General features: G+C 47.5%; 2 protein-coding genes across 2 annotated transcripts in view; one reads left to right on the forward strand and one right to left on the reverse strand.

Annotated features, from left to right (window-relative positions):
• LOC120944459 (solute carrier family 15 member 2-like) overlaps positions 1–4,033 on the forward strand; it is a 4,782-nt gene extending 749 nt beyond the window's left edge. The window contains exons 2-4 of the mRNA XM_040358518.1: positions 591–796; positions 1,230–1,334; positions 3,835–4,033. Coding sequence (XP_040214452.1) covers positions 591–796; positions 1,230–1,334; positions 3,835–4,029 — 506 coding nt within the window. The 3' untranslated portion in view covers positions 4,030–4,033. The remainder of the gene's footprint in view (positions 1–590; positions 797–1,229; positions 1,335–3,834) is intronic.
• A 10,932-nt stretch (positions 4,034–14,965) lies between these two features.
• LOC120944273 (solute carrier family 15 member 2-like) lies at positions 14,966–82,775 on the reverse strand. Its single transcript, XM_040358286.1, has 23 exons — positions 82,635–82,775; positions 59,530–59,585; positions 50,687–50,774; positions 46,108–46,249; positions 43,737–43,829; positions 41,881–41,980; positions 41,697–41,787; positions 39,374–39,451; positions 38,804–38,886; positions 37,195–37,281; positions 36,515–36,604; positions 33,600–33,644; positions 32,196–32,228; positions 29,016–29,104; positions 28,843–28,924; positions 28,036–28,170; positions 26,582–26,734; positions 23,451–23,497; positions 21,477–21,584; positions 21,250–21,343; positions 18,417–18,569; positions 17,169–17,273; positions 14,966–15,231 (listed from the first exon to the last, which is right to left on the reverse strand). Exons 1-23 carry the CDS (start codon positions 82,642–82,644, stop codon positions 15,040–15,042), a joined length of 2,154 nt encoding a protein of 717 aa, XP_040214220.1. The 5' UTR covers positions 82,645–82,775; the 3' UTR covers positions 14,966–15,039.
• Between the last annotated feature and the right edge of the window lie 24,744 nt (positions 82,776–107,519).

The following is a 107,519-nucleotide window of genomic DNA, read 5'->3' on the forward strand; positions in this document are numbered from 1 at the left end:
CCGTCGTTACGTCGTTTTACTAACTTGTCCGCGAATACGACTTTATGACGTTTTCCGTCGTGAGCTGGAGCATGCGCACTGGCTATTTTTTAGCCCGGCGCATGCGCAGTTCGATCGTCGCGGGCCGCGCTTAATTTGAATACAAGCCGCCCCCTTTGAATTACGCGGCCATACGCCGGGCCATTTACACTACGCCGCCGCAAATTACGGCGCAAGTGCTTCGCGAATACGGCACTTGCTCCAGTAAGTTCGGTGGCGTAGTGTAAATGACTTACACTACGCCTACGCCGTTTCTTAGAGAATCTGCCCATCATTCTTAAGAAAAAAACAAATAATATAAAAAAAAATATATATAAAAGAAAAACACACAAGACATTTTATGGTTACACAACCAACACATCGCTATAATCTTTTTATATGGACTATAAACTGAAGGACCTTATGAATAAATGGTTGTGGAACGAATCATTTAAGTTTCAATTATTTCTTATGGGGAAATTTGCTTTGATATACAAGTGCTTTGGACTACAAGCATGTTTCTGGAAAATAATTATGCTCGCAATCCAAGGTTTTTTTTCTGTATGTATTAGATCAGCATCAGCTGTTGGCTTTTTCCATCTCACATGTGAACTTTTCTAACCAGGTGGATGACACCAAGAAAGAAATAAAAGCCTACAAGGTGGAGGACATCGATGCAAACAGCGTGCACGTGGCGTGGCAGATCCCGCAATACTTCCTGCTGAGCGCCGGAGAGGTCATGTTCTCAGTCACCGGCTTGGACTTCTCCTATGCCCAGGTAACGACTGACAATAATAAGTCTCACCCTGCACCTGCTGGAAGGTGCCCATGGGGGTAAAAGGGGGGGGGGACTCCACCCAGAAGTGATAATTCCATGTATGGTGGATGATGGGGCATTGAACTACCTGACGGGAGACTCTACAACTGTGCAAGACTGACCGGAAGGCCGGAGGGAGGATTCGGGATTGGGGTTAACCTCAGATGGTGAAGTTAGTTGCTGGGGGTGAAGGACTGAGTGTTGTGGGTTTTCTTTTAAGGATATAGTTTGTGGTACCCTTTGTTAGTGACACCCCCCCCCCCCACACAGCCGCCTTCAAAGGAATGTATTACAGTGTATAAAGGAATACATAAAGCCGGCAATGTCAGATTAGATTCTCGGCACTGAAGGTGCTAAATGTTGACTCGTGACCGGTTCTCTTTGTGTCTCCCAGGCTCCAGCCAGTATGAAGTCCGTCCTCCAGGCCGGGTGGCTGCTCACTGTGGCTTTCGGCAACGTCATCGTGCTGATTGTGGCCGAGGCCGGATCCATGGAACAGGTAACGTGAACTCTCAACTTGGATACAAATGTACAAAGATAGGAGTCTGCATACAGTTGGCGCCCCGCGTGGGGCTTCCATCCCATCACTTTTATTTTTTGCTGCGGTAATAAACTTTGCCGGTGGCGGATATGCGAGGCGAGCGCCTACTGAAGTAACAAATTATTAAAATGATTTTCCAATGATACCTTCTAAAACCCATCTGTCCCACCGCCCATTCCTTGACTCCTCACTCTCTTGCAGCACAAATCTTCCCTTAACACCCAAATCCCACAACATCCGAGCACTAATTACCCCCCCCCCGGCCACACAAATCCCCAAACCCTCCATCTTTACTCCTAGTACAAATCATTCTTCTCAAATTCCCCCCTAGTGCAAATCCTCCCCCTATCCCCCCCTCCCAGCTCAAGTCCTCTTCCCCCATCCCTCTCCCAGCACAAATGCCCCCCCGAATTGACTCCCCGGCACTAATCCTCTTCCTCCTCCAAATCCTTCTTCCTATCACAAATCCCCCCCCCCCCACATTAAAATATCTGTACAAATTAACCCTCCTTGCACAAATTCTCTTCCTCCAATACTCCCTCCCAGCATGACCCCTGTGACGGTAGTAGAAAATATCCCCGTCAAGCATTCCCTTCTTCCCATAAAAGAAAATCACCCAATATTCCACGAGGAGGAATATTCCTGGGATCGCCGAATAATCCATACATGAGCCAAAGCTTAATGCTGGAACAAGACACTCTTTAATGGCAGCATTCTCCTAGTTATATACAGTTTACAAGCTAATCATCAATCAAAGAACAATGAAATCTCCACCCCCTTTTCACACACTGGGGCTCCCATACAGATTATAGTAGACACTCTGGTGCGACCCTGTACAAGACACATTTCTTTAGATAATGACATCAGTGAAGTGAATTACTAATTGTAACAGAATACGTTATCTAGACAGCTTGGCTCCTCATACTACAACGAAGAATAATTAACATGAGCCAATTATCTAATCATTTAGCCTGACGATACAATACACATCTCTTAAGGGTAAACATAGATCAATTACCCTTTAGAATAGAGAGCTGGCTGGTGATGGGACATTAGCATTTCAACAGTCTGTTATGCAGAGGAATGAGTCACTCGGGTCCACATGAAATCACCTTCTACACATAACACACAGACATTAAAATAGCAGGGAGAGAATTAAACTGAAGCATATAGGCAATTGCATAAAAGTCCTTCACAACCCCCCTCCCCAAATCATCCATTCTAGCACAAATGCCCCCCTCCCCAAAAAAAATCATCTTCCTAGCACTAATTTTCCCTCCAAATCCATTCTCACAACACAGATCCTCTCAACCCCCTCCCACGCAAATCCCACCTCAATCTCCCTTCTTACCCTAAATCCCCACCCCCCCCTCCAATTCACCCCAAGCACTAATTATCTCACCCTCCAAATCCCCCCATTTCTGAAAAATCCTCGTTCCCCAATCCAGCACAAATTCCTCCTAATCACTCCTCCTAACACAAGTCCCCACCGAATCATGACCCTAGCATGAATCCGCCCCCCCCCCTGCAAATCCTCCCTCTTATCCTTTATCATTTTCACCTCCAAATTCCTCCTCCTAGCAAAAATGTTCCACCCCAAATCCCCCCTCCTTGCACAAATCCCCCCTTCAAGCACAATTACTTTCATCCTTTTGCGATTTCCTCTCACTTCCCATTGTGTCTCCTGGATAAGAAGTGAGACGCCCCCCACCAATCCGTAACTGAAGAAAAAATAAATTTTGGCTACACCCCCCCCACAAATCCAAAACTGAAGAAAAAATACATTTTGGCTACACCCCCCCACCAATCCATAACTGAAGAAAAATACATTTTGGCTACACCCCCCACCAATCCATAACTGAAGAAAAAATACATTTTGGCTACACCCCCCCACCAATCCATAACTGAAGGCAAAATAAATGTTGGCTACACCCCCCCCCCCCCAACCAATCCATAACTGAAGAAAAAATACATTTTGGCTACACCCCCCCACCAATCCATAACTGAAGGCAAAATACATTTTGGCTACACCCCCCCAACAATCCATAACTGAAGGCAAAATACATTTTGGCTACACCCCCCCCCCCCCCAACCAATCCATAATTGAAGAAAAAATACATTTTGGCTACACCCCCCCCCCCCCCCCCACCAATCCATAACTGAAGAAAAAAACATTTTGGCTACACCGCCCCCCCCCCCCCCCCCCCACCAATCCATAACTGAAGAAAAAATAAATTTTGGCTACACCCCCCCCCCCCCCAATCCATAACTGAAGAAAAAATAAATTTTGGCTACACCCCCCCCCCCCAATCCATAACAGAAGAAAAAATACATTTTGGCTACACCCCCCCACCAATCCATAACTGAAGGAAAAATAAATTTTGGCTACACATCCTACAATACGGAATACTGAATTTGCATATATTTATCAGCTGACCCTCCTTCTCTCACCTCGCAGTGGGCGGAGTTTATCCTGTTTGGCGCCCTCCTGGTCGCCGTCTCCATCATCTTCTCCATCATGGGATACTTCTTCGTTCCGGTGGATCCCAACGACCTGAAAGAAGACGACGACGCGGACGATATGAAGAAGCCAATCCCCGACTTCTATGAGACCGGAATAGACAACGTGGAGGAGAAGAAGACGAAGATCTAAAATGTAGCAAAACAGAAAATAAGCTAAATGTAAAAAAAAAATGTGTTATTGAAAACTTTGTTCTATAAATCCGCAATTCTGCTCTTCTTGAGCCTCTCTCCCCCCCGGATTGGACGACTGCTGACCAGCCGCGTATGTTTTTCTGGGTCATCCCCATCCCTTCATCCCTCTTCACCAAGGACTTTATCTTTCAGCCCGAAGGACACCCAGCTGTGTATGAGCCAAAGGAAGCTGTATATAAAATCAGCTCATTTTATTGATCCTCACAAGGGGGCGCCATATAGCCAGGGCAGCTGCTAGGGTGGTACAGGCAGCCCTCCCGTACCAAGAGCTGGGCCTAATTGGATTAGTGAGTGGCCCACAGAGCCCCCCCCACCAGAACACCCTGTATATAGACTGTATACACAGTGTTGGGGAAGATCGTGCCCTCCGTGCCACCATCCTGACCTCAGCAAGAAGTGCCAAGGTTTCCATGGTGATGGGGGTGCCGGCCACAGTCTCACAAAATGTAATCTGGTGGATGGTGGGCTTTGTTTGGCATATGCCAGGTACGTGGTCAGTGATGGGTGAAGGGACTGAGGGTACTGATTGCTAGTAGAGGCGGGCACAGCCTGAAGTAGGCCAGTAATATAAGGAATAATGGGAGGCCAAGGAAAGTCCTGACCCCTGCACTTTGTACATAACACACACCTGACCCTGCACTCTGTGTATTAAACCCTCCCGGACCCTGCACTCAGTGTGTTATTATCCACTCTTGACCCCCTTACACTCTCTACACTACACACCCCTGATCCCTGCATGCTCCGTGTTATCTACTGCTGACCCCTGCACACTGTATATTGCATACAACTGACCCTCTACATGCTGTGTTTTACACACTCCTGACCCCTGCACTCTCTACATTACACACCCCTAATCCCTGCATGCTCTGTGTTATCTACTGCTGACCCCTGCACACTGTATATTGCATACAACTGACCCCCTACATGCTTTGTTTTACACACTCCTGACCCCTGCACTCTCGACATTACACGCCCTTGATCCCTGCGTTCTCTGTGTTATCTACTGCTGACCCCTGCACTCTGTATGTTGCACACACCTGACCCCTACATGCTGTGTTTTACACTCTCCTCACATTACATACTCTTAACCCCAGCACACTGTACATTACATACTCCTTAAACATGCACTCTGCACATTACAGACACCTGATCCATGCATGCTGTGTTTTAAATGCTCTTGACCCCTGCATTCTGTACATTACCTGCTCACTGACCCCAGCACTCTTTACATTACATACTTCTGACCCCTGCACATTACATTCTTTTGACCTCTGCACACTGTACATTGCATACTCCTGACACATGCTCCCTGTACTTTACACACAACCGACCTATGCATGCTGTGTGTTAAATGCTCTTGATCCTTGCACCCTGTATATTGCATACTCCTGACCGCCTGTACACTGTACTTTACAAACTTCTGACCCCTGCACATTACAGTCTCTTGACCCTGCACACTGTACATTGCATACTCTTGACACATGCACTCTGTACATTACACACAACTGAGCCATGCATCATTCATGCTGTGTATTAAATGCTCTTGACCCCTGCACTTTGTACATTACATACCCTTGGCCTCTGTACTCTGTACATTACATACCCCTGGCCCCTGCACTCTGTACATTATATACTCCTGACACCTGCACTCTGTACATTACATACCCCTGGCCCCTGAACTCTGTACATTACATACTCCTGGCCCCAGAACTCTGTACATTACATACCCCTGGCCCCTGCACTCTGTACATTATATACTCCTGACACCTGCACTCTGTACATTACATACCCCTGGCCCCTGCACTCTGTACATTATATACTCCTGACACCTGCACTCTGTACATTACATACCCCTGGCCCCTGCACTCTGTACATTATATACTCCTGACACCTGCACTCTGTACATTACATACCCCTGGCCCCTGCACTCTGTACATTATATACTCCTGACACCTGCACTCTGTACATTACATACCCCTGGCCCCTGCACTCTGTACATTACATACCCCTGGCCCCTGTACTCTGTACATTACATACCCCTGGCCCCTGTACTCTGTACATCGCATACTCCTGACACCTGCACCCTGTGTATTACATACCCCTGACCCCTGCACTTTGTTCATTGCATACCTCTGACCCCTGCACACTTTACATTACATACTTCTGGCATCTGTGCTCCAGTTTTAGGCACAATCCACTGCACAATTTTGTCACACCGCCTCATTATACTCCTCTGCATGGCCAAGAGAGGGGGAGCCTGTCACGTGGGCTGCACAGGATCCATGACTTCTAATGGCGGCCCTGTACATAGCAGTGGGTTTTATCACAAACAGTAATACATATGAACACAAAATCTCATAGGCCAAGCCACTCGGATAAAGTTAAGACAGTCTATTAAATTAACTTTATTTATAAGACTTGGAGGACAATATCTCGTGTGCATAGATCATACGGTTCGGGTTACAATACCGCCCCCTATTGAGGATCACTAAATTGGGCTGATTTTGTTGCACTTTCATTGATTTCTTCCATATAAGTGGAAAAAAAGATAAAAAAAGAAAAAAAAAGATAAAATTGATGTATCTCTTATCGCACTTTTTGTTGAAGCCCAGAGAACGTTGTACGTTATTTTGTGCCCTTTACACAAGAAGCTGCTTCGTCTTCTGACCCGAAACATAATGCACTTTATCAACCGATCTGCGTTATGAAATATATCTACTATTACTTTGTTCTGTCATCTCTGTTGTCATTTTAAATCATGGACATTGTCAAAAATAAAATAAATTCTTATATTGTTTATAAATAAAAAAAATATATAAAGTACAAGAATCTGCGTGATTTCTGCGAAAACATTTTGCAACATAATAATTTGTTCACACCCAGCGCTCACGTCTCGGCAGTGTCGGCCCGTCCATACGAGACGCAGGGGCGCTGCACCCCCTAAACCATGCGCCCGGACCCTAATTTACATGCAGGGCGCCGGACTCATGGATTCCAATGGGGATTTTTTTTTTTTAGAAGCATATGATTAGTGCCTGAGTGTCAGGTCACATGTGGCCAGGTGACAAGTGCACCCGTTGGGTCAGGGATGCACCACAGGGTAGTGAACCCTATAGCCGACTGCTGCTATCAGAGGGGAAGCGTGAACCCAAGATCGCCAGGGCCGGGGAGTCTAAGACCCAGCTTTGTGTTCACCAGAGCCTCTAGTGGTGAGGATGGCCTTTGCCGCAGCTGGATCCAGGTCGCAAACCTCTGGATCCCCTAGGCCACACAGAGACAGAGGGGAAGCAGCAGGCAGGACAAACGGTAGTGATGGGTAAGCCGAGGTCAGGGCAACAGGCAGACTAGGGTAACCGAGGGACAGGCAAAAGGTCAAGGGCACAGGCAAACAGGAGAAGTCAGGGACGAGCCAAAAACGGTACACAGGAAGGTAATCGTAGCACACTGCAGATAGGAACTTAAAGCAGGGTTCACCCAAAAAAAAAAATATTTAACATGACATTCAGCCGAGTTGTCAGAATGACAATCGGCTGTTTTTTTTTTTTTATCTCAGTGCCGTACAGTAGTCAGACTGGGTCCAGCATTTGTAGAGGTGATCCTGTGCAGTGCGTCCTGCGGGAGGAAGCCACTTGATGAAGGAAGCCAGGGGAGGACCTATCTTGGAGAGGACCATGTAAGAGGCTGGTATCTTGGGAAAAGGATGCACCATACTCTGAGAGGCTTGACGGTGGTCGCTGTCAGATAGGGTGACCACATTTCCAAACTACCATTCAGGGACACCTCCTTTCCCTAAAATCAGCTTGTGCTGTAACGAATCACAGAACAGTGATTGGACACAAGAGGCGGGATTTATGATTTCTCCAATCACGGGGATTGTGCTCCTCCAGGCTTTCCCGGCCAGAACAAGTACTGTCAGTGAGTAAAGCGGTGATGTGGTGGTCTTTTTTGGGGCATCAGATTGGCCCGGGGGGGGGGGGGGGTTGGCTGTGTCAGTTTCCTTTTGGGTATGAATGTGCCCGGGACAGACCTTCAAAATGCGGGACTGTCCCGGGCAATCCGGGACATGTGGTCACCTTACTGTCGGATCTAGAGTTCTATCAAAGTTAAGCTGGAGAGATCCAGGTGCTGAATCCTGTGTCAGGGGATTCTGGACCGAAAGTGTCTCCTCATAAAGTAAGATCTGTGGCAGAGACTGGACTTTATTCCGTGCGCCATCCCGGCTGCTGGGCCAGTGAGAGGGACCCATCCGGGGAGCAATACCCACTCTGGCTCGAGTGGCGACGAGAACTGTTATGCTGGAAGCAGGAGTGTTTCCTATGTGTGATTATACACCTGAACCTGCCTACCTACCTACCTGCCCTTCCACCCCATTCTACTAAGTTCTACAAATAAATCCCAGAACAGGAAGTGTATTGTGTTGTCATTGCAATCCTTCAGACTCTCTTTTTCACCCTGGACAGCGAGAAGATAGATGTAACGTGCCACCCAGAAATACTCAGCAGCTCCTCCGGGGGTAGTGCTACATATATATACAGGGCTTTTTTTCAGCAGGAACGCGGGGGAACGCAGTTTCGGCACCTCCAGCTCTGAAAGTATTTAATGGCAAGGGGTGCTGGGTGTACTGCAGGGTCTATTGGGGGGATCTATTGTTCTGGGAGGTCTATTGTTGCTGGGAAGGTCAGTTGTTGCTGGTAGAGGATATATTGTTGTTGGAAGGGCTCTTATGCTACTGGGAGACAATTGTTGCTGGGAGACATCAACTGTTGAAGGAGGGGTCTATTGTTGTTAGCTGGTCAGGGTCTATTGTTGCTGGCTACAGGTGATCTTTTTTACTTCCTATCATATACAAATTACTTAGTACCACTTGACACTTGGTTCTGAATCCATTACTGAGAGGTGGGTAGGGGGGTGGAACCACGGAATGGTGCTCATAGATGGGTAGGGAGTGGAACCAAAGAATGGTGCTCAGAGCTGGGTAGGGGTGGAACCTAGGAATGATGCTCAGAGGTGGGTAGGGGGTGGAACCAAGGAATGGTGCTCAGAGGTGGGTAGGGGGTGGAACCAAGGAATGGTGCTCGGAAGTTGGTAGGGAGTGGAACCAAGCAATGGTGCTCGTAGGTGGGTGGGAGTGGAACCAAGAATGGTGCTCATAGATGGGTAGGGAGTGGAACCAAACAATGTTGCTCAGAGGTGGGTAGGGGTGGAACCAAGAATGGTGCTCAGAGGTGGGTAGGGGTGGAACCAAAGAATGGTGCTCAGAGGTGGGTAGGGGTGGAACCAAGGAATGGTGCTCGGAAGTTAGTAGGGAGTGGAACCAAGGAATGGTGCTCGTAGGTGGGTGGGAGTGGAACCAAAGAATGGTGCTCGGAGGTTGGTAGGGGGTGGAACCAAGGAATGGTGCTCAGAAGTTGGTAGGGAGTGGAACCAAGGAATGGTGCTCGTAGGTGGGTGGGGAGTGGAACCAAAGATTGGTGCTTAGAGGTGGGTAGGGGTGGAACCAAGGAATGGTGCTCGGAAGTTGGTAGGGAGTGGAACCAAGGAATGGTGCTCAGAGGTGGGTGGGAGTGGAACCAAAGAATGGTGCTCGGAGGTGGGTAGGGGGTGGAACCAAGGAATGGCTCGGAGGTGGTAGGGGGTGGAACCAAGGAATGGTGCTCAGAGGTGGGTAGGGGGTGCACACAACAGGTGACTCGGAAGTAGGGAGTTCCTGCACCTATTCTCTGAGAAAAAAAGCCCTGTATAATATCCCAATAAGAGGGGCGGGACCTCTGTGTCCCGTGATGTACTCCAAGAAATGGATTTTACAGGTAAGCTGTTACTTATGCTGCTGCTGCTGGGAAGAAGCTGGATGCATTGCTTGAAAGCAGAAATTAGGGGCCTGGAGGAGGACCAGAGGAGGGCTGGAGGGCGAGGGCCACATGAAATGGCCTGGAGGGCCGGATTCGGCCCGCGGGCCTTGTGTTTGACACCTGTGCCTTAGACGCTGGTGAAAAAACGGAGGTACTCCCTGGATAGGAGGGGGACTTCCTGTCTTTTGAGTGTACCAGTGTCCATTCACCTATAGGTGGCGTATAAACCCACATAGTTATGACTGTGGTGCCGTGTGTCCTGTGATGTACAAAAAAGAAAGTACATCCTTCTCTGCTTCAAGAAAAAGTGCGATAAGAGATGCATCAGTTTTCTCTCTTTTTTTTTTGTAAATCTTTTTTCCCACTTATATGGAAGAAATTAATGAAAGTGCAATCATGTTATCAAACAAAATTGTAATTCTCACGAGGGGGCGCTACATAGCAGCGGATTTTATCCGAACCGTATGATATATGCACATGAGGTATTGTCCTCCAGTCTTATAAATAAAGTAAATTGTTTTTTTTATCCAACAAAAAAAAGTTAATTTAATAGACTGTCTTAACTTTATCCGAGTGGCTTGGCCTATGAGATTTTGTGTTCATATGTATTACTGTTTGTGATAAAACCCACTGCTATGTACAGGGCCGCCATTAGAAGTCATGGATCCTGTGCAGCCCACGTGACAGGCTCCCCCTCTCTTGGCCATGCAGAGGAGTATAATGAGGCGGTGTGACAAAATTGTGCAGTGGATTGTGCCTAAAACTGGAGCACAGATGCCAGAAGTATGTAATGTAAAGTGTGCAGGGGTCAGAGGTATGCAATGAACAAAGTGCAGGGGTCAGGGGTATGTAATGCATAGGATGCAGGTGTCATGAGTATGTAATGCACATTGTACAGGGCCAGAAGTGTGTATGTTTTAGCGTGCAGGTGTCATGAGTATGTAATGCACAGAGTACAGGGGCCAGGGGTATGTAATGTACAGAGTACAGGGGCCAGGGGTATGTAATGTACAGAGTACAGGGGCCAGGGGTATGTAATGTACAGAGTACAGGGGCCAGCGGGTATGTAATGTACAGAATACAGGGGTCAGGGGTATGTAATGTACAGGGTGCAGGGGTCAGGGGTATGTAATGTACAGAGTACAGGGGCCAGGGGTATGTAATGTACAGAGTACAGAGGCCAGGGGTATGTAATGTACAGAGTACAGGGGCCAGGAGTATGTAATGTACAGAGTACAGGGGCCAGGGGTATGTAATGTACAGAGTTCAGGGGTATGTAATGTACAGAGTTCAGGGGTATGTAATGTACAGAGTTCAGGGGTATGTAATGTACAGAGTACAGGGGCCAGGGGTATGTAATGTACAGAGTACATGGGCCAGGGGTATGTAATGTACAGAGTACAGGGGCCAGGGGGTATATAATGTACAGAGTACAGGGGCCAGGGGTATGTAATGTACAGAGTACAGGGGCCAGGAGTATGTAATGTACAGAGTACAGGGGCATGTAATGTACAGAGTACAGGGGCCAGGGGTATGTAATGTACAAAGTGCAGGGGTCAAGAGCATTTAATACACAGCATGCATGATGCATGGCTCAGTTGTGTGTAATGTACAGGGTGCATGTGTCAAGAGTATGCAAAGTACAGTGTGCAGGGGTCAAGAGAATGTAATGTGCAGAGGTCAGAAGTTTAAAGTACAGTGTACAGGGGTCAGGAGTATGTAATGTACAGGGTTCAAGGATCAAGAGCATTGAACACACAGCATGCATAGGTCAGGTGTATGTAAAGTACAGGGAGCATGTGTCAGGAGTATGCTATGTACAGTGTGCAGGGGTCAAAAGAATGTAATGTGCAGGGGTCAGAAGTATGTAATGTAAAGAGTGCTGGGCTACGTGAGCAGGTAATGTACAGAATGCAGGGATCAGGTGTCTGTAATGTGCAGAGTGCATGTGTAAGGAGTATGTTCAGGGCCGCCATCAGGAATTATGGGGCCCCTTACACAGCTTCAGGCATGGGCCCCCTGTAGCAGAGAACCGGGGGGGGGGGGTGCTGCCACCTGAAATTGAGAAGCGGGGGGGAGGCCCTTTACAAAAAAACGAAGAAATAAAGAAAAATATATATAAAAAAAGGAGGGTAGCCATCCGGGGCCTTCTGGGCCCTTTAATAAAAAAATGTTTTAAGGGGGTTGCCATCCGGGGCCCCTGGGGACCTCCGGGCCCTTACAGGTGTACTGCCTGTACCCCCCTGATGGCGGCCCTGAGTATGCTATGTACAGTGTGCTGGGGTCAAGAGTATGTAATGTGAGGAGTGTGCAAAACACAACATTTAGGGGTCAGGTGTGTGCAATATACAGAGTGCAGGAGTGTAATGTTGAGAGTGCAGGGGTCAGGAGTGTGTAAAACACAATGTGTAGGGGTCAGTTGTATGCAATATACAGTGTGCAGGGGGTCAGCAGTAGATAACACCGAGCATACAGGTATCAGGGGTGTGTAATGTCGAGAGTGCAGGGGTCAGGAGTATGTAAAACACAACGTGTAGGGGTCAGTTGTATGCAACATACAGTGTGCAGGGGGTCAGCAGTAGATAACACAGAGCATGCGGGGATCAGGGGTGTGTAATGTAGAGAGAGGATAACACACTGAGTGCAGGGTCCGGGGGGGGGGGGGGTGTAATACACAGAGTGCAGGGTCAGGTGTGTGTTATGTACAAAGTGCAGGGGTCAGGACTTTCCTTGGCCTCCCATTATTCCTTATATTACTGGCCTACTTCAGGCTGTGCCCGCCTCTAACACCAATCAGTACCCTCAGTCCCTTCACCCATCACTGACCATGTACCTGGCATATGCCAAACAAAGCCCACCATCCACCAGATTACATCTTGTGAGACTGTGGCCTGGCACCCCCCATCACCATGGAAACCTTGGCACTTCTTGCTGAGGTCAGGATGGTGGCACGGAGGGCACGATCTTCCCCAACACTGTGTATACAGTCTATATACAGGGTGTTCTGGTGGGGGGAGCTCTGTGGGCCACTCACCAATACAATTAGGCCCAGCCCTTGGTACGGGAGGGCTGCCTGTACCACCCTAGCAGCTGCTCTGGCTATAAATAGCGCCCCCTTGTGAGGATCACAAAAAGACAAGCTGATTTTATATAGAGCTTTCATTGGCTCATACGCAGCTCGGGGGCCAGGGCCGTCTTTAAGGCAGGGAGCAAAAGGGGCAGCTGCCCTGGGCCCTGTCAATTTTGTGGGGCCCAAAGCAGCTGCCTCATACTTGCCAACTATCCCAGTTTAAATTCCCTTGTCCCTTGAAGTTTTAGTCCTGTGCTGTGTCCTGATATCTCAGGTGTGAAGAGCTGCTGCTAATGCTGCCCAGCTCTGCCCTGTTGTTGTGTACAGATGACTCACCAGCAGACCCTGTGTTTACATGTAAATAACCAACATTCATATGTCAATAGCTGAGGCCGATACATTGGTATGTAAATTAAGGCGGCGTTCATATGTATATCATGCCCCTCTGCAGTGAGGAGATGATGTGCTGTAACCTCTAGCAACCAGTCAGTGATCAGTATTACTGTACAGTAATCTCTAGCAACCAATCAACAAGCAGAAATCATGTGCTGTAGCCTCTAGCAACCAATCAGTAAGTGGTAATGAAATGCTGTAACCTCTAGCAACCAATCAGTGATCAGTATTACTGTACAGTAATCTCTAGCAACCAATCAACAAGCAGAAATCATCTGCTGTAACTTCTAGCATCCAGTCAGTAAGTGGTAATGATATGCTGTAACCTCTAGCAACCAATCACTGCCTTTACTGATTTTAAGTCTAGCTGATATTTAGTTTATGTCTCAGAGGAGGTGGAGAGCGGAATTGCATAGGGGGGGGGGGGAGGGGCAGGCAAGATTTTTTTTTGCCCAGGGTCCAATCAATATTAACCACTTAAGGACCGCCTCCTGCACATATACGTCGGCAGAATGGCACGGCTGGGCACATCCACGTACAGGTACGTCCTCTTTAAGTGCCCAGCCGTGGGTCGCGGACGCGCACCCGCGACCCGGTCCGAAGCTCCGCGGGACCCGCGGACCCGATCGCCGATGGAGTCCCGCGATCGGTCCTCGGAGCTGAAGAACGGGGGGAGCCGTGTGTAAACACAGCTTCCCCGTTCTTCACTGTGGCGCCATCATTGATCGTGTGTTCCCTGTTATAGGGGAACACGATCAATGACATCACACGTCCAGCCCCGCCCCCTTACAGTTAGAAACACAGATGAGGTCACACTTAACCCCTACAGCGCCCCCTAGTGGTTAACTCCTAAACTGCAAATGTCATTTTCACAGTAATCAGTACATTTTTCATGCATTTTTTGCTGTGAAAAGGACAATGGTCCCAAAAATGTGTCAAAATTGGCCGACGTGTCCGCCATAATGTCGCAGTCACGAAAAAAAAAACGCTGATCGCCGCCATTAGTAGTAAAAAAAAAAAAAAAAATTAATAAACATGCAATAAAACTATCCCCTATTTTGTAAACACTATAAATTTTGCGCAAACCAATCGATAAACGCTTATTGCGATCTTTTTTACCAAAAATATGTAGAAGAATACGTATCGGCCTAAACTGAGGAAATTATTATTTTTTTATATATTTTTGGGGGATATTTATTATAGCAAAAAGTAAAAAATATAGATTTTTTTTCAAAATTGTAGCTCTATTTTTGTTTATAGCGCAAAAAATAAAAACCACAATAAATACCACCAAAAGAAAGCTCTATTTGTGGGAAAAAAAAGGACGCAAATTTTGGGGGCCACGTCGCACGACCGCGCAATTGTCAGTTAAAGCGACGCAGTGCCGAATCGCAAAAACTGGCCGGGTCCTTTACCTGCCTAAAGTGGTTAAAGACGGCCCCTGATCGGGGCTGAAAGATAAATTCCTTGGTGAAGAGGGATGAAGGGATGGGGATGATCCCAGGAAAACATACGCGGCCGGCCGGGAGTCCTCCAATCCGGAGAGAGGCCCAAGAGCAGAATTGCGGATTTATAGAAAGAAGTTTTTAATAACAAATTTTTATGACATTTTGTGTATTTTTCCGTTTTCTACATTTTAGATCTTCGTCTTCTTCTCCTCCACGTTGTCTATTCCGGTCTCATAGAAGTCGGGGATTGGCTTCTTCATATCGGCGTCGTCGTCTTCTTTCAGGTCGTTGGGATCCACCGGAACGAAGAAGTATCCCATGATGGAGAAGATGACGGAGACAGCGACCAGGAGTGCGGCAAACAGGATAAACTCCGCCCACTGCGAGGTGAGAGAAGGAGGGTCAGCTGATAAATATATGCAAATTCAGTTTTCCGTATTGTAGGATACATACAAGTGTAGCCAAAATTTATTTTTCATTAGTTATGGATTGGCGGGAGGGGGGGGGGGGAGGGCAGTGGCGCAGCGTGGGTTGTTAGCGCCTGGGGCAAGGCAAGTAATTTTTGCCCCCCTGACCCATGGACTTGCCTATTTTCAGCTAGCTCCAGTCTGGTCACATGATCCGCTGTGTGAGACAGCGGTGGCTGTAGGGAAGAGGAGAGCGTGCTTGATAAGGACTGGTAAAGCCTGGAGTGGTGACATCATGCATATGTTCCTATGTTCCATCTGTTGTTGGCGCTCCCTCCTCTCCACACTCGTGACAGCGCCCCTCTAAATTTTGCGCCCGGGGCGGTTGCCCCCCCTTGCACCCCTCATGCTACGCCACTGGGGGGGGGGGGGGAATTTCCCTTCACTTCTTATCCAGGAGATACAATGGGAAGAGAGAGGAAATCTCTGAGGATGAAAGTATTTGTGCTAGAAGGGGGGATTTGGAGGGGGGGAGAGGATTAGTGCTAGAAGGGGGAATTTGGAGGGAGTGAGAGAATTAGTGCTTTGGTGGGGGGGTGATTAGGGGAGGATTATTTGTGCTATAATGGGTGATTTGGATAGGGGGGTTGTGGTGGAAAGGGGGATAGCAGGGAAGAGGATGTGTGCATGGAGGGGGGGAAAGGATTTGTACTAGTAGAGGGGATATGAAGGGGGAAGATAATTAGTGCTAGGAGGCAAAGGACTTGGAGGGGTAGATGATTAATGCTAAGGGGGGGAAATTGGAGAGGGGGTAATTTGTTCTAGGAGGGGTGATTTATGGGGGGGGAATTGTGCTGGCAGGATTTGGAGGGGGAGAATTCATGCTAGAGTCAGGACATGTCTTAGGAGGGGTGATTAGGAGGAATTTGTGCTGGATTGGGGAAAGAGGATTTTTGATAAGCGGGGGATTTGTAGGGTGAGATAATTGGTGCTTGGGGGGGGGGGGTGAATTGGAGGGGGATTTGTGGTAAGAGGAGAGATTGAGGGGGGGGGGGGTTTGCGCTGTGATGAGGTGAGGGAAGAGGATCTGTGCTATAATAATGGATTTAGAGGAACAATTAGTGCTAGGAAGATGATTTTTTTGGGGGGGATGGGGGCATTTGTGTTAGAATGGATGATTTGGGGAGGGGGATCGTGCTGTGAGGAAGGATTGGAGGAAGAGAATTTGTGCGAGGAGGGTAAATTTGTACAGAGAGTATTGGGGGGTGGGGGATTAGTGATAGAAGGAAGGATTTGGAGGGGGAACCGGATTAGTGTTGGGGAGTCAATTGGGGGTGAGTGTTATTGTGCTAGGAGGGGGGGGGGATTTTGGGGGGGAGGGATTTGTGCTGGGAGAAGGATGGGGAAAAGACTTGAGCTGGGAGGGGGAATTTGTGCTGGGAGGGATAGGGGGAGGATTTGCACTAGGGGGTAATTTGAGAAGAAGGATTTGCACTAGGAGTAAAGATGGGGGGGGTTGGGGATTTGTGTGGTGGGGGTAATTTGTGCTAGGAGGTGGGATTTGGGGGATGATTTGCACTAGAGGGTAATTTGAGAAGAAGGATTTGTACTAGGAATGAAGATGGGGGGGGGGGGGGGTTGGGGATTTGGGTGGCGTGTAATTTGTGCTAGGAGGTGGTGGGATCAATGAGAAGATGGGTATCAGAAGGTTTCATTTCTGCAGTATTATTGGAAAATCCATTTAGTGATTTATTACTTCAGTAGGCGCTCGCCCCGCATATCCGCCACCGGCAAAGTTTATTACCGCAGCAAAACATAAAAGTAATGAGATGGAAGCCCCACGCGGGGCGCCATCTGTATGCAGACTCCTATTGTTGTACATTTGTATCCAAGTTGAGAGTTCACGTTACCTGTTCCATGGATCCGGCTTGGGCCACAATCAGCACGATGACGTTGCCAAAAGCCACAGTGAGCAGCCACCCGGCCTGGAGGACGGACTTCATACTGGCTGGAGCCTGGGAGACACAAAGAGGACCCGTCACGAGTCAACATTTAGCACCTTCAGTGCCAAGATTCTAATCTGACATTGCCGGCTTTATCTATTCCTTTATATACTGTAATAGATACCTTTGAAGGTGGATGTGGGGGTATCACTAATAAAGGGTACCACAAACTCCAGCCAAAACAAAGAAATCCCACAACACTCAGTCCTTCACCCCCAGCAACTAACTTCACCATCTGAGGTTAACCCCAATCCCAAATCCTCCCTCCGGCCTTCCCTTCAGTCTTGCACAGTTGTAGACAGTGCTGGGACAAGGCCATTTGGTGCCCAATCCTCCTCCTCTTAGCCAGCCAGACACCCCTGCCAGTACCACCGCATCCCCCCCCCCCACTGACCCCCACCGCACCCCCTCAACTAAGTAGTTGATTTACTAATATGTATTAATACTAATATGGGCTTACTTGAGATCTTGCACGTTGCAGAGCTTAGTCCCTACTCCTCGGCTCCTCTAGGTTGCGGCTCAAGCTGCGCTCTCTGCTCCTCCCATCACGCTGCGCTCTCTGCTCCTCCTATCACGCTGCACTCTCTACTCCTCCCCTCAGGCTGCGCTCTCTGCTCCTCCCATCACGCTGCGCTCTCTGCTCCTCCCATCACGCTGCGCTCTCTGCTCCTCCCATCCCAGTGGGAGGTCTGATCTCCTGCTCCTCTGCGCCTCCTCCCATCACGCTGCGCTCTCTGCTCCTCCCATCCCGGTGGGAGATCTGATCTCCTGCTCCTCTGCGCCTCCTCCCATCACGCTGCGCTCTCTGCTCCTCCCATCACCCTGCGCTCTCTGCTCCTCCCATCACCCTGCGATCTCTGCTCCTCCCATCACCCTGCGATCTCTGCTCCTCCCATCACCCTGCGCTCTCTGCTCCTCCCATCACGCTGCGCTCTCTGCTCCTCCCATCACCCTGCGCTCTCTGCTCCTCCCATCCCAGTGGGAGGTCTGATCTCCTGCTCCTCTGCGCCTCCTCCCATCACGCTGCGCTCTCTGCTCCTCCCAGCTGGTGACGTCACATAGGGCCGGGACTACAGTACAGAGCAAGGCAAATGAAAAGCTTGTCTGTGTCGTCTTGTGTCGGATGAGACTTATTATCTCATTGTTGGGTGTTACCTGGACATAGGAGAAGTCTAAGCCGGTGACTGAGAACATGACCTCTCCGGCGCTCAGCAGGAAGTATTGCGGGATCTGCCACGCCACGTGCACGCTGTTTGCATCGATGTCCTCCACCTTGTAGGCTTTTATTACTTTCTTGGTGTCATCCACCTGGTTAGAAAAGTTCACATGTGAGATGGAAAAAGCCAACAGCTGATGCTGAGCTAATAAATATTTGATTTGTAAGGAAAAAAGTATAGAGACCATAGCTGTCAATTGTCCCAGATTCTGATTCGTTTTAACTTTTGATACTTTGATAATGTGATTAACCTACATATTACTATATGAATAAATAAAAGGTTAAAGTGGTTAGTACTTCTGCCTAGCAGCACTAGGATCGTTGGTTCGAATCCCGACCATGGCACTACCTGCATGGAGTTTGCATGTCCTTTCTGTGTCTGTATGGGTTTCCTCCCACACTCCAAAGACATGCTGGTAAGCTAATTGGCCCTAGACATAGGCATTTGTTCCTGATTAGAGTAAATTAAGGGGTAATGCGGGGAACATTTAATACAAAAAAAATATATATTTTTTTATTTTACTTGACAGATTGCTTTAACTGACTTTATCTGCAGATTAAAGTTTATCACTCTGATCTGTAGATGAATAAATAGAAAGATACAAAAAGAAACAATGTTTCTTTTTATCTCTTTCTGTTTCAGTGGCTGAACAATTTTGTGGATAAATATTTGCCTGGTTGCTTTTTTTTTTTTGACAGCTCCTATTGCCAGGACTTTTTTAGGGTGGGGAGAGTCACTAAGTGGAGATGCACTTAGTGTTTTTCCAACAAACCGAGCGGGATCTGGGAAAGGTAGAGGTTTTAGGGTGGGGAGAATCATTAAGTGGAGATGCACTTAGGGTTAAAGTTCATAGGTCAAAGGTCAGTTAGGGTTAGGGTTGAGAGTTAGGGTTAGGCCCCGTACACACGACCGAGTTTCTCGGCAGAATTCAGCCAGAAACTCGGTCGGAGCTGGATTCTGGCGAGAAACTCGGTCGTGTGTACACTTTTCAGCGAGGAACCCATCGAGGAACTCGTCGGGCCGAAAAGAGAACATGTTCTCTATTTTCTCGTTAGTCAATGGGAAAAGTCGAACTCGACGAGGAACTCGATGTGTTTGGCACGTCGAGTTCCTCGGTCGTGTGTACGGGGCCTTAGGGTTTCCCATTGAAGAATAAGGCTAGGACATAGGAATTGCAACCTTAGGGTTAGGGTTAGGGGTTAGGGTTAGGGTCCCGTTGAAAAATAAGGCTAGGACTCAGGAATTGGAACAGGGACCTTAGGGTTAGGTTGTTAGGGTTAGGGTTAGTGTTTCCCATTGAAAAATAAGGCTAGGACTCAGGAATTGGAACAGGGACCTTGGGGTTAGGGGTTAGGGTTAGGGTTTCCCATTGAAACATAAGGCTAGGACTCAGGAATTGGAACAGGGACCTTAGGGTTAGGGGGTTAGGGTTAGGGTTTCCCATTGAAAAATGAGGCTAGGACTCAGGAATTGGAACAGGGACCTTAGGGTTAGGGGGTTAAAGTTAGGGGGTTAGGGATAGGGTTAGGGGTTAGGGTTTCCCATTGAAAAATAAGGCTAGGACTCAGGAATTGGAACAGGGACCTTAGGGTTAGGGGGTAAGGGTTAGGGGGTTAGGGTTTCCCATTGAAAAATAAGGCTAGGACTCAGGAATTGGAACAGGGACCTTAGGGTTAGGGGGTTAGGGTTAGGGTTTCCCCATTAAAAAATAAGGCTAGGACTCAGGAATTAGAACAGGGACCTTAGGGTTAGGGTTAGGGGTTAGGGTTTCCAATTGAAAAATAAGGCTAGGACTCGGGAATTGGAACAGGGACCTTAAGGGTTGGGGTTAGGGGGTTAGGGTTAGGGGGTTAGGGTTGGGGTTTCCCATTGAAAAATAAGGCTAGGACTCAGGAATTGGAACAGGGACCTTAGGGTTAGGGGGCTAGGGTTAGGGTTTCCCATTGAAAAATAAAGCTAGGACTCAGGAATTGGAACAGGGACCTTAGGGTTAGGGTTTCCCATTGAAAAATAAGGCTAGGACTCAGGAATTGGAACAGGGACCTTAGGGTTAGGGGGTTAGGGTTAGGGGGCTAGGGTTAGGGTTTCCCATTGAAAAATAAGGCTAGGACTCAGGAATTGGAGCAGGGACCTTAGGGTTAGGGTGTTAGGGTTAGGGGTTAAGGCGTCAGCATACCAAGAAGACATTTTGGACAATTTCACGCTCCCAACTTTGTGGGAACAGTTTGGGGACGGCCCCTTCCTGTTCCAACATGACTGCCCACCAGTGAACAAACCAAGGTCCATAAAAGACATGGATGAGCGAGTTTGGGGGTGGAGGAACTTGACTGTCCTGCACAGAGTCCTGACCTCTGGGATGAATTAGAGCGGAGACTGCGAGTCAGGCCTGCTCGTCCAACATCAGTGCCTAATCTCACAAATGCTCTTCTGGAAGAACGGTCAAACATTTCCATAGACACCCTCCTAAACCTTGCGGACGGCCTTCCCAGAAGAGGTGAAGCTGTTATGGCTGCAAAGGGCGGGGCCAACTCAATATTGAACCCTCCGGACTAAGACTGGGATGCCATTAAAGTTCATGTGCGTGTAAAGGCAGGCGTCCCAATACTTTTGACAATATAGTGTATTATGTGACTGCAATGGGGGTTTTCTTTATTGTTTTTCTTTTATATATAAAAAAAAATTTTAATGGAAAAAAAATAGTGAAAACAAAATTGATTCTTCTATCAATAACGGGGCCGTAGGATTCTCTGGAAAGCCAAAATGTTACTGACCTCCCTCAGCACTGCTGTGTATGCCGCACCAAAGTCCAGGAGATCGAGGTCGATCGTGTAGTCGCGTTCGTTGTAAGTCACGGTCAGTTTGGTGCTGGAGGGAGAATAAACAATAATGAGAGATTGTATACACACAGTGGAAAGATCGGCTCGCCATCTATTATTCTCAGGGGGAGGGGGGGGGGGGGGTTGGCCAAAATTAGAAACGCAACAATGAATCCACTCACAAAGCTCTTTTCTGGGTGAGATATTTCGATACGTTGTTGTTGGTAACATTGATCGTTTCATCAGCAATATGGAGATTGTAGATCGTTTCTGGGAGCAAATTGATGAATCTGCAAGAGACAGGAAATCAGAAATGAGCCAATGATTGCGAGATATAAAATCTATCATACACAAAAAAAAAAACATATCTGCTGTTCTGGGGGGGGGGGGGGGGGCTGGGGGGTTGGGGGGCTGGCGTATTTACACCAGGACTAAGGGGGGGTGGGGGATCTGCGCTGGAGGCGTATTTACACCGGGACTAAGGGGGGGTGGGGGATCTGCGCTGGAGGCGTATTTACACCGGGACTAAGGGGGGCAGGGGGATCTGCGCTGGAGGCGTATTTACACCAGGGGCCTCAGTATAAAACGTGATTTCCCAGCTGGGAGCGCAGGATTTTTTTGGACTTGTTTTCTTATAAAAGCCAAGAAGGGATCTGTGATCTGTGCCCTGGCAAGGCTCTTCCTTCACTTCCTGTAATCAGGTGCCACCCTTTGCCTGGCTTCCTTCTCGAGAACTGCAGGTCGGCGCGGTGACACCACAGTGGGCTGTTCTTTCACCACTAACATGCCCGTAGGTAGCCTGGCTCTACCGACCCCCACCCCCACCTCTCTCTCACTCCTCCAGGCACAGAAAATATCGTTTTGTGGCAGGGCAGCCGGCAGTGTCATCTTAAGAGCATTATAGGCCCCCGGGCAATACAGTGCACTGGGGCCCTGTCTACACAATCATGCACGAGAATTTACTGACAAAAATCATAAAATTTACTGGCAGAACCACATTTTTTACTGCAACTGCATAAAAAGTACCTAAAATTAGCGTTTTCAGTGCCGAACAATGCAAATGTCAGTATTTAAACTATAAACATATAGCTAGTGCTATTAGCAATGTGTTTAAGTTAAACAAAAGTAAAAAAAAAAAATGTCTTCATTGACATGAATGTCAGGTTACTATAACCCAGCCAGCACAGAGTTTCCCCTTACATCAGAGCCTGCAGGATTCCCCCTTACAGTGAAAGGGAACTCTTATGTAAAGGGGAATGCAGCAGATCATGATCTAAGGAGGGAACTCTGATGTGGAGGGGGGTTCTGGTGACCAGAGACTACCTTATATCAGAGTCCACTGCTTTCTCTTTCCCACTTACATCAGGGTCCGCAGACTGAGTTCCCCCTTGCATTGTAAGGGGGAATCCTGCAGACTCTGATGTAAAGGGGAACTCTGATGTGGGGGGCACTCTGGTGACCAGAGACCACCTTCTGTAGAGTAAATACACTAAGGTAAGGGGGGTCACTAATATAGGAGGGGGAACCTTTATATCAGTGCCCCCTTACATTTTTGCATTCACTCCCCCCTTACATCAGCAACCCCCCCGCACTCGTGGAGGACCGGATCTTCTCTGTGATTTCTGCAAACTGGGTATGGGCAGTTCTAACCCGTCACTCTCCACAATTTTTTACTGGGGTTGCTGGGCAGCCGGTGGGGCCCCCAGGCAAGCGGGGCCCCCGGGCAACTGCCCAGCGTGCCCAATGGAAAAGATGGCCCTGGCAGCCGGATACTTGCTAATTCCCTCTAGCGTCTTCTAGAATTGCCAAATTGTATTTCTTGTTACAAAGATGCTGCGTGTATTTCCTTTGCTCCTCAGCTCCATCTAGTGGCCATAATGCAGTATTTTACCACGGCTCATAGTCAAATATCCCCCACCCCCCCCCCCCCCCCCCCCCCCCCCCCCCAGCCTAAAGAACATTTGTTTTTCTCCACTTTGCACAGAATAAATGTAAATTCAGATTCACTGGACCAATGGCAATGCAAATATTTTTCAAATAGACCACAAAGTGGATGTTTTCTACTCCTTTAGAACATGGACCCCATTGCCTCGCCGTGGTTCTGTGCCGAGAAACATTTATTTATTCTCCAATCATCACACGATGGTAAGACGCACCTGACTCCCGCCAATCCGTTCTCTGGCTTCTTATTGGGATCTTCGATCTGCAGAGAGATGGAGATTTATTTCTTTATTTCTCTTTGTTACAATGTAACTGTTCAGAACTAAAACACTTTCCAACTTCTATGGAGCCAAACAGCCCTATAATGTGATAAATATCCCCCCAAATGTATCGCCATTGTATTGGAGAGTCACCACTAAAGCATTCAAATAAGAGAAATATATAACACAGAGCCTGGAAAAAGTATTCATACCCCTCTATATACAGAGCCTTGAAAAAGTATTCATACCCCTCTATACACAGAGCCTTGAAAAAGTTTTCATACCCCTCTATATACAGAGCCTTGAAAAAGTTTTCATACCCCCTGAAATCTCCCCACACTTTCTCATATTACATCCAAAAACATAAATGTATTTTATTGGGATTTTATGTGAGAGACACAAAGTGCCAGATTCACAACCAGCGGGCGCAACGTAACTTTTCTGATTTAAGTTACACCGCCGCAAATTACACAAGTTAGTGCCCGATCCACAAAGCACTTACCTGGAAATTTGCGGCGGTGTATCCTAAATCAGTTCGGCGCAAGGCGGGCCAATTCAAATGGGGCGAGTCCCATTTAAATTAGGCGCGCTCCCGCGCCGGACGTACTGCGCATGCGCCCGACGCTATTTTCCCGACGTGCTTTGCGCGAAGTTACGATGCGCCAAGGTTTTGTGAATCGCGACGGGTAAAAAAAAGTTGCGTCGGGAAAAAAAAATGTAAAAAAAATTTGACAGCGACGCGGGAAAGACGGGTACACTTTTACATGGTGTACTAACTTTACACTTTGTAAAAGGTACCCTATCTTTGCGACGGCAAACTAACACTTACGGCGACTTAACGAAGGGAAAAAGCTTTGTGGATCTCCGTAAGTGCTAATTTGCATACCCGACGCTGGATTACGACGAGAAATGCCCCCAGAGGCGGCCGTGGTATTGCATCCTAAGATCCGACAGTGTAAAACTATTATGCCCCATACACACCATCACTTTATGTGATGAAAAAAAAAAGAAATTTTCTGTGAAGTAAAAAATGACGTTTTTCAAACTTCAATTTTCAAAGACGAAGTTGCCTACACACCATCGTTTTCTCACAATGTTCTAGCAAAGTGAGGTTACGTTCCACCACGTTTTTCCATTGAAGCTCGCTTCATAAGTGGCTTCTGGGCATGCGCAGGTGTAAAAACTTCTTTTTAAACAAAGTTTTTTGCTACACACGGTCAATTTCTGTGAAGTAAAAAACGAAGTTTTGAAAAACGACACATAAAATTGAAGCATGCTTCAATTTTTTTTGGTCGTTTTTTAGAAGACATAAAACAACGTTTTCCCCCACACACAGTCAATTAAAGTGACGTTTTTAAAAACGTTATTTTTTTTCATCACATAAAGTGATGGTGTGTACGGGGCATTACACCTGTCGGATCTCAGGAATATCTATGCGAAACTGATTCTATAAATCAGCCGCATATATAGAAACAGGGATACGACGGAGTATCAGGAGATACGCCTGCGTATCCCTTTTGTGGATCTGGCCCAATGTGTCACATAATTGTGAAGTGGAAGGAAAATTATAAATGATACAAATAAATATGTGAAAAGTGTGGGGGGAGGGGCATTTGTATGGCGCCCCCCGGAGTCAATACTTTGTAGAACCCCCTTTCTCTACAAGTCTTTTTGGGGGTGTCTCTACCAGCTTTGCACATCTAGAGAGGGACATTTCTCCTCCATTCTTCTTCTCTGTAAAATATCTCAAGCTCTGTCAGATTGGATGGAGAGCGTCTGTGATCAGCAATTTTCAAGTCTTGTCACAGATTCTCAATGGGATTTAGGTCTGGACTGTGACTGGGCCATTCTAACACATGAATAGGCTTTGATCTAAACCGTTCCATTGTAGCTCTGGCTGTACTTTAGGGTCGTTGTCCTGCTGGAAATTGAACCCCCCCCCCCCCCCCCCCCCCCCCCCGGTCTCAAGTCTTTTTCAGACTCTAACAGGTTTTCTTCTAAGATTGTCCTGTATTTGTCTCCATCCATCTTCCCATCAACTCTGACCAGCTTCCCTGTCCCTGCTGAAGAAAAGCATCCCCACCACATGATGCTGCCACCACCATGTTTCACGGTGGGGATGGTGTGTTCAGGGTGATGGGCAATGTTAGTTTTCCCCACACATAGCGGCCAAAAAGTAGAATTTTGGTGTCATGTGACCAGAGCACCTTCCCCCACATGTTTGCTGTGTCCCCTCCCCCACATGTTTGCTGTGTCCCCTCCCCCACATGGCTTCTCACAAACTGCAAACAGGACTTCTTATGTCTTTCTTCCTCCAATGTCTTTCTTCCTGTCACTCTTCCATAAAGGGCAGATTTGTGGAGAGACCACTAATAGTTGTCCTGTGGACAGATTCTCCCCCCTGAGCTGTGCAGCTCCTGTGCAGCTCCTCCAGAGTTACCATGGGCCTCTTGGCTGCTTCTCTGATGAATGCTCTCCTTGCCCGGCCTGGTCAGTTTAGGTGGACGGCAATGTCTTGGTAGGTTTGCGGTTGTGCCATACTCTTTCCATTTTCCGATGATGGATTGAACAGAAGCTCCGTGAGATCTTCAAAGCTTGGGAGATTTTTTTATAACCTAACCCTGCTTTATACTTCTCCACAACTTTATCCCCGACCTGTCTGGTGTGTTCCTCGGCCTTCATGATGCTTTTTGTTCACTAAGGTTCTCTAACAAACCTCTGAGGGCTTCACAGAACAGCTGTATTTATACTGAGATTACATGACACACAGGTGGGACTCTATTTACTAATTAGGTGACTTCTGAAGGCAATTGGTTCCAATAGATTTTAGTTATCAGAGTAAAGGGGGCCGAATACAAATGACCCTCCCCCCACACTTTTCACATATTTATTTGTATTTTTTGCATCTTTATTGTAATAAAAGTCGTCTACTTTGCCCTTAAAAATGGCGCACTCATTGAAAACGCACCTACAGTCTGATCCCCCCAATCTTACAATATAACACAAATCAAACATATCCGCCCCTCCCCCCTCTTCCTTCGCTAGCCCCTCCTATATCACTTGTAGGATATTTCTGCTCAACTCACCGTCCTACAATACAGAGAACTGTCTGTGTGTCTATCCACCAATAAGGAGAACGTTTTATCCTCACGAATGCCTGAGCAGGAAATGCTTTGTGTCCCAATTTCCACATTCACATTTGTAGTGCCGGTGACGTTAATCTTCTTGTAATTTGGGTCCTGAAGGAGTAAAACACACAGATATCATCAGGTCTGTCCACCAGAGGAGCTTACACTCTAATGTCCCCTCCCCCCACAGTCACACCAGTCTCTGTACAGAGGAGCTTACACTCTAATGTCCCCTCCCCCCCCCCCCACAGTCACATCAGTCTCTGTACCAGAGGAGCTTACACTCTAATGTCCCCTCCCCCCACAGTCACATCAGTCTCTGTACAGAGGAGCTTACACTCTAATGTCCCCTCCCCCCCCCACAGTCACATCAGTCTCTGTACAGAGGAGCTTACACTCTAATGTCCCCTCCCCCCACAGTCACATCAGTCTCTGTACAGAGGAGCTTACACTCTAATGTCCCCTCCCCCCCCCCACAGTCACATCAGTCTCTGTACCAGAGGAGCTTACACTCTAATGTCCCCTCCCCCCACAGTCACATCAGTCTCTGTACAGAGGAGCTTACACTCTAATGTCCCCTCCCCCCCCACATTCACATCAGTCTCTGTACAGAGGAGCTTACACTCTAATGTCCCCTCCCCCCACAGTCACATCAGTCTCTGTACAGAGGAGCTTACACTCTAATGTCCCCTCCCCCCCACAGTCACACCAGTCTCTGTACAGAGGAGCTTACACTCTAATGTCCCCTCCCCCCCACAGTCACACCAGTCTCTATACAGAGGAGCTTACACTCTAATGTCCCCCCCCCCCCCACAGTCACACCAGTCTCTGTACAGAGGAGCTTACACTCTAATGTCCCCTCCCCCCACACAGTCACATCAGTCTCTATACAGAGGTGCTTTCACTCTAATGTCCCCTCCCCCCACAGTCACATCAGTCTCTGTACAGAGGAGCTTACACTCTAATGTCCCCTCCCCCACAGTCACATCAGTCTCTGTACAGAGGAGCTTACACTCTAATGTCCCCTCCCCCACATCACATCAGTCTCTGTACAGAGGAGCTTACACTCTAATGTCCCCTCCCCCCCCACAGTCACATCAGTCTCTGTACAGAGGAGCTTACACTCTAATGTCCCCTCCCCCCACATCACATCAGTCTGTACAGAGGAGCTTACACTCTAATGTCCCCTCCCCCCCCACAGTCACATCAGTCTCTGTACAGAGGAGCTTATACTCTAATGTCCGTCCCCCCCCAGTCACATCAGTCTCTGTACAGAGGAGCTTACACTCTATTGTCCCCTCCCCCCCCCATCACATCAGTCTCTGTACAGAGGAGCTTACACTCTAATGTCCCCCCCCCCCCCCCCCCCCCCCCGCCGTGTCATGTGACTGCTCGGGCGGCGCGTCTCTTACCTGGAAATCTCCGCCGATCAGTGACGGTCGGGTGAACGGAGAATTGTTCGGAATCTGGACGGTGGCGTCTTGTCCTGCAAAGTTCAGGATCTGCACGGTGGCCTCTCCCGGCTTTGGAACGAGCGGATTCGTCTCCTGGAATGCCGGAATAGAAAAAGTTTATTTATTTAAAATGTCTGTAAAGCCTCCACATCCCCAGCGAAGTGACCGGCCTCAGAGATGAAACAAATCCTCCTACATAAGTTGTACCTGTTTATCTGCAACCCTTCTCTTCTCTACAGCCATTCAAAGTGCAGCATTTATACAGCTTGTCTGAGCTGTCAGAAAGCAAAGGGGTGGGGAGCTGAAGTTACACTCTGCAGAGCTCAGCGAGAGCCGATTGGAGGGAAGGGACACACCCCCTTCAGACTGGGACAGTCAATCACAGGCTGTGTGCTGGAGGTATCTCCCATCGACATCAGAAGTGACTCACGCAGCTAGACTGAGCCGTAGTTTTACCACCCACAGTCAGAGGGAGCTGTACACACGCTGTGGATGCAACATTTTTAACCCGGGGTAAAGATTGTGACTGGTGGAGGGGAAGAGGGGGGGGAGATATTCTAATGGGGACAACCCTGGTGACACCCTGGATTCCTTGACTAGAGGGATTTCCCACTTACTTCCTGTTTTGGCTGTAGGACAGGAAGTAAAGGGAAGTCTCCCCTATGGGGCACAGATGGCAATTCCAACTTCAATCAGTATCAGAAGTCTACATTGTATCCCTTTTAGTACCAGGAAGCAGATAAGTCACACGAGACTTTCACTCACATTAATTTTGATCTCCACAACGGTGGCAACAGCGAAGGCCAGAGCTGCCAGCAGCATGCCGATGGCTATCTTTGCGATGGGGCTGCGGAGAGGAGGAATAACGACAGGTGAATGGGGGCCTCACAGATACACCGAGCAATCGCCGCAACAATGGCCGTAACTTTGCTACTCACTGGAAGTTGATCTTGCAAAGCCTGACAAGAGGGTAGATCCCCAGATCAAACACCGGGACCAGAAAGAGGTTTAGAAGTGAGTTCAGGATCTGGAGAGGTAAGAAGACATTCTATTACCACCACTCTGCTTACATGGAGGATCGAAATCTCCTAATATAACTTTATTAACGTCCTGCAATAATGTCTGGGCACCCTACTGACTCCATGTAGATTGTTTTGCCTTAGGGAATCAGAAAGGAATTTTATTTCCCATGAACCATGCTGAATAAGGTGTTGTTTTGCCTTCCTTTTGATAAACCTTGGACCATGCATCAGAAGTCGTCAACTCTGACGAAACACGTTGGAAGGAGCTACGTATGGTGATTTCATCACGCAATCCCAAGTGTCCCCGGGATATTATCAGGGGTTTTATACTGTGTGGAGCGTATGGTCTCTTTTCTTTTCTCAGCATTGGGATAGATTCAGAGAGCAATTGCGTCTGCGTAACCATAGTTACGCAGCGCAATTGCTTACTTGCGCCGGCATATCGAATGCTCCTGATTCAGGAACCTCGATACGCCGACTGCAGCCTAAGATATGCCTGGCATAAGGCTCTTATGCCGTCATATCTTAGGCTGCATTCTTACGCAGGCCGCTAGGTGGCGTTCCCGTAGTGGTCAGCGTAGAGTATGCAAATTTTGAAAAATTACATTGTTTGCGTAAGTGAATAGTGAATGGCGCTGGACGCCATTCACGTTCACTTTGAAGCAAATGACGTCCTTGAGACGTCATTTACTGCAATGCACGTCGGGAAAGTTTCCCGACGGAGCATGCGCACTACGTTCGGCGCGGGAACGCGCCTAATTTAAATGATCCAGGCCCCCTATGGGATCATTTAAATTGCGCGCTGTTACGCTGGGCATTTTCAGGAGCACCCACGCAATTTACGGAGCTACTGCTCCGTGAATCAAGCGTAGCGCAGGTAATTTACGGAGGCGCAGCGGCAAAACGGTGCGTTGCGCCTCCGTAAGAACTGCGCAAATGTACCTGAATCTACCCCATTGTGTTTATGGGATCCCGAATTGAGGAATAAGTGATATATGGTGTTTCTGTTGGTGGTTCTTCTATGGAAGCCGGAGCCCTGCCTATTAATGGTGGTTACCTCATGCAATATATGACTTCTCTCAAATTTGAGAGTCATATATGTAACGGTCACCACCGTTTACGATATTCCATTGCCCCACGACAGCTTATCCGACAGTCCGACAAGCCAGCAGACACGATCCATAAGGATTCCCTCAGAAAGACGAGACATACGCTCTGAGTCAAATGAATGAACCAATGCTTTAATGGTTAGCTCTCTTATATACAGTACAGGCTTGTTACAGTAATCAAAGGAACAAAAAAAACACTCCACCCACACATCACACAATGGGGCTTCAATCACATTCTTTTAGATAATGACATTCAGAGGAGTTAATTATCCCCCAGACGTCCCGTCTCCGCCAATAAGCGATTCACCTGCATAATACACATTCCTATGTCAGACGTTTTGGCACCGATCTGACATAATTAACATGACCTATTTACTACAGTTGACAAGTACATTCCACACACAAAACAGTATTAGCATACATTATGAATGGTCTTAAGAACCAGGCTGAATTAACACCTAAAAGCTAGACATCTGACCTTTACAGACTTAATTAGCATCTCACAATGGAATGTCTAGGAGCAGACGCAATTAACACCTCAAAAGCACATGTCCCCCCCCCCCCATTGAATGAAAACACTTCATTTGGAGTCAGACTTTAACAACTTGTAATATTCAAGGATATCCTGCAAAACATGAATTATCGTTTATCAGTCACCCTATGCCCAAAAGGGGCACAGGGTGAACCTAGACCCAAGAGTCATTAGTGACGCTGGCACAGGAGTACCTGGCTTCCAATACCACCTCTACACGACATCCCATGGTATTCAATACCACCTCTACACAGACATCCCATGGCTTCCAATACCACCTCTACACAGACATCCCATGGCTTCCAATACCACCTCTACACAGACATCCCATGGCTTCTAATACCACCTCTACACCGACAGCACCCAGATCTACCTCTATACTCTCAAGTTCACCCCCTGATCTCCTCATGTATCAAAATTTAATGAAAAACATATTAGTATGGATGTCACTTCTTATGACTTTTCCATTGAGATCAATAGCACAACTGTTAGTCCCTCCATGCATGCCAGGGTGCTAGGTGCAGTCCTGAACGCTGACCTCTCCTTCGGGCCTCACATGCAATCACTGGATAAATCTTACCACCTACCAATCTGACAAAACAACGTATTACCTCTCAACTTTCTTCTCACTGGCCTATCCCTACACAGACTGTCCCCTCTTCAGTTCATCATGAATGCTGCTAGACTCATCCACCGTACTAACCAATCTATAATGCTGCTCCTCTCTGCCAATCCTCCCACTGGCTTCCATTAGCACAACATATACAACTCACATGCCAAAGAACAACCTACAAAGCCACCCACAACTTTGTCCCAAGCTACATCACCAACCTCATCCTCACATATTTGCCAAATTGTCCACTCTACTCCTGCCAAGACTTCTTGTTCTCTAAACCCCTTGCTACCTTCTCCTATGTTCTCATCCAGGTCTTCTCTGTAGCCTCTCTTATCCTCTGGATCTCCCAACCCCAATCTGTCTGATTATCTCCCTGTCCGCCTTTAGGCGATCCCTGAAAACTACCCCACCTCTAACCAAAAACTGTACTTTGGTTACCTCCATTAGCTTATCCCCCACAACTATTACCTTTTGTATCACCTCCTCCTGCCTTTAGATTGTAAGCTCCATGATCAGAGCCCTGCTAATCCTTCTGTATTTTATTGTATTGTAACTGTAACCTCTCCCTTTATATTGTAGGGTGCTGCACAAACTGTTGGTGCTATCTACATCCTATATAATGATAATGATATTTATTCCATTTTACTGAACCCTGATGAAGCGGTTGTAGCGCTTGAAACACGTTGGCTGTCCTTTGCTCTTGTTATTGTTACCAGCGGAACAATTAAAGCTCTTGGACTCTCGAGGATTTTTGTCTCTTTCTATGTCCTATTATACTTTTAAAACGTTAACTGCCAGGTGAGTAACACAATGATAAAAGTACAATGACTGTTCCATACCTGTATCTGGTCCGGCTGCATGACAAATGCACCCTGTAAATAAATTCATAATAAAAAATTATTCAGCATTCACAGGCTGTATTGGGGGATGGGAGGGATACAAATGTTTCAAAGTTACATTATATTCTGTAAGTTGTGCGCAGAGATTTCCAAACACAACCCTCCAATGAATTCCCGGACGAGGGTGGAAATGGTGGTTTAGCAATGAATGTGAATACGGGTGTCACAATCTAGACACAGGGACAGAGAAGCCCAAAACAATAAAAAAAAAATAGGTGAAGGGCGGGCATGACTAGGTAGCAGGGGAAAACAGGCAGATAGGGTTAATATATTTAGGTGAGAGAGTTTATGTACTGGGATTGGTGGGCTTCAAAGTCAAGGATGGCCTTCAATGGGAAGAATTGGGGATCAGAATTGGCTCGGGCAGTTGGGGATCTGCGGACCAAGAAGAAGCTTCCCACCTTCCCTGCCCATTTGTTCATTTTGGATCTCCATTTGTCGTAGTGGCCTAGTGGTTGGGATCTTTGGAGGCCTTCTAAAGTTTCAGCGATATGGCATGGTGAGGAACCATCTATGGTATGGAGTCCTCTGTAAATAGGCGAAGGGCGGGTATGACTAGGTAGTAGGGTAAAACAGGCAGATAGGGTTAATATATTTTGGTGAGAGAGTTTACGCATTGGGATTGGTGGGCTTCAAAGTCAAGGATGTACTTCAACTGGAAGAGTTGGGGATCAGGATTGGCTCGGGTAGTTGGAGATCTGCGGACCAAGAAGAAGGTTCCCACCCTCCCGCCCATTTATTCATTTTGGATCTCCATTTGTCGTAGTGGCCTAGCGGTTGGGATCTTTGGAGGCCTTCTAAAGTTTCAGTGATATGGCATGGTGAGGAAATATCTATGGTATGGAGTCCTCTGTAAATAGGTGAAGGGCAGGTATGACTAGGTAGCAGGGGAAAACAGGCAGATTGGGTTAATATATTTTGGTGAGAGAATTTACGTACTGGGATTGGTGGGCTTCAAAGTTAACGACAGGCTTCAAAGTTAAGGACGGGCTTCAACGGGAAGAGTTGGGGATCAGGATTGGCTCGGGCAGTTGGAGATCTGCGGACCAAGAAGAAGCTTCCCACCTTCCCGCCCATTTGTTAATTTTGGTTCTTCTTTTGTCGTAGTAGCCTAACGGTTGGGATCTCTGGAGGTCTTCTAAAGTTTCAGCGATTATGTTAATAAATTGCCGCAATGTAAATAAATGGCCGCTATGGCCAATTTTCACTCCAAATGCTGTTGTCAGTTTATTCTTATATGGTTGGAAAAAGTGGGGCTGTGGCGGCGGTTAATTCATCGGAGGGGTAGGGTGTTTTACATCTGTTTACTATAGTCATGAACTGCGAAAATAAATCTTCACTTACGAAATCGGCGTTCATTCTTGTAGCCTGAAGAGTCCATCGCGATCCCTGAAAGGAAACAGATATTGAAGGTTAATTGGCTCCTCCTGTCTAAATTTGGCCCTAGAATGTGTATGAATGTGAGTTAGGCTCCTTAGATTGTAAGCTCCTTGGGGGGCAGTTGGCTGTGTGAATGTGTGGACTGCTGCCAGGGTGTCTATAACAATATCTAAGGAACCACCTTGTCTGTGATTTGAACATGCTAAAAAATAATTTTTCCAGTTTTTCCGACAAACCGAGCGGGATCTGGGAAAGGCAGGGGTTTTAGGGTGGGGAGAGTCACTAAGCGGAGATGCACTTAAGGTTAAAGTTCAAAGGTCACTTAGGGTTGGGGTTAGGGTTAGGATTTAGGGTTAGGGTTAAGCTAAGGGTTTAGAGTTAGGGTTTAGAGTTAGGGTTTCCCATTAAAGAATAAGGCTAGGACTCAGGAATTGGAACAGGGACCTCCCCCGAGGTCAAAGGTCAGAAGACGGTTCCCAGAGGTCAAAGGTCACGGGGCGTGGCTGACCCACCCCCACCAAAGTGCACCGCCTACCCCAACTAAGTCGGGGAATGAACAAGTCGGGGAAAGCGTCTTGCCCGACTTGTTCATTTCACGACTTCATTCCCCGACTTAGTTGGGCTAGGCGGTACACTTTGGTGGGGGTGGGTCAGCTACGCCCCGCGACCTTTGACCTCTGAGAACCCGCATTCTGACCTTTGACCCCCTGGGGAGGTTCCAGTTACCGGAATCCTAAATGTCCCCCAACTGATGTCCTGTGTGATGAACACACAGGAGGGTCGCCACCTCATCCCACTTCAGCTCCGGAAAGTTTTAGGCCAACTTTTGAGCAAACCAATCAATTTGCATTTATTGTGATTTTTTTTTTATTTTTATTTTTTTACAAAAAATACCGTATGTAGCAGAATACATATATTGGCCTAAATTGATGAAGAAATTAGATTTCTTCATTTTTTTTTTTTTTTATTATTATTGGATGTGTTTTATAGCAGAAAGTAAAAAACCCAAATAAAATTAGTGTCCCTTTTTTTACCCACAAATAGAGCTTTCTTTTGGTGGCATTTGATCATATCCGTGGTTTTTATAAACAAAAAAAGAGCAACAAATTTGAAAAAAATATATATATATATTTTTTTTTACTTTCTGCTATAATACATCCAAATCAAATTTTCCACCAATTTAGGTCAATATGAATTCTGCTACATACGTATTTTTCATTACAAAAAAATCCCAATAAATGCATATTGATTGGTTTGCGCAAAAGTATGGGATATTTTTTTTTTTTTACTACTAATGGTGGCGATCAGCGATTTTTAGCGGGATTGTGACATTGCGGCAGACAAATTGGACGCTTTTGACACTTTTTTTTGGAGGAACAGTGACATTATTACAGTGATCAATGCTAAAAATATACACTGGTACTGTACTAGTGACACTGGCAGGGGAAGGGGTAAAACATCAGGGGCGATCAAAGGGTTACATGTTTCCGCGACCCATTTCCCAGGAGGCAACGCGAGGAGGAGAGGACAGAAGATCACAGCGGAATAGGAAGTGGCAGAGTAGGACGATCTGCCTAGCAACAGCCATTTCTGGTAAGTATTTTTGTGGGGGGTTTTTTTCAAACTTTTTGGAGCCTTTTTGGCAATTTTTTTTATTTTTTTAGGGTGGACCTCCGCTTTAAATTATCATCAGAACCCGTTATCATGTCACTATGGAGCAAAATCTCTGAGGAACGTTTCCAACACCTTGTTGTATCTATGCCACCAAGAATGAGGGCAAAAGGGGTCCAACCCGCCACTAGCAAGGGGGACCTATCAAAGGGGGTCCAACCTGCTACTAGCAAGGTGGACCTAATAAAGGGGGTCCAATCCGCTACTAGCAAGGGGGACCTAATAAAGGGGGTCCAATCCGCTACTAGCAAGGTGGACCTAATAAAGGGGGTCCAACCCGCTACTAGCAAGGGGGACCTAATAAAGGGGATCCAACCCGCTACTAGCAAGGGGGACCTAATAAAGGGGGTCCAACCCGCTACTAGCAAGGTGGACCTAATAAAGGGGGTCCAACCCGCTACTAGCAAGGTGGGCCTAATAAAGGGGGTCCAACCCGCTACTAGCAAGGTGGGCCTAATAAAGGGGGTCCAACCCGCTACTAGCAAGGTGGAAGTAATAAACGGGTCCAACCCGCTACTAGCAAGGTGGACCTAATAAAGGGGGTCCAACCCGCTACTAGCAAGGGGGACCTAATAAAGGGGTCCAACCCGCTACTAGCAAGGTGGACCTAATAAAGGGGGTCCAACCTGCTACTAGCAAGGTGAACCTAATAAAGGGGATCCAACCCGCTACTAGCAAGGGGGACCTAATGAAGGGGGTCCAATCCGCTATTAGCAAGGGGGACCTAATAAAGGGGGTCCAACCCGCTACTAGCAAGGTGGACCTAATAAAGGGGGTCCAACCCGCTACTAGCAAGGTGGAAGTAATAAACGGGTCCAACCCGCTACTAGCAAGGTGGACCTAGTAAAGGGGGTCCAACCCGCTACTAGCAAGGTGGACCTAATAAAGGGGTCCAACCCGCTACTAGCAAGGTGGACCTAATAAAGGGGGTCCAACCCGCTACTAGCAAGGTGGGCCTAATAAAGGGGATCCAACCCGCTACTAGCAAGGGGGACCTAATGAAGGGGGTCCAATCCGCTATTAGCAAGGGGGACCTAATAAAGGGGGTCCAACCCCCACCTTGCTACTAGCAAGGTGGGCCTACTAAAGGGGGCCTATTAAAGCGAGTCCGACCCGCTACTACCACGGGGAACCTAATAAAGTGGCCGGTGAGTGTATATTTACATGATTAGAATTTGTGTTCCATATGTTTTGGACCTGAGAATTACCTGCTGGTCGTAGAGAGCCCAGAACATCGGGAAGGGGATGAACAAAAAGAGGACTTTGGTCACCATTTTCACTTCTGTGATGAGTTTTTTCTGTAAAAAAAAAAAAAAAGATTAACATTGTATATGTGATTTCAGTTATGAAGGATACTTTGTATCACATTTCTAAAAATTAGTGACCATATTGTTGATGAACTTTCTGTTGATATAACGCGACATCCTCCAATAGGGGCCCCTGATATGTGTTTGCTTATAGAAGAAGACATATCTGACAGCGAGGACCATAAATCTAAAAGGTGTTCATGATAGGAGGTCAAAGGATGAAGCCAACACGTTTCTGGGGCTCAGAGCTCCACCTTCATCAGGGGTTTAAGAATGACCCCTGATGAAGGGGGAGTTCTGAGCCCCAGAAACGCATTGGGTTTATTCTTTGACCTCATTTTAGATTTGTGGTGTTCCTTTGACCTACTTTCTAGATTTCTCCGGGGACCTTCAGGGACATCCTGGTTGACACGCAAAAGCCTTCAGAAGTTGGAATTTAGCATAATTGGCCCTACTGTTGGGCCCCTGTGGCCCTAACAATACTTTTTTTTTAATCAAACATGGACCAAATTGATGTCACGAAGGAGAGGAAGGACATCATTGAGGTGACCAATGAGCAGGCAGGAGAGGCTCACACTTACCGAATAGCTCTCAGAGGCCCAGTCCAGCCAGTGCCCCCGTTTGGGGAATTGCTTGGCGCGATGCCTCCAGCGGTTCTTGATGGCAAACTAAAGAGGAGAAAGATAAAACATGGAGATGAATTGGATTCCTCTCACTCTGGATGGAGGAAAGAGGACGGTGAGATCTAAAGGGGCCAGGACTCCTTGAACCTGCTTGTGGCCAAATCATGGGGGGAGGGGGTCCAGCTCAAAAAAAATATGTTGTACGAGGGAGAGAACAGGGACCCATTCCACCCACTTACCAGTACAGGACTTACAGAAATCACAGCTGGCCCATAAATGACCATTAGAGAGCCGACATCCTGCTGTGCCCATTATGAGGGGTTTCCACCATCCCTGTGCTGAGTTCCCGGGTCTGTACACCCGCTGTGCCCATTATGAGGGGTTCCCACCATCCCTGTGCTGAGTTCCCGGGTCTGTACTCCTGCTGTGCCCATTATGAGGGGTTCCCAAAATCCCTGTGCTGAGTTCCCGAGTCTGTACACCCCCTGTGCCCATTATGAGGGGTTCCCACCATCCCTTTGCTTAGTTCCCGGGTCTGTACACCCGCTGTGCCCATTATGAGGGGATCCCACCATCCCTGTGCTGAGTTCCCGGGTCTGTACACCCGTTGTGCCCATTATGAGGGGTTCCCACCATCCCTGTGCTGAGTTCCCGGGTCTGTACACCCGCTGTGCCCATTATGAGGGGTTCCCACCATCCCTGTGCTGAGTTCCCGGGTCTGTACACCCGTTGTGCCCATTATGAGGGGTTCCCACCATCCCTGTGCTGAGTTCCCGGGTCTGTACACGCGCTGTGCCCATTATGAGGGGTTCCCACCATCCCTGTGCTGATTTCCCGGGTCTGTACACCTGCTGTGCCCATTATGAGGGGTTCCCACCATCCCTGTGCTGAGTTCCCGGGTCTGTACACCTGCTGTGCCCATTATGAGGGGATCCCACCATCCCTGTGCTGAGTTCCTGGGTCTGTACACCCGCTGTGCCCATTATGAGGGGGTTCCCACCATCCCTGTGCTGAGTTCCCGGGTCTGTACACCCGCTGTGCCCATTATGAGGGGTTCCCACCATCCCTGTGCTGAGTTTCCAGGTCTGAACACCCGCTGTGCCCATTATGAGGGGTTCCCACCATCCCTGTGCTGAGTTCCCGGGTCTGTACACCCGCTGTGCCCATTATGAGGGGTTCCCACCATCCCTGTGCTGAGTTCCCGGGTCTGTACACCCGCTGTGCCCATTATGAGGAGTTCCCACCATCCCTGTGCTGAGTTCCCGGGTCTGTACACCCGCTGTGCCCCATTATGAGGGGTTCCCACCATCCCTGTGCTGAGTTCCCGGGTCTGTACACCCGCTGTGCCCCATTATGAGGGGTTCCCACCATCCCTGTGCTGAGTTCCCGGGTCTGTACACCCGTTGTGCCCATTATGAGGAGTTCCCACCATCCCTGTGCTGAGTTCCCGGGTCTGTACACCCGCTGTGCCCATTGTGAGGGGTTCCCACCATCCCTGTGCTGAGTTTTGGTGGACTGGCCCTGCAATGGGTGAAATCTTAGAGTTGGTTGGGTTTATATCACTCACTCCGATACACTTGAAGACTTGGGCTAAGATGTTTCCTTGCGGCGGGTACTTCTTGTACATCCCGCTCCCGCTGACAAACACAACTGCAGGAGAGAAAAACACAAAGTCAGACGTCTGTCCTCACCTGTCCTGACCGTCCTCCATCTACATGAAGGGAATCGTTCATCAAACACAACACTTTCATCACATCTGGGGGGGGGGGGGGCTGGGCAGCTCTGCACACCAGGGACAGAAGGGCCCCCGGGGGCCACACACATTTCCAGAATAAAGAATACGTCTCTTATTTTCTTTATGAATCAAACTGACTGATCTGATGAAGGGAGGTAAAAACTGAGAAACCTCTACCCCACTCGGGATGGGGGACTGAGGGGCCGGTGATAGAGATGCCGTCTTTTTTATCAGACGCGGATCTCCTTCCTATTATCTTTCATCCAATCTTCTCCACGATAAATCGGTTACAAAGTTTCCTGTAATATTTACAGGGTCATTCTTATCATTTTGTTCTCATGAGATACTTCAACACGTTACATAATAACATAAAGAATTGCCCAAAAAAATCGGTTTACTTACTCAGAGCAAAAAGCATCGAAACGGCCGGAACGCCAAACGCCAAAGCGTAACAATCCTGCCCAAAGCACTGGACGCCTCCTGCAAGACACGGGGGGGGGGGGATGTGAGAGGATGGATCTGGTACGACTTTAACATGAAGAGACAATGAATGGAACCTTCAATCCCTGGATCACACCGCTATCAGGAATTTTGGGGCCCCTTACACAGCTTCAGACATGGGCCCCCTGGAGCAGAGAACTGGGGGGGAGGGGGGTGCTGCCGCCGCAAATTGAGAGGTGGGGGGGAGTGTCGCAAGTTGAGAAGTGGGGGGTGACACAAATTGAGAATGGGGGGGGCTTTGGGTGCTGACGGAAAAAAATGGACATAAAAAAAGGGGGATGCCATCCGGGGCCCTGGGGACCACCGGGCCCCTTAGGGGTCGGGGGCTTTGGGTGCTGACGGAATTTTTTTTCGGAAAGTTTGGAGAGTTTGTTCAGCCACCACGCCCCCTGACCAATCACATCTTGCCTTTGGCACATAACCATTACTAATCACTGCCCGCCTGTGGTACACACCCCCCCTCCCAATCACAGCCCACCTCTGGCACACACGCCTTCCCAATCACAGTCCGCCTTTGGTACATGCCCCCTCCCATTTGCAGCCTGTCTCTGGCACATACATCCCTCCCAATCAGAGCCTACCTCTGGCACACACCCCCTCCAATAGCAGCCTGTCTCTGGTACATTCCCCTTCCTAATCAGGGCCAGCCTCTGGTACACGCCCCCTCCCATTCTCAGCCTGTCTCTGGCACAAATCTCCTCCCAATCACAGCCTGCCTCTGATACACACCCCCTCCCGATCACATCCTGCCTCTGGTACATTCCCCTCCCTAATCAGGGCCTGTCTCTGGTACACGTCCACTTGCAGCCTGTCTCTGGTACACACCCCCTCCCAATTAGAGCCTGCCTCTGGCGCACACACTCTCCTCCCAATCACAGCCTGCCTCTGGCACACACTCCTTCCAATCACAGCCTGCCTCTGATACACGCCCCCTCCCGATCACATCCTGCCTCTGGTACATTTCCCTCCCTAATCAGGGCCTGCCTCTGGTACACGTCCACTTGCAGCCTGTCTCTGGTACACACCCCCTCCCAATTAGAGCCTGCCTCTGGCGCACACACTCTCCTCCCAATCACAGCCTGTCTCTGGCACACACTCCTTCCAATCACAGTCTGCCTCTGGTACACACCCCCTCCAATCACAGCCTGCCTCTGGTACACACCCCCTCCAATCGCAGCCTGTCTCTGGTACATTCCCCTTCCTAATCAGGGCCTGACTCTGGTACATGCCCCCTCCTATTTGCAGCATGTCTCTGGCACACTCCCCCTCCAATCAAAGCTTGCCTCTGGCACACTCCCCCTCCAATCACAGCTTGCCTCTGGTACACGCACCCTCTCCAATCACAGCCTGCCTCTGGCACACGCCCCCTCCCATTCACTAGCCCGGGGATATGCAATTAGCGGACCTCCAGCTGTTGCAGAGCTACAAATCCCATGAGGCATAGCAAGGCTCTGACAGCCACGAGCATGACACCCAGAGGCAGAGGCATGATGGGATTTGTAGTTTTGCAACATCTGGAGGTCCGCTAATTGCATATCCCTGCACTAGCCGGTCTCTGGCACACACCCCCTCCCAATCAGAGCCTGCCTCTGGCACACACACTCTCCTCCCAATCACAGCCTATCTCTGGCACACACCCCTTCCAATCACAGCCTGCCTCCTAAACACACCCCCTGTTCCTCAGGCTGAACAGACTCTGGAATACAGTCACCCAGTGTGTCTGCACAGAGTCCTGTAACCCCACCCCCCCACTATCAAGAAGAAGAGATGATTGGTCACATAACAGAACTCTTTAACCTTGTAAAAAAGATCATTTCTGAACATAGGCAAAGCAGATATGGAGCTGGCATAGTTATAACAGGATTAGAAAGTGTCTATAACATTGGATGTTCACAACTATTTTACACAATGTATTTAATCTGTAATCAATCAACATAGTTGATGGCAGATCTTATTGAGATTGTACAACCAGATTGTATAGTGTATGGTCAGTAGATGAAGGATGGAGCTGTGTATGGGGGGGGGGGGGTCTTCAGACTGTGTCAGCGGGTAATCAAACATGATGATTGGAAGTCATTTTGGTGATCGGAGGGGGAATCACTTTGCTGCACACAGATGACATCCTGTTGGGAGCCCCATTAAGGAAATGTATGACAGTAGAAAACATCAGATCGCCATTTGTAGGGCCCATTCATAGGACCGGAGGGGCATAAAAATAACTGACCTCTGAGAATCGGCGTCACTAAGGTGGAGATGAGACTGCCGGCGTTGATGGACATGTAGAAGATGGAGAAGAATTTTCCTCTCTCTTTTACCTGGAGAAGACGAGAAAAAAAGCAAGTTACGGCTTTTTCATGTTTCTGGGCTTTTATTAGCATCTCTAACTTTCCAAAGAGATAAAATCTTACATGTTCTGCATCGAACTGGTCACCACCAAAAGCCGTGACGCAGGGCTTGATACCGCCGGTCCCGAAGGCGATGGCAATCAGACCAATCATAGACAGAACCCTGAGAGAGAGGCGGAGACAGAAGATTATGTATAATGGGGTCCCCCCGTCAGGGGCGTCCCTAGGGGGGGGCAGAGGGGGCCCTGACCCCCCCAACATCATGCTGTGCCCCACCATGTGCCCCCCCCCCCAAAAAAAATTTTTTTTTTTTGCAATTTTTGTATTTTGCTCCCCGAGAGGGAAAGCGTCCCCAGTCAGCTCTGCGGGGGATTCCTCCCCCTCCCTCTGCTCGCCATCACTGCATAATGCGAGAGCTCACACAACCAGATATTCTAGCCTGGACCGTGTTTAAGTGTGTGCACTGCAGACTGCAGTACACTGTAATCACTGAACTACATTATCTCCATCTCTTCTCTCTCTCCCCCATCTGTCTCCCTCCCCCTCTCCTGTTCTTTCAAAACATTCACAATTTACTTTCACTTTCAGTTAGGCAGATAATATACGGTGCAAATTTCTTTCCTGCATCCACAGATTGCAGGAAAGAAACTTGCATGATTCCCCCATCAACAGACAGTGGTGACAGGGGAATATCCCTCCTGCCCAGCAATTATATTCTCCCGACAAACAGTGATTATCACTAGTGGCTATACAGCAACCACTAGTGATAATTATAAGAGAATCTGCTCATTAATGGTTCAAATCTCAGCCAGTTTCTGCTGAACCAGCTGAGATTTAAACTGTCTATGGCTGGTCTTAGCTCTTAGGCAGCCCATACATTGATTAGCACTGTGGAGTGTCGGCTTCCTGGCGGGATTGGGCATGTGGGATTTCAAACACACCCGAGCCCATCTCTATTGGTTGTAGACAGTTGAGCTCCCTGCAGGTTGCTTAGCAGCAGTGGACCCTTCTCTGATATGCTGATCGGGATGCAATCCAGGTGATGCTCTTAGTCAAATCCTAGTCATAAATATCAGAGATTTTATTGATCAAAGCCCGCACTTTACAGGCATAGAGCCCACACTTTACAGGCATAGAGCCCACACTTTACAGGCATAGAGCCCACATGGCTGCTGATCATACGGTTGATTATATTTATGTGGTTGTACTCTTGATGCTAATAAATACTGTGTTTATTAGATCTGACTGGGAGCATCACCTGGATCACATGCCGATCAGCATGTCAACAGAGAAGGTTATACAGCATTACTGCTGCTAGGTGACCAGCTGGGGGCTCAGCTCTCTATAACCAATAGTGCCAGCCTTCCCCTGCATGCACCCATAATGTCACCAGCACTAGGTCCTAATAGACTGCCGCCGCTGCCAAAGAGGAAAGATGCCAGACCAGCGCTGTAAATAGCAGGGACAGGACAGCTGGGGATCCCCACTGTGGCAGAACACCAGGGCCCGGTGGCAAGACAACCTTTGCAACAATGATAGTTCTCCCACTGCTTTGGACCCTTATATTTTCTTGGTGTGCTGGTGACATATATCTCTTGTTTTCTGCCACCCTGGGGGGCCCCAGTATAGTAGGAAGGGAGCTCACTGCAGAACATGTGAAAGGGCCCATAGTGGGATCGTAGTAAAGGGCCCCAGGATATATATATATATATATATATATATATATATATATATAAAATTGCATTTTATAGTTGGCCCCCTACTTTTGTCCCTGTCCCCCCATGCGCCCCCCCTAAATATGAAAGCTGGAGACGCCACTGCCCCCCGTCCCCCTCGCTCCAGTATACGGGGGACAGTCCTGTTCTCACTTACATTGACCAAAGTAATGATGATGTTTTTGGAGGAGGAGTTATACTTACACGTGCAACTCACCGCTTCCAATATCCGGGATGGCCCCCACAAAATTGATCACAAAACCGAAAAAGTACAAAATGGACAGATAAAAGATAGTGCTGTGGGAACAGAGGAGTGATGTAATGAGGTGTGGAGATCATACAATGTATCTACAATAAGACCCCCCCCCCCCCATAGATTTTAAAATGGGCACTGGTGTGTGGTTTACAATATTGATTTTATTCACAATAGAAAATCGATAACATACCAAATGTTTAATTGGAAAAAAAATTACCCCTGGTTGCTTGTGCACCCATTTGGGGAGAGAATTTGTGGCAAAACGGCGCAGACCGTCGGGGGTCTGCACTCAATTCTGAAACTGTTTGACAATTTTTAGACGCAGCTTTTCACAGATTGGTGAACCTCTGCCCATCTTTCCTTCAACTCTGACACTCTAAGGCCTTGTACTCACGGCAGGACATGTCCGATGAAAACGGTCTGCAGACCGTTTCCATCGGACATGTCTGGCCGGGGACTGCCCGGGGACTTCTGTTCGATGGCTATACACACCATCGAACAGAAGCCCGCGCGTAAACATTACGCGGGGCGTGTCCGCGGTGTCGCCGCGTCGATGACGCGGTGTCGCCGCGACAATGACGCGGCGACGTGGGCGGGCCGCCTTAAATATGCTTCCACGCATGCGTCGAAGTCATTCGACGCATGCGAGGGATGCGGGCGGCAGGACATGTACGGTAGGTCTGTACAGACGACCGTACATGTCCGGGCGGACAGGTTTCCAGCGGACTGTTTTAAAACAAGTCCGGGAAACAGTTGTCCGCTGGAAACCTGTCCGATCCGTCCCAAAATGGTCCGCTCGGGCCAACACACGGCCAAACATGTCTGCTGAAACTGGTCTGCGGACCAGTTTCAGCAGACATGTTTGGTCGTGAGTACGGGGCCTAAGATGCTCTTTTTATACCCAATCATCAGGGCCGGACTTACCATTGGGCTTGACTGGGCTCAAGCCCATGGGCCCCGCCCAATAGGGGGCCCTGGGCCCAATCTCGGCAACCCCACTAATTGCGACAACCGCCTCGCGCAATTTCGCGGCAATCCCCTCCCGCAATTTCGCCACAATCCCCCATTCGCGGCAATTGCAGCAACACCCTCCCGCAATTTCGCTGCAATCGCGGCAACCCCCTCCCGCAAATTCCGCGGCAATCCCCCGTTTGTGGCAATTTCGGCCTTCCCCGCTCCTCGACACCAGGGGGCCCCATTCACTGCAGCTGTGTAAGGGGCCCCAAAATTACTGAAGGCGGCCCTCTGTAAAGCGGTGACACCCCCCCGCTCAACAACTTTGATCGGTCGGTTGGCGAATCCCCCACGCTCAAAAAGTATGATTGGCGCACTGCTCCCCCCGCGGTGACAGCCGACCCCCCGCTTCTCTGCTCCAGGGGGCCCCTTCGATTATTAAGCCCAGGGGCCTCCACCACCCTAAGTCCTGCCCTGCCAATCATGTTAATGAACGGTTGCCAATTGACTTAATTAGTTGCAAAGCATTCTTACAGCTCTTCCTTGTTAGTACCACTTATTATGCCAGGTATGCAATTGAGCTTCTGTGCCTCCCTGCATCCAGTGCGCTTTCCGGGCATTCAGTGCTGCCGGAGGGTTTGTGACAGATAAGAGAGCACATCTGTCCACAGACTCCGTGGACCGGCTGACATTTTTCAAAATGAATCAGTCCAGGATTAGCAGCAGCTTTCAAGCCCCTGATGCCCATGTCGCTGATGAGGTGTTTTTTTTTGGATTTGGAATCTCTGGAAGACTGTCTAGGCCGCCTAGCTTTGTGGGTGTTGATTTAATCTGGAAGAAATTTTTTGGTGTTGGTTTTATGGGCACAATTAACACACCAATTTTTCCACACATGTTTGACAGGTGCATATCATTTCATTTTTTGACAGCAAGGCCAATTTTTGCATTTATCAAAAGTACCTCTATAGGGTTATAGTGTGAAGGCACCATGGAACACAAAGCCCAATTTTTCCACCACTGTTTGACAGGTGCATATTATTTCAATTTTTGACAGCAAAGCCAATTCTTGCTTTCATCAAGAGTACCTCCATAGAGTTACGGTGTGAAGGCGCCACCGACACCCAAAGACCAATTTTTCCGCTACAGTTTGGACAAGGCATATCATTACATTTTTTTACAGCAAGGCCAATTCTTGCTTTCATCAAGAGTACCTCCATAGGGTTACGGTGTGAAGGCGCCCCCGACACCCAAAGCCCAATTTTTCGGCACTTTATACAAAGGCCCAGGTTCATGTACATTACGCCGCCGTAACACAAACAATGTTTGTTTCCGGAGATCGGTTAGAGAAGACACCATGGAACTCACTTGAATCTGCCCAGCCAGGCGTCAGCGATGGGGGCCCCGAGGATCGGGGTGAAGTAGCAGAGCCCAGAGAAGGCGTGGTAGATGGTGGTTGTGCGGTTCCTGTCCCATCCCAAGTAGTTCAGGAAGTAAAGTGTCAGGACAGCTGTAAAGCGAGACAGTTTGAATTATTATTTTACAGTGATGCACCTTGTAAATTGCACTATATTGTCAAAAGTATTGGGACACCTCCCTTTGCTTCAGTCTTAGGCCCCATACACACGATAGAATCCATCCGCAGATAAATCCCAGCAAATGGGTTTCTGCGGATAGATCCTATGGTGTGTACACGCCAGCGGATCTGTTTCCGCGGAGAAATCTCCTCTGGGATGGATTCCAACAGATCGGATATTTGCTGACATGCACAACAAATCCATCTGCTGGAATCCATTCCAACGGATGGATCCGCTCTTCTGTACAGACTTACCGGATCCATTCGTCCAAAGGGATTCCCCGCACGCGTCGTAATGATTTGATGCATGCGTGGAATTCCTTATATGACAGCGTCGCGCCCGTCGCCGCGTCATAATCGCGGCGACGGCGCGACACGTCATCGCCAGAGGATTTCCGCGCGGATTTCAATGCGATGGTGTGTACACTCCATCGCATCGAAATCTGCGGAAATCTTTTAGAGGATTTATCCGTGGAAACGGTCCGCTGGACCGTATCCGCGGATAAATTCTCTCGTGTGTATGGGGCCTTAGTCTGGAGGGTTCAATATTGAGTTGGCCCCGCCCTTTGCAGCTATAACAGCTTCAACTCTTCTGGGAAGACCGTCCACAAGGTTTAGGAGGGTGTCTATGGGAATGTTTGACCATTCTTCCAGAAGAGCATTTGTGAGGTCAGGGTACTGATATTGTACGAGAAGGCTTGGCTCGCAGTCTCTGCTCAAAGGTGTTCTATCGGGGCTGAGGTCAGGACTCTGTGCAGGCCAGTCAAGTTCCTCCACCCCAAACTGTCTCATCCATGTCTTTATGGACCTTGCTTTGTGCACTGGTGTGCGCAGTCATGTTGGAACAGGAAGGGGCCGTCCCCAAACTGTTCCCACAAAGTTGGGAGCGTGAAATTGTCTAAATTGTCTTGGTATGGCCAACGCCTTAAGGGGCCAAGCTTAACCCCTGAAAAACACCACACCGACCATAATCCCCCCTCCACCAAATGATTTGGACCAGTGCACAAAGCAAGGTTCCAGTGAAGGGAACTTAAGGCGCCAGCATACCAATCTCATTGGCACAGAGATTGCATGTGACTTGCACTGCAGTGCGATGCGAATCACATCCGATCTCAGACATTGCCCCAGTGGGAAAGTGCACCCTAAAGCCTCGTACACACGACCGGTTTTCCTGCCAGGAAAACTGCCAAGAGAGCTTTTGGCCAGGAAAATTGGACGTGTGTATGCTTCCTTTGCAGTTTTCCCGACAGGAAAACACCCGGGAATCCCGGCGGAAAAATAGAGAACCCGCTCTCTATTTCCCCCGTTGGGATTCCCGGCGTTTTTTTTTTTCCCGCCCATATTTACTAATACTTTCCTATGGGAAACACTGCAAGGCAGTGCCGATGGAGCATACACACGTCGGGATTCCCGGCCAAAGCTCTCATGGCAGTTTTCCTGCCGGGTTCTCGGCTTTTCCCTCTGTTTTCCTGGCGGGAAAACCGAGCGTGTGTACAGGGCATAAAGCCCAACCCAGAAACCCTGGCAGGGGTGTTCCGCCACACTACAATAGTTAAATGCCCATTAAGTCTGGAGGGCTTCAGTCTGTATTACTTACCTGTTCCAGCAGGCTCTATTGCTGTTATCTCCCTGAAATCGAAATTATGGGCAGAACCTTGGCGTCATCATGCTCAGTCCGGGGCTATTAACCCTACATTGTACATTGGGGGCAAGAGTGTGACCGCGGCCAGGAGCAGCTTACAGGGGAGGCTGCGGGAGACCAGCCACACAGATATCTTCTCCCTCTCCTCGCTCTCTCTCTGCCCCCCTACTCTTTTTCTCCCTCCCTCTCTACCTCTCTCTTGCTCTCTCTCCCCCCATCTCCCCCTCCCTCTCTCCCTCAATCTTTCTCCCCCTCTCTTCCCCTGTCCCCCCCTCACCCCCATTCTCCCCCTCCCCCTACTCTTTCTCTCCCTCCCTCTCTACCTCTCTCTCCCCCATCTCCCCCTCCCTCTCTCCTTCAATCTTTCTCCCCCTCTCTTCCCCTGTCCCCCCCTCACCCCCATTCTCCCCCTCCCCCTACACTTTCTCTCCCACTCTTCCCCTACCTTTTCCCACTCTCTCTCTCTCCCTCAATCTTTCCCCCCCTCTCTTCCCCTGCCCCCCCTCTCCCCTCTCCCCTCTCCCTACTCTTTCTCTCCCTCCTTCTCTACCTCTTTCTCCCTCCCCTACCTCATACCCCTCTCTCTCTCCCTCAATCTCTTTGTCCCCCTCTCTTCCCCTGTTTGCCCCCTCCCCTTATCTCTCTCTCTCTCCTTCTCCCTATGCCCTATGGTGGAGGCAAGAGTGCGACTGCAGCCAGCACCAGCTTACAGATGAGGCTGCGTGAGATTGGTTGCACAGATCTCTCCACTCCTCTCTTTCTGCCCCCTCTTCTCTCCCCCTCCCCTACTCTTTCTCTCTCTTCCTCCCTCCCCCCTCTCTCACTCTCTCTCTCCCTCCCCCCTCTCTCGCTCTCTCTCACTTTCTCAAACTATTTCTCCCCCTCCTCCCTCTCTCTCCCCTCCCTCTATTTCTCTCCCGCTCCTCTTTCTCCCAAACCCCCCACCTGTCATAAGTGTGCAGTATGCACAACGACTGGCCTCACCTTCTGTGTAATCATCCAACCTTTAGGAGCAACCTGACCCTGACCACCATTTGCCGCGGTGCGCTCTGCAGGACTTGTTTTTCTGTCCTATCCCAGGCTGCCCCCGGGTCTTTCATTAACCTGGTCATGCTGACATTTGTCGTCACGTTTTGGCTTTTTCACTGTAAAGCCGATCATCAGCTTACTTGTTGTGGGTATTGTTATTGTGATATCACTTCCCTTCTTTAGGCTCCTCCTACATACCCTCTTATTACATATGACATGAGGACGTCATTCTGGGGAATGGCATGCCTTCCGCTGGAATAAAGGAGCAAATGCTGCCAGAACTCCCAAAGAAGGTAAAACAACAAAATAATGCAGCCCCACCGGGTCCAATACTTATCCCTGCCTCCATTCTGGGCGGGGCCGATCCAAGGCAGGGTGCACAGGGTGCTTTGCACCCAGGCGCCTGCAGAGGTGGGGGCGCCGAAGTGGCAGAGTTCTCCCCTCCCTCCTTCTCTCCTTGTTTGTGTCCGTCCATAACTAGTGTTCTGAGCATAGGTGTGTGTCCATCTCTGACCATCTCCTTTACTATGTCTGCAGTCTCTGACCATCTCCTGTATTGTGTCTGCAGTCTCTGATCATCTCCTGTACCATGTCTGCAGTCTCTGATCATCTCCTGCACTATGTCTGCAGTCTCTGACCATCTCCTGTACTATGTCTGCAGTCTCTGATCATCTCCTGTACTATGTCTGCAGTCTCTGATCATCTCCTGTACTATGTCTGCAGTCTCTGACCATCTCCTGTATTATGTCTTCAGTCTCTGATCATCTCCTGTATTGTGTCTGCAGTCTCTGACCATCTCCTGTATTATGTCTGCAGTCTCTGACCATCTCCTGTATCATGTCTGTAGAATGTCTGGGGCTCTTTCTAACAGACTCTCTAACAGAAGCCCTCTCTGTGTCCATCAGAGGCCCCCCTCCAGGTCCCAATAAAGTACTCTGCTTCTCTTCATGTATTTTGTTTATTGTTAAGAGATCATGTAAGGATCCCGGGGTAACGAAGACTTTGTGGGGGAGCATCTCTGTGGTTGAGTCATTGCCATAGAAACATTTGTAAAGGGGAGGAGTTAGTAAAATGACCACGCCCATGTGGGGGGTGCCAGAAATATTTCTGCACCCAGGCGCCTGTGACCCCAGGATCGGCCCTGACTCTGGGGGTCTTCACTGTACAATCCTGCCTGGAGATGAACAACCTTTCTCCCAAGAGTGTCCCTTCCGGGGTCCTCTTCATTCTGTGCATACACCGAGAGCCATTGGAATTAATGGGGTCATGGCTTCATATGTCGCAGAGGAGATGGGGAAATGGATGTTCCTCCATCTCCTTTGTATAACCATCTGCTAAATACATCTGACGACAAGTAGGCAATGGGACCTTTCGCTTTTTTCACATTGGATTTAATAAAGACCTCATCGGTCAAAACGCGTCACCCAAAGGATTTCATTCTTATATTCCTGTTCCGCTGGAGGCTTCCAACTTATAACCGGCGTCCGCAATTTATCCGTTTATCTCCTGCGTTCCGAGAACGTTATTTATCTGCGCCCCGCCCCTCTTACAGAAGATGAGAGCGATAAAAGTTACAGCGATATCCAAGGTCAGGACTAATGGAGGCTTAGCCGGCATTCCTCCAGTACTTTGGACGGCATCCATCTGCACAGATTGGCGATCGGATGTGATTGGTGTTATCAGCCGGCGGCGGCCCTCACCTTTCATTCCATAGTAGGAGAATCTCTCGCAGAACTCGTTGATGATGATGAACAGAATACTCAGCGGGTATTTGGTTCCACATATTCCCTGCAGGAGAAGAACGCGCCAGAGTTAGCGGTTATCAGGTGAAGTCTGTGGGGTGGATTCAGGTAGGGGCGCGCAAAACTGCGGCGGCGTAACGTATGACATTTACGTTACGCCACCGCAAGTTTTACGGGCATGTGCTTGATTCACAAAGCACTTGCCTGTAAAGTTGCGGCGGCGTAGCGTAAAAGGGGCCGGCGTAAGCGCGCGTAATTCAAATGATCCGGGTAGGGGGCGTAGATCATTTCAATTAGGCGCGTTCCCGCGCAGAACATACTGCGCATGCGCCGTCCCTAAAATTTCCCGACGTGCATTGCGGTAAATGACGTCGCAAGAAAGTCATTGGTTTCGACGTGAACGTAAATGGCGTCCAGCGCCATTCACGGACGACTTACGCAAACGACGTAAAATTTTCAAATCGCGACGCGGGAACGACGTCCATACTTAACATTGGCTGCCCCTCCTAATAGCAGGAGCAGCCTTACGGCGAAAACGGCGTGCGCAAACGACGTAAAAAACTACCGCCGGGCGCACGTATGTTTGTGAATCGGTGTAAGTATGTAATTTGCATACTGTACGCTGACAACTACGGGAACACCACCTAGCGGCCAGCGTCAGAATGCCCCCTAAGATAAGACGGCATAAGAGACTTATGCCAATCGTATCTTTGACTAAAGTCGGCGTATCTAGCTTTCTGAATACAGAAAATAGATACGCCGGCGCAACTAAGCAATTACGCTGCGTATCTAAGGATACGCCGGCGTAATTGCTCTCTGAATCTACCCCTGTATTGCCTAATCTACACTATATTACCAAAAGTATTGGGACGCCTGGCTTTACACTCACACGATCTTTAATGGCACCCCAGTCTTGGTCTGTAGGGTTCAATATTGAGTTGGCCCCGCCCCCTTTGCAGCTATAACCGCTTCACCTCTTTTGGGAAGGCCGTCCACAAGGTTTAGGAGTGTGTCTATGGGAGTGTTTGACCATTCTTCCAGAAGAGCATTTGTGAGGTCAGGCACTGATGTTGGCCGAGAAGGCCTGGCTCGCAGTCTCCACTCTAATTCATCCCAAAGGTGCTCTATCGGATTGAGGTCAGTACTCTGTGCAGGCCAGTCACGTTCCTCCACCCCAGACTGGTTCCTCCATGTCTTTATGGACCTTGCTTTGTGCACTGGTCTAAATCATTTGGTGGAGGGGGGATTATGGTGTGAGGGTTATTTTTCAGGGGTTGGGCTTGGCCCCTTAGTTCCCGTGAAGGCGTCGGCATACCAAGACATTTTGGACAATTTCATGCTCCCAACTTTGTGGGAACAGTTTGGGGACAGCCCCTTCCTGTTCCAACATGACTGCGAACCAGTGCACAAAGCAAGGCCCATAAAGACATGGAGAAGCGAGTTTGGGGTGGAGGAACTTGACTGGCCTTCAGAGAGTCCTGACTTCAACCCGATAGAACACCTTTGGGATGAATTAGAGTGGAGACTGCGAGCCAGGCCTTGTTTTTCATCAGTGCCTGACCTAAAGGCCAGGGTCCCAATACTTTTGGCACTATAGTGTATGTGATGGAGAAGGACTCTCTATAGTAGATGTGGTGGAGAAGGACTCTCTATAGTAATGGATGTGGTGGAGAAGGACTCTCTGTAGTAATAGATGTGGTGGAGAAGGACTCTCTATAGTAATAGATGTGGTGGAGAAGGACTCTCTATAGTAGATGTGGTGGAGAAGGACTCTCTATAGTAGATGTGGTGGAGAAGGACTCTCTATAGTAGATGTGGTGGACTCTCTATAGTAATAGATGTGATGGAGAAGGACTCTCTATAGTAGATGTGGTGGAGAAGGACTCTCTATAGTAGATGTGGTGGAGAAGGACTCTCTATAGTAGATGTGGTGGAGAAGGACTCTCTATAGTAATAGATGTGGTGGAGAAGGACTCTCTATAGTAATAGTTGTGGTGGAGAAGGACTCTCTATAGTAGATGTGGTGGACTCTCTATAGTAATAGATGTGATGGAGAAGGACTCTCTATAGTAGATGTGGTGGAGAAGGACTCTCTATAGTAGATGTGATGGAGAAGGACTCTCTATAGTAGATGTGGTGGAGAAGGACTCTCTATAGTAGATGTGATGGAGAAGGACTCTCTATAGTAATAGATGTGGTGGAGAAGGACTCTCTATAGTAGATGTGGTGGAGAAGGACTCTCTATAGTAGATGTGATGGAGAAGGACTCTCTATAGTAATAGATGTGATGGAGAAGGACTCTCTATAGTAGATGTGGTGGAGAAGGACTCTCTATAGTAATAGATGTGGTGGAGAAGGACTCTCTATAGTAATAGATGTGATGGAGAAGGACTCTCTATAGTAGATGTGGTGGAGAAGGACTCTCTATAGTAGATGTGGTGGAGAAGGACTCTCTGTAGTAGATGTGGTGGAGAAGGACTCTCTATAGTAATAGATGTGGTGGAGAAGGACTCTCTATAGTAATAGATGTGGTGGAGAAGGACTCTCTATAGTAGATGTGGTGGAGAAGGACTCTCTATAGTAGTAGATGTGATGGAGAAGGACTCTCTATAGTAATAGATGTGGTGGAGAAGGACTCTCTATAGTAGATGTGGTGGAGAAGGACTCTCTATAGTAAGAGATGTGGTGGAGAAGGACTCTCTATAGTAATAGATGTGGTGGAGAAGGACTCTCTATAGTAATAGATGTGGTGGAGAAGGACTCTCTATAGTAATAGATGTGGTGGAGAAGGACTCTCTATAGTAATAGATGTGGTGGAGAAGGACTCTCTATAGTAGATGTGGTGGAGAAGGACTCTCTATAGTAATAGATGTGGTGGAGAAGGACTCTCTATAGTAATAGATGTGGTGGAGAAGGACTCTCTATAGTAATAGATGTGGTGGAGAAGGACTCTCTATAGTAATAGTTGTGGTGGAGAAGGACTCTCTATAGTAATAGATGTGGTGGAGAAGGACTCTCTATAGTAATAGATGTGGTGGAGAAGGACTCTCTATAGTAGATGTGGTGGAGAAGGACTCTCTATAGTAGATGTGGTGGAGAAGGACTCTCTATAGTAATAGATGTGGTGGAGAAGGACTCTCTGTAGTAATAGATGTGGTGGAGAAGGACTCTCTATAGTAATAGATGTGGTGGAGAAGGACTCTCTATAATAGATGTGGTGGAGAAGGACTCTCTATAGTAATAGATGTGGTGGAGAAGGACTCTCTATAGTAATGGATGTGGTGGAGAAGGACTCTCTATAATAGATGTGGTGGAGAAGGACTCTCTGTAGTAGATGTGGTGGAGAAGGACTCTCTATAGTAGATGTGGTAGAGAAGGACTCTCTGTAGTAGATGTGGTGGAGAAGGACTCTCTATAGTAGATGTGGTGGAGAAGGACTCTCTATAGTAATAGATGTGGTGGAGAAGGACTCTCTATAGTAATAGATGTGGTGGAGAAGGACTCTCTATAGTAATAGATGTGATGGAGAAGGACTCTCTATAGTAATAGATGTGGTGGAGAAGGACTCTCTATAGTAATAGATGTGGTGGAGAAGGACTCTCTATAGTAATAGATGTGGTGGAGAAGGACTCTCTATAGTAATAGATGTGGTGGAGAAGGACTCTCTATAGTAATAGATGTGGTGGAGAAGGACTCTCTATAGTAGATGAGGTGGAGAAGGACTCTCTATAGTAGATGTGGTGGAGAAGGACTCTCTATAGTAATAGATGTGGTGGAGAAGGACTCTCTATAGTAGATGTGGTGGAGAAGGACTCTCTATAGTAATAGATGTGGTGGAGAAGGACTCTCTATAGTAATAGATGTGATGGAGAAGGACTCTCTATAGTAATAGATGTGGTGGAGAAGGACTCTCTATAGTAGATGTGGTGGAGAAGGACTCTCTATAGTAATAGATGTGGTGGAGAAGGACTCTCTATAGTAATAGATGTGGTGGAGAAGGACTCTCTATAGTAGATGTGGGGGAGAAGGACTCTCTATAGTAGATGTGGTGGAGAAGGACTCTCTATAGTAATAGATGTGATGGAGAAGGACTCTCTATAGTAATAGATGTGGTGGAGAAGGACTCTCTATAGTAGATGTGGTGGAGAAGGACTCTCTATAGTAATAGATGTGGTGGAGAAGGACTCTCTATAGTAGATGTGGTGGACTCTCTATAGTAATAGATGTGATGGAGAAGGACTCTCTATAGTAATAGTTGTGGTGGAGAAGGACTCTCTATAGTAATATATGTGATGGAGAAGGACTCTCTATAGTAATAGATGTGGTGGAGAAGGACTCTCTATAGTAGATGTGGTGGAGAAGGACTCTCTATAGTAATAGATGTGGTGGAGAAGGACTCTCTATAGTAATAGATGTGGTGGAGAAGGACTCTCTATAGTAGATGTGGTGGAGAAGGACTCTCTATAGTAATAGATGTGGTGGAGAAGGACTCTCTATAGTAATAGATGTGGTGGAGAAGGACTCTCTATAGTAATAGATGTGATGGAGAAGGACTCTCTATAGTAATAGATGTGGTGGAGAAGGACTCTCTATAGTAGATGTGGTGGAGAAGGACTCTCTATAGTAATAGATGTGGTGGAGAAGGACTCTCTATAGTAGATGTGGTGGAGAAGGACTCTCTATAGTAATAGATGTGGTGGAGAAGGACTCTCTATAGTAGATGTGGTGGAGAAGGACTCTCTATAGTAATAGATGTGATGGAGAAGGACTCTCTATAGTAATAGATGTGGTGGAGAAGGACTCTCTATAGTAATAGATGTGGTGGAGAAGGACTCTCTATAATGATAGATGTGGTGGAGAAGGACTCTCTATAGTAATAGATGTGGTGGAGAAGGACTCTCTATAGTAATAGATGTGGTGGAGAAGGACTCTCTATAGTAATAGATGTGGTGGAGAAGGACTCTCTATAGTAGATGTGGTGGAGAAGGACTCTCTATAGTAATAGATGTGGTGGAGAAGGACTCTCTATAGTAGATGTGGTGGAGAAGGACTCTCTATAGTAATAGATGTGGTGGAGAAGGACTCTCTATAGTAGATGTGGTGGAGAAGGACTCTCTATAGTAGATGTGGTGGAGAAGGACTCTCTATAGTAATAGATGTGGTGGAGAAGGACTCTCTATAGTAATAGATGTGGTGGAGAAGGACTCTCTATAGTAGATGTGGTGGAGAAGGACTCTCTATAGTAGATGTGGTGGAGAAGGACTCTCTATAGTAATAGATGTGGTGGAGAAGGACTCTCTATAATGATAGATGTGGTGGAGAAGGACTCTCTATAGTAATAGATGTGGTGGAGAAGGACTCTCTATAGTAATAGATGTGGTGGAGAAGGACTCTCTATAGTAATAGATGTGATGGAGAAGGACTCTCTATAATAGTAGATGTGGTGGAGAAGGACTCTCTATAGTAATAGATGTGGTGGAGAAGGACTCTCTATAGTAATAGATGTGGTGGAGAAGGACTCTCTATAGTAGATGTGGTGGAGAAGGACTCTCTATAGTAATAGATGTGGTGGAGAAGGACTCTCTATAGTAATAGATGTGGTGGAGAAGGACTCTCTATAGTAGATGTGGGGGAGAAGGACTCTCTATAGTAATAGATGTGGTGGAGAAGGACTCTCTATAGTAGATGTGGTGGAGAAGGACTCTCTATAGTAATAGATGTGGTGGAGAAGGACTCTCTATAGTAATAGATGTGGTGGAGAAGGACTCTCTATAGTAATAGATGTGGTGGAGAAGGACTCTCTATAGCAATAGATGTGGTGGAGAAGGACTCTCTATAGTAATAGATGTGGTGGAGAAGGACTCTCTATAGTAGATGAGGTGGAGAAGGACTCTCTATAGTAGATGTGGTGGAGAAGGACTCTCTATAGTAGATGTGGTGGAGAAGGACTCTCTATAGTAGATGTGGTGGAGAAGGACTCTCTATAGTAATAGATGTGGTGGAGAAGGACTCTCTATAGTAATAGATGTGGTGGAGAAGGACTCTCTATAGTAGATGTGGTGGAGAAGGACTCTCTATAGTAATAGATGTGGTGGAGAAGGACTCTCTATAGTAATTAATGTGGTGGAGAAGGACTCTCTATAGCAGAGATATGCAATTAGCGGACCTCCAGCTGTTGCAAAACTACAAGTCCCATCATGCCTCTGCCTCTGGGTGTCATGCTCATGGCTGTCAGAGTCTTGCTATGCCTCATGGGATTTGTAGTTCTGCAACAGCTGGAGGTCCGCTGATTGCATATCCCCGCTCTATAGTAATAGATGTGATGGAGAAGGACTCTCTATAGTAATAGATGTGGTGGAGAAGGACTCTCTATAGTAGATGTGGTGGAGAAGGACTCTCTATAGTAATAGATGTGGTGGAGAAGGACTCTCTATAGTAATAGATGTGGTGGAGAAGGACTCTCTATAGTAGATGTGGGGGAGAAGGACTCTCTATAGTAGATGTGGTGGAGAAGGACTCTCTATAGTAATAGATGTGATGGAGAAGGACTCTCTATAGTAATAGATGTGGTGGAGAAGGACTCTCTATAGTAGATGTGGTGGAGAAGGACTCTCTATAGTAATAGATGTGGTGGAGAAGGACTCTCTATAGTAGATGTGGTGGACTCTCTATAGTAATAGATGTGATGGAGAAGGACTCTCTATAGTAATAGTTGTGGTGGAGAAGGACTCTCTATAGTAATATATGTGATGGAGAAGGACTCTCTATAGTAATAGATGTGGTGGAGAAGGACTCTCTATAGTAATAGATGTGGTGGAGAAGGACTCTCTATAGTAATAGATGTGGTGGAGAAGGACTCTCTATAGTAATAGATGTGATGGAGAAGGACTCTCTATAGTAATAGATGTGGTGGAGAAGGACTCTCTATAGTAGATGTGGTGGAGAAGGACTCTCTATAGTAATAGATGTGGTGGAGAAGGACTCTCTATAGTAGATGTGGTGGAGAAGGACTCTCTATAGTAATAGATGTGGTGGAGAAGGACTCTCTATAGTAGATGTGGTGGAGAAGGACTCTCTATAGTAATAGATGTGATGGAGAAGGACTCTCTATAGTAATAGATGTGGTGGAGAAGGACTCTCTATAGTAATAGATGTGGTGGAGAAGGACTCTCTATAATGATAGATGTGGTGGAGAAGGACTCTCTATAGTAATAGATGTGGTGGAGAAGGACTCTCTATAGTAATAGATGTGGTGGAGAAGGACTCTCTATAGTAATAGATGTGGTGGAGAAGGACTCTCTATAGTAGATGTGGTGGAGAAGGACTCTCTATAGTAATAGATGTGGTGGAGAAGGACTCTCTATAGTAGATGTGGTGGAGAAGGACTCTCTATAGTAATAGATGTGGTGGAGAAGGACTCTCTATAGTAGATGTGGTGGAGAAGGACTCTCTATAGTAGATGTGGTGGAGAAGGACTCTCTATAGTAATAGATGTGGTGGAGAAGGACTCTCTATAGTAATAGATGTGGTGGAGAAGGACTCTCTATAGTAGATGTGGTGGAGAAGGACTCTCTATAGTAGATGTGGTGGAGAAGGACTCTCTATAGTAATAGATGTGGTGGAGAAGGACTCTCTATAATGATAGATGTGGTGGAGAAGGACTCTCTATAGTAATAGATGTGGTGGAGAAGGACTCTCTATAGTAATAGATGTGGTGGAGAAGGACTCTCTATAGTAATAGATGTGATGGAGAAGGACTCTCTATAATAGTAGATGTGGTGGAGAAGGACTCTCTATAGTAATAGATGTGGTGGAGAAGGACTCTCTATAGTAATAGATGTGGTGGAGAAGGACTCTCTATAGTAGATGTGGTGGAGAAGGACTCTCTATAGTAATAGATGTGGTGGAGAAGGACTCTCTATAGTAATAGATGTGGTGGAGAAGGACTCTCTATAGTAGATGTGGGGGAGAAGGACTCTCTATAGTAATAGATGTGGTGGAGAAGGACTCTCTATAGTAGATGTGGTGGAGAAGGACTCTCTATAGTAATAGATGTGGTGGAGAAGGACTCTCTATAGTAATAGATGTGGTGGAGAAGGACTCTCTATAGTAATAGATGTGGTGGAGAAGGACTCTCTATAGCAATAGATGTGGTGGAGAAGGACTCTCTATAGTAATAGATGTGGTGGAGAAGGACTCTCTATAGTAGATGAGGTGGAGAAGGACTCTCTATAGTAGATGTGGTGGAGAAGGACTCTCTATAGTAGATGTGGTGGAGAAGGACTCTCTATAGTAGATGTGGTGGAGAAGGACTCTCTATAGTAATAGATGTGGTGGAGAAGGACTCTCTATAGTAATAGATGTGGTGGAGAAGGACTCTCTATAGTAGATGTGGTGGAGAAGGACTCTCTATAGTAATAGATGTGGTGGAGAAGGACTCTCTATAGTAATTAATGTGGTGGAGAAGGACTCTCTATAGCAGAGATATGCAATTAGCGGACCTCCAGCTGTTGCAAAACTACAAGTCCCATCATGCCTCTGCCTCTGGGTGTCATGCTCATGGCTGTCAGAGTCTTGCTATGCCTCATGGGATTTGTAGTTCTGCAACAGCTGGAGGTCCGCTGATTGCATATCCCCGCTCTATAGTAATAGATGTGGTGGAGAAGGACTCTCTATAGTAATAGATGTGGTGGAGAAGGACTCCGGTCACGATCTCCGGCTCAGAACTTTGGATGTCTGGATGACAGACCACCTAACCCAGTTGGTAAGAAAATAGGTAAAGGAACTGCAGGACAACTTACCGGCACTTTCTTGGTCGGAACCGAATCTCTGGAGAAGAAATTTCTGACCCCGGATCCTGAGGAGGAGAAAAGATACGGGTCATCTCTGAGGGCTGACATGATGCTAAAGTCACGGAGGATTTTTTGGGGGGTGCAACCAAACTGAAAAATTTAACTGTTGGTAATGCAGGACTGAAAATAGCCATTTATCAGGTGATTATGTATCATTACCGCTAGATAAAACTGTGCCCATCATATGCAGCCTCACTGTGCCCATCAATTGCAGTCTCACTGTGCCCATCATATGCAGCCTCACTGTGCCCATCAATTGCAGCCTCACTGTGCCCATCATATGCAGCCTCACTGTGCCCATCAATTGCAGACTCACTGTGCCCATCATATGCAGCCTCACTGTGCCCATCAATTGCAGCCTCGCTGTGCCCATCAATTGCAGACTCACTGTGCCCATCAATTGCAGCCTCACTGTGCCCATCAATTGCAGCCTCACTGTGCCCATCATATGCAGCCTCACTGTGCCCATCATATGCAGCCTCACTGTGCCCATAAATTGCAGCCTCACTGTGCCCATCAATTGCAGTCTCACTGTGCCCATCAATTGCAGTCTCACTGTGCCCATAAATTGCAGACTCACTGTGCCCATCAATTGCAGCCTCGCTGTGCCCATCAATTGCAGCCTCGCTGTGCCCATCAATTGCAGCCTCACTGCGCCCATCAATTGCAGCCTCGCTGTGCCCATCAATTGCAGCCTCGCTGTGCCCATCAATTGCAGCCTCACTGCGCCCATAAATTGCAGCCTCTCTGTGTCCATCACAGCAGGCCAATCACATCCACATTTCAAGTAAAAGAAAATAAAACCACTTAACATACGGGTGAAACTCGAAAAACTTGAATATCGTGCAAAAGTTCATTTATTTCACTAATGCAACTTAAAAGGTGAAAGTAATATATAAGAGAGAGACTCATTACATGCAAAGCAAGATAGTTGAAGCCGCGATTTGTAATAATGATGATAATTATGGCTTACAGTTCATAAAAAAAAAGAAATTCACAATCTCAAAAAATTTGAATATTGTGAAAAGGTGGAATATTCTCGGCTGAAAGTGTCCCCCTCTAATCAGCTAATTAAGCCATAACACCTGCAAAGGGTTCCTGAGCCTTTAAACCAGTGGTCTCAAAGTACCGGCCCGCGGGCCATTTGCGGCCCGCGGACCAGTTATAAATGGCCCGCAGGCAGGGTGGAAGTGAGGGGAGCAAAAAAAAAACATTTTTTTTTTTTAGCTGGCGCCATCTGGTGGTGAGCCGTTGCTATTACAAGTTATTACCACCAGATGTGAGCTGGCGCCATCTGGAGGTGGCCGTTGGTATTACAAGTTAAGCATTACAAGTTAAACAGCAATTCTAATGTCATTTTACACTATTTTCACTGCCATCTTCTTCCCTCTAATTAGAACCCCCAAACATTATATATATTTTTTATCCTAACACCCTAGAGAATAAAATAGCGATCGTTGCAATACTTTCTGTTACGCTGTATTTGCGCAGCGGTCTTACAAGCGCACTTTTTTGGGAAAAAATTACACTTTTTTTAATTAAAAAATAAGACAACAGGTTGCATGTTTTAAGTTACAGAGGAGCTAGAATTATTGCTCTCACTCTACCAATCGCGGGGATACCTCACATGTGTGGTTTGAACACCGTTTTCATATGCGGGCGCTGCTCACGTATGTGTTCGCTTCTGCGCGCAAGCTCGTCGGGACGGGGTGCGTTTTCTGGCTCCTAACTTTTTTAGCTGGCTCCGAGATTCCAAGCAAATTTGTCAAACCCTGACTTACACCAGTGCTGGTGGTAATAATGCGCTCACTGACACCAGTGCTGGTGGTAATAATGCGCTCGCTGACACCAGTGCTGGTGGTAATAATGCGCTCGCTGACACCAGTGCTGGGGGTTAATAATGTGTTCGCTGACACCAGTACTGTTGTTTTTGAAGTTTGAAAGTTTGCATGCGGCCCCCCATGGCATATGAAAACTTGTCTTGTGGCCCTCAGGCAATTTGAGTTTGAGACCCCTGCTTTAAACGGTCTCTCAGTCTGGTTCAGTAGGAATCACAATCATGGGAAAGACTGCTGTCCTGTTATGCTGTCATGGGAAAGACTGCTGTCCACAATCCTGCCCTACTGACCCCTGTCCTCTGCCCTACTGACCTGTTTTCTGCCCTACTGACCCTTTTCCTCTCCCTTGCTGACCCCTGTCCTCTGCCCTACTAACCCCTGTCTTCTGTCCTACTGACCCCTGTCCTCTGCCCTGCTGACCCCTGTCTTCTGCCCTACTGAACCCTTTCATCTGCCCTACTGAACCCTTTCATCTGCCTTACTGATCCCTGCTCCCTGCCCTGCTGACCCCTGTCCTCCTGCCCTGCTGACCCCTGTCCTCTGCCTTGCTGACCCCTGTCTTCTGCCCTACTGAACCCTTTCATCTGCCCTACTGAACCCTTTCATCTGCCTTACTGATCCCTGCCCTGCTGACCCCTGTCCTCCTGCCCTACTGACCCCTGTCCTCTGCCCTACTGACCCTTTTCCTCTGCCTTGCTGACCCCTGTCCTCTGCCCTACTGACCCCTGTCTTCTGCCCTACTGACCCCTGTCTTCTGCCCTACTGACCCCTGTCCTCTGCCCTGCTGATGCCTGTCTTCTGCCCTACTGATCCCTGTCTTCTGCCCTGCTGATCCCTGTCCTCTGCCCTGCTGATCCCTGTCCTCTGCCCTTCTGACCCCTGTCCTCTGTCCTCTGTCCTGCTTACCCCTGTCTTCTGCCCTGCTGATCCCTGTCCTCTGCCCTGCTGATCCCCGTCTTCTGCCCTACTGACACCAAAGGGTTCCTAAGCCTTTACATGGTCTCTTAATCTGGTTCAGTAGGAATCACAATCATGGGAAAGACTGCTGACCTGACAGTTGTGCAGAAAACCATCATTGACACCCTCCATAAGGAGGGAAAGCCTCGAAAGGTAATTGCAAAAGAAGTTGGATGTTCCCAAAGTGCTGTATCAAAGCCCATTAAAGGAGTTCTCTGACCTAAAACTTTTAACCCCCGCTGTGCCCGGGCTGTAAAACTATACAAAATAAACTTTCACTTACCTGCCTACGATCCCCCGTTGTTCCGATATCGCCGTCCAGTTCTCCGGTACCGGTCTCTTCCGCTTCCTGCGGGTCGGTGACTCACAGTGCGCTCAGCCTATCAGCGGCCGCGACGGGACATTGCTGCGGCCGCTGATAGGCTGAGCGCACTGTGAGTCACCGACACGCAGGAAGCGGAAGAGACCGGGACCGGAGAACGGGACGGCGATATCGGAACAACGGGGGATCGTAGGCAGGTAAGTGAAAGTTTATTTTGTATAGTTTTACAGCCCGGGCACAGCGGGGGTTAAAAGTTTTAGGTCAGAGAACTCCTTTAATAGAAAGTTCTGTGGAAGGGAAAAGTGTGGAATAAAAAGGTGCACAAGCAGCAGGGATGAGTGCAGCCTGGAGAGGATTGTCAGGAAAAGGCCATTCAAGAGTGTTGGGGACTTTCACAAGGAGTGGACTGAGGCTGGAGTCAGGGCATCCTCGAAAAAGGCTCGGGAACGTAGTTTTTCCGAGTCTTTCCTAACGGCGCCGTTCGGCTCCGGCGCCCCCTTACCTCAGGCCAAACGCGGAACCGCAAACCACTTTGGCCTGAATCCTGCTTGTTTTGCGACACAACACTCGCAAACCGAGTTAGGATGTTTCAAAATACAGCGCTCGTATTGCGAAACGCTCGTTAACCACTTAAGGACCCCTTCGCACCGATATATGTCGGCAGAATGGCACGGCTGGGCACAATCACGTACCTGTGCGTGTCTCTTTAAGCCCAGCCGTGGGGTCGCGATCGCGCCGCCCCAAAAAATGCAATAAAACTATCCCCTATTTTGTAAACGCTATAAATTTTGCGCAAACCAATCGATAAACGCTTATTGCGATTTTTTTTACCAAAAAATATGTAGAAGAATACGTATCGGCCTGAACTGAGGGAAAAAAAAGTTTTTTTATATATTTTTGGGGGATATTTATTATAGCAAAAAGTAAAAAATATTGCATTTTTTTCAAAATTGTCGCTCTATTTTTGTTTATAGCGCAAAAAAATAAAAACCGCAGAGGTGATCAAATACCACCAAAAGAAAGCTCTGTTTGTGTGAAAAAAAGGACGTCAATTTTGTTTGGGAGCCACGTCGCACAACCACGCAATTGTCAGTTAAAGCGACGCAGTCCCCAATCGCAAAAAGGGGCAAGGTCCTTAACCTGCATAATGGTCCGGGTCTTAAGTGGTTAGTCGTGTTACTCGCAATCCGAGGTTCCACTGATTAAAGTTGAACTCTGGCCAAAAAGTGTTTTTGACTGTTTGCCTGTAATGCATAAACACCAACGAGGTCTGCACTCTGCACATGCTTTTTAATGGATGTAAGATGTTTTGTGATTGGAGGAGGGGCAATCGTGACATTCATTCGCCCCCTCCTCCAATCACAGAATGCCTTGTATCCATTGTAAAGAATACAAGATGCTTTCAGAATGGATGAGCTGCAGAGCGAAGAATCGGTTGTTGTACTTTGGCTGGAAGTGTTAAGTGGTCGGTGCTGGACGTTCCGCACTGGTTGTACTGTACGGGGAGACTGAAGGGAAGAGGATTACATAACGCAGCAGCAGCCGCCGCCGCACACTGCGCACACTTCATTAGTGTTCATTTATTGTTACAGTACAAATGGCCAAAAATACTTTTTGGCTGGAGTTCAGCTTTCAATACAAGTTTGACTGATTCCTGTTCACCTCCTAGACTGATAGATACAGACGTTCTGTACACAGATTATATAAATATACTGTATATATTATATCTATATATAGACACTGTCCATCCTCCTATTAAAAATTCTTCCATGGTGAGTATCGCCGCGGTGGGTGTGGTGCGGATAATATTATCACTATTTATGTCTTCATAGGCTGGAAATGATAGATAGATGATAGAGATACATCGATGATGTTCTTCTTTTACTTACTCACAAAACTTGGAATGTCCTCAGCCGGAGTTCACATCCCGGAGGCATTAACCTGGTAAATCTCCCCTCCCCCGGCTTTGTATCTTTCTATTGGTGGGATATCTGTATCTGAGTCCTTCAGCTTCAGGTCCATTCCTCTGCCTGATACATTTTATTTCAGACAAGAAGATTGCTGCAAGAGAATGGAGACTCTGTTCCAGGGGGACAATCTGTCCAGAAAGTCTCTCCTGTACAGCTCAGTGAATCCAGAGAAGCCCCGCATTATGGGCACAGCGAGTGTACAGACCCTGGAATTCAGGACAGGGATGGTGGGAACCCCTCATATTGGGCACAGTGTGTATACAGACCCAGGAACTCAGCACAGGGATGGTGGGAACCCCTTATAATGGGCACAGCAGGTGTACAGACACGGGAACTCAGCACAGGGATGGTGGGAACCCTTCATATTGGGCACAGCGGGTGTACAGACCCGGGAACTCAGCACAGGGATGGTGGGAAACTGCCATTCCACTCCTTGTCAGTGAGGGTGTGGTTGCTAATTCCTTTGCTCCTGTGCTCCAGAGACCAGGGGCTAGAGTGGCTTCTCTGCCCCAGGAGGGATGCTGGATCCTGGGGAAGAGCCGGGCGGGGCCCCCCTGGATAGGCCTGTGGAAGATTCTGGGCCTACCCAAAGGAAAGATGAGTCCCTGTCAGCCTTCAGACAGAGGACTGTCAGTAAGTTGAAGCGGATTGAGAAGGAGGAGGAGAAATTGATGGTTTTGATGGCCGAGTTCAGAAAGAAAAAACAGATCTGTGCTAAAGTATACAGTAAGAAAAGACCGGCTCTGAGGCCTGAGCTGAAGGACCTGGAGCAAGCTGTGAGGAAACAGAAGGATTTGCTGTATTCTCTGAAGGAGAAGAGCGGAATATTTAAAGAAAAATATAGGAATGAGGAGCAATTTAATCGCATGAGAAGAGGAGCCGCTTCATGCATGGAGGATGGGGAAGCCAGCGAGGAGATGCAGGTACAGGCAGGGTCGGCGGTGAGTGAGAAGGTGGGCCCGGAGGATGAGCCCATCAGTTCAACACCTCAGACATCCGCTGAGCCCTCTGCCCCCTTCACACCCCAGCAATGTGGAATGTCTCAGGAGGGTGAAGGTCCTGCCATGCTGGATTTCATAACCAAGTTGGAATCCCCTCCAGGTGCGGCTTCCCCAGATGGTGATGTCAAGATGGACACCATTTCTAGTCCTGTGGAGAGAGCAAGATCCACCATGGAGTCTGCAGCAGCTGAGGGAAGCTCTGATCCCAGCCATAAAATCGCACAGGTGACAACCCAGCAAGCAGGTACAGTGTGTGTGCAGGATGGTGGTGGGAACTTTATTATTGACAATAAGCTTGCTGAGGGTTGTAGTGCTGCAGGCAGTCAGCCCATAGACAATGTACAGCGTACACCTGATAAAAACTGCCAGTCTGCGGAGAGGTCCATGGACAATACAGTGACTTTGCCTGGACCAGGCACAGCGGCTGTACCTGCGAATGATGGAGGAGATGCTGGGTGCAGTGGTGCCACAACTCTGCAGAAGTCTGCATTGGACGGGACTGGAGCTGTGTGTACAGAGTGGGGGGAGGGAGTGGGTCCTGACTCTGCTGATACAATCCCAGCTAAATCAGACGCTTTGCCGGCAGGTGTGACTGTGTCTAAGGACAGGACTGTGAATACTGGGGGTGTCAAAAAATCCTATGCTGGTGTTGCTGCTGCAGGACCTGGGAAGGGGGAACAAGCAGGGAAGGAGCATGGGAATGGGTTGTCTTCCTCCCTGTTTAAAAGGAGGAATGTTGTGCAGCTGAGGTGGGAAGGCGGTGGAATCCCCCCACATAGGAGGGCGGTGGTGGATAAGATTCTGCAGATGGGGTTCACGCCCGCAGATATCTTCGCCCTGATCAGTCCGGCAGGTTCCTATGAGTATGATTTGTCCTTTCTCCGTCTGGAGTCTTTGGACATTTTTTGGGAGAAATATGAACACGTGTGTAGGGGCCTGCCGGACTGGAAGGGGCTCATGCCCAAACTTGTCTCCCGCCAGCCACTCATTAAAGTGGTCACGATTCTGGTCCGTAATGAGTCCATACCACCGGGGGATCTATGTATATGGCTGAGGAGGTATGGAGACGTCCTGGGCCCCCTAAAGAAGATTCTGGATGACCGGGGAATATGGACGGGGGGGTGGTCTGTTCAGTTAAAACTAAAGATCATTGATAATGTCGTCCAGCATCTGCCGTCCTCAGCTTTCCTGGGGAGGGACAGGCTGACCATCTTCTATCCGGGCCAGCCAAAGCTGTGCAATAAGTGTGGAGACAAAAGTCACCTTGCGTCCTCCTGTCCAGTGATGAAGTGCTCTCTGTGCCAGGGTATAGGACATCTGGCTAAGGATTGTAACCTCATAAGGTGCAATCTGTGCAATGCAGTGGGGCATCCTCATAGCCAGTGTCCTGAGGCAATGCACAATAGGCCTGAGCTCATGAGAGAATTCTTCCGCCTGGACATGGAGGATGCTCGGAGCTCAACAGCTGGAGCGCCTGTGAGTCCATCTGAGTCTGTGCCAATTCCCAATGTGTCCATGGTGCCCCAGACTGTGCCAATTCCCAATGTGTCCGTGGTGTCCCAGTCAATGGTGTCCCAGTCTGTGCCAACACCCAATGTGCCGTGTCTCCCCAGTCTGTGGTGCCCCAGTCTGTGTGTTTACCTAGTGTGTCAGTGTCTTCCCAGTCTGTAGCTTCTGTGTCTTCTAAAATTTCAGAGGCAGCAAGAGGTGCTGGTGCATCAAGTGCAGTGCCAGTCCCCCTCCCTCGACGCTGCAGGGTTCCTGTTAAGGATCGTGGGGTGCAGAGGAGTGGGGAGGATGGTGAAGAGGCTGGCCTGGGGGTAGATAAGGGAAGGGAGTATGGGGGGGAGGGGGGTGAAGGGTGTGGGGAGGCTGTTGACTCCAGTTTGTCCAAGGATGATATGGAGTGGTTGGAGGATAGGAGGAGGAGGGGCAAAAGGAAGAAAAAAAAGGAGGTACAGTTACCTTAAGTCCTGAGGTTTTGCCTTTGGCGAATAAATTTAAGGTACTGTCTGATGAGGATGATGATGATGATGATGATGATGCTGATGATGAGGAATGGGACTCATTCAGTTCTGCATCCTCTATGGATGATGAGTGCCAGGGTGCAGCAAAGCGCGCTGGTTCTCCAGGGAGACGGAATAGTCAGGCTAAGAAACGGCTGCCTCAACTACCCTAATGGCAGTTCCCACTCCGTTAAAAGTGGCAACCATTAATGTTGCCAGCTTAAGATCAGTAAGTGCTCGTCATATGGCCTTATTTTTGCTCAGCGAGTTTGGTGTTTTTGCAAGAGACCCATCTGAGTAGTCTGGCCAATGTACATCTGGCAAAGAAGGAGTGGAGGCGTGGTCCCTCATTTTGGTCTCTTGCGGCCGAGCCTTACAGCGGGGATGCAGTCCTTTTTTCTGGTATGGTAACGTGCCGGCGGGTAATTGAGGTAGAGATTGGGAGATACATGGTCTTGGACGTCTCTGTGAAGGGGCAGGACCTGCGCCTGATTAACATCTATGGTCCCCAGACGAAGTGGGACAGGAAATGCCTCTTTACAAAGATTAAGCCTTTTCTTTTTACGGCCCAGCAGGTTATCTTTGGAGGTGATTTCAACACCATTACTAGGTCTAAAGACAGGAGAGGTGTCAGAGATAAGCTGGGCTATGACACCCCTTTTTCTCAATGCGATAGTTAGGGAAGCAGGTCTGGTAGATGCGCACATTAAGCGCTGCCCAGACAGCACGGGGTTCACGTTTCAGCGAGGTAATAGTCAGAGTAGGATAGATAGGTTTTTTTTAAAGGGAGACTCTGCTTTTTCGGCACCTGTGTGTCGGGCAGTGGAGTTTTCTGATCACTGTATTCTATCTGTGACTCTGAATGCCTCAGACATTCCACCTAGGGGGAGGGGTATCTGGAGATTGAATTCGACCCTCCTGGAAGACGAGAGAGTAAGACAATCCTTTGAGGATTTTTTTCAAGCACAGGTAACGATCCTAGACTTTTGCAACAGCAAGTCAGAATGGTGGGAGCTTGTAAAACAGCGGACTGTTGGGCTTTTCAAGGCCATAGGGAAAAAGAAGCAGCAGGATAAGTATATCGCCTACCAGCGTTTGCGGAGGAAACTTGACCGCCTTGTTTCGAATGGAGGAGATTCTGGGGCGATCTCTGAGGTGAAGCTCCTCCTTAGGAGACATCAATATGACCGGCACGCCTCTTTGGTTCAGGAGAGGGATTACGGGAAATACCATTCGCCTGACCCTTACCAGAACTGTAAACAGAGCGTAGCAGTTAAGACGGTCAATGGCCTGAAGGACAGTACGGGTTCTCTGACGAAGTCTAGGTCAGGGATCCTGGAGGTTGTCAGGTCATACTATGCCGATCTCCTGGGAGGAAGGAACCTTGATCGGACAAGGATGTTGGGTTTTTTGGACTCTACACCAGGACTGGAAAGTAATGTTCCTTTGATGAATTTGACAGATGAAATCACTGCAGATGAGGTAATCCGGGCTATTGAGAAACTGGCCATCAAGAAAACGCCAGGGCCAGATGGTTTGACAGCCGAATTTTATAAATGTTTTAAGACGATCCTGGCTCCCTACCTTGCGGAGGTCTTTAATGGCTGTTTACAAGAGGGTTGTCTCCCTCCCTCCATGAGGCAATCTGCAGTGATCCTTCTGTCAAAGGGTAAAGATCCTTCGATGATTGAGAATTGGCGCCCCATCAGCCTTCTTAATGTCGATAGAAAGATACTGGCAAAGATTTTTTTCTGGCGATTATCACCAGTGGCAGGCAGTTTGTTATCCCACCACCAGCACTGCTCGATCCAAGGTAGAAGCACCTTCTCAGCAGTGTTAGCTGTCCGGGAGGCCTTGGAACGTTGTAGGGCTGCTGGTTGGGGTAAATTTTTGCTGACATTGGATCAGGCTAAGGCCTTTGATCGGGTTAATCATGAGTACTTATGGCTCCTTCTTGGCAAATATGGCCTGGGGGGGGGGGGGTTTCATTGATTGGCTCAAGATTTTGTACAAAGGGGCTGAAAGCTTTCCTCTGGTTAATGGTTGGGTCGGGCAGCCCTTTGTGGTTGGCTCGGGCGTGCGTCAGGGGTGCCCATTGAGTCCTCTGCTATATGTGTTTGCAATTGACCCCTTTGTCAGAAGGCTAGAGAGTGGACCATTGTGCGGGGTACCTTTGGGCATCGCTGGTAAGCCTCCTTTGAAGGTTGTGGCCTATGCTGATGATGTTTCTGTTTTTGTCTCTGGGACTGGGGAGGCGCAGGAGGTGGTCTCAGTGATAAGGCAGTATACAGAGGCATCAGGTTCAAAGATCAACCAGGACAAGTGTGACGTTTTCTGGATGGGCGTGGAAGGTGAGAGCTTTGTTCTCCCGGACGACTTCCCGCAGCCCCAACAAAAAATTAGAGTTCTAGGCATTGAATTCGGCCCAGGTGACTATGGCCATGCAAATTGGGTGAACAGGCTGGAGAATGCCGATGCCAAGGTGGCAAGCTGGAAGGGCTGGCGGCTTTCCTTGAGGGAAAAGGTTGACCTGATCAAGACTTACCTGATTCCGATTTTTCTGTATGTCAGTTTTGTTTGCATTTTGCCAGCTTCTCTCTATACCAGGATCTATAGTTGTTTCTTCCAGCTGTTATGGGGGAACAGAATAAACCTCGTCAAAAGGAATGTGACTTACCTTTCTAGGCGGGAGGGTGGTCTAGGGATGATCAACCCTGTAGTCTTTTTCTCTCTGATGTTTGTGAAGTACAATCTTGGTAATATGTTGGCAGAGAGACCGCCTGGGTGGGTTGGTATTTTCCAGTCCTGGTTTAGGCCCTTTCTGCGAGACTGGGAAAATAGTGGGCCAGTGAAAAGCCTGAGGGTCAAGCATGACAAGCTCCCGGCTTATGTTGCCCCGTGTTTGAAAATGCTTCGGCAGTGGCAAGTAACGGCAGGAGAAGTCAGATCCCTTCCAAGGAAACTTCTTGAGAAGCGAATCATGAGCTTTGCTTTTTGCGAGCCACTGGCCTTAAGGGATTGCCCAAGCCTGGTTTTGGGGGCGGGTTTGCGATTGATTAATTTGGAGAGAATCCCAATGAAGTTTAGGGATCAGGCTTGGCTTGCCTTTCATGGAAAACTATATGTAAAGGGCAACTTGAAGTTTCTTTCCATGAGTGATCGGGGCTGCCCGAGAGTGGAGTGTGGAGGAGTGGTGGAGTCCATGGATCACTTTCTGCTTCAGTGCCCTTTTTAATATAGAGGTGTACAAGAGGGTGGGGAGGGCTCTGAGTATACCCTTCCTCCCCCATATGAGTTATGCAGAGTGGGTGTATGGGGCATTCCAGACTCATCGGGATTATGATTTGGAAACACTTTTTTTAGTTAGTCTAGTAGTCCGTTTTTTCACATGGAGTGCACGGTGTCAGGTATCCTTATGGAGTAAAATCCTCCCTGTCGATGTGGTGGTGCAGGATATTCTGGGTGAGGTTGGGAAGATTCGGGGTCTTGAGAAAAACAGGTGGCAGCAGGAGGCCTGGATAAAGGCGTGGAGGAATATCGGGACTCTGTAGCTGCTGCCTGTTGATCTCGGGGTGTGCGGCTTTCTTTCTATTCTTGCTTCACTCCCCTAGATTTTCAGATCAAATATATTTTTGATAAAAGGCTACATGCATGGTGACGGTGATGTTTCTTAGTCTGGCTCCTTGTAGGGATTATGTTTATTTTGTTCTTGTTCTTTCTGTTTGTATTTATATTCAATTATTTTGTAAATATGTTTTACTTATTTATTATGGTTTTATTGTATATGTTGTTGTTTGTAAGATTTCAATAAACAAAATTAACCCCTCATATTGGGCACAGCAGGTATACAGACCCGGGATCTCAGCACAGGGATGGTGGAAACCCCTCATAATGGGCACAGCGGGTGTACAGACCCGGGAACTCATCACAGGGATGGTGGGAACCCCTCATAATGGGCACAGCGGGTGTACAGACCTTATATCTCAGCAGAACAAACCCCAAGTGATATGAGACTTCTGGGCAGAGTGACTCCTTATTCTTGTACATATAATAGAAAAATAAAGATATTATAAGATGGGATGGTGAGGACGGTTCTTTTACGTCTGTTGATTTTCTGTGCGGCGGAATCTCCCGCGGTGACAGGCGGGGGCTCCGCATGTTCTGGACTTGTCTGGGCTCAGTATGGGGAAAAACAAATTCCCACCTCATACAACAGGTGACAATCACAGCCGGAGACGATTCCTCTGGCAGACGGCTAATGTCTATTGTGCAAAATCCTCTATAGAAACCCACAAATCTCCCCTAGACATAGGAGGGTGTGATCACCCCAAGGTCATGGCTATGAGAAAGGGGGGGCAGAGTGTCCCTGGCGCTGCGTTTTTCCCACTGACCAATAGTGATCAGAGGGACCCCTACAATGGAGGACCCCCCAATATCTTCTGCTGTACTTAACCTAACACAGAGACCCGATCTGACGAGCACATTAAGGCAATGGGGCTGATTTACTAAATGATTGGCGATTGTTTACGGGATATACTAAAACATTTAGGGCCAGATTCAGAAAGACTGGCGTATTTTTAGGCGGGCGTAGCGCATCTCATATACGCTACGCCGCCGTAACTTAGAGAGGCGAGTACCGTATTCAGAAAGAACTTGCGCCCTAAGTTACGGCGGCGTAGCGTAAATGGGCCGGCGTAAGCCCGCCTAATTCAAATTATCAAGGCAGTGGGCGTGTTGTATTACAATGAGCCGTGACCCCCCCATGCAAATTAGGGGCCGAACGAACGGCGCATGCGCCGTCCGTGGACGTATCCCAGTGCGCATGCTCAAAATCACATCGGCTAGAATGCCTAAGATACGTCGAACACTGCCTACGACGTAAACGTAACTTACGCACAGCTCCATTCACGTACGACTTACGTAAACAACGTCAATTTCGACGGGTGTTCCAACATCCATACCTTAACATGACTTACCCCTGCTTTATGAGGGGTAAAGTTACACCGGTCGTACGCCTTACGTAAACAGCGTATAGTAATGCGCCGGGCGCAAGTACATTTGTGAATAAGCGTATCTTGCTCATTTGCATATTCAACTCGTAAATGAACGGAAGAACCCCTAGCGGCCAGCGTAAATATGCACCTAAGATACGACGACGTAGGAGACTTACGTCGATCGTATTAAGCCAAAATTCAGGCGTAACTTGTTTTAAGAATACCGCGCATAGATACGACGCATCTTTTAACTTACGCGGCGTATCAATAGATACGCCGGCGTAAAACGTTCCTGAATCTGGCCCTTGGTGTGAAAATGGCTTAATGTAGCTTAATGTGTAATAAAGGGCCAGATTCACAGAAGAAGTACGCCGGAGTATCTGCCGATACTCCGGCGTGCTTTCAAATTTGCCGCGTCGTATCTTTATTTGTACTTCACAAACAAGATCCGACGGCATTTGGCTAAGATCCGACAGGCGTACGCCTTCGGATCTTAGGATGCAATACTTCGGCCGCCGCTGGGTGGAGTTCGTGTCGTTTTCCAGCGTCGGGTATGCAAATTAGTTTTTACGGCGATCCACAAAGGTACGCGCGTTCGTTACATCGTCGCTAGTCGGTTTTTCCCGTCGCAAATATAAGCCTGCTTTTTCATGGCTTACATTTAGACCAGCCATGTTAAAGTATGCCCGTCGTTCCCGCGTCGAATTTCACTTTTTTTTTTGCGTAAGACGTCCGGGAATACGAAAGTACGTTACGCACGTCGCCATTCAAAAAACACGTCTGGGCGCCGTAATTTCGCGCAAAGCACGGCGGGAAATTTCCTAACGGAGCATGCACAGAACGTTCGGCGCGGGAACGCGCCTAATTTAAATGGTACACGCCCCATTTGAATTAGGCGGCTTGCGCCGGACGGCTTTACGTTACAACGCCGTAAGTTTACACGCAAGTGCTTGGTGAATCAGGCACTTGCGCTGAAAACTAGCGGGAGTGTAACGTAAAGACGATATGTTACGCCGCCGCGGATGTACATGAATCTGGCCCAAAGTGCCTAAATAGGGTGAAGCTCACTTCAATCCTCCAATAATATACAATCAGATTTTATTAAAATGAAATGTTAAGATGATGAAAAGTGCTTTAAATAACCTGAAAATTGTATCATTGCTTTCAGGGTGCAAAAAAAATGGATACATCTTGTCCTATTTGTATTATATATCGTGTAATAAAATAATCATAAAAAAAAAGTGATACATCTTCTTACATTTGTTTTCTATATTGTGTAATAAAATAATAATAATAATAATAATAATAATAATAATAATAATAATAAAAGTGATACATTTTGTTACATTTGTATTCTATATTTTCTAATATCATAATAATAATAATAATAATAATAATAATAATAATAATAATAAAAAAAATAACACATTTTGTTACATTGATATTCTATACTGTGCAATATAATAATGATAATAAAAGTAATACATCTGGTTACATTTGTTTCTTATCTTCAGTGTAATAATAATAATAGAAGTGATACATTTGAAGGAAATATTTAGTTTTACACTTTTGTTGTTTTGTATCCCATTTGTTTCCGAATCTGTAAATACTTGTCGGTGATTGCAGAGCGGCGATATAAGAGGAGGATCGGAATAATCTGCAGATAAATGAGGAATTGTTCTCTGTGAAGAATTATCAGCTGGAGGCCACGTGGTGTTCTCGTGATTCTTATGTTACAAATTAGCAGAACGTCTTTTTATGGGGCTTTGTGGGAAGGCCGGGCGGGTGAAGGAGCCTCTATGGGAGGCCGGGCGGGTGAAGGAGCCTCTATGGGAGGCTGGGCGGGTGAAGGAGCCTCTATGGGAGGCTGGGCGGGTGAAGGAGCCTCTATGGGAGGCCGGGCGGGTGAAGGAGCCTCTATGGGAGGCCGGGCGGGTGAAGGAGCCTCTATGGGAGGCCGGGCGCCCTCCAGCAAGTCATTCAAGTTGGTGACACGCTGACCGACACGCAGCGAGAATTATTTCTTCTACACCAGCTGTAAAGTTGGCATCTTGCCATGCCCCCACTCAAACTACAGAGAGGTGCCTGCATTGTTTGTATATTTGCACCCCTGAATACTGAAAAGGGAACTTGCCCCAAACCAGATTGCTCTAGATCCAGATACCCCCCTATCCAGTGGATCCAGCATTGTCCTGCTGCAATCTGCTGCTCAGGTATGACAGCCAACCTTCTTCTGTGATGTCATCAGCTGTCCGGTTACCTCTTCCGGGTTCAGGCAGCCCCCCCAATGCACAGCAGCATGCTGATCAGTTCACCCAACTGCTCTCTCCCACTGACTGCATGTTCCTTCTCAGCACATGTGCATGCAGAACATCTGATTGGCGCCTCGTGCTGCCCCTTCCTTTCCCAGTCTGAACTCTGCTGTACATGGACTGCAAGAGGCTGATTATCTTATTGACCATAACTGTTGGCAGTTCAAAGGCTGTATTTAATCTGCTTTGCATTGGAATGCATTCTTTGGACTCAGCATGGCCGGATATAGGGGGACACTGGGGTAGGTTGTGCCTCCCCAAGGTATTAGTTGCACCCCCCCCCCCTCACTGCCCTGCTGACCTTCCATGCTTTGCCCTGCTGACCCCTTTTCTCTGCCCTGCTGACCCCTGTCTTCTTCCCTACTGAACCCTTTCATCTGCCTTGCTAATCCCTGCTCCCTGCCCTGCTGACCCCTGTGCTCTGCCCTACTGACCCCTGTCTTCTGCCCTGCTTACCCCTGTCTTCTGCCCTACTGATCCCTGTCCTCTGCCCTGCTGATCCCTGTACTCTGCCCTGCTGATCCCTGTCCTCTGCCCTACTGACCCCTGTCTTCTGCCCTACTGACCCCTGTCTTCTGCCCTACTGATCCCTGTCCTCCTGTCCTGCTGACAACTGTCTTCTACCCTGCTGATCCCTGTCCTCTGCCCTGCTGATCCCTGTCTTCTGCCCTACTGACCCCTGTCTTCTGCCCTACTGACCCCTGTCTTCTGCCCTGCTGATCCCTGTCCTCTGCCCTTCTGACCCCTGTCCTCTGCCCTGCTGACCCCTGTATTCTGCCCTGCTGATCCCTGTCCTATGCCCTACTGACCCCTGTCTTCTGCCCTGCTGACCCCTGTCCTCTGCCCTGCTGACCCCTGTCCTCTGCCCTGCTGACCCCTGTCCTCTGCCCCGCTGACCCCTGTCCTCTGCCCCGCTGACCCCTGTCCTCTGCCCTACTGATTCCAGTATGCTTCCCTGCTAACCCACTGTACACTGCGCTGCTGACCTCCCATCCTCTGTCGCCTGACATTTTTTCTACTGCACCCCCACATCTGACAGGCTAGTTCTATCCCTGGGGCTCAGCATGTCTTATTGAGGTGCATGTGACTGGCAGGGAAAGCAGATCTCACACAACCGCTTCTTGTCAACTGTCAAGAGTTCAATGCAGCCCCATGCGCTCACAGGAAAAATGCAGCGTTCGGCGAGGAACGCCCATCGATGTGAAACATAAATGATTGTATTTGAAAAACTCATACCGGTGTTAATTATTGTGTTTTTTTTTATAACTGTTCAGGGTTCAGGTTTAAGTGCAAAGTCGGTGCACTCTTCCAGGAGGGAGGGGCCGGTCTTAAAGATAATTATATACACCAATGTCATTATGTCACACTAATCCTGCAATTACCTAATGCAGATTAGAACATCAGGTTTGAAACGGCTGACCAAGCAGAAAGATCAATCAGTTCAGCTTCATTGCGAGGCAGAAGGGGCGTGGGGACATTGTGTGTTCAGTTTTAGATGGAGCCTCATTTCTCTGCATAAGAGCTGCTATGAGGACCCCCAGCACTGGGTCTCCTTTAAAGGGCCACTCTGCCTCAAATTGAATAATAAATTAAGGAGCTTACACTCTAATGTCCCCTCAATTTCCACCACTGTGCCCATCAATTGCCACCACTGTGCCCATCAAACACAGCTACTGTGCCTATCAATTGCCACCACTGTGCCCATCAATTGCCGCCACTGTACCATCAAACGCAGCCACTGTGCCCATCAAACGCAGCCACTGTGCCCATCAAACGCAGCCACTGTACCATCAAACGCAGCCACTGTGCCCATCAAATGCAGCCACTGTGCCCATCAATTGCCGCCACTGTACCATCAATTGCCGCCACTGTACCATCAATTGCCGCCACTGTACCATCAATTGCCGCCACTGTACTATCAAACGCAGCCACTGTGCCCATCAAACGCAGCCACTGTGCCCATCAATTGCCACCACTGTACCATCAAACGCAGCCACTGTGCCCATCAAATGCAGCCACTGTGCCCATCAATTGCCAACACTGTGCCCATCAATTGCCGCCACTGTACCATCAATTGCCGCCACTGTACCATCAATTGCCGCCACTGTACCATCAAACGCAGCCACTGTGCCCATCAATTGCCACCACTGTGCCCATCAATTGCCGCCACTGTACCATCAAACGCAGCCACTGTGCCCATCAAACGCAGCCACTGTGCCCATCAATTGCCACCACTGTGCCCATCAATTGCCGCCACTGTACCATCAAACGCAGCCACTGTGCCCATCAAATGCAGCCACTGTGCCCATCAAACGCAGCCACTGTGCCAATAAATTCCCACCACTGTGCCCATCAAACGCAGCCACTGTGCCCATCAGTTGCTGCCAGTGTGCCCATCAATTACCGCTAAACTGTGCCCCATCAGATGCTGCCACTGTGCCCATCAGTTGCCGCTACTGTGCCCCATCAGATGCCACCAGTTTGCCCCATCAGATGCTGCCAGTGTGCCCCATCAGATGCCGCCAGTGTGCCCAGTCAGATGCCGCCAGTGTGCCCAGTCAGATGCCGCTAGTGTGCCCAGTCAGATGCCGCCAGTGTGCCCCATCAGATGCTGCAAGGCATGAATCTATCTATGGTAATAGAGCGGTGCCGGGAGAGGGTGGGCGGCGCTCCTGCACCCTGTATGGACGTACCGCCACTGGTAAAACATTGACTTCCTCCTGACTTTGACGAGTCTCTACTCTTGCCCTGGTAATCCCCCCTTTTTTCCCCTTTCTACCATAAACGCAAATCCCCTTGGTGGGAGTCCTACCACCATGCTGGAAATCTCCCCCCCCCCCCCCTTTGCTCATCTCTTTTTTTCTCTCTTCTTTATTAGCATGCCAGTGCTACCCTCAAACCTTTGGTTTGGTTCAATGAGATTGCCCAAAGGACCCAAACATCACCTGTTCTGAGGTTGGAATCAGAGATAACCCTCATCTATGACTGATCAATTCTCGTCATTTAAGTCTGATAGTACCTCCTGATGACAATACACAAAACATGGCTCTCTGATCTACCCAACTTATCCTTAACTAGGAACGTCATATTCCCGCTTTAGATCTACACCTGAACTGGGGCGGTTCCGAAGAGGCCCCTCCTGTTCACCGCATGCTCCCTCTAGGGGTGGACAGGCAGCGTTGGACCTCTCCCGGCATCCCCTATTGTCACAACGTACCCAATACCGAGGAATCTTCTTCCTTCCTAATTCAAACAGAGCCACGCACTACACTATAGATATAGGCCCGGATTCACAGATAGCGGCGCACATTTAATGCCGCCGTAGCGTATCTCCTGTACGCTATGCCGACGCAGCGCAGAGAGGCAAGCACTGAATTCACAAAGCCATTGCTGCCAAAACTGCGCTGGGTTTCCTCGGCGGAAGCCGGCGTAGGTGGAAGTGGGCGTGAGCCATGCAAATGAGGCGTGACCCCATGCAAATGATGGGCCGAGTGCCAGACAGATACGTATAACGAACGGCGCATGCACTGTCCCGTGGACGCATCCCAGTGCGCATGCTCAGAATCACGTTGGAACTACTCCCTAAGATACGTCGGATCACTGCCTACGGCGTGAACGTAACCTACGCCTAGTCATATTCACGTACTACGTAAAATACGTCAGCTTATGTTCCCTGGTGCAGCCCTTTGCATGTCTGCTGCTGAGTTACACCTCCTTTATGGGGCATAACTTTACGCCGGACGTATGACCTCACGCGCACTGCGTTGGGCGCACGGGAGTTCGTGAATCGGCCTATCTCCCTCATTTGCATATGTGAATAGAAAATCAATGGGAGCGCCAAATGTGCCCAGCGTAAATATGCGCCCACTCTACGCCGGCGTAGACAAGTTACGTCGGTCGGATGAAGCCTGTTTTTAGGCGTATCTTAGTTTGTGGGCCTGGCGCATAGATACGGCGCATATTTGCACTTACGCAAATTCATTCATTTCATTTTTCATTTATATTTTTCTTGCTCTGATCTCAAAAAATTATTTGACAAGAAAAAAAAAGCACATCTCTGTGCCTGCAAATCACACAGAAAAAAACAGTTTCTGGTGTAAATGGTTCTTAAACACATGCCGACCGGGCCATTCCGGGAGGGCGTCCATGGACATCCTCCCAGAATCTTGCTCCCAGAAATATCTGTGACCGCCGGGTCCGGAAGACCCGGCGCATCACGGATGGCGGTAAAAGGCCGCTGATAGCGGCTGTTTACCGCATGATCGCTCCGGGAGGAAGTCCATGGATGCCCTCCCAGAATAAGCTGACCGCGCTGTAGCCGTCTTTCGGCTATCGCCCGTCTGTACCGATCGGTGAGAGGAGAGGGGGAGAGAGCGTTTGTAGCAGCGCTGTGGGCTGGATCTGTAGTGCCCACAGCGCTGCTCGGTGCCCATTACAGACATGCCCATACTCTGTAATACTCTGCCAATACTTATCCGTCCATCCATACTCTGCAATACTCATCCTTACTCTGCCATACTCTGCCATACTCATTCGTCCATCCATACTCTGCAATACTCATCCTTACTCTGCCATACTCTGCCATAGTCATTCGTCCATCCATACTCTTCAATACTCATCCGTACATCCATGCTCAGCCATACCCAGCCATCCCACCCACACTCACCTATACCCACCCAGCCATACTCAGCCTTCCCATCCATACTCATCCAATACTCTGCCAATACTCTGCCATACTCATTAATACTCTGCCAATACTCTGCCATACTCATTAATACTCTGCCAATACTCTGCCATACTCATCTATACTCTGCCATATTCATCCATAAATGCGTCCACGAGGAGAGGGGGAGAGATCGTTTGCAGCAGCCCTGTGGGCTGGATCTGTAGTGCCCACAGTGCTGCTCAGTGCCCATTCCAGCCATGCCATGACATGCCAATATTCTGCCAATACTCATTCATACTCTGCCAATACTCTGCAATACTCTGCCAATACTCTGCCATACTCATTCAACACTCTGCAATACTCTGCCATACTTATCAATACTCTGGCAATACTCTGCCATACTCATCCATACTCATCCATACTCTGCCATACTCATCCATACTCTGCCAATACTCTGCCATACTCAGCCAATACTCTGACATACTCATCCCTGGCCTGGATCTGTAGTGCCCACAGTGCTGCTCAGTGCCCATTCCAGCCATGCCCATACTCTGCCAATACTATGCCAAACTCTGCCAATACTCTGCCATACTCAGCCAATACTCATCCATACTCATCCATACTCAACCAATACTCTGCCATACTCAGCCAATACTCTGCCATACTCAGCCATACTCATCCATACTCATCCATACTCATCCATACTCTGCCATACTCAGTCAATACTCAGTCAATACTCTGCAAATACTCTGCCAATACTCTGCAATACTCTCCCCATACCCTGCAATACTCTCCCCATACTCTGCAATACTCTCCCCATACTCTGCAATACTCTGCCAATACTCTGCCATACTCATCCATACTCTGCAATACTCTGCCATACTCATCCATACTCTGCCAATACTCTGCCAATACTCTGTCATACTCATCCATACTCTGCAATACTCTGCCATACTCTGCCAATACTCTGCCAATACTCATCCATACACATCCATACTCTGCCATACTCATCCATCCATCCATACACATCCATACTCATCCGTCCATCCATACCCAGCCATCCCACCCACACCCAGCCATACCCACCCAGCCATACTCAGCAATCCCATCCATACCCAGCCATCCACATACATGGCTCATCTATGCCACTACAGTGCCTCAAAGTGTAATTAGAGATAGATAAAATTTAGATGGACTTGAAATGTTTTGCCCCTAGAACGCCTGAAGGTGCTCCCTGCTTGTTGGGCCTCTGCATGTGGCCACGCTGTGTAAAAGTCTCACACATGTGGTATCACCATACTCAGGAGGAGTAACAGAATGTGTTTTGGGTGTGTAATTTGTGGTATACATATTGTGTGTGTGAGAAATAACCTGCTAATATGACATATTTGTGAAAAAAAATAAAATCTTGATTTTGCAGAGAATTGCGAGAAAAAAATGACAACTTCAAAAACCTCACTGTGCTCCTTCCAAATACCTTGGAATGTCTACTTTCCAAAAAGGGGTCATTTTGGGGGGTATTTGTACTTTCCTGGCATGTTAGGGTCTCAAGAAAAGAGATCGGCCGTCAGTACTTCAGGTGTGATCAATTTTCGGAGACTGGCACCATAGCTTGCGGACTCTATAACTTTCACAAAGACCAAATAATATTCACCAATTTTGATAATTTTTTTTACCAAAGATATGTAGCAGTATACATTGTGGCCAACATTTATGAAGAAAAATTACTAATTTGCTAAATTTTAACAGAAACACATTTTTTTTTTCTACAGAATTTTCAGTATTTTTTGATTGATAGCTCATAAAAAAAAAACACAAAACAAAACAATGGTGATTAAATACCACCAAAAGAAAGCTCCATTTGTGTGAAAAAAAAAAGGACAAACATTTCATATGGGTACAGTGTTGCGTGACTGAGAAATTGTCATTCAAAGTGTGAGAGCACCAAAAGCTGAAAATTGGTCTGGTTAGGAAGGGGGGTTTAAGTGGCCGGTGGTCAAGTGGTTAAACAGTTGTTATATTTGTTATTATTATTATTATTATTGTTAATATTATTATCATTATTATATTTGTTATTATTATTATTATTATTATTATTATTATTATTATTATTATTATTATCATTGTTACATTTGTTATTAATACTATTATTATTATCATTGTTATATTTGTTATTATTATTATTATTATTATTATTATCATTATCATTATTATTATCATCATTGTTACATTTGTTATTAATACTATTATTATTATTATTGTTATATTTGTTATTATTATTATTATTATCATTGTTACATTTGTTATTAATACTATTATTATTATTATTATTATTATTATTATTATTATTATTATTATATTTGTTATTATTATTATCATTGTTATATTTGTTATTATTATTATTATCATTGTTACATTTGTTATTAATACTATTATTATTATTATTATTATTATTATTATATTTGATATTATTATTATTGTTATCATTGTTATATTTGTTATTATTATTATTATTATTATTATTATTATCATTGTTACATTTGTTATTAATACTACTATTATTATTATTATTATTATTATATTTGTTATTATTATCATTGTTATATTTGTTATTATTATTATTATTATTATTATTATTATTATCATTGTTACATTTGTTATTAATACTATTATTATCATTGTTACATTTGTTATTAATACTATTATTATTATTATTATTATTATTATTACTATTATTATATTTGTTATTATTATTATCATTGTTAGATTTGTTATTATTATTATTATTATTATTATTATTATTATTATTATTATCATTGTTAGATTTTTTATTATTATTATTATTATTATTATTATTGTTGTTATTATTATTATTATTATTATTATTATTATTATTATTGTTATATTTATTATTATTATAAATATTTTCCAACACACGGCTGCAGCAGACAATACGAGTACAGATCTGCCGATCTCTCCATCCATTACCTGCCCCCATGGTTGCTCCTTTCTCCCTGCGCAGTCCTCCAAGAAAGAGCGACGTTCCTCCTTCGCATCTTCCTTTTCTTCTTCTCCCAATTTGTGGTCAATCATTCACCCGCAGATCCGTCCTCCGGCCGCCAATAGCGAGATTTCCTATTTTTTTTCCTGGTTGGGATGAGATGTGAATGGAGGTGATTGCCGACCTTCGGACTGTCCTGAGTGGAAAAGGGATTTTCTTTTTTTCTTTTTTTTATAGTTTGTACATGTTATTTACGTAATGAGAAAAACTCACTGCAAACACTTTCATTGCGGCCGAGGGAAGCCCGCGGTGTTGTCTGGCCATCGACAGCGCCTTGAAAAAGTATTCATACCCTTTAAAATTCTCCACATTTTCTCATGTTACACCCAAAAAATGTAATTGTATTTTATTGGGATTTTATGTGAGAGACACAAAGTGTCACATAATTGTGAAGTGGAAGGAAAATGATAAATGATACAAATAAATATGTGACAAGTGTGGGGGGGAGGGGCATTTGTATTCAGCCCCCTTTACTCTGATAACTAAAATCTAGTGGAACCAATTGCCTTCAGAAGTCACCTAATTAGTAAATAGTGTCATTTCTTCTCAGTATAAATGAAGTGGAACCTCGGATTATGAGCGTAGTCTGTTCCAGGAGAATGTTCGTAATCCAAAGCACTCGCATAGCAAAGCGAGTTTCCCCATAGAAGTCAATGGAAACGAAAGTAATTAGTTCCACATTGACTTCAATGGCATGCAATACCGCATGTGGCCAAAGGTAGGGGGTCGTGGGAGAGCCTCAGGAAATGCTCGGGGACAGCTCAGCTGACCTCAGAAACCCTCGGAAAGGCTCGAAAACACCCGGGAACTAATGCCGCGTACACACGACCGTTTTTCGGGTTCTAAAAAATTATTCGCTGGATTCAGGTATCCGTGCCTACGCCGCCATAAGTTAGAGAGGCAAGTGCTGTATTCACAAATATTCCTAAGTTACATTCACAAATATTCCTAAGTTACGGCGGCGTAGCGTAAATGTGCCGGCGTAAGCGCGCCTAATTCAAATTGTGAAGAGGTGGGCGTGTTTTATGTAAATAAAGCATGACCCCACGTAAATGACGTTTTGAACGAACGGCGCATGCGCCGTCCGTGGACGTAACCCAGTGCGCATGCTCCAAATTACGCCGCAAAGACTCATTGGTTTCGATGTGAACGTAAATTACGTCCAGCCCCATTCACGGACAACTTACGCAAATGACGTAGAAATTTAAAAATTTGACGCGGTTCCGACATCCATACTTAACATTGGCTGCGCCATCTTTTTGGTGGAATATCTTTACGCCTGAAAACGCCTTACGTAAACGGCGTATCTTTACTGCGACAGGCAGGCGTACGTTCGTGAATAGGCGTATCTCGCTGATTTACGCATTCTAGGCGTAAATCAGCGTACACGCCCCTAGCGGCCGGCGTAAATAGACAGCTAAGATACGACGGCGCCGGCGGTCGTATCTTAGCTACATTTAAGTGTATATCAATTTGAGAATACACTTAATTATACGACGGCGCAGATTAGGAGTTACGAAGGCGTATCTACTGATACGCCGTCGTATCTCTACGTGAATCTGGCTAATAGTTTTTTTTATGTCATTAAATACGATCGTGTGTGGGCTTCAGGGCATTTTTCGGGTTCTGAAAAACGGGCAATTTTTTTTTCGAACAGGCTCTATTTTTTCACAACGTTTTTAACGTTGTCGTTTTTCGGTTGTAAAAAATAGTCGTGTGTGGGCTTTAACGATGTCAGAAGCAAGTTATGAGACGGGAGCGCTCGTTCTGGTAAAACTAGCGTTCGTAATGGAGTAAGCACATTCATCACGCTGTAACAGACAGAAAAGCGCGAATCGTCTTTTACTAACACAAAATTAGCTAAAGCAGCCCAAAGGGTGGCGACATCCACATGGAACTTCCCCTTTATAGTGACGTATGCTAGAGCATTTATTTTTCACGATCGTGTGTAGGCAACGCCGTTTTAATGATCAAGTTGAAAAAAACTTTGTTTTTTCTAGAGCCTGAAAAACTTAGTTTTTTACAACCCGAAAAATGATCGTGTGTACGTGGCATAAGTATTTCCAAGTATTTCTGAGTGATCCCAAGCAAGTGTGGCTGTTCGGTGGGGAGTCCGTCTAAGGAGCGCCAATGAGAGGCTGGCGGTCCAACAGGGCCTAGACAATCCACTGGGGATCGAGGTGACCGAATGCTGAGGGGGGTGGATGCTGGCCACCTGTCAGTCGGTAACCTAGTTGAAACTACCTGAGAAAGATTTGGGAAAGAAGAAGTTTATTGAGGAGAATAGTCTCCACAACCTAAGTTCTGAGGCCAGGTCTGTGGCAGAGACATGTTCTTCTCAAAGTCCCGAGTGATACTCTGGCTGCCAGGTCGGTGTGAGAGGCCTGTCCAGGTACACTATGCCCACTCTGGCTGGAGTGGCGACGAAAGTGAAGTGTCGTTAGAAGCAGGACTGCTTCTGTGATGGCAGGCCTGAATCTGCTATTTCTCCTCCTCTTTGCTATCTACCTCAAGTTTGTATTTTACCGCGTTGGGTAAAATAAAGCACAAGAAAAGACACCTGCTGTTTGGACATTCCATCATTGCTGCTCTCATCATCTACCCCTAGACGCTCACAGAGGTAACATGCCAGTGCCCAATCCTGGGCACTGACTGGCAATATGATACATCAGTGCCACCCCACAGTGTCCATCAGTGCCTCCCCACAGTGTCCATCAGTGCCACCCACAGTGCCCATCCATGCCCAGTGCCCACCTATCAGTGCCCATCTGTGCCACCCATAAGTACCGCACATGAGTGCCCATCAGTGCCGCCTATGAGTGCCCATCAGTGCCGCCTATGAGTGCCCATCAGTTCCGCCTATGAGTGCCCATCAGTGCCGCATACCAGCGGCGCCAATCAGTGCCCATCAGTGCCACCTCATCGGTGCCCATCAGTACTACCTCATCGATGTCCATATCAGTGCCCGTAATTGAAAGAGAAAACTTACTTATTTAAAAAAAAATTAACAGAAAAAATCTAAGAACGTAATTTTTATTTTTAATTGTTGCGCAAAAAATAAAAACCGCAGAGGTGATGAAATACCACCAAAAGAAAGCTCTATTTGGGGGGAAAAAAGGACGCCAATTTTGTTTGGGTACAGTGTAGCATGACCGCGCAATTGCCATTCAAAGTGCGACAGCGCTGAAAATTGGCTTGGGCAGGAAGGTGCTTAAGTGTCTGGTATGGAAGTGGTTAAACAATGTAAAAAAAAAAAAAAAATAAAGTTAAATAAATAAGAAAAAAATACATTTTTTAAAGCGTCCCGTCCCAACGAGCTCGCGTGCAGAAGCGAACACATACGTTTGCAGTGCCCGCATACGAAAACGGTCTTCAAACCACACATGTGAGGTGTTACTGTGATCGATAGAGCGAGAGCAATAATTCTAGCCCTAGACCTTCTCTGTAACTCAAAACATGCAACCTGTAGATTTTTTTTTTAAACGTCGCCTATGGGGATTTTTAAAGGTAAAAGTTTGTTCGCCATTCCATGAGCGGGTGCAATTTGGAAGCGTGACACGTTGGGTATCAATTTACTCGGCGTAACAACATCTTTCACAATATAAAAGAAATTGGGCTAACTTTACTGGTATCTTATTTTTTAATTCAAAAAAGTGTATTTTTTTCTAAAAAATGTATGCTTGTAAGACCACTGCGCGAATACGGTGTGACAAAAAGTATTGCAATGACCGCCATTTTATTCTCTAGGGTGTTAGAATTTTTTTTTTTGAATGTTTGGGGGTTCTAAGTAATTTTGAAGGGAAAAAAAAAATAGGATTTTTTTATGCAGCTTACCTGTAAAATCCTTTTCTTGGGAATACATCACTGGACACAGAGCCTTAATTACTCAATGGGTTATGTAGTCACCACAGGTGATTGGACACTGGCAAACCCAATTAAAATTGAGTTCCTCCCCTATATAACCCCCTCCCAAATGGAGAGTACCTCTGTTTTGTAGCAAAGCAATAAGTGTCCCACATTTAACTCCGAAGAGGGGCAGGAGCTCTGTGTCCCACAATGTATTCCCAAGAAAAAGATTTTACAGGTAAGCTGTATAAAAAAAATCCTATTTTCTTGCTCATACATCACGGGACACAGAGCCTTATTTACTTAGTGAGATGTCCCATGGCAATGCTAAAATTGAGGGGAGGGAGACACAGATCAGAAATAAGACCGCCATTGGGCCATAGGATCTATACTACTGCCTGCAGCACACTACGCCCGAAGGGCGGCATCCTCGTACCCTCTCACATCTACCTGGTACAATTTGGTAAATGGACCAAAGACCAAGTAGCAGCCTTACAGATCTGAGCCATGGAGGCCTGGTGATGCACTGCCCATGAAGCACCAACTGCTCTAGTCGAGTGCGCTTTCACCTGAAAAGGAAGAATCTTCTTTTCTAAACCATAGGCCTGAATAATGACTTGTCGAATCCAACTTGCAATAGTGGACTTCGACGCTGCCTGGCCCTTCCTTGGGCCCTGTGGCAGAATAAGCAGACAATCAGTCTTTCGTATCTGAGCCGGAGCTTGCAGATAAACCTTTACCGCTCTTACAACATCTAGAGAGTGTAGACTCTTTTCCTCCGCAGACTGCGGATCTGGAAAAAAAGACGGTAGGACTATATCTTGATTCAGATGAAATCCTGAAACCACCTTAGGTAAGAAAGTTGGGTGAGGCCGCAGCACCACCCTATCTTCATGAATAATCATATACGGTTCTTAACACGAAAGAGCCGCCAATTCCGATACCCTCCTTGCTGAGGATATGGCTACGAGAAAAAACAGTGACTTAAAGAAGCATGGTGTAATGGTTCAAAAGGTAGCTTCTGTAAAACAGACAATACCAAATTCAAATCCCATGGGCACACGGGAGACCGGCGGATTCAAACGCAGTGCTCCCTGAACAAAAGTCCGGACTAGGGAATGAGAGGCAAGTGGTTTTTGAAAGAATACCGACAAGGCCGAGATCTGGCCCTTAATAGTGCTCAAGGCCAACTTCATATATAAGCCCAACTGAAGAAAGGCAAGAATCCTATTAATGGCATACTTCCTAGGATGCCATCTTCTGGGTTCAGACCAGGAAACATATGCATTCCAGATTCTGTAGTAGATGAGCCTGGAGGCCGGCTTCCTAGCATTAACCAGAGTGAATAGGACTGGCCCTGAGAGCCTACGTTTCCTCAGAATGTGGGTCTCAACAGCCAAACCGTAAAATTTAGACTTTGTAAGGCAGGATGGAATATTGGACCCTGCGATAGTCGGTCCGAGCGTAGTGGGAGAAGCCAAGGTCTTCCTACTGCCATCTTTATGATTTCTGCATACCAGGCAGGGGTCAAGTCCTGGGGGAAAAAGTGTGGGAACTCCCACCCAAGATCCACTCCCCCACCAAAAAAAAAATGATACGCTCATATACATAATTACTAAACCGCATGCTTTTTTTTTTTTTAGATCCACTGTACCTTAGTAATCCATTATTTTACTGGCCGCTTCCTGTATATGGATTCATCGGGTAGTGTGTTGGTATTCCCTCACTTCCTCGATGCTGCAATGTCTGACACTACCCGATGAATCCATATACATGAAGCGGCCAGTAACATAAAGGATTACGAAGGTTCGCCTGCCCCTGACAGTGACTCGAGCTGGGCATCGCCGCTTAGTGAAGGATTGGCTCGGGCAGCTGGGCTGCTCTAGTCCTGCAAAGGGAACTGCGTTCCTGCTGTGAAAAAAGTGCAGGAACTCCGTTCCCACGCATTCCCGCAGGACTTGAGCCCTGATACCAGGGTCTCCTGGGCCAAGCCGGGGAGACCAAAATCACCAGCTTTCCTTCCCTCTTGACTCTTTGAAGGAATCATGGGAGAAGCGGAACTGGAGGGAACGCATAAATCAGAGAATAATGATCCCATAAGATTGTCAGGGCATCCGACCCTTAGGCACAGGGATCTCTTGTTCTTGACACAAAGTTGTCCAGCTTTGCGTTGAACCTGGAAGCCAATAGGTCCACATCCGGGGTACCCCATTTCTAACATATGATTTGAAATATGTCTGGGTGTAGAGACCATTCTCCTGGACTCAGCTGCTGGCAGCTTAAAAAGTCAGCCTGCCAATTTTCTACCCTTGGAATGAAGACCGCAGATAGGCGAGGAATATACATTCTGCCCAGGCCAGGATGTGATTCACCCCTCTTTGGGCATCCAGACTTCTGGTGCCTCCTTGGTGATTGATGTAGGCCACGGCTGTAGCATCGTCGGACTGAATCCGAACAGGCCAACCCCGCAGTCTATAAGACCAGACTCTGAGGGCCAGATGAATTGCCCGAATTTCTAGAATGTTTATGGGTAGGAGCTTTTCAGCTCCAGACCACTTCGCCTGGGCAGATGCCTCTTCTAGAATTGCCCCCCAGCCTAGAAGACTGGCGTCTGTGGTTACCAATTTCCAGGTAACCGGAGTGAAGGATTTTCCTTTTGACAGTCTTTGGGGGAGCAACCACCAATTGAGGCTCTGGCGAACCTTTGGAGATAAGATCATAGGAAGATCCAGGGCCTGAACATCTTTGTTCCAAGCGGACAAAATTCTGCCCTGTAACGGCCTTGAGTGAAACTGGGCGTAAGGAACAGCCTCGAATGAGGCTACCATCTTCCCCAATAATCTCATGCATATACAGATGGAAGGCCTTCTCTTTGCCTTTATCACTCGGACCAAGTCTCCTATGGCTTTTGCCTTTGGCTTGGGAAGTAATACCTTGCTTTGGGACGTGTCTATATTCATGCCCAAATACTCTAGCCTTCTTTGAGGCTGCAAGGAGGATTTTTCCAGATTAAGGACCCAGCCTAGGTACTCTAGGTATTCCATTTTGCTGTGCACATTGTGGCACAAGCATGCACTTGACTGATCTATGATCAACAGATCGTCCAGATAGACTGTTACTGCTATGCCCCCTGCCCTTAGCCTTGCCACAGCCGGGGCCAGTGGCGGTGCGTCTATAGAGGGCGCTGGAGCGCTGCCCCCTCTGGCTCTCGCACCGCCACTGCATTGCATTGCATGAATCTATGTTATTGTTGCCGGCCGCTGCCGCAACTATTCAGATGGCCGGACAGTGAGCGCCGACTACCTAAATAATGGCAGCTGGTTGGCTGTGCGGAAGTGCCAGCGGCTCTGATAGGCTTTCCGAGTACAGCCCTCGGCTCCCGGATGTCTTATCCTCGGGACGTACGGAGGGTGTGTTCCCTGAATAAGACTGACGGACGTCTCAGCCAATCAGGTTCACCGATTCTGGTTATCGGTAACCTGATTGGCTGAAGCGTCATCGAGGGCGGGAGAAGACATCGAGGGACGTGGAAGAAGAAAGGTAAGTGCCGGGCGGGGGGGTATTTTGCAGGGCACAGCGGTGACAATGGGCACAGAGGCGACAATGGGTACAGTGGTGACAAAGGGCACAGTGGCATCAATGGGTACAGTGGTGACAAAGGGCACAGTGGCATCAATGGGCACAGTGGTGACAATGGGCACAGTGACAACAATTAAAGGGCACAGTGACATGCAGAGTGGCAACAATGGGCACAGTGGCGACAATTAAAGGGCACAGTGGCGACAATTAAAGGGCACAGTGGTGACAATTGGCACAGTGGCAACAATTGAGTGGCACAGTGGCTGCGTTTGATGGCATGGCACAGTGGTGACAATTGATGGCACAGTGGCTGTGTTTGATGACATGGCACAGTGACTGCGTTTGATGGCATGGCACAGTGACTGTGTTTGATGGCATGGCACAGTGACTGCGTTTGATGGCATGGCACAGTGACTGCGTTTGATGGCATGGCACAGTAGTGCAAATTGATGGCACAGTGACTGCGTTTGATGGTATTGCACAGTGGTGACAATTGATGGCACAGTGACTGCGTTTGATGGCATGGCACAGTGACTGCGTTTGATGGCATGGCACAGTAGTGCAAATTGATGGCACAGTGACTGCGTTTGATGGTATTGCACAGTGGTGACAATTGATGGCACAGTGACTGCGTTTGATGGTATTGCACAGTGGTGACAATTGATGGCACAGTGACTGCGTTTGATGGCATGGCACAGTGGTGACAATTGATGGCACAGTGGCTGCGTTTGATGGGCACAGCGAGACTGCAATTTTTTTCTTTTTTTTTCGTTTGCGCCCCCCCAAAAATGTTGAGCACCCCTGAAGGGTGGAAACAACTGTCAGGACAGACTCAATGCGGAAGGAGCGAATGTTCAGAAACTGATTCAGACTTTTCAGATCTAAGATAGGCTTGACATCCCCGTTTGGTTTGGGAACCGTGAAAAGGTTTGAGTAAAACCCTGATCCCTGATCCTCTGGGGTTAACTCCATGATTTCCCCTTGGGACAACAGGCGTTCCAATGCCAACAACAAAGGCCTTCTTTTTTCTGGAACTTTGGCAATTCTTGATCTCAGAAAACGGGGTGGCGGAAGTTCTCTGAATTCTATTTTGTAGCCTGAGGACAACATGGAGATGACCCACTTGTCCCGAACTTCGTCCCGCCAGGCGTTTGCAAATTGCAGCAGCCTTCCCTCCCACGCGGCCGAACGGGGGCATCCCATTTAGAGGGAAGTTTTGGGGTTCTGCTTAGACTTTGAACCCCAAGTCCTTTTCTGCCCTTTGGCTTGGCTCTGGGCCTTTCCCCTAGTGTTAGAGAGGGGAGGCCGTCGCCACTGCCTGGAGAATGAGGTTCCAGGGGCTGGAGAAAGAGAACACTTAAATGAAGGACGTTTACTCTTCATTTTTTACCGGCAACAGAGTAGAGGTCATCTCCAAACAGGCGTCCTCCCTCAAAGGGAAACGCTGCCATGTATTTTTTGCAAGAAACCTCAGCCTCCCAATGTTTTAAACAAATGAACCTGCGCATGTGTACCTGCAGGAGATTCAAGCGGGATGCTTGCTGAGCAGAGTCCATAATCGCATCAATCGCAAAACACAAGGCCTTAGGAAGGTCCTCATAAACCTCAATCTCCTCTGTAGGGAGGAGGTTAATCATCTGCTTCATTTGTTCCCTGAGGAACTACACCAATAGCTGCAACAGGCGCTTTACCTGACTTTAGTCTCATGTTTACTTTTTTACTAGGGGATTCAGTCCGACGGAATTCAAAGAATGTTCCACTCGTAGCAACGGCTTTCAGCAGTTATCAGCCGTTAGCCCAAGTTATCGGTTATTAACCACTTAAGGACCCCTTCACGCCGATATACGTCGGCAGAATGGCACGGCTGGGCACATCAACGTATAGGTCCTTTAAGCCCAGCCGTGGGGTCGCGGGCGCACGCCTGCGGCGCGCTCCCGCGGCCTGGTCCGAAGATCCGTGACCGCGGGACTCGTGGACCCGATCGCCGCTGGAGTCCCGCAATCGGTCCCTGGAGCTTCCCCGTTCTTCACTGTGGCTCCGTCATCGATCGTGTCATCCCTTTTATAGGGGGACACAATCGATGATGTCACACCTACAGCCACACCCCCCTACAGTTGTAAACACACTTCATGGAAAACACATAAGCCCAACAGCGCCCCCTGTGGTTAACTCCCAAACTGCAACTGTCATTTTCACAATAAACAATGCATTTTAAATGCATTTTTTGCTGTGAAAATGACAATGGTCCCAAAAATGTGTCAAAATTGTCTGAAGTGTCCGCCATAATGTCGCAGTCACGAAAAAAATCGCTGATTGCCACCATTAGTAGTAAAAAAAAAAAAAATTATAAAAATGCAATAAAACTATCCCCTATTTTGTAAACGCTATAAATTCGCTATAAAATCGATAAACGCTTATTACAATTTTTTTTTACCAAAAATAGGTAGAAGAATACGTATCGGCCTAAACTGAGGAAAATAAATAATGTTTTATATATTTTTGGGGGATATTTATTATAGCAAAAAGTAAAAAATATTGAATTTTTTTTCAAAATTGTTGCTCTATTTTTGTTTATAGCGCAAAAAATAAAAACCGCAGAGGTGATCAAATACCACCAAAAGAAAGCTCTATTTGTGGGAAAAAAAGGACGCCAATTTTGTTTGGGAGCCACGTCGCACGACCGCGCAATTCTCATTTAAAGCGATCCAATGCCGAATCGCAAAAAGGGGCCGGGTCTTTTTCCTGCATTTTGGTCCGGGTCTTAAGTGGTTAACAGCAGATATTGGTAGATAACAGCAATTATCAGCAAGCAACGATGGTGCCAAATTATCAGCCATCAGCAGCAGCTCTCAGCCGGTAGAAGCAGTTATCAGCAAACAAAGGCGATTATCAGCAGTCAGCGTCAGTTGTCGGCAAATATCGGCAGCTATCATTAAGTGGTTATCAACAAGTAGCGATAATTATCAACAGCAGTTATCAGCGAGTAGCAGCAATTATCCGCAAGTAATGGCAGTTATCAGCAAGTAGCATCGTTTATCAACAAGTAGCATCAATTATCAGCAAGTAGCAGCAGTTATCAGTGATTAGCGGTAGATATCAGCAAATAGCGGCACTTGTCAGTAAGAAGCGGCAGTTATCAGCAAGCAACAGCATTTATCATCAAGCAGAAGCCATCATCAGCCAGCAGAGATGGCGGCAACTTCCAGGGAACAGCAGCCAATATCAATAGGTGGAAGTCGCCCTCAGCAAGTGCCGGCAGGTAGCAGAAGTTATCAGTCACCTGAGTATATCCCAGGATCCCAAAACCCTCCACGACCGTCAGATCAAATAAGCAGCGGGGGACACAGCGCCTAAGAGCTTGAGAGCCAGGGGGAGACAGAGGAGGCAGGAGGCAGAGGCACTAGGTCAGCTGTGGGTGTCGGGGAGCCGAGGTATCAGGGTGGAAGCTGCGGGTGGTCCCGCTGTCATTCATACCTCCCACACAGCGGCGGCTCACTCTCCCCTCACCTCCGGCGTTGGTGGGAACTATAGGTGGATGAGCGGAGACAGAGCTCTGGAGTTCGGTAAGAGCTGCTACATGCCGGAGCTCCTCCCTCCACCCCCTCGTAGGTCTGACAGGGACACTTGACCCATGTTCCATGTTTGGCTCACGTCCTGAATTTGGTGGTGCAGCGGTTCTTGTGCAGGTACCCAGGCTTACAGGATCTCCTGAGGCAGATCAGAAAAGTCTGTGATCATATAATGCCAGTGCTCGGCTGGCTGACTTTCAAAGGGAATGCAACCTCCCCACCAACCACCTCATTTGTGACATGCCCAACTCAACGTTGGCAATGCTGCAGCGGCTGCACATGCAGCAGAGGGCTATCAATGAGCACCTGTGTGAGTATGGCACCAGGACAGGGTCAGGGGAGCTTGGCTTTTTTTCACCACGCCAGTGGCTACTGATCAAGGATGCATGCACTGTCCTGTCACCATTTGAGGAGGCCACGATGATGGTGAGCAGTGACAATGCATGCATCAGTGATAAATGAAAAAAAATACTGCGCTATATGTGAACAAATAAATAAGCCGCAACTAAAAGGTGAAAATACACACCAAAATGACAATAAAAAGGGATGTAGCTCCGCTGCTGTGACATATAAATTATATATAATAGATATATATAAATGAATAAAAATGTGATTAATATTAATGCATAAATGAATATACAGCTAATATTTAGTGAGTGACATATAATGTGAAAACGTTGAAAAAAAGGTAAAAAAAGTCCAGAAACAACACCAAATAATCTTCTTAAGTGATTCAAATGAAGAAAATCCACCACCAAAAAGTGGTAAGCGTATATCCCTTACGGTGCATTCACTTTTTTGGTGGTGGATTTTCTTCATTTGAATAACTTAAGAAGATTATTTGGTGTTGTTTCTGGACTTTTTTTACCTTTTTTTCAACATTTTCACATTATTTGTCACTCATTAAATATTATCTGTATATTCGATTATGCATTAACTAGATGCCGACCAGCCGCCGCAGTTCTACGGTGGCAGGTTGGCTCTCCTGCGCGAGAGCCCGTAGCTCTACGTCGGCTCTCGAAGCGGCCCCCGCTCGCTCCTGACTCCCGCGCGCATGCCCGGCGGTCGCGATCACCGCCGGGCACCCGCCATCACCGCCGGGCACCCGCGATCGCTCGTTTACAGAGCGAGAACCGGGAGCTGTGTGTAAACACACAGCTCCCGGTCCTGTCAGGGGGGGAAATGCTGATCTTCTGTTCATACAATGTATGAACAGCGATCAGTCATTTCCCCTAGTGAGTCCTACAGTTAGAACACACCCAGGGAACATACTTAACCCCTTCCCCGCCCCCTAGTGTTAACCCCTTCCCTGCCAGTGGCATTTTTATAGTAATCAATGCATTTTTATAGCACTGATCGCTATAAAAATGCCAATGGTCCCAAAAATGTGTCAAAAGTGTCCGAAGTGTCCGCCGTATTGTTGCAGTACCGAAAAAAATCGCTGATCGCTTTTTTTAATAAAAATGCCATAAAACTACCCCCTATTTTGTAAACGCTATAAATTTTGCGCAAACCAATCGATAAACGATTATTGCGATTTTTTTTTTTTTTACCAAAAATAGGTAGAAGAATACGTATCGGCCTAAACTGAGGGAAAAAAAGTGTTTTTTTATATATTTTTGGGGGATATTTATTATAGCTAAGTAAAAAATATTGCATTTTTTTTTCAAAGTTGTCTCTCTATTTTTGTTTATAGCGCAAAAAATAAAAACCGCAAAGGTGATCAAATACCACCAAAAGAAAGCTCTATTTGTGGGAAAAAAAGGACGCCAATTTTGTTTGGAAGCCGCGTCGCACGACCGCGCAATTGTCTGTTAAAGCGACGCAGTCCCGAATAGCAAAAACTGGCCCGGTCCTTTAGCTGCCTAAAGGTCCGGGTCTTACGTGGTTAAAGGAATGCTTCATTTTTATTGTTTCACTTTAAGCATTATTAAAATCACTGCTCCCGAAAAAAAAAAATTTTGGCATTGATACATGTCCCCTGGGGCAGGACCCGGGTCCCCAAACACTTTTTATGACAATAACTTGCATATAAGCCTTTAAAATTAGCACTTTAGATTTTTCTTGTTTTTCACTTTAACGGTGTTTGCGCGTTCGAACAAGCTTTTTGCCTATTCGCATGTCCGCTGCGAACTGAACCGGCTCATCCCTAATGTTGACCAACCCCTGAGCCTAATAGATGGCTAGCCAGATCTTTCCACTGTGTGTATACAATCTCTCATCATTGTTTATTCTCCCTCCAGCACCAGACTGACCGTGACTTACAAAGGAGATAAATACACGATCGACCTCGATCTCCTGGACTTTGGTGCGGCATACACAGCAGTGCTGAGGGAGGTCAGTAACATTTTGGCTTTTCAGAGAATCCTACGGCCCCGTTATTGATAGAAGAATCAATTTTGTTTTCACTCTTTTTTTTTTTTCATAATACATTTTATTGAAACAAATAAAAAATAGAAAAACATACAAAGTTTTGACCTATAAAAAACAAACCGACTTCAGGAACAAAGCAGTATAATGGATAAAGCATAACAAAGTTCTAAACATCAAACAATCACAGAAACATTTGTGGAGACAAGATCTCGAATGTATATATATATATAATTCAAATGTGGAACAGGGGGGGCGTGTTTTATGTAAATCACTTGTGACCCGACGTGATTGACGTTTTTCACGAACGGCGCATGCGCCGTCCGTGGACATATCCCAGTGTGCATTGCTCCAAAGTACACCGCAAGAACGTATTGGTTTCGACGTGAACGTAAATGACGTCCAGCCCCATTCACGGACGACTTACGCCAACAATGTAAAATTTTTAGAATTCGACGCGGAAACGACGTCCATACTTAACATTGGTACGCCGCATGTACGCCTCATATAGCAGGGGTAACTTTACGCCGGGAAAAGCCTAACGTAAACGGCGTATCTGTACTGCGTTGGCCGGGCGTACGTTCGTGAATTAGTGTATCTAGCTGATTTACATATTTCTAGGCTGTAACGGAATGACCCGGGACACCCAAAGATTTTGTGAGGATGGGGGATACTCCTGTGTCAGCGTCACTGATAACTCTTGGGTCTGAGTCTACCCTGTGCCCTTTGGGCATGGGGTGGCAAGTGAATCATAATTCATGTATTACATGAGATGGGACATCACTGATAGTTCGTATTGCAGGATTTTGAGATACTGCAAGATGTTGGCCCAACCAGTCAATAGTGACTCATTCTATGATTAGCCCTGACTAGTGACATGCTAATTGAGTCAGGACCTGGAAGACATTTCATTGTCCTTGTGTAAAGGTGTTGTAACGGACAGGTGTTAATCCAGGTCTGCTCCCAGAACTCTAATTATGCATGCTAAATACTGTTTATGTGTGATAACACTGTCAAAAGCCTAGTGATGCTCAGAGGTGTGAATAGGTGTCAAGCTGTATGCGGAGACGGAACATCTGCCTAGGGAACTCAGTGTGTGATGGGATTTTGTTTGTTATGCTGTTAATTAAGGAATGTGCAGTGATTAGACATGATAATTATAGGCCAGCACCGACCTGTCTAGAATGTTTAAGTAATTAGCCTTGGTGTGTGATTAGGGGGGTGGAGATCTCATTGCCCCTTTGAATACTGTCAAATGCCTTGTACTGCATATAAAGCTCAGAAGAAATCATTAAAGTTGTTATTACATTTGGAACAAGCACAGAGCTGTGTCTCGTCTTGATTCTGGGAAATGGGAGGCCTGCTGGTTTGACTGTGTGTCAGATGAGCTGTTGTGGATGGAAGGTCGTAAACGGTGGTGACCGTTACATAGGCGTAAATCAGCGTACACGCCCCTAGCGGCCAGCGTAAATATGCAGTTAAGATCCGACGGCGTAAGAGACTTACGCCGGTCGGACCTAATACAAATCTATGCGTAACTGATTCTAAGAATCAGGCGCATAGATACGACGGCTCGGACTCAGAGTTACGACGGCGTATCTGGAGATACGCCGGCGTAACTCGTACGAGAATCTGGGCCATAGTGTATATGAAAAAAATATTAAAAAAAAAACACTTTTCCTTTGTTAATTGCCCCCCCACCCTGCAGACTTCACAGGACCCGTGGCTCTGACCCCTCATGTCCGCCACACACTGAGGAACGGTCTGCCAGCCCAGGGCGGTCCGAAGGTCAACAATCACCGCCACTCATCCCAAGCAGGGAAATAATAGGAGGACTGATGATTGATGGCCGGAGTTAAGGCCGGACCTGAATGATTAACCAGAAACTGGGAGAAGAAGAAAAGGAAGATGTGAAGGAGGAACGTCGCTCTTCCTTGGAGGACTGCGCAGAGGGAAAGGAGCAACCATGGGGACAGGTAATGGACCTCTGCAGATCTGTACTCGTATTGTCTGCTGCAGCCGTGTGTTTAGAAATAGTGGGCCAGATTCTCAGAAGAGTTACGACGGTGTATCTCAGGAAACACCGTCGTATCTCTGTTTCTGAGCCGGGTATCTATGCGAGTGATTCCTAGAATCATTTTCGCATAGATACGGCGTAGATCCGACAGGTGTAAGTCACTTACACCGTCGGATCTTAGATGTAATTATACGCTGGCCGCTAGGTGGCGTTTACGTTCAGTTCTCATATGACTATACAAATGAGCCTGATACGCCGATTCCCGAACAAATTTGCGCCGCGTCGTCTGCGTTTACGTAGTTTCCGTAAGCGTAAGGTTACACCTGCTATATGAGGGGTAACCTTACGCCAGTCCGCCGTATGCCATGTTAAGTATGGCGTTGGGTCAGCGTCGTCTTTTTCCGTCGGTTACGTCATTTTACTAAGTCGTCCGCGAATACGACTTTACCTCAATGACGCTCACGTCGGCGTCATTGACGTTTTCCGTTGTGAGCTGGAGCATGCGCACTGGGCTATTTTTCCGCCCGGCGGATGCGCAGTTCGAACGGCGCGGGTGCGCGCTTAATTTGAATATAAGCCGCCCCCTTTGAATTACGCGGCCATACGCCGGGCCATTTACACTACGCCACCGCAAATTACGGAGCAAGTGCTTGGAGAATACGGCACTTGCTCCAGTAAGTTACGGTGGCGTAAATGGCTTACACTACGCCGCCGCCGATTCTATTAGAATCTGGCCCAGTAACAATAATAATTCTTAGATTGTAAGCTCTGAGGATCAGGGCCCTCTGATTCCTTCTGTATTGAATTGTATTGTAACTGTACTGTCTGCCCCAACATTGTAAAGTGCCGCGTAAACTGTTGGCGCCATATAAATCCTGTATAAAAATAACAAATGTAACAACTATTATTATTATTCTTCCAATGAAAGAATAACGGAGAATATTTGGGGAAATGTATCGCTTTCGTGTCATAAAAAAAAAATCAAAAGCAAATGTTTCTTATTTTCTTGCAAAACAAATTTTTTTATATTTTGCGTCTTTAAGGTCAGTTTACTAAGGACTCATTTACACGCCGCAATGTGCGTCATTCTGTGCATAACGCAAGCGCACTGGTGTGCGGCGCGAACATGCGCTGCCGTGCGCTGCAATGCTTTGATAAAACATATTGCAGTGATTTGTTTTTTTCCCCCCTCACTTCTTTAATTTCATTCTGTGTGTTGCCGGACATTGCAATCTGTTAGAGCGCGGCGATGGCGTCCTACGTATGTTCCTCACTTTGTAACAATGTTCCGTATTTACTTGTAAATTTTGTTATTTTTTATATTTAAAGCGTCTTTGAGGTCAGTTTACTAAGAGCTCATTTATACCACACAATGCACATTATTGTGTGTACTGTATAATACTGTCGTGGTCAGTGTAGTGTAGTGGTCAGTTCAGTGGTCAGTGTAGTGTAGCGGTCAGTGTTGTGTAGTGGGCAGAGCAGTGGTCAGTGTAGTGCAGTGGACAGTGTAGTGGTTGTCAGTGTTGTGTAGTGGACAGAGCAGTGGTCAGTGTTGTGTAGTGGACAGAGCAGTGGTCAGTGTAGTGTAGTGGTCAGTGTTGTGTAGTGGACAGAGCATTTGTCAGTGTAGTGGTCATTGTGTAGTGGACAGAGCAGTGGTCAGTGTAGTGTAGTGGTCAGTGTAGTGTAGTGGACAGAGCATTTGTCAGTGTAGTGGTCATTGTGTAGTGGACAGAGCAGTGGTCAGTGTAGCGGTGGTCAGTGTAGTGTAGTGGACAGAGCAGTGGTCAGTGTAGTGCAGTGGACAGAGCATTTGTCAGTGTAGTGGTCATTGTGTAGTGGACATAGCAGTGGTCAGTGTAGCGGTGGTCAGTGTAGTGTAGTGGACAGAGCAATGGTGGTCAGTGTTGTGTAGTAGACAGAGCAGTGGTCAGTGTAGCGTAGTGGACAGAGCACTGGTCAGTGTAGTGTAGCGGTCAGTGTAGTGTAGTGGTCAGAGCAGTGGTTGTTGTAGTGGTGGTCAGTGTAGTGTAGTGGAGAGAGCAGTGGTCAGTGTAATGTAGTGGTCAGTGTAGTGTAGTGGACAGAGCAGTGGTCAGTGTAATGTAGTGGACAGAGCAGTGGTCAGTGTAATGTAGTGGTCAGTGTAGTGTAGTGGACAGAGCAGTGGTCAGTGTAATGTAGTGGTCAGTGTAGTGTAGTGGACAGAGCAGTGGTCAGTGTAGTGTAGTGGACAGAGCAGTGGTCAGTGTAATGTAGTGGTCAGTGTAGTGTAGTGGACAGAGCAGTGGTCAGTGTAGTGTAGTGGACAGAGCAGTGGTCAGTGTAGTGTAGTGGACAGAGAAGTGGTCAGTGTAATGTAGTGGTCAGTGTAGTGTAGTGGACAGAGCAGTGGTCAGTGTAGTGTAGTGGACAGAGCAGTGGTCAGTGTAATGTAGTGGTCAGTGTAGTGTAGTTGACAGAGCAGTGGTCAGTGTAGTGTAGTGTACAGAGCAGTGGTCAGTGTAGTGTAGTGGACAGAGCAGTGGTCAGTGTAGTGTAGTGGACAGAGAAGTGGTCAGTGTAATGTAGTGGTCAGTGTAGTGTAGTGGACAGAGCAGTGGTCAGTGTAGTGTAGTGGACAGAGCAGTGGTCAGTGTAATGTAGTGGTCAGTGTAGTGTAGTGGACAGAGCAGTGGTCAGTGTAGTGTAGTGGACAGAGCAGTGGTCAGTGTAGTGTAGTGGACAGAGAAGTGGTCAGTGTAATGTAGTGGTCAGTGTAGTGTAGTGGACAGAGCAGTGGTCAGTGTAATGTAGTGGTCAGTGTAGTGTAGTGGACAGAGCAGTGGTCAGTGTAGTGTAGTGGACAGAGCAGTGGTCAGTGTAATGTAGTGGTCAGTGTAGTGTAGTGGACAGAGCAGTGGTCGTTGTAGTGGTGGTCAGTGTAGTGTAGTGGACAGAGCAGTGGTCAGTGTAATGTAGTGGACATTGTCGTTTTTAACGTCATTAAAAATGGTCGTGTGTGGGCTTTAACGACGTGAAAAAACGTGCATGCTCAGAAGCAAGTTATGAGACGGGAGCGCTCGTAAAACTAGCGTTCGTAATGGAGATAGCACATTCATCACGCTGTAACAGACTGAAAAGCGCAAATCGTCTTTTACTAACACGGAATCAGCAAAAGCAGCTGTAACGGCTACCCAAGTAGTGTGAGGGTCTCAGCCGTTGGAGACGTCCTTTTCCCTGGCAAGCTGCGATATGCAGGTACCGCCGGTATATCCCATCGAACGCCCTTCCAAGAAACGAGACGGGCTACGTTTGAAGGGTCAAGCAGACTGACTTTATTTGCCACATTTTTCCTCCTTATATCTGGTTACAACTGTACAGAAACAAATGACACTCCCCCCCCCCAGGGGGACTTCAATACACACACTTTGAAACAATGACATTCCCTTGAGCCAATCAGCTTGATCAGACAATAGAATTCAATTAACCTTTAAAACAATTATACACTCACACATAACAGCCTCCGTATTCTGAAGGGATTAACTAAACAATGGAGAGTCAATTAGCTATGTAAAGGGACTATTAGCATTCAACAGTGAAGAGTCCCTTGCATGATTAACCCTTTGAGCTCAGAATACAATGTGGTAAATCCAACTGTAACAAGTCCTGCAGTTATTATCAATGTCCAGGCAGAATAGTCCATAATCCGTTACACTGCCCCCCTTTTGTGGAACACTCCGGCAGACCCGGATTGATCCTTTTCGGATCAACTTGGGGATGTCCGGTCTGCTGTTAGGGTAAAAGTTCCGTTTGCCTGGACAGTCCGTCAGCCTTCCCATTGGCTTACCAGGTCGGTAGCTGATGGTGACGGTGAATAATAGAATTCAGTTCTGGAACAGTCACTTGCTTTGCTCTCTCAATGGCTCCCAAAACCTGTTGCTGATGCTCTTGGGACAGATACGGCACCACCTGGAAGCAAATCCCATTTAATCTTTTGACAATTTCCGCCTGTTTGTGCATTTCAATGTTCAAGCCACGGGACATCTCATAATACATGACATAGTGTCGTTGCATCTCTGATTTCTCACTGGCCAACTTGTCACATTCCCATTTTAGACTGTGATATTGTGCCGGATCTACAGTACATGTCGGGGAAGGTAGTCTCACCCGGTTCTCAGCAGCAAGCGGGTTGATTCCAGCAACGCGGGTGGTCATGGGACAAGCAGCAGCAGGTGTAGGTAAATAAGCCGAAGTCAGAGGGCCAATGTCGTTGCCCAGCACCACCTCGGCAGGTAGGTTGTCCATGATACCAACTGTGGTCTTTCCTGACCCGGCTCCCCAGTCTAAGTGCACCCGGGTGGTGGGTACGCGAAATACAGCACCCCCTGCGACCCGGACGGCAACTGTGCGAGTGGACACGTTCTCTGGCTTTACCAGATGTTTTTGAATCAGAGTGATAGTAGTCCCGGAATCTCTTAAGCCTTGTGCTACTTGTCCATTCACTCGTACCTCCTGACGGTGATGCTGACGGTTATCCGGAGAGGCAGCTTGTATTGGGTCTGCCTCATACCAAATTCCCAGACATTCCTCAGGGCCCCCCTCGGTCTCCAGGCAGTGGGCCGCAGAGGGACGTGATGGAGTGACCTCTGTGTTAGGTTCTGTGCGTCTCCAATTGTTATTTGTAGCTCTCAAAGGGCAATAACGAGCAATATGTCCCGTGTCGCTGCAGTGATGGCACGTCACCCTAGGCGAATCCCGGGGGTAGTTTCTAGGCCCCTGAGGACGTGGTGGGACTGGAGCCCGAAACTCTGGGCGTGGGGTGACGGTTGGAGTACGCGGTTCTACCTCATGAGCCAGCCGTGTAGTACCCTGGCTTACTTTCCTTGTTTCCGCGTACTCATCTGCTAGCCGAGCCGCCTCGTTTAAGTTAGCGGGCCGGCGATCTCGTACCCAGTCTTGTACGTCTGCGGCCAGGTCTTGGAAGAAATGTTCCATTAGGAACAGCTGCAATACTTCCTCCCCGGTGTTGGCCTTGCACCCTTGGACCCAAAGGGATGCCACCCTTTGTAACTGGTTGGCCCATTCCATGTGGGAGTCCACAGCCATCTTCTTGGACTCCCGGAAGCGCCGGCGGTAGGCTTCTGGCGTTACGGCATATCGGGTTAGCAGCGCCTTTTTAACTTGCTGATATTGTAAAATATCCTCTGGAGCGAGAGCCCGAAAGGCTTCATTGGCTTTGCCCGACAATTTCCCCGACAAAATAGTGACCCATTGGTCTGGTGGTACCTGGTGTAGTGAGCACTGCCTCTCAAAGTCCGCCAAATATCCATCGATTTCCTCCTCACTTTCTACAAAAGCTTTAAATGCAGTGAACGGTATTTTCTTTCCTGTAGCAGCGGGTGGGGGGGTAGGAACTGCAGGTGTAATGGGCTGTCTCGCTCTTACCAGTTCCAGTTCTTGTCCCCTCTTCGTTTGTATCTCTTCCCTTGCTTCCCGGAACAGCTGGTTGATTAGTTCCACGGACGTTTCTGGATACAAGGATAATCTCCGCTGTACAATCCCAGTAATTACATCTTCCTCGCTGACCGGTGCAAGGGGCTCTGTTCCTTCCATGGATCCATCCATTTCGTCCAGCTCCAGCAGGTCAGCTATCAGCTCCCTCCGTGGTCTGTTGCTGGCGCTCCTACCACGACTCTCCAATAGATCTTTTAGTGTGGATCTTTTCAGCCTGGCGTACTGCGACTCCATTCAGCACTTGCTCTTAGGATAAAAGGACCATCCCACCGCTGCCAACCAATGTAACGGCTACCCAAGTAGTGTGAGGGTCTCAGCCGTTGGAGACGTCCTTTTCCCTGGCAAGCTGCGATATGCAGGTACCGCCGGTATATCCCATCGAACGCCCTTCCAAGAAACGAGACGGGCTACGTTTGAAGGGTCAAGCAGACTGACTTTATTTGCCACATTTTTCCTCCTTATATCTGGTTACAACTGTACAGAAACAAATGACACTCCCCCCCCCCCCCCAGGGGGACTTCAATACACACACTTTGAAACAATGACATTCCCTTGAGCCAATCAGCTTGATCAGACAATAGAATTCAATTAACCTTTAAAACAATTATACACTCACACATAACAGCCTCCGTATTCTGAAGGGATTAACTAAACAATGGAGAGTCAATTAGCTATGTAAAGGGACTATTAGCATTCAACAGTGAAGAGTCCCTTGCATGATTAACCCTTTGAGCTCAGAATACAATGTGGTAAATCCAACTGTAACAAGTCCTGCAGTTATTATCAATGTCCAGGCAGAATAGTCCATAATCCGTTACAGCAGCCCCAAGGGTGGCGTCATCCGCATGGAACTTCCCCTTTATAGTGCCGTCATACATGTTGTACGTCACCGCGCTTTGCTAGAGCATTTTCTTTGTTCACAATCGTGTGTAGGCAAGGCCATTATAATGATCGGGTTGAAAAAAAAATTACGTTTTTTCTAGACCCTTAAAAACTTCATTTTTTAGAACTCGAAAAACGGTTGTGTGTACGCGGCATTAGAATTGCCCCTTTTCCATTTTACTGTGTTTCCCCGAAAATAAGACCTAGCGTTATTTTCCAGAAGGGCTGTAATATAAGCCCTACCCAGAAAATAAGCCCTAGTTTAACCACTTAAGACCCGGACCTTTAGGCAGCTAAAGGACCCGGCCAGTTCTTGCGATTCGGCACTGCATCGCTTTAACTGACAATTGCGCGGTCGTGCGACGTGGCTCCCAAACATAATTGATGTCCTTTTTTCCCCACAAATAGAGCTTTCTTTTGGTGGTATTTGATCACCTCTGCGGTTTTTATTTTTTGCGCTATAAACAAAAATAGAGCGACAATTTTGAAAAAAATTCAATGGCCCAGATTCAGGTAGATCCGAGCAATATTTGCGTGGGCAAAGAGCAAATATTTTTCTCTGCGCCCACGCAAATATTGCGTTTTGCCCACGATTCACGGAGCAGTTGCTCCGTAAATTGCGCGGGCGATATGCTAAACAGCCGGGCGTAAGGCTGCCTAATGTAAATGAACCCGCCGGGGGCGGGAATCATTTAAATTAGGCGCGCTCCCGCGCCGAGCGAACAGCGCATGCTCCGTCGGGAAACTTTCCCGACGTGCATTGCGGCAAATGACGTCGCAAGGACGTCATTTGCTTCTAAGTGAACGTGAATGGCGTCCAGCGCCATTCACGGTTCACTTACGTAAACGACGTGAAATTTAAATTTCACGAGCGGGAAGCGCAGCTATACTTTAGCATTGGTTGCCCCTGCCATTAGCAGGAGCAGCCTTATGCTAAAGTCGCCGTACGGAAACTCCGTACCTTGCGTACGCAGGGCCCGCGCAACTTTTGTGAATCGGTGGTAGTATGCAATTTGCATACTATACGCCGATCACAATGGCCGCGTCCCCTAGCGGCCAACGCAAGAATGCAGCCTGGGATGTGAAGGCATAAGGAGGCTTATGTCTGTCACATCCTAGGCTGCAGTCGGTGTAACGAGGTTCCTGAATCAGGAGCACTCGTTACACCGGAGCAAGTAAGCCCTTGCGCCGCGCAACCTATGGTTGCGCGGGCGCAAGTGCTTCTTGAATCTGGCCCAATATTTTTTACTTTTTGCTATAATAAATATCCCCCAATAAGCGTTTATCGGTTGGTTTGCACAAAATGTATAGGGTTTACAAAATAGGGTGATAGTTTTATTGCATTTTTATTAATTATTATTTTTTTTCTACTAATGGCGGCGATCAGCGTTTTTTTTTTTTTTTTTTTCGTGACTGCGACATTATGGCGGACAACTTCGGACAATTTTGACACATTTTTGGGACCATTGTCATTTTCACAGCAAAAAAATGCTATACAAATGCACTGATTACTGTGAAAATGACAATTGCAGTTTGGGAGTTAACCACAAGGGGGCGCTGAAGGGGTTATGTGTGACCTCATCTGTGTTTCTAACTGTAGGGGGGTGTGGCTGTAGGTGTGACGTCATTGATTGTGATTCCCTATATAAGGGAACACACGATCGATGACGGCGCCACAGTGAAGAACAGGGAAGCTGTGTTTACACACACCTCTCCCCGTTCTACAGTTACGGGGACCGATCGCGGGACTCCAGCGGCGATCGGGTCCGTGGGTCACGGTCACGGAGCTTCGGACTATAACGAAGGTATATGCCACAATTATATTACAGGAACACACACATTGTACATAACACTGTAATAGAGGGGATTATAGGATTGTACAAGCATTCTAACTCAATTCACACCGGGGATTCCTGACAGGCAGGGAGGGGGAGGGGGAGAGAAGACGGCACATTACATGGTAAGACCTACCCCGGAAATAAGCCCTACTGTGTCTTTTGTTAGCGAAATAAATATAAGACCCGAACATATTTTCGGGGGAAACTCGGTATACGCTCCCTCAGAATAAATGTCTTTCATCCCGGGAAGGTCAGGCTGATCGGTAGACGATCTCCAGCTTGACCGGTTTTGATCTTTTGTCTCATAAATGAATATTTGCCCACAGATTGTATTGAGAGGCACTTTCTCCGTCGCTGTCCTTGCAGCATTCGGAGGGTACATGCAGAGTTTCCATCATTCAGCCAACGTACAAAAGGCAAGACGTTTGCCAAGAATGTGTGCCAGTGTACCCGCAGGATACCGGAGTAACGCTTGTCCTCTAGGCTGCTCCCAATGCCATGTCATTGTTAATTGAGGATTTATCGGCATCCTAATACATCGTCTCCCATAAGAGCCACGATTATACTTTGTGTGCAAAACAAGGATTTATGTGTTTACATTACACTACTAGAGCAACCGCCGCCACCCACCATCAGCTCACCGCCAGATCATGTTTTCCTCCAGCTGTGCCCCTACCAGGTAGGGGCACAGCTGGATTCATTAGCAGGCTTTATTGGGGTGCATCTATTTTTGCATCTATTTATTACACGGTCTGTACACCCACTGTGCTGAGTTTCCAGGTCTTTACACCCACTGTGCCCATTATGAGGGGCTCTCACCATCCCTGTGCGGAGTTCCCGGGTCTGTACAACCGCTGTGCCCATTATGAGGGGTTCCAACTTCCCACCATCCCTGTGCTGAGTTCCCGGGTCTGTACACCCGCTGTGCCCATTATGAGGGGTTCCCACCATCCCTGTGCTGAGTTCCCGGGTCTGTACACCCGCTGTGCCCCATTATGAGGGGTTCCCACCATCCCTGTGCTGAGTTCCCGGGTCTGTACACCCGCTGTGCCCATTATGAGGGGTTCCCACCATCCCTGTGCTGAGTTTCCAGGTCTGTACACCCGCTGTGCCCATTATGAGGGGTTCCCTCCATCCCTGTGCTGAGTTCCCGTGTCTGTATACCCGCTGTGCCCATTATGAGGGGTTCCCACCATCCCTGTGCTGAGTTCCTGG

This window comes from Rana temporaria, chromosome 6 (assembly GCF_905171775.1).
Source record: "Rana temporaria chromosome 6, aRanTem1.1, whole genome shotgun sequence".
Classification (NCBI taxonomy): Eukaryota; Metazoa; Chordata; class Amphibia; order Anura; family Ranidae; genus Rana; species Rana temporaria.

Excerpts from the sequence above, each read along its gene's own strand:
- LOC120944273 (XM_040358286.1), bottom strand. Across the intron at positions 46,250-50,686 it reads CTCCTACTATGGAATGAAAG|CTGTCCTGACACTTTACTTC; the intron begins GTGAGGGCCGCC and ends CTCGCTTTACAG. Across the intron at positions 33,645-36,514 it reads GGGCTCTCTACGACCAGCAG|GGATCGCGATGGACTCTTCA; the intron begins GTAATTCTCAGG and ends GTTTCCTTTCAG.